We start from the raw sequence: 142,290 nt of genomic DNA on the forward strand, positions 1-142,290 counted from the left end.
CCTGACCTATTCAGAGGGACCCTACATTTCTCCACCCGATAGCGGAGGCCGAGAAATTTGCACCCCAGCTCTCCGCAGAATCGTCTGAGCCTCTGGTTCAATTTAGGATCTACTTTGTATATTTCCATTATTTGTAGTGACCATGAGTGGGGTACACTATCAAAAGCTTTTTGGTAATCGTTTAGTTTTAGCTTGATATGTCACCTCTGCACCTATTATCAGTTGCTCTTTACATCCTCGTGCTCCTTTACAGCAGCCTTTTTGTTCTTCATTTATAATTTTGTTCTGTGTAATGACTGAAGTTAATATTTTGTATATTGGTGGTAGGCATGTTATGGGGCGATATTTTGCTGGGTTTGCTGTGTCTGCTTATCTTTAGGTTTCAGGTAAGTTATTTCTTGTGCAAGTGTATCAGGAATTGTGTATGGGTCTGCAATGTAACTGTTAAATAATGTAGTTCAATGTGAATGTGTTCAGGTGAACTTCTATAGCCAGAAATTTGCTATTTTATCTTTTCCAGGGGCTTTCCAATTGTGCGTAGAATTAATTGCTCGGGTGACTTCATGTTGCAAAGGTCCCGAGTTTGAGTCTCAGTCCGGCACACAGTTTTAATCTGCCAGGAAGTTTCAATGTTGTGTATACTTGTGATCAGTATCCAGTTGTGTTGGTTCCTAAATTTGTTGCTTGGTAATAACAGAACATGAGATGTCAGCTAACATCATCTAACCATCTCATCCTCTGTCTTTGTTTTCCTTCTAGAGTGGTTACAGGAAGCATATCCTGCAAAACACCTCTATTCGGATTTAAACCATTTTCTGTGTGTCTAGCAGTGTTGTTACCATTGTGGATGGGCATAGGGTTCAAGTATCGTCCCCGACCGTGACAGCTCTTGTTCGAGGCTTCATTAGTTCTGTCCTGAACCAACTAATCACACTAAAAGGGGGGTTAGCCCTATTAGTGGTTTGTTCTTTTCGTCGCCTTTTACATATCAGAGGCTTATTCTTTTCCCAGGCCTCCATGGGGTTTATTATTATTATTATTATTATTATTATTTTATTATTTGTATAACATTTTTTATCAAACCCCTACTCTGTTTTAACTAAGTAATCCTTCAATGTATAAAATGTATTGCATAACAGGTACTTTTTAGCTGCCTTTTTAAATAAGTGTATTTTTGCAATTTCTTTAATCTCTTTTGGAAATTTATTATACAGCTTTATTCCTTGGTAGAAAATGCCGTTTTGAGTTTTATGTGTTTTTTTTTTTTTTTTTTTTTGGTAAATGTAAGATGAATCTCTCTCTCGTTGAATGGTCATGGACAGAGCTGTTGTGCAGCAATTACCAATGTTATTTTTGATGTGTACGACTGACAGGTAAATGTATTCACATGGAGCAGTTAAAATCCCCAGTGTTCTGAACAGATCTTTACAATGAGCTCGACTAGTATTTTTGGTTATTATTCTTATGGCTATTTACTGGAGTTTGAAAATTGTGTTCATATTTTGTGCATTTGTTCCCCAAAAAAGAATTCCATACCTAAGAATTGAGTACACATATGAATAATATGTAACTAAAAGACACTGCATGTTACACACTGATGATAGGATTCTAAGGGCATAACATGATGATTACATTCTGTTTTCAAGTACCTTTGTGTGTTCACACCACTTCAACTGGATATCAATATTCATTCCTAGAAATTTTGCATCTGTTACACAGACTTCACAGGTGCCATTTAAATTTAACATTGTCTTTTTTCTACTTCAAACTGAAATTCATGGCATTAGTTTTCTTTATGTTCAATGTCACTTTATTACTTATTGACCAAACAAAAACTTCTTTGAGAGTTTCATTTTGCTTTCTCAGCAAGGAGTTCTCTTGTTTTCTCAGTGACTATAATATTGCTGTCATCGGCAAAGAGGAATTTTTCACCATGAGTAACACTACTGGGGAAGTCATTGATGTATATCACGAACAGCATTGGTCCTAATATGCTACCTCACGGAATCCCTATATTAATGTAAATTTTGGTTCTGATAAGTGTTTCACTAAATGTTTAGATCTATTTGAAGTACGTGTTATCTCTACTCTTTGTACCCTATCTGCTAGGTATGATCGAAACCAGTCGTTAGCTATCCCTCTTATTCCTAATGTTTATAATTTATTTAATAGAATCTTTTGGTCGTGGTTCATGGTGTGGGTTCCTGTAGTCATGTCCTAGTTCGTGAACCACAGGCAACGTACGAGTGGCCAAGTAAGTGGTCCTGACAGTCGGGATACCAGTTACTTTGGAAGAAGGCTGGGCATCTCAGACATATTCTGAGTCGCGGTCACCTTTGTGCTCATACGGCAGAGACTACCAAACCCACCGGTTAGTCCCTCAACCATTAGGGGTAAAACACAATGGGACTCGGGACAAGTAAGGCTAGCAACCGGCTTCCCTGGTACTTTAAATACGATGCTGGCAACAATCAGAGCAAAATGCCTCGGACCTTTGGAGGTTACGGAGTCCCACCTCTAACTGACAAACCAGGGACTCCTAAGACATGACTTGGCAAACAATTGTTAATGAGATGGGGAGCTATTAATATCAATGGGGGCTACTCAGGGAAGAAGGTAGAGCTGGCAGAGGCTGCAAGTAAGATGGGGCTGGACGTTTTAGCTGTTAGTGACATTCGGGTAAGGGGTGAGAAGGAAGAGGAAGTGGGAGAATACAAGGTCTACCTGTCAGGAGTCAAAGCAGGAATAGCACAATGGGGTGTAGGGCTTTACATCAGGAAAGAAATGGAACACAGCGTAGTTGCAATAAGGTATGTAAACGAACGACACATGTGGATAGATTTGACAGTGTCTAGCAAGAAAATTAGGATTGTGTCAGTATATTCGCATTGTGAAGGGACAGATCAAGATAAGATGGATAGTTTTTATGAGGCACTCAGTGATGTAGTTGTTAGAGTCATGGACAAGGACAGTGTTCTGCTCATGGGGGATTTTAATGCCAGGATTGGAAACCGAACAGAAGGGTATGAAAAGGTTATGGGTAAATTTGGAGAGGATATGGAGGCCAACAGGAACGGGAAACAACTCCTGGATTTCCGTGCCAGTATGGGCTTAGTAATCACAAACTCCTTTTTTAAACATAAGAACATTCGCCGGTGTACTTGGGAAGGCAGGGGAACCAGATCTGTCATTGACTATATAATAACAGATCAGGAATTCAGGAAGGCTGTGAAGGACACACGTGTATTCAGGGGATTCTTTGATGACACTGATCATTAATTAATCTGCAGTAAAATTGGGATTGTGTGACCGAAAGTGCAGGAGGTCATGTCCATATGTAGGAGGATAAGAGTGGAGAAACTTCAGGATAAGGAAATGAGGCACAAGTACATGTCAGGGATCTCAGAATGGTACCAGTTAGTTGAATGTAGTCAATTACAGTCACTGGAAAAGGAATGGACAAGGTACAGGGACACAGTACCCTCCACCACACACCGTCAGGTGGCTTGCGGAGTATTGATATAGATGTAGAAGTGGCTAAAGAATGTCTTGGAACAGTGTTGTGTAAAGGTAGGATGAAGCAAACAGCTTGGTGGAATGACGCAGTCAAGGCACCCTGTAAAAGGAAAACGAAGGCGTATCAAAAATGGCTACATACTAGAACTCAGGTAGACAGAGAAAGTTATGTTGAAGAAAGAAACAAAGCCAAACAGTAATTGCAGCATTCTAGAAGAAATCTTGGGAAGACTTTGGCAACAGGCTGGAGACTATGGGCCAAGCTGCTGGAAAACCATTCTGGAGTGTAATTAGCAGTCTTCGAAAGGGAGGTAAGAAGGAAATGACAAGTATTTTGGACAGGTCAGGAAAACTGCTGGTGAATCCTGTGGATGCCTTGGGCAGACGGAGGGAATATTTTGAAGAGTTGCTCAATGTAGGTGAAAATACGACCAGTATTGTTTCAGATTTCGAGGCAGAATGGGATAGGAATGATGATGGAAATAGGATTACATTTGAGGAAGTGGAGAAAATGGTCAATAGATTGCAGCGCAATAAAGCAGCTGGAGTGGATGAAATTAAGTCAGAACTCTTCAAATACAGTGGAATTACAGGTCTTAAATGGCTACACAGGATAATTGAAATGGCGTTGGAGTCGGGACAGGTTCCATCAGACTGGACAAAAGCAGTAATCTCACCAATCTTTAAACATGGAAACAGAAAAGATTGTAACAACTACAGAGGTATCTCTTCAATCAGCATTGTGGGTAAAATCTTCTCAGGTATTGTTGAAAGGGAAGTGCGAGTATTAGTTGAGGACCAATTGGATGAAAATCAGTGTGGGTTTAGGCCTCTTAGAGGTTGTCAGGACCAGATATTTAGCTTACGGCAAATAATGGAGAAGTGTTATGAGTGGAACAGGGAATTGTATCTTTGCTTTATAGATCTAGAAAAGGCATATGACCGGGTTCCTAGGAGGAAGTTATTGTCTGTTCTACGAGATTATGGAATAGGTGGCAAACTTTTGCAAGCAATTAAAGGTCTTTACATGGAGAGTCAGGCAGCAGTTAGAGTTGACGGTAAATTAAGTTCATGGTTCAGAGTAGTTTCGGGGGTAAGACAAGGCTGCAACCTGTCTCCACTGTTGTTCATATTATTTATGGATCATATATTGAAAACAATAGACTGGCTGGGTGAGATTACGATATGTGAACACAAAATAAGCAGTCTTGCATATGCAGATGACTTAGTTGTGATGGCAGATTCGATTGAAAGTTTACAAAGTAATATTTCAGAGCTAGATCAGAAATGTAAGGACTATGGTATGAAGATTAGCATCTCCAAAACGAAAGTAATGTCAGTGGGAAAGAAATATAAACAGGTTGAGTGCCAAATAGGAGGAACAAAGTTAGAACAGGTGGACGGTTTCAAGTACTTAGGATGCATATTCTCACAGCATGGCAGCATAGTGAAAGAACTGGAAGGAGGTGTAGCAAAGCTAGTGCAGTGAGCACTCAGCTACGATCTACTCTCTTCTGCTAGAAGGAAGTCAGTACCAAGACTAAGTTATCTGTGCACCGTTCAATCTTTCGACCAATTTTGTTGTATGGGAGCGAAAGCTGGGTGGATTCGGGTTACTTTATCAACAAGGTTGAGGTTACGGATATGAAAGTAGCTAGGGTGATTGCAGGTACTAGTAGATGGGAACAATGGCAGGAGGGTGTCCACAATGAGGAAATCAAAGAAAAACTGGGAATGAACTCTGTACATGTAGCAGTCAGGGCGAACAGGCTTAGATGGTGGGGTCATGTTACACGCATGGGAGAAGCAAGGTTACCCAAGAGACTCATGGGTTCAGCAGTAGCGGGTAGGAGGAGTCGGGGCAGACCAAGGAGAAGGTACCTGGATGCGGTTAAGAATGATTTTCAAGTAATAGCTTTAACATCAAAAGAGGCACCAATTTTAGCACTGAATAGGGGAACATGGAGGAATTTTGTAAGGGGGCTATGCTCCAGACTGAACGCTGAAAGGCATAATCAGTCTTAAATGATGATGATGAATCTTTTGGTCGACTGGATCAAATGCCTTAGATAGATCCAAAAATATGACTGCGACACACTCATCTTTATCAAGATCATCAAGTACAACTTTAATGAATTCTACTATGGCTGACTTCGGAAACCAAATTGTGTTTCGCTTAAAAGATTGTAATTATTTAGGAAATTCATTAGTCTGTCTTTCATAACTGCTTCTATTATTTTTGAGAAGGCCGACAGCAGGGAAATGGGCCAGTAATTTTCTATGTCTTCTGCATTACCTTTCTTAAGCAAAGGTTCAACTCTTGCCTGTTTTAACTGCTCTGTAAATGTCTGTGACACGAAGGACTCATTTATTAAGGGGCCTTGTATAATCCCTATGCATTTTTTCAGTAAACACATTGGAACTTCATCTAAGCCTACTGACTTTTTATTTTTTGAATTGTTCTTTCTCCGTGGTTGGCAGTAACAACATTGTATTTAGTGCAACATTATTTACAGGTGTTATATTTGTTTGGGGGGAACTTCTGTTGTCACTTCTCTGCAATACATGAAAAATATTCATTTACATAGTTTGCAAAGTGCTATGGATCATTTATTACTTTATCCCCCTCCCTTAGCAGTATGTCAGTCTGCATTTGTTTGCCTCTCCCCGTTTCCTTTTTTTATAACACCCCAAACTGCTTTGCTTTTATTCTCTGCATTATACCGTATATTACTTTGTCATTAAATGACTTTTTTTGCACCAATCAGCACCTTTCCATAGATCTTTTTGTATCTATGATAGAAATTTAAGAATTCTGGATCATTGCAAATATTTTTCATGGAACTGAGGTGCTTAAGTGTTTGGGAGGACTTTATAATACTTGCTGTTATCCATCTGTTTTTGCGAGATGTTGATACAGACATGCATACTTTTGGAAATGCTTTTTCAAAGTTCAATTTAAACAATATGGAGAATTTAGAGAATTTCATGTTCACACTGGTTTCCCTATACACTTCATCCCAGCTATGTTTTTCTAGTACTGATAAAAATATTTTATTTTGCTTTCTGATAGATGTATTTTGTAGGCTTGTAGTTTAGGGAATTATTCGATGCCTGACTTTACTGTTGTTATTTGACAGAGATGGTCTGATAGTCTGAGATCTTTTACAGCTACATCATGTTTTTCCCTGTCCATATTTGTGGCCACATGGTCAATTACTGATGTAGTCTTTGTGCTAACCCTTGTTGCACTATTGACCAATAGGGACACGCCAAAACTTTGAAGGATGTTTATGAAGGTGCTGCTGGATTCATTTATGATGTTAGTGTTGATGTTAATGTCCCCACACAGAATTATGTTGATATTAGTACTTGAGACTTTATCTAGAACTTCTGTTAACTTATTGAAAAAAAGTGTCCAAACTACCACTGAGAGATCTATACACACACACACACACACACACACACACACACACACACACACACACACACACACACACACACACACACACACACACACACACACACTGATTAATTTCTTGGTGATATCAAGCCCTCTTAATTCAATAGCTGATATTTCAAAGTGTTTCTCTTCACTTAGTGTACTGAGGTCATATCTTGATTTGAACTGTTTTCCTTTTCTGATATAAATGCATGATCCTCCACCTCTTGTAGTTCTGCAGTAAGAGTTTGCCCTTTCATACAATGATAATACTACATGTTGGATTTGTGTGTGTCTACACCAGTGCTCAGTAATACAAACTACTGTGCAGTTCAGAGATTGGATTTAAACTTCTAACAGTTGCATTTTTTTTATTGATTGCATGTTTTGATGGAGTATTGTTAAGTTTGTGAAATACCCCTTGTTACTCTTTCCAATAGTTTGTTTTTCTTTGTGACACTGTGTTCGATCGCGTTGAAACATGCAATCGCTATCCCCAAATTGCTCTTCAACAGTGGGAAGCAGTAAGGTGCTTAAAACACCAGTGCAGGCCTGTGCTGTGATAGTGCCACGTGAAACAAGGGATGCAAGCCGCCTCCATGAAAAACAACCACACCATAACACCACCACCTCCGAGCATTACATATTTAAGATAATACCGTGCTTATTCTATGGGAACAAATCTTTAGCACTCTATTGTAAAAACCATCAAAACCTGGTGAGCTTCTGTTCTTGGCAGAATAAATAATTCTCTAAATTTCAGATGGAGAAGTTTGTGACAAATTCATTTGATGGAACTTTGAAGTTACTTTTTCAATATACTGCAGTAATTTCTATGTACAAGTGCTTGTCCCTATAGTATATTTAAGAAATGATTTTTAAATAAATCGGTATCTGTGAATCATTTATAGGCCTTCCATTCAGTTCCTGTTCTGTGGCTGTTTATCCTGTCTCATTTCATTATGTTGCATATAGCCTAAAGTCTGTTGTTAGAAATATTTATTTCTGATATTATGTGCATATTCCTTTATTTTTTAATCACCTTTCTTGTTAATTTTGATTAGGCTTTCTAGAGTGCAACTGTTGCAAGACCTCTACTCTTTCTTGCCAACAGATATTTCCCTTTCCTTTCACAAGAAATGTTGATCCCTGTAGTGATTCATATGATTATTATTATTATTATTATTTTACGTGGATGTTTAGTGTCGTTTCTCATGACCTTATGTAGAAAGATATTTTCAAATACTGCTATGAAACTGTCACTGAACAGAGTAAATTTCATGTTAACATTTGGTTCACTACAAATTTCACTCCCAGCTATCCCTTGTAAACTATTCTTAAAAACCATTTGCCCTGGAGTCAACTACTCCAATTTCCAGTGAAGAGTGTCCATACTATAAGGGACAATGTTATTTATCCTAACTTTATGTCATGATCAGGAAGAGGAATTGTTTCTATGTTAGTTATTTGCTTGCTTTGACGAAGTCTCTTTCAATTTGGCACTGTATTAACTAGGATACAATTTGCAAGTTAGTAAAATTTACACACTTTGTATCACTGGTGCAGCATCAACGATGATTTTTTTTTCCCCCCCCACATTGGGACCCCACAAACATTTTTGTAAACTAATTACCCCCCAATAATGTGTTATCAATAATTATTTTACGAGAGTTTTCAAGTTTTTGATTTCACCTATGTGCAAGTTGACGCCCATATGTTTTTAAATGATTCTATTTTGTGTATGAATGGAATACGAAAGTTCGTCTTATAAATATCTGACGTATCTGTAAATCACATAAACGCCCACCTGAAAATTGCTCAAAGCCCATTATTTCGAGTAATTGTTAAACTACTGGTAATCTTGCGAATATGAACATCGCGAGGAAAATATTTTGTTTATTATTATTTTGCGTGGAAAACGACGATCGTTTTGTGAATTTACGAGAAGCAAAGATATCGCATAATATAGAATCACCAAAAAATATTTAACCCCAAATTCTTGGCTGTCATCAGCTCTATACGTTGCCTGCACTACAAATAAAACAGTATTTCCATACCTACCGTCAGTCGTCTGCTACAATTCGAACACGTAATCCATCCATGCTACCGGCAAATCGTATTTCCAGAGTTATACTACAAACAAGTAAAACAACCAATAACATGAGAATAACGAATCGCGAGCGAACTTTAGCACCTCGACTTCCTCAAATAAGCCCCTTTATGCAAGAATGATTTTGTCTGTAACTTTTTCTGCATTATAAAAATAGGAGCTAGAAAACATTTTTATAATTTTAATGGTAATATGTCATACATTACATAGTACGCGAAAATTTTGTTACAACGTTTAAACAAAATAAAGTTGGATAATGGACACTTCACACTAGAGTCAACGGTGCGGAGCGGAATGAAACATTAGGCGACGTCACTATGAAGTGGAGACTTCACACATGTGCACTCAATACTGCATTAGAGAGAATTCTATATGAGGCACAGACGATTAATAATAAATTATCTTTGGTCTACTACTTGATGTACAGTCGTGACGTGAGACATTACAGTCACCACATTAACCCAGGGCATGACCTGCTATACTAAAAACTTCAGTTACCCATTAATGGATACAATGCGACGCTGTCTAGGATTAGCTTTGTAGTTCGCTGTAATATTGATTTCTTGATATAGTTCTTCCTTGCAAGATCAATTTCGCAGTTACTCTGCTGTTAACAGTTGTAATTTTCGTATCACTGCTCAGTATGGGGCCCCAAATGATAGTTCTCAAAAATCTTATTTCTGTGCAACAGATTTCTTTTTTGCTTTCGTTTTTCGGATTTAATTTCCCTAATGACGACACTTCATGGCAATACAAAATGAGCAAACAACAACATCAAAATTTTGTTTACTATAATTAAGGGCCATTCACACTGCATGAGTTAAAGTAACACGAAGTCTAACAACATTCCCACCATGCCATTTTAGCTCAAACCAAGCGATCAATGAAAAATCAGAACTAGAAGACGAATCGAAAAGCGCTGTTTCATTCTGGTGTGAGTTTACATTTTAAACTGAGTTACACGAGCTATGTATTGCCGCTTTGTTTTTGCAACTTTGACGATCGCAGTAAATTCAGCATGATTAGTTCCAGCGGTAATATTGGGGACGAACAAAAGATTGAAATAAATTAAGTGAGTTGATCTTCGAAATCGCAATATATTCGCACAAAAAACAGATAAATATTTAGGACAACGAAGAATATAAACGTCATTTAAGCTGTAGTCATAGGTTGCTGCCTAACTAGACTCTCTGAAATCGCATCATATTCTGAAATAAACAGCAAATATTTATGACAAGCGAGGAATAGAGGAAGCTGCCCCAAAATGGATTCGTCCCCAAAAGCAGACTCCTTGGTGTCTTGGGTCGGCATTTTCGTGAACTGTTGTGGGATCAAGTCTAAACAGCCTAGGTTCTTTTGAGATACGGTTGCAACCGTTTGAACCACACAAACGCGGTCGACGCAGCCATTCTCATGTTCCCATAGTTTATGACTGGGTGAAAGCTGTTCGAGTTGCGACAAACTGAACGGTTGCTACTGGCTTCTACTGACCAGAGGAATTTCTTCTGAATCCAAAGCGTTTAATAACCATGTTTCAGGCAGATCAGATTCAGAATAACTATTTCTTCAATCTTGTAGCCTTCTCTATTGTAATTTTATTTACTTGAGGGATACGCATGTATTAATCCTGAGGTACAAAAAGCACACGAATTTCACTATCCTTTCTTACCTTCACTTTCAAATAAATTAATTTTCTGTCTTCCTTACAAGGAGAGGATCACAAGAGCCGATAATTGTGGGTTACATACTAAATGCATTGTTATAATGACAGGCACACATTAACTTGGCTCACTCCAACGAAAAGGTGGCACAGATAGAAATATGCTATACTGACATATGCTATACTGATACACATATATTAGTGAAATTAAACGGCATACCAGATTCATAACCACTGGGCACATTACAGCCACTCCTTACTACTTAGCAGCGATAATTTTTTTTTTTTCAAATCTGATAATTTCTAGCATTTGTAATGATTGGGCATTTACTTGACGATGGTACTAATTATTTGCAATGTATTGTCAATCAGTAACAAATTTGTTTTACCAAAATCAATGAGAGAAGCCTATCAAATTTGTCATCATATGCATATAATCAAAGTTTGTAAAACAGAACTTGATGTTGATGAGGAAAGTCAGGAATAATTCAGAACCTCTTCAGTTTACATTTTGTAGCACGCCTTCTGCAAGAAGTGCCGATCACAAGTGCGAACAGAAACGTTTATGTTTACAAAATCGCGACACAGTCGCAAAAAAGCGGTCATATATTTGTAACAAGTAAGAATACAAATATCATTGTCGCTCTCAGAATCTGTTACAAACACGAAGACGAAAAAAAAGCTGATTGTAGGACACAAACCTAACCCTTCAACATCATAACACACACACACACACACACACACACACACACACACACAGCCATCTCGTCTAAGGCCACCATCTAAACCCACCATTATCTTTCATGCTAGGACCTCTTAGAGACTGTTACAGCTGATGTGTCGTTAACTGATATTTAATTTTAAGAAATCTTACCAAGGGTGACATGTTTGTGATAATTCTTCAATGTGACGAAAAAAACATTAGTAAGTAAACGAACATAAACTTGCATGCATGTGAAACACAATGCTTTTAGATTAGTCTTCCATTCTGCCTTTTCATTGGTCGCATGGTTAGAGTTGATACGGTGTGATGGGGATATTGTCAAACCTCAAGTTATTTCCACACTTGCATTCATACTAGATATCAGTGGAATGGTACATAATGTCAGCATTAAGTGGTGGGTGTTGGTGGGTGTCCAGACTAGAAAAAACGTCAACACGATGTCAATTCTCTTAACTCAATGCCAGATCGGGAAAGTGAAGTTTTGAGACACCATCTGTGATACAAAAAGTACGAGTATAGCATCGGAAATGAGGAACTGGTAACTGTAAGGTTAATGGCCAAAGCAAACTTCACAATGGATGCTCTCTGTCAATTTTGTTTAGCGAACTGATATGAAGAGAAACAGCATTTCAGAACACTGACATTGCTAACAAAAACATATACTCACAAATACATCAAAAAATATTTATAAGTAATCTTTTGTGACAGGTGATAAGCTGTAAAACATTATTATTATCTTATCAACTCTATTTTTCCCTATGTAGTAAATAACATAATAATTAACTGTATTTTTCTTGTTCAATAAAGCTGACTTTTTCAGTTAATAATATGTTATTTAATGAAAAGTGTGTCATCAATTTACGCTCTTATTTACTGTACACACAAAATAGGCATCAGCTCTATGCAGTTATTGTAAAACCCAAACCAGTTTCCCTTTTGGCTGTCTGGCTTCTCTTATAAGAGAACACTCAATGGAAAAAAAATATCCAAGTCGACGTGGAACATCTGCAGTTTGTCGTAAAACAAGAAAAATAACGAAATAAACACTAAAAAGACGCAAAAGCGAAAAATCCACAACTGTAACATTAGTAAAGGTGAAGAAAATAGGTTAACTTCCGATGACAGCAAGCGACACAAATTCCCCCCTCCCCAAACTTACAAATCGATGTAAAAACTTTCTTCCGGAGAAACCTTGTCATTATGTACCAGTCTGTTATGCACCACGCCATGTCGTCCATGCGAATGCTGTCACTTCATATGCATTTTGCAAATATTTTGGTATGACGTTCATTTCCGTCAATTGTTAATCGGCTTTTTCTCATCATATTCGTAGTGAACTTTCAGCTAATACCTCATCTGAAGAGTTCTGTGATGTCACTTCGTATTATTTGACGTTGAGCAGGCACTGCTATGTGTGGAAGAAAAAATAATTTCTGGCGATATTTCCGCGAAGTGCTAAGAAACGTTGAACCTATAAGAGGCAAGAATGCCTTCTATGTCACAAGCAGAATTAGGGAGATGCCATACTGGATTTCGTCTTTTCACTTGAAGCCCATATTTTGGGGTTTTACATTATAACTTACGTCCTACGAATATACACTAATGTGATAAAAGTCATGGGACAGGAATACACACATATACAGAGGGCGCAGTATAACACTGGCGGAGCTGTCATTTTTTACATGATTCTGACACCACAGCGGAAATTAACAGACTCTGAATGCGGAATGGTAACTGGAGCTAACACAATGGTACATTTCGGAAATAGTTAGTGAATTTAACATTCCGAGATCCACAGTGTCAAGAGTGTGCTGAGAATACCAAATTTTAGGCACTTAGACAATGCTGTGGCCGACGGCCTCCACTTAACTACCAAGTGCAGCGGCGTTTTCATAGAGTTGTCAGTGCTAACAGACTAGTTGAACTGCGTGAAGCAAGCGCAGAAATCAATGTGGGATATATGACGATGTACCCATTAGGACAGTAGGGCGTAATTTGGCATTAATGGGCTATGGCAGCAGTAGACCAACGCGAGCCAGCGGCTCCTCTCCTGGGCTTATGGCCATATCGGTTGGACCACAAATAACTGGAAAATCGTGGCCTGGTCAGATGAGTTCCGATTTCAGTTAGTATGAGCTGATGGTAGTGTTCGAGTGCGACGCAGACCCCACCAAGTGCCATGGAACCTGATTGTGGACAAGGGATTTTGCAAGCTGGTGGTGGCTCCATTATGGTGTGGACTGTGTTCACATGGAATTGACTGGGTTATCGACAGGAAATAGTTATGTTCGGCTTCTTGGGGGCCGTTTGAAGCCATGCATGGATTTCATGTTCCCAAACAAAGATGGGTTTGACGAACGTTCTGGAAATTCGAGCTATGATTTGGTCACTCAGATTGCCCAACATGAACCCCACTGACCATTTATGGGACATAATCTAGAGGTCAATTCGTGCACAAAATCCTGCACCAGCAACACTGTCACAGTTACAGATGACTACAGAGGCAGTATGGCTCATTATGTCTGGAACTTCCAGCGACTTGTTGAGTCCATGCCACTTTGATCTGCTTCACTACATGGGGCAAAAGAAGGACGGACACGATATTAGGAGGTATCCCATAACTATTCTCACCTCAGTGTGCGCTGCTTCGAAGCACCAGCACATTCAGGATCTCTCGAAATTGCGTCGTTATTGGTTCGATGCATTGTAACAAAATAATGCAAATGTCATATTGGCGGTTAAAGATTTTTTTCATTTAGTTATTTTTGTGTTATAACTTGCGTGTTATGAAGGAATGCATGTGAAGGTCATGACGCATTGAAAATTCATCAAAAATGAAGTGTGTTGGTATGATTTGTTGCGGCTGAATGTCAGTTAACAAGATGTCAGCAGTTAAAGCTCTGAAACTATCGTGATATATAATAAAACATAGTATGTTACACAAATACAACATAGTACAGTGGGTAGAGATGCCGGAATTGGAGCACTGTGTAGTAGGTTCCCGACCTGCTGTATGTTTTTTTTTTAATTCAACTTAAAATTTCCTAAAAGGTTGTGGGAGATTCTTGTTAATCTAATCGAAATATTTTTTGTAATATTTAATGTTATGTAGATATAACTGCGCTCTTTCTTAGGAGTGAGTTTGTCTTATTTTGTGAACTTTTATAAGCTGGTGTCCTTACTGACTGGACATGGAACTTTCCTTTCTGTCTTATAACATGTGCATGGATATTTAAGGTTTTATTTATATAGACTACCAATAGAAGAACATGACTGCTAGACATGACAAGCGAGTAAAGATGAATTTCAATAGAGAAAATGTAGGGATTTTATATGCAACTCTTTTCATAAACAGCTGTGTAAGCTAGGTGCAGCTGACATTTGCTGCTGGAGATCTCTGCAATCGCAAATCAGGTTAATCATGGGCAATTTGTCTCAAGCAACTGCCTCATCCTGTCGTAGGATGTGTTTTGTCTCTCTTATTTTGCTTCGTTTTTTGTGACTCATTTTAAATTTCTCTTAATGACTTGAATGTTTATTTCCATTGAGCATCTTCCCACAGAAGCCAGATATGTAAAAGCAAACGACGATTCAGGTTTTACAATAATTGAATAAAGCTGATCCCTACACTATGTATAAATAAGAAGATAATTTGAGAAGAAATTTTCATTGAATACTTTTTTAAGTGAAATATCAGTACGGCTGAAGGGAAAAAACACAGTTTTTCTGACGTTATTCACGACATAGAAAAGAAACCAGAATGTACAAGATAAACAGGCATTCCAATTTCCTTATAAATTTTGTTTGATGTGATTGTACATATATTTTTTTGCTAGCAACTAAAAGTTGATGATTTCAAATGTTGTTTCACTTCTCCACAGTTTAACATACTAAATTGTTGGGGAACATCCATTATGAAGTTTTCTGTGACCATTAATAAACTCTACTGTTACTACTTTCTTATTTGTCATACTATATTCTGACTTTTCGTTTCATAGGTGGTATCTCATAACCATTTGGTACCTGGCTAACTGTCCTCACACTGAATGAGTCACCTGACATGGATGTAGCACAGACTGAAGATTTGTTTCAACACTAACTGTCTTAAATCTTTTATCTGTCTGTCCTTCCTATTTTGAAAAAGGTGCTACTTTGAGACCTGCAACCATTTCTACACTCCTGGAAATTGAAATAAGAACACCGTGTATTCATTGTCCCAGGAAGGGGAAACTTTATTGACACATTCCTGGGGTCAGATACATCACATGATCACACTGACAGAACCACAGGCACATAGAAACAGGCAACAGAGCATGCACAATGTCAGCACTAGTACAGTGTATATCCACCTTTCGCAGCAATGCAGGCTGCTATTCTCCCATGGAGACGATCGTAGAGATGCTGGATGTAGTCCTGTGGAACGCCTTGCCATGCCATTTCCACCTGGCGCCTCAGTTGGACCAGCGTTCGTGCTGCACGTGCAAACCGCGTGAGACGACGCTTCATCCAGTCCCAAACATGCTCAATGGGGGACAGATCCGGAGATCTTGCTGGCCAGGGTAGTTGACTTACACCTTCTAGAGCATGTTGGGTGGCACGGGATACATGCGGACGTGCCTTGTCCTGTTGGAACAGCAAGTTCCCTTGCCAGTCTAGGAATGGTAGAACGATGGGTTCGATGACGGTTTGGATGTACCATGCACTAGTCAGTGTCCCCTCGACGATCACCAGAGGTGTACGGCCAGTGTAGGAGATCGTTCCCCACACCATGATGCCGGGTGTTGGCCCTGTGTGCCTCGGTCGTATGCAGTCCTGATTGTGGCGCTCACCTGCACGGCGCCAAATACGCATTCGACCATCATTGGCACCAAGGCAGAAGCGACTCTTATCGCTGAAGACGACACGTCTCCATTCGTCCCTCCATTCACGTCTGTCGCGACACCACTGGAGGCGGGCTGCACGATGTTGGGGCGTGAGCGGAAGACGGCCTAACGGTGTGCGGGACCGTAGCCCAGCTTCATGGAGACGGTTGCGAATGGTCCTCGCCGATACCCCAGGAGCAACAGTGTCCCTAATTTGCTGGGAAGTGGCGGTGCGGTCCCCTACGGCACTGCGTAGGATCCTACGGTCTTGGCGTGCATCCGTTCGTCGCTGCGGTCCGGTCCCAGGTCGACGGGCACGTGCACCTTCCGCCGACCACTGGCGACAACATCGATGTATTGTGGAGACCTCACGCCCCACGTGTTGAGCAATTCGGCGGTACGTCCACCCGGCCTCCCGCATGCCCACTATACGCCCTCGCTCAAAGTCCGTCAACTGCACATACGGTTCACGTCCACGCTGTCGCGGCATGCTACCAGTGTTAAAGACTGCGATGGAGCTCCGTATGCCACGGCAAACTGGCTGACACTGACGGCGGCGGTGCACAAATGCTGCGCAGCTAGCGCCATTCGACGGCCAACACCGCGGTTCCTGGTGTGTCTGCTGTGCCGTGCGTGTGATCATTGCTTGTACAGCCCTCTCGCAGTGTCCGGAGCAAGTATGGTGGGTCTGACACACTGGTGTCAATGTGTTCTTTTTTCCATTTCCAGGAGTGTATTTTGCTACCTGTGGCAATACCCACCCTAACCCTCCTTAAGCTTTCTGTCATTAGCCAAGTCACTCAACCCTTCCCTTTTATTTCAAGGTGAAGGTCATGCCTAGTGTAATCCCATTTACTGGCAGAATCAATGAGAACCTCACTAAAATTTGATTCTGGACCAGGAATACGTTGCAGATGGTAAGTCCAACTACATGAGACACAGTGCCCATATCATGTCGGATTTGCTAGTCAAAATGATTTCTGGCTGAAGCACTCTCCAGTGATAGCTATAGAGCTCTATCTGGCTGCCAAACACCACAGCTTGTTTACGGAAACGGTTACAGGTAAAATTCCTACATTACCTCTATTAAAACGCACATTTCCTTCCTTCTCCATACGCTAGTAATGTTGCGCTGTCTGTAAGCAGTGTCTGCGAACATGGTATAAGACAAGAAGGAAATTTTCATGTACAGTTCACCAAATAGGACAAACATAAGCAGCTGTTCCGACACTAATCTAACTCTTGTGATAGAAGAGCTAACATGAGGTCAGTCATGGTGTCTGAGAACAGATACAAATCCAACACTGACATTTGTTGAAGCTGATGCAGTCTTTACCAGGTCACACTCTGTATTGTAACCAGGTGGTAAGTGATGTGTTGACAGAGATCCTGGGAGTCCTACATAGTGTTACCTGGTAAGGACTGCATCAGCATCGACACATACCATTATTGAGTTTGTGTATATTCTGAGACCCATTTGAGCCCTTCTGTCACAAGGATTATTTTGCAGCTGGAATGGCTGTTTGTATTGGGTACAGGATCACATGTTATTGTGGTTCGCACTCATTCTGTCAATAGATGGAATTATACTAGGATGGCCTTCACCTCAACAAGAAAGAGAAGGGAAATCTGGCTAGGCTGATGGCAGAAAAGTTAAGGGCAGAGGTGGCGCTGTCATGAGTGGTGAAATACCAGTTGTTACGGGTGTCAGAGTAGCACACTTTTAAGAATAGGAAGGATAGAAAGAAATATATTGTTTTAAAGAGATTAGAACTGAAGCAAAGCTTCAGGTTGAGAAAGAAATGAAACAACGAAATTTTACTGTATTTCACCAATAAAAACAACTCTTGGTTACACATTTCCAGATATCAGCAGAAATTTTAATTTCACCCAATTTTCTCTCAGCCAATGTTAAATTTCGTTTTTACATCAAACTATTCGAGGACTACGAAGAGAAATTAATGAACTGCTTATCTGCATTGATGAATCAAAGTCATCAAACCTAGCTGGCATAATCTACCTCTCTGAACATCATGTGACCCCTCATAAAGATGTGTTAGGTGTTGAGGATGTAGGTTAGCATCTCATTTTTGTGCAGCAGAAATGGAGAAGGACAGAGTTGCCACATTAATCAGGATTTGACATAAATTTAAGAACGCATACATTCATAAAATTTGCCTAGAGCGATTTTTGGAAGCACATGCAACAGAAGCAGAATTTTGTAATGAATGTATCATAATGGTAAGTGTATTTCGAGCACCTGCAGATAATTTTAATCTGTTTGTAAATAACCTGGAAGCTCTATTGGCCTATTTAATTGCAGGAAAAAAATCAAATAAATATTGGTTGCTGGTGATTTTAATGTAGCTTCTCTTAAAGAAATCTCCTAGTAAGAATTTATTACAGTCAGTTACACTATCATTCAACTTAATTCCTACTGTAAACTTCCCAAGTAGTATAGCTAATAGCTCAAAAACAGCCATAATATCTTTATAGAAACGTCTTTGGGACAAAATTATATTAAAAAACCACTAGTCAATAGCCCATCAGACCACAACGTACAGTGGGTCTTGTTAAATATTAATACTAAACAGGATATAAAATCTACTAAATCTAGCTTCAAGAGGGTACTCAGTAAGCTGAAAATTAATTCTATTAGAAAAGCCCACAAAGACATGAACTAGAGGGATGTATGTAGTGCTCATGGCATGAATGAAAAATTCAACACTTTATTAAAAAGTCCTTACCTTATTTGAAAACTGTTTTCACCCAAGACTAATGTAAATTAGATGAAAGTCTACACCAAATCCATGGCCTACTCAGCAGTTACAGTATCTTGCAAGACAAAAGGGAATCTGTTTCTGTCAGCCAGAAACAGCTCTGACGACGATGTTACAGCTCATTACAATATATACTGCGAAATATTAAAAATAATAATATGGACATCAAAGCAAATGGGTTACAAGAAAAAGATAACCACATCAGAATTACTATTACACTCGAGCTCATATCCATTTGACACAGTTCAGTCATTCACAATCTCATCGCAAAACAAGTCCAATACACCACCTTGCCGTTGTTGGGGAGTCTTGCGTGTCTCAGCGATACAGATGGCCGTGCTGTAGGTGCAACCACAATAGAGGGGTATCTGTTGAGAGGCCAGACAAACGTGTGGTTCCTGAAGAGGGGCAGCAGCGTTTTCAGGAGTTGCAGGGGCTACAGTCTGCATGATTGACTGATCTGGCCTTGTAACACTAACCGAAACGGCCTTGCTGTGCTGGTCCTGCAAATGGCTGGAAGCAAGGGGAAACTAAACCCATAATTTTTCCCGAGGGCATGCAGATTTACTGTATGGTTAAATGACGATGGCGTCATCTTGGGTAAAATATTCCGGAGGTAAAATAGACCCCCATTCGGATCCCCGGGTGGGGACTACTCAGGAGGATATTATTATCAGGAGAAGCCGCCTGGTACAGTTTTGCACAGAGCATAACTTAATCATAGCTAACAGTTGATTCAAGAATCATAAAACAATGTTGTACACATGGAAGAAGCAAGGAGATATTGGAAGGTCTCAGATACATTATATAATGATAAGACAGAGATTCAGGAGCCAGGTTTCAAATTGTAAGACATTTTCAGGGTCAGATGTGGACTCTGACCACAATCTACTGGTTATGAACTGTAAATTAAAACTGAAGAAACTGCAAAAAGGTGGGAATTTGAGGGGATGGGACCTGGATAAACTGAAAGAACAAGAGACTGTAGAGAGCTTCACGGAGAGCATTACAGAACGACTGCCAAGAATGAGGAAAAGAAATACAGTAACGAAGAATTGGTAGCTTTGAGAGATGAAATAGTGAAGGTAGCAGAGGATCAAGTAGGTAAAAAGACGAGGGCTAATAGAAATTCTTGGGTAACAGAAGAGATATTGAATTTAATTGATAAAAGGAGAAAATATGAAAATGTAGTAAATGAAGCAGGCAAAAAGGAATACAAACGTCTCAAAAATGAGATGGACAGAAAGTGCAAAATGGCTAAGCAGGGATGGCTAGAGGACAAATGTAAGGATGTAGAGGCGTATATAACTAGGGGTAAGATAAATACTGCCTACAAGAAATTGGAGACCTTTGGAGAAAAGAGAACCACTTGCATGAATATCAAGAGCTCAGATGGGAAACCAGTTCTAAGCAAAGAAGGGAAAGCAGAAAGGTGGAAGGAGTATATAGAGGGTCTATACAAGGTCGATGTTCTTGAGGACAATATTATAGAAATGGAAGAGAATGTAGATGAAAATGAAATAGGAGATATGATACTCTGTGAAGAGATTGACAGAGCACTGACAGACCTAAGTCGAAACAAAGCCCGGGAGTAGACAACATTCCATTAGAACTACTAAACTACTAACAGCCTTGGGAGAGCCAGGTGTAACAAAACTCTACCATCTAGTGAGCAAGATATATATATATATATATATATATATATATATATATATATATATATATATATATGAGACAGGCGAAATACCCTCAGACTTCAAGAATAATATAATAATTTCAATCCCAAAGAAAGCAGGTGTTGACAGATGTGAAAATTACCAAACTATCAGTTTAATAAGCCACAGCTGCAAAATACTAATATGAATTCTTTACAGACGAATGGAAAAACTGGTAGAAGCCGACCTCAGGGAAGATCAGTTTGGATTCCATAGATATGTTGGAACACTTGAGGCAATACTGACCCTATGACGTAACTTAGAAAATAGATTAAGGAAAGGCAAACCCACGTTTCTAGCATTTGTAAACTTAGAGATGTTGAGTGGAATACTCTCTTACAAATTCTGAAAGTGGCAAGGGTAAAATACAGGGAGCAAAAAGCTGTTTACAATGTGTACAGAAACCAGTGGCAGTTATAAGAGTCGAGGGGCATGAAAGGAAAGCGGTGGTTGGGAAGGGAGAGAGGCAGGGTTGTAGCCCATCCCTGATGTTATTCAATCTGTATATTTAGCAAGCAGTGAAGGAAACAAAAGAAAAATTCGGAGTACTTATTAAAATCCATGGTGAAGAAATAAAAACTTTGAGGTTTGCCTATGACATTGTAATTCTGCCAGAGACAGCAAAGGACCTGGAAGAGCAGCTGAATGGAGTGGACAGTGTCCTGAAAGGAGGATATAAAATGAACATCAACAAAAGCAAAATGAGGATAATGGAATGTAGTCGAATTAAACGAGGTGAAGCCACGGCAATTAAGTCAGTAAATGAGATGCTTAAAGTAGTAAATGAGTTTTGCTATTTGGGGAGCAAAATAATTGATGATGGTCAAAGTAAAGAGGATATAAATGTAGACTGGCAATGGCAAGGAAAAGCGTTTCTGAAGAAGAAAAATTTGTTAACATTGAGTATTTAAATGTCAGGAAGTCGTTTCTGAAAGTATTTGTATGGAGTGTAGCCATACATGGAACTGAAACGCGGACGATAAATAGTTTAGACAAGAAGAGGATAGAAAATTTCGGTATTTGGTGCTACAGAAGAATGTTGAACATTAGATGGGTAGGTCACTTAACTAATGAGGAGGTATTGAACAGAACTGGGGAGAAGAGAAATTTGCAGCACAACTTGACTAGAAGAAGGGATTGGTTGGTAGGGCATATTCTGGGGCATCAAGAGATTCACCAATTCAGTACTGGAGGGCAGCGTGGAGGGCAAAAATGGTAGAGCGAGACCAAGAGATGAATATACTAAACAGATTCAGAAGGATGTAGGTTGCAGTAGGTACTGGGGGAAGAAGAAGCTTGCACAGGATAGAGTAGCATGGAGAGCTGCATCAAACTAGTCTCTGGACTGAAGCCACAACAACAACAAGGCAGTTGAAGAAGTAAGGATACATAACATGTTCATTACAAGTAAGAAAATATTGAAATGGTATCCACTACTATTTTTAGGAGAGATATTTCACAGAATGGAGGCTGTACTGAGAAATGCTCCCACTGTAACAACCAGTGTAAAAATGAACATAGAAGCCAATTTCATTTGGTGCCTTTAAATATACAGTACTAAAGAAATAAATTACATTTGACACATATAATTTTAATTATATTGTGTTTGTACTGGTTTCTGGTGAGGAGGAAAGTTAGTTATTAGTATTTTATTAATGGTCTCATTCATAAGCAGCCATATATCAGTCACTCAAGGAAGTTATAATTAAGCTTTATTTGTTTAATCAGAATCGGACGATGACTCTCCTTGGTCGCAGTCTCGATGATTCAAAGCAATCTGCAGTCTTGTGTAAATAAAATGTCTTGGTTTTCTTGCATTGCATAGTCAGTCGGGAAACCTCAGATCAAGCGGAAAGTTTGCTTTGATAGAGTTTAAATATCTGATGAAATAATAGAGCTCTTGGATCTAATAATTGCAGGTTCGTTTCCAATTCACCGGAAGTTCCCTTCTGATTACCAATGGAACGACACCTCCGTGCAAATTGCCAATTAGAGAATACATATATATAATGAAATTCCTTAAACACCTTTGATGTAAATGCTCAGTATATATTTTCTTGAGTCGCATAAAATATATTTTCAATCTCTTTCTTCCCGTAATCTCGATAGTAAAATTACAACTATTCAGTGCAGCTATTCGGCATGGAGAAGATCATAGAAGTCCTCTCATCACATCAGAGAGAATATTACAAAGAGTAATTATGTGCTAATGGAATGGTAATAGTACTCTACTATATTGCGCATCGATTGTGCAAGTATATAGATGGTCAAGTATGAAACGTAATTCACTCATAGAATTGTGCAGGGATAATTAGTAGAATATAAAGAGATAATACAATTGTCCCTCGCAGCGAGTAAAGTTAATGATAATACACTTTGCGAGTTAACTGTACATTTTGTTGGCTCGTTTATTCAAAAGAGAAATATTTTAAAGCTTATTTTTTTAGAAATTTACCATAGAGTCTGTGGATGACATGTTAAGACTGTATGTTACCAGAATAACTGGTCTGTGACTTTTACATGTACCGGGGTATATCCGCATCCTGCATTCATAACCAGAGAAGGTATAAATCAGTATGATCGCGGAGAAGCTCTACGCATTTGGGAGCTGGCCTTCACAGGGAAACCCTGGAAAACAGAAGAATAGGCCCCAGCTCAGGTATTAAACACGATAGGAAAGCCTAAACAAAGTGATTTTGAGATGTATAAAAACTTGATAGATGAGGTTGAGAGAAAAGTGTCTAATAGCCAAAAATATCTTCACAATAGTGTTTCAAAAAAAATTAATTTCTTCTTTCGACGGTGTAGGCGGAGATCTCGTAGTAGAGCCGATGAAACAGGAACACTGGGTACAGACAGCAGGTAGGCGAAGTACAGCATTTGGTGGAGGTGGTACGGAGGACAGGCAATGAGTGGCGGTACAGGAGAGAAGCTGGTAATGTGCCGCAGAAACAGCAAGATAGTCTCAGGAACAGATGGTCAGGGAAATTAACATGGAACAGGTTTAAAGTGGAATGAGAAAAGGTTCTGTCTGAATGAATGCCTGGAAGAGACTGGATTAAGGCAGTAAAGTCCATATTTCTCCGTTGAATTCAAAGTAGGAATCGACTCATTTATTCTTCCATCTGTACTAGACTGGAATATCCATCAGTCCTGAAAGGCGCGAATTTTATTGTCGTCCTCAGTTCTGAAGTTGTTCAGAATCACAACTTCAGATCGTCCAAAGTATTGCAAAAAAAACTGTGTTAATTTAATTTTGTTGTAGCATGTAGCGAATGTATTCCTCTCAAAAATTTTCTTAATCTAAGCTCCGATTTGACATAGCTAAGGTGGAAGTAAGGCACTGAATCTGTCCGAATTTTGTTTTCAAGTACGAAATTACGGATAAAGTTCAAGTTCATACACGAGGAAAGTTTCAAAATATAGGCATGTTACATCGAATACACATAAATTTTCTCTCACGTGACCAGCGAGTCTCTTTAACCCTTCGTAACGGTGATATTATCGACTGTAGTTTCACTTCACACTTCACTTGTTTTTACCGCGAACAGCGCGTGTCCTGCCTTCAACGTACTTCCATACATAATGACTACGTTTAAAGTTTCACACGCCATGTTCACATGATTGTTATGTCTTGAGAGAGTATAGGTGCACTTTAACTACATATTAACACTCCCTATGGCTGTCACTTATAGTCAATACATACACACACTAGCAAATGCTACAGTCTGATACCTGTTCTAAAGATTATACTAAACTATCACAGGAGTAATCTCACTGTCTCTTAACCTATCAACCACATAAACACATAGATATACATATATTCACTCAAATAATAATAAAAATCCATTCTTGATTCTTCTTCAGGTCCGGTGTCGATGTTCTAAGATCCTTCAAAAAATTTCTTGATATCATTATGGTCGGCAGAATATCTTTTGCATCAATCATATGCCCCAAGAACTTAATCTGTGGTAATGCAAAGAGAGACTACTGCAGGTTTACTTTAATTCCTGTCTTCTTGAAGACATCAAAAATCCTTACCACAATATGTAAATGTTCTTCCCATGTCTTCGTGGCTATTAATACATCGTCAACGAATACAGTTAGGCGACTTCGCAATTCTGGCCCAAGAGCATAATTCAACACTGAAATGAATAGTATGGCACTGATATTGAATCCAAACGGGACAATTTTAAATTGGTAACTTCTACCTGCATAGATGAATGCCGTATATTTCCTAGATCCTTCATTGATTGGGACTTGCAAATAAGAACTTCTCAGATCGACACTAGTCAAGTACGAAACATCTTGAAAATTTTGAATTAACTCATCAATATTTTCCAGATGAGTTCTCACAGGTACTATTATTTTATTGATTTTTCTCATGTCAAGAACTAATCTTACGTTGCCTCCAGGTTGTGGAACGACTAACAATGGGGAACAATATGGACTCATTGATGGCTCAATCAGGTCCAATTTTAGCATTCTATTTATCTCCTTTGAACAGATTGTTTTAATCGCCAGGGGATAGGATAGTTCGTGTGTCAGTAAGTTTGATGTGGCTTTACTTGCAGGTGGCAAATATACCGTCTGATAATTCCCGATTTCTCATAAAACTTCTCTTCATAAGCCGCTAACAGATGATGAAGCTGCTGCCTTTGTTCTATAGTAAGCTGATTTGATTCACTGGCTTTAAGTATTGTTGTTTGATTAAAGTCTTCATTCTGCATCGAATTATTTGAAAAATCCTTCCAACGACCGTTTTCAGTATCAACTAATTGAATGGTAGCACCGGGACAATACTTCTTATGCACCGTCTCCTATCTATTTAAGTCCAGTGCTATGTCTCCTCCATTTATTCTAAATTTAACTTTCCATTCTGAAAAATCAACCTTACAATCATACTCCTGCATACTCCCAATAGCAAGAATACAATCCATTAACAACTTCTCTACTGCAAGGAATTTGCGTCTTACTGCTACATTTCCCATCTTCATCTCCAGTTGGGTTTGTACTTTGACATTGGGAGCTACAGCTCCAATGATTTTACAGTTTTGTACCGGTAAAACTGGTACCTTCCTCTTCTTAGCAATTATCCTAAAAATATCGCCTGAGATGACATAGGCGGAAGCGGCGATGTCTAGAATTACATTCTTCGGATTCTCCTCTATTTCGACAAATATTTCCGATACAGGAACATTCGATCTTTCATTCTGACACATTGTTAAATCTTTCGTCAACTCTTCAGTTAATTTCTCACCGTCATTGTATCGTAACATTTGCACTTTTACTGACTCGCCCCTAACAGATCCCCTGACCGCTCCTTCGGGGCATGATGCGGTCATGATTAGCTTGACTGATTTGTATTATGATTGCTATTTGTATCGTCAATTATTTCAGTAATGATCGGTTGTGATGGTGAGTCGCGATTCCATTATGTCTGCTGAGGTGAATTTGGTCGGAATTGCCTCGATTGGTTCGTGTAGTTATTGTTATTATCCGGCCGCTGTTGATAGAACTGTCGTACATTCCCATACATAGGACTAAATCGATTAAAATTTCTGTTGTTCGTGAAACTGCCCCTCGCGGCACTGTTACTGAAATTTCCATAATAATAATAATTGTTGTTTCCAATTAATCCATTTATAAGTCTTTGCAGATAAGATGGTTGGTCGTGATTATTATTACTGTTACTATTATTACCATTTCCGTAGGGATAGCTGCTGCATAATCACAATTAACAGGTCCACAACATTTTGATCTGGTGTCATACGAACATTGTCTGAACCAGCGGCGGTTTCTACACTCCTGGAAATGGAAAAAAGAAGACATTGACACCGGTGTGTCAGACACACCATACTTGCTCCGGACACTGCGAGAGGGCTGTACAAGCAATGATCACACGCAAGGCACAGCGGACACACCAGGAACCGCGGTGTTGGACGTCGAATGGCGCTAGCTGCACAGCATTTGTGCACCGCCGCCGTCAGTGTCAGCCAGTTTTCCGTGGCAAACGGACCTCCATCGCAGTCTTTAACACTGGTAGCATGCCGCGACAGCGTGGACGTGAACCGTATGTGCAGTGACGGACTTTGAGCGAGGGCGTATAGTGGGCATGCGGGAGGCCGGGTGGACGTACCGCCGAATTGCTCAACACGTGGGGCGTGAGGTCTCCACAGTACATCGATGTTGTCGCCAGTGGTCGGCGGAAGGTGCACGTGCCCGTCGACAGGGACCGGACAACAGCGACGCACGGATGCACGCCAAGACCGTAGGATCCTACACAGTGCCGTAGGGGACCGCACCGTCACTTCCCAGCAAATAAGGGACACTGTTGCTCCTGGGGTATCGGCGAGGACCACTCGCAACCGTCTCCATGACGCTGGGCTACGGTCCCGCACACCGTTAGGCCGTCTTCCGCTCACGCCCCAACATCGTGCAGCCCGCCTCCAGTGGTGTCGCGACAGGCGTGAATGGAGGGACGAATGGAGACGTGTCGTCTTCAGCGATGAGAGTCGCTTCTGCCTTGCTGCCAATGATGGTCGTATGCGTGTTTGGCGCCGTGCAGGTGAGTGCCACAATCAGGACTGCATACGACCGAGGCACACAGGGCCAACACCCAGCATCATGGTGTGGGGAACGATCTCCTACACTGGCCGTACACCTCTGGTGATCGTCGAGGGGACACTGACTAGTGCATGGTACATCCAAACCGTCATCGAACCCATCGTTCTACCATTCCTAGACCGGCAAGGGAACTTGCTGTTCCAACAGGACAATGCACGTCCGCATGTATCCCGTGCCACCCAACATGCTCTAGAAGGTGTAAGTCAACTACCCTGGCCAGCAAGATCTCCGGATCTGTCCCCCATTGAGCATGTTTGGGACTGGATGAAGCGTCGTCTCACGCGGTCTGCACGTCCAGCACGAACGCTGGTCCAACTGAGGCGCCAGGTGGAAATGGCATGGCAAGGAGTTCCACAGGACTACATCCAGCATCTCTACGATCGTCTCCATGGGAGAATAGCAGCCTGCATTGCTGCGAAAGGTGGATATACACTGTACTAGTGCCGACATTGTGCATGCTCTGTTGCCTGTGTCTATGTGCCTGTGGTTCTGTCAGTGTGATCATGTGATGTATCTGACCCCAGGAATGTGTCAATAAAGTTTCCCCTTCCTGGGACAATGAATTCACGGTGTTCTTATTTCAATTTCCAGGAGTGTATATTGCTACAACTATCCACAACAGTCACAGAATTGCTCTCTGTGGCCTCTGCTTCAGCGCAAACAGCTGAAGGCTGTTGCACGTCTTGTTGCTGATGGATGGACATTTTATATGCAGCTCTAGTTAATACCATGATATAATTATCTATCATACTTTATAAATCACTGAATATTGTTTCAAAATTAATGTCTTAACCAAGTTTAACGTTCAGATTAATTTACTGAGGTAGTCAAGTTAAATGCTCACACATGAAATAATAATCATACAACATTAAAGTTCTACAAGCTAACTACTATCTGAAAAACTTCTTTCCAAGATACTTCAAATTCTATTTTAACTACAAAATTAAAAATTGGTTTGTTTTTGCCCTTATCGTGTGTAGTAGGTGAAACCTTTCCTGTCAACAACCTTTACGGTCAGCACAGGATATCTCTCCAGCTTTGTTCCAGCTCGTTCTCGTAGTTCATCATGAAACGGAAAATACATGTATTATAGAACAATCCAAGAGAGTCCTGTCACACTGGCGCCAATATAATTTTAATTATATTGTGTTTATACTGGTTGCTGCTGAGGAGGAAAGTTAGTTATTAGTATTTTATTAATGGTCTCATTCATAAGCAGCCATATCACAGTCACTCAAGAAAGTTATAACTAAGCTTTACTTGTTTAATCAGAATCAGACGATGACTCTCCTTGGCCTCAGTCTCGATGATTCAAAGCAATCTACAGTCTTGTGTAAATAAAATGTCTTGGTTTTCTTGCGTTGTGTAGTCAGTCGGGAAACCTCAGATCAAGCGGAAAGTTTGCTTTGATAGAGTTTAATTATCCAATGAAATAATGGAGCTCTTCGATCTAATAATTGCAGGTTCGTTTCCAATTCATCGGAAGTTCCCTTCTGATTACCAACGAAACGACACCACTGTGCAAATTACCAATTAGAGAATACATATATAATGAAATTCCTTAAACACCTTTGATGTAAATGCTCAGTATATATTTTGTTGAGTAGCATATTATATATTTTCAATCTCTTTCTTCCCGTAATCTCGATAACAAAATTACAATTATTCAATGTGGCTGTTTGGCATGGAGAAGATCATAAAGTCCTCTCATCACACCCGAGAGAATATTACAAAAAGTAATTATGGGCTCATGGAATGGTAATAGTACTCTACTACTTTGCACATCGATTCTGCAAGTATATAGATGGCGAGTAAGAAACGTAATTCACTGATAGAATTGTGCAGGGATAATTAGTGGAATATAAAGAGATATTACACACAAGCATTATTCATAGGTGAATATAATCTACATTGTTTAATAATAACAGAACAACAGAATGAAATGTGTTGCTTTAAGTCAGATAGTTATTCCTTAGTAAGAAGTGACCATAGGGAGTACCAGAGAGAGGGTGGGGTAGCTCTTTATATTAGTTAACAGATTAAAATAAGAAAAAACGTTTATGCCTTGAACAGTATTGCAGAGTAGGGCCACTTGAAGTAGGTGGCATGGTGTTTCATTACAAACGCTTCTTGAAGCACAAAGTAGTCGGTATTTGTCGCCCACCAAATAGAAAGTCGGACAAGATCTTCAACAGCCGGAATAGGATCATCTGAGTGGTTCTTTTATCGAAATTGTGTGACACAAGTCGACTTACAGGATATGTGCACAGGTTTAGTGTTAACATTAAGGAACACATTATTTTTTAGTCCTACACAGGCAACTACACTTAACAACAGGTTTTTCGCAAAGCTGGACCTGCTGACCTCACAGTACTAGATGATTTAAATATTGATACAAATTCTGGAAGTAGTAGTAATTTAAAGTTACCAAGTATTTTCGAATTTGTATATGTTGCAAATACAGTAACTTCAGATGCCGTAATAAAGGATTCATCATTCAGTAGGATAGACTGTGTAATGATTAGCAAATATGATAAAGACAGTATTAAGTCCAGTATATTACAACTCCACTACTTTGACTGTTATCACCAACATGATGATTTTTTGAAAGGGTATCCTACAGAAACTGCAAAAATAATTCAGCAGAGACAAAGCCTAATTACTACAAATAATCACACTCAAAAACACGTTAGTTAGAAAGAAGTGGGGCAGTATCTACCAGTTAATGGGATCAAATAATAAACTGGACAATTGAATTCAAGGCATTCTGACACTTCATGTCCAATCAAAATAAAAGCAGTTCCCAATAAATGCGAAAAAAGAGCCAGGTTAAAATTGCCAGGTAGATTAGTACAGCTCAGATAGAATACCCATGCTATGTATGAACTGTACAAGCCTTATAGGCAATATACTGTATTTTCAAAGAAAAATATACCAGTGCCAAGAAGTTTCAAATCAAAATTTCCAAATAACTCGTACCATGGAGGTATAGGAAATATTTGAAGAATTTCACACATAGACAATCAAGAGTTTAAATTCCTTAGTCTACACTTCGATGGTGAAACCATTTTAACTCTGTATTGAGAAAAATTAGGAGTACATTGTAAGTGCTTAATCAACTGTCGAAAATAACAGAATGTTTTAAAACGCTGAAAACACTATACTATGGGATAGTTTTCCTATTTACAAATTATGACACAGAACTGTTCAGTTATGCTGCTGATCTGCAGTAAGTGACAGAATTTATGCAACACCTTGCTTCATTATTATGCTGAACTGTACAACTACACTGTCTGTTAAGACACAGCGTAACATGCAGTGAGATGAAGTGCTACAAACGCATTGTCATCAGGCGTGAAGCTGCAAAAACTGTCTGAATGTTCCATAAAATTTCAGGGGTGCAACCGCATAAATTCAGCTTCTTCTTCTAATATTTCAGATGAATACCATCCAGCCACCTTGAGAGTGAACAGAGGGATTAAAGCTCCAGCACTTGCTCTGTCCTTTTAAACTCAAGGACCGAACCACTGCGTATGCGGCCAAAGATATACAACGCGCCAGATATGTTAATAGGCGGCAAAGAGGAGTAACATATGTATGGAAATTAAATCTATGGCTACGCAGTCGATCCACACGGTGATATCGAAGAGTCCCAGAGAGGTGTACCATCGCGACGTCTTTGTGATTTAATTAGAGAAATTGCCAGATTCCATGTTTCGTCCAAGATGAAGCCTCTGTCTCTATTAATTAAATTCGTCAACAACCGAATTTCAGTTGCTTCTTTCACAACTGAATCCCAGAAAGATGAAGTCGAGGCTAAAATTTCGACATTATCGTACACCATAGAGTGCCCAGTGTCAATACAGTGCTCCACTACGGCAGATTTATTAGGTTGTAGGAGACGGCTGTATCTGTAGTGCTCCGTGCAGCTTTCCTGGACTGTACGTGTCGTCTGTCCGATGTACGAACGGCCGCACTCACAGGGGATCTTAAAGACCCCAGGCTTCTGAAGCACCAAATCATGTTTAATGAAACACAGGAGTGCTGCAGCCTTTGGTGGATGGCGTTCATACATCGGACAGACGATATGCACAGTCCAGGAGATATGCACAGAGCTCCGCAGGTACACCCATCTCTTACAATTAAATCACAAAGATGTCGCGACGATGTAGCTCTCTGTGACACATCGATATCACCATTTGGATTGACTGCGCAGCCATAGGTTTAATTTTCATGTATATTCTTTGACCATAGTTACTAGTAGACTGGCCTTGCTGTGCAGAAGCTATAGGGCTGGTGTGGCTCAAACATAACCCACTTGATAGTTGGCAAAACGTGGCGGGATTTCAAATCAGCGGTCTGCCAGCCTATGTTTGTATCGTATTCTACCCACATTTCTCAAATGACTGCCAAACGCTTCCAACAAAGATTACATTTTTATTTGTGAAAAATTATGTCAGAACTACATTTGACCTGGTTTTGTTCACAGTACCATTTATAGAATCTAACAAATACATCGAACGCCCCTCTGATGGGCAGCGGGACGAAATTACTATGAACTATCAATTAAAGTAAAATGTCGTTAAAATCCTTTTAAACAGTAAGAGTGGGCTTGTAACAAAACTTTAAACATTGGATTCACCGCGTTTTGAGCTCTAGTCACTTATAAAAGAAAATGGGATATGGGAATTATGTCAACTATAGGTGCCAAAATTGTCAACTTTGGGAGCAGGTCCATTTTAGACTATCAATTTTAGGTGCACTTCAAAGGTGCACAAAGGTGCACATACTTTATACTATCAATTTAAAAAAAAATTATATTTTAGATGAAAGTTGAGACTTTGAAGTTCCAGAAAATAGTTTCGGAGCCTACATTTATTTAATAGTATTAGAAGGTAGAAAAAAATTCTCTTCATGTGTCGACTACAGGTGCTCTTACCTTATTATAATCTCACTTGTATATACAAAAAGGCACGTATGTGTAGATGGCTTTTTCCGCTTCAGGGCCTGTATCCAAAGCCACCTTCGGCTTTCATCCTTAGGGGACCTATGAGTAGGGACGAGAAACAGTTATACTTGCCTCTGTAACCAAATTATCGCAGAAATTTTCCAAAATGTAATATGAGTCTGACTTTACAGGCATCACTTTCAACACTTTAAATTACGTGATACTCTATTTCAAGTGTAAAAAACATATAAAAGTCATTTCGGCAGATTTCAATAAACGCATCTCCACTACCATAGAAACACTTACACGTGAAATGTAATACCATTTCCCCCAACAAAATGCTGACTACAACCATAAGCGCAACACGAAACAACCATGTTTTGCCAACATTCAAGTTACTTTAGCCCAGAGATGTTGGAGCTACGAAAATAACGTCAGGGCCAGTCTATTATACTTATGGTCGAAGTGTATATTTTACGACTCTTTGCCGCCTATCAACATCCCTGGCACCTTGTGTATCTTTGGCCGCATACGCAGTGGTTTAGTTCTTGTCTTCTCGAGTTTAAAAGGACAGAGCAAGTGCAGGAGCGTTAGTCAGTTCGGCTCACTCTGAGATGGTTGGACGGTATTCAGCCGCAGTATTAGCAGAAGAAGCTGAATTTATGCTGCAGCGAGCCTGAAATTCTATGGAACAGTCATTACACCGCGAAAACATGAAGGTGTCTCAATGTTGTCAGACTGTCTTAGACAATGAGAAAGACTATATTGCTGCTGATTTATATACCATTTATTTTTAACTGCTGTGTTCAGTAAACTAAGGAAAACACGCCATTTAGTATGCACTCTGCTAATACAAATAATTACAACTTAACACGATAACATTACGAAAAACATAATTTTAAATAAAACTAAGAGTCCCAAATTGTCACGAATAAGCAGGATAATACACATTTCAAACGGTCTGTGTCTACCTTCTGACCCCAGTGGTACTGAAGTAGCATTACAGACTACCACAAAAGTACGCAAACATAGCACTATGGATAGATACATAGCAAAATCCAGTCAGCAGATCATTCAGTGCCACACTTAAGTCTTTACAATTGACAGAAACAGAAGAAGCAGGCACTAACAAATGTCAATTCAGCAAGTTTTTCACTTTTAGCTCTGCGGGGTATTACTGAATGTCGATATGCCTGCTAGCTGATTTCACAGATGAGGGGAAAATCTTGTCTTCAGCGAGATTACAATCGAAGACACACGCTCTTTTGCTTCACGTTCAAGCACTCTACTGCTAAGCTAGCATACAAGTGTATGAAACATCACTCACTTGTTGTCCCAATGATGGCTAAGACAGAAAATTTGCAATTTAAATGACAAAGTAAGCTGCTGTTTCTGCTTGAACAATCTTCCCAGACTCAAAAACATAAATTTGCTGCCTCTATGTCACGCCTAAAATGGAATAATTCAGAATATTTTATCTAAATGACAAGAGAATATCGAGTGACTATATCAAGATAATTCTGTACCAAACCAGGAGGTAAATCGACACCCCTCATAGAAACCAAATGTATTTTACAATGTTGGCAGTTCTACATCAGACTAGCGACAGTCAGAATACATCTGCTCAGCCAATGTGAATCTTAAGCCTGGCTAACAGTGAGGAAGCTCGTCCTTCAAAGGTGCAGTGTTGCTGCTATTGGGAGCAGAAATACCTTGTATAAGCCAATGAGTTTTATTCGCATTTCTGTAAGTATTATAAATAAAGACCAGGGAAAAGTATTTCGACGGTTCTCCTCTTCTGTAGCTGTCATAGACACTTTTGTTTTTCTGCTTTAAGCAAACTGAAGATTAAGTGATTCACTTTTTTAACGTCACCAGATGCTATTAACATTATGAGTAAATAACACTGATTTAAATATTATATACTTAAAAATAGTTTTCCTTGTGACTGTATGCATTGACACCAACTCTGCTACATAATAACACAAATGAAAAGACTACACAGCACAGTTGAGAAAGTTCCCATTTTGTAATCAAAGTTCATATGCTGCGAATAAATATAGTTTCAGAACACAAAAGCAAACCATGCTAGAGAATTCCGTGAAATGGTGGAAAAATGGGACTGAAGAACTACGAAGATAAATAACCAAGGTGCGTTATGCTTGTAGTTTATTTCTCAGTTGTTTCACACTAACCCTCGCATGCCTGTTGTTTCATGACTTTGTACTAAAATGATTGACATTGAATTCACACTCACGACTGTCTAATTTTTTGGTTTATCTCTGTTATTCAAGTCATTCATTGGTGGGATTGTGAGACTACCCCACTTGATATGAAACGTCTTACTTTCTTATTTGTAAAAAAAGAAGATTTTGGGAAATATGTCTGTCATTCATCTTCTTTGTTGAGTTTTGCCATAGATCCAATGTTTGTTATTGTTGCTGGTTACTATTGTTGAGTTGAATTTGACGTTCACTGTTGAGCTGACATTACACGAGTCAGTATTTCATCTGTAAGTCATGATGTCCAAAGGACTTTCTAGCGAAGAGATCACAGAAAATCTATACAATTCTGATGTCTGTGAAGATGAAAATGAATGGGACATTGATAATGTACTGAATGAATATATGGAACCTCTTGACAAAGACCATATCATAGCATCAGATGAAGCTGATGATGAAAAATCAGAAGACACTACACATTCACATAAACAAGTATAAGAAGAAGAAAAGGATGAAGAAGAAGTAGAAGAAGAAGAAGAAGAAGACGAGCACATTGGAGATTCGTTTATTTCTAGAAGGGGACTACAATTTTCTAGTGAAACACCAAAAGGTGGGCGACGATTTTGAATGTAACACCTGGTCCAGTGAACGATGGAACAACAATCAAAACAATAACAGAGTCACTTTTATTATTATCTCACCGGAAATTGTGAGCATCATTGTAGAAGAAACGAACAAAGAAGACAAACGAGTAATTTCTTTGTGGAATGCGGCTCATTCCTCGAACAAAACGACATGGAGAGATATAAATGCAACTGAAGTGTACGCTGTATTAGCAATACTAATAGGAGCTGGTCGAACTCATGGACATCGCACAAGTGCTTCCAATCTGTTAGGAGGTAATGTTGCCTTTCGGCAACCATTCTTTTCTGCTGTCATGTCAAGAAACCGATTTTTGTCTATACTGAAGTTCTTGTGATTTCACATCAGAGACAGAAGAGCACAGAGAATTGAAGAAAACAAGGACAAGCTACAAGCCATCAGGGTTGAGTTCGACAAATTTCAATCTAACTTGTGCAAGAACTTCTATCCTTATGAATATGAGAGTATTGATGAACGAGTAGCAATGTACCGAGGAAACTGCACTTTTAGTGTTTATATAAAGAGCAAGCCATGACAGTAAAATTTGGGTTTGTCCTGATGTGAAGATATCTTACTTGTTACAGATCCAAATTTACACATTAATGGTGGACAATACTCGGGAAGTGAATCTAGGGCAGAGAGTTGTTTTGGATCTGATGGAACCATTTGTGAATAACGGTCATGGTGTAACAACTGATAATTTTTTCACCAGTTTTCCGTTGGCTGCTGAACTACTAAAGTGAAACACGACATTGGTTGGTACCTTGCGTTCCAATAAGAAAGAGATTCCAAAAGTATTCTTGCCAAAAAGAAAGAGAGAAGTTCACTCTTCAATGTTTGGTTTCACAAATGAATTCACTCTAGTTCCCTATGTTCCAAAGAAGGGAAAGGTAGTAATACTACTCTCTACTCAGCTTAATGAGGGACAAGTGAGTGGTGACGAAAGTGAACATAAGCCCAAAATCATACTGCACTACAACAAAATCAAAGGTGCTGTAGATAATGGGGACAAAATGGCAAGAGAATACAGTTGTGTTAGAGGAACAAGGCGGTGGCCACTAAGAATCTTCGTGGAAATGATAGATATTGCAGCACTGAATGCATATATTCTGCACACTCAAAGATTTCCTGAATGGCAGAAGAATAACTAAAGCCAACGTAAACTCTTCATGACTGAACTGGCATTTGGAATCAGCAAAGGCAACATGGAAGAAAGAGCCCAAAATATTAACGGTCTTCATAAAGTTGTACAAAATGCACTGAAAGCTTGTGGTATTGCAATTCCTACAGCAGTGATCCAGACCCAGTGTTCCAAGATACCAACGCCACAACGATGTCAAGATTGCAAGAGAAACCAAGATTGGAAAAAAAGATTCTGTTGTGTAACGTGAAAGAAATCTGTTTGTAATATACACAGAGAAGAAACTGTTACTGTGAAGTGCATGTAGTGCAAAAATGTACTTGACTGGAAAGTTGAAAAAAGCCTTGTGTTATTTTACTACAGTGACTACTGAGGTCCATAGATTATTAATTTTCTGTTCGTTGAGTACTGGATTTAGTGAAAGATATAAATTTTTTTGTACTTTGTATCTGTGATTTCATTAAACACTTCTAATAACCTGAAAAGCTGTTTTTCAATACTGAATAAACCCATTCAATGGATATAACGAAATCTGAGAACAAATATTATAATAAAACACAAAACTCTTTTGGGGTAGTCCAAATACCCTGCTTGGTAAAATGGAGATGTGAAAAAGCTTAGTAACGGGAGGGCTAACAACCCCCAAGATTATCACTACATTCATATGTGAATTATCGAGGTGTAATTGTTAAAATCGACTGTTTGTGGCCGGATCTGACTCAGTGGACAACACTAATAGTAATGTCACCTTGGAGACAACTGGAAAGAGTTATTAACGTTTTCAAGATAGTCACTGGCGTATCAACTTACCTCCTGAGACAACTGCCCATCAGTTCTTGCTTAACTAAAAAGTTGAGGGTCACATAAAAAGGGTAAAACAAGATGGGAATGGTGACTAGGCACCTCAGTCTTTACATCACTGTGAAATAGCTTGTAAATGTGAAGCATTGGTAAGGCAACGAATTTAGGAGGAATAACGTTGAAGACACAAATTAAACATTTGAAATGGAACCTAACTCATTTTTTCCATAAGAATTTCGGTTATAAAATCGTCTCTACACAGCTAACAAATCCCAAATGCATGTAACAGAAGGTCTCTCTGTCTGGCTCAAGCTGCCAGAGACTGTGGTCATGTGTACATGAGATGCATTTGCTTGTGTGTGTATGTGTGTGTGTGTGTGTGTGTGTGTGTGTGTGTGTGTGTGTGTGTGTGTTATGTCTAATTTTGACAAAGGCCTTCTTGACAGAAAACTAATTGTGTAACATTCTTTTTGTTTTGCCTTTCTGCGATTCAGCATTTCCACTATACGGTGAGTAGCAACTACCCGTCTCATTATATTGTTACATTCCTTCCTGGATTTCCCATTGTTTGAAGATCTCTTCAAGTCGTTTTAAACACTATGATAACTTCAAGTCACAGTGTGGAGTGTCTGCCACCCGATACTGTCGTCATCCCAATCCTGGTACTATGCAATCGCGAACCAGCATGCTACAGTTTCATCGAAAAGCTTAGCAATGATATAGTTTCAGGTAGAGAGTCAAAAAGAGAGAATGAAAAAGTCCAAAAATCACATGAAATTACATATATCAGTTTCCACAGAATCAGTATGGTTTAATGTTACTTTAAAAAGCTTAATCACATCATAGTAATCCTGGGTTATGTAGGGAGCGGTGATTCATTTCTTAATTTCGATAGTACAGTATGTATGTTTCTCAAGAGAGACACCTGGGGCCTGTAGGGTTGGTCGAGCTATGTTAGCATGCTGAAATATTGCAAGAGCTCGATGTTCCATGTGCAGCTGTTGAGCTACATCAGAAGTTTCCTGAAACATGTCTTACAAGGATGAACCACAAGAGGTTGCTCTCTGACACTGTCAAACCTCACTTGGTGAAAGGAGGACGAAAATAAAAATGGTATCTTATTTTGTCTTAGGTGGTGACATTCAATAGTTTCTGAGAAAATGACAGTCAAACCTTTGGTGCTACTATGCCAGTTTGCATGCATGGTGTTATACCAAGCGAATTGATAGCTTAGTGGCTAACACCACAGGTTCGAATTTTTGTGCTCTATGTTCATGTCCAATCTTATGTTACTTTTTCGTTTTGTTGTCGTGGAAGCATATAACATCAACGACATGAATATTTTTTTGACATCAAGAAATACAATGATATTATTTACAAGATAAGTAAGCATTTAAAATATTATTACAACCAGATTTTATCATCACAAATGCTGTACAACCTTAAGTAACTATCAGTAACAGAACATGAAAAATGTATAAGTCCTATTACATAAGGGTTTGCTTTGATTAGTAATTTTGTACTACAGGAGAACCAGTGTATCACCAGGGTGCTCTCTATCATAAAGGCGTTCAAAGCAAAAAACTCAGAGAAACCATCAGCAATTTGTGAAAGTGCATATGCAATTGTCACATTCCTTCTGTCATTATCATTATGAAAAGCAACTTCGTTAAAGTTCTAAATACCTCGCTGTTTGACGGTAATTTCTTGGCAAACCAAGTAGCTAAAATCATTTTTTTGAACTACAGCAACAGGTTTAGCAACAGAGATTTCATTCCATAAATTAATTGGGGGAGAGGGGAGGCGATAAGGTGTGGTCAAGAGCTGAATGAAAGAATGCAACCTTGTGTGCATGTGAATGTGCAGAATCAGCTGGAATTTTCTTGATCTCAAAATTTCAACAGCAGATTATAACATCAGCATTAATATTTTCTGCAAACCTACCAATTCAGATTTACGAGCTGATTCTGCCCATCCACATTCACACAAGGATGTACCCTTTAATTTTACTACAGAACACACTTTATCAATGGCCCTTTCCATGATTAATTTATAGAAAGAAATTGCTGTTATAAAATCTATTGCCATTGACAATAGAGATTATCAAAATTTAGTAGATTACATCATCAACAGGAAAACTTCTAAAAATGATCCATATTACAGAGAAATACACCTGACGCCAACAAAGCAGAAAATAGTAAACGAATTTCTATTTCTGTCCCAGGAAATGTCTGCAATAAGTTAAAACAATTATTACAAATATAATGCAACCTAATCAATTAACAACAACCTAAGGAAAAATCTCGTACATACAGTTAATAAGTCTTTGATCCCTTTTCTAACTCAGGTGTTCAGAAGATCATTTGTAATAATTTCCCCTGATATTGCATAGGTCAAACTGGCAAATGTGATAAAAATAAGGTGTAAAGAACATTTAATAGGAAAGAAGGGTGGTAATGTGCATCACTTTGCAAAAAAATGGTTCGAATGACTACGAGCACTATGGGACTCAACTTCGGAGGTCATTAGTCCCCTAGAACTTAGAACTAGTTAAACCTAACTAACCTAAGGACATCACACACATCCATTCCCGAGGCAGGATTCGAACCTGCGACCGGGGCGGTCGCGCGGTTCCAGACTGAAGTGCCTAGAACTGCAGGGCCACTTCGGCCGGCATCACTTTGCATCTGCTGAGTATTTGCTCTTTATTAATCATTCCCCTAAAGACCTGGAAGAAACCGTAATTTTCTGTAAGATGGTTGAGGGGGGAAAGTAGACTTATTGGAAAAACTGGAATGTTTAAACACATGCTCAGTAGCGATGGTAACATGTTAAATGATCAACTGCAACTTCCATGTTGACAGTTCCTTGAAGGTGATTACCTGGTACTTGTCATTCATTTTCATCAAATTTCTGTTTCTATTGTAAAATATTTATCTCTTTCTATTTATTCTCCTTGTTGGTGTTACAGTTACTTTTTAAGTTTCAGATTCTCCTCCCTACCTCCCTACATCCGATCTTCTTCCATTTTTCTGCATAAAAATTTTCTCAGCCCCTTTTCGATATAACATGGCGATTGATAGTTCACATTTTATCTGTTGCTATGTGCATATGTTTCCATGCAGATGCACCACCCACCTATGTTTCCCATTTTGTGTACTGCGATAACTTTGTCAGTCACTGTATGACACCAATCACATATGTGTCATTTCGTTGCCTTTTAATTTTGTGTACATTTTAAGATGAATACTTTTACACTTAGCCAAGCTCCAACAGTAATCTATTTTGATAGATTTTATTTGGTTTTACCGATGGTCACGCACACCATGTTACTTGACATTAGTTTCTTTGCTCTGAAATTTGTCATTGCCAATGAATGACATTATGTGCAAGTAATATTTGTTTATTATATTTTTATCCAGTAGTCTTGTACATCCTTTACACCTTGATAATTCTTTTTTAGTGCAACACAAAAAATTCCTAAATAGGTCCATGTAATTCTGAAGAACATAATTTTGTAATGGTTGTTAATAAACTTATATACACACAACTGGGTGGCTGATTTCCTCAAATTATTCAGTTATCATGATAAGTTGTAAGTATTTAAATTAGTACAGTGCACACTAAATAGTGTGTTTTTGTCAGTTTATTAACCACAGAAGTAAAAATAAGAAATAAATCAGCACCAATATTGTCTCTGACGTTATCTAAAAGAACCTGACCATGTTTGGATGATTTTTCAATTTCACACCTGTGGACAATATATTGTTATGACTTCGCCCCCTTGCATGTTAACTGTATTAAAAGACAGTAACGCTGTACAGCTCAGAATTATGATGATGTGAGGGGTCTTGCAAATTATGTCACCAACTGCACACTTCAAGAGAATACTGGTGCTATAGAGAAGAACTGTTAGGTTGAGACATGGTATGGTGTGCAGGGAGATCTATCATGATGTCATTATCCAAAATAAATACCTTATTATATGCTCCTTCCATATACATAGATGTATCACTTTTGTTTGTATATTGTCAACGTGACACACTCAAATGGTATGATGTTATTAACTAAAACACAAGTAACACACATAGTACCAGAACGAGATTTGCACTCTGCAGCGGAGTGTGCGCTGATATGAAACTTCGGGCAGATTAAAACTGTGTGCCCGACCGAGACTCGAACTCGGGACCTTTGCCTTTCCCAGGCAAGTGCTCTACCAACTAAGCTACCGAAGCATGACACACGCCCGGTACTCACAGCTTTACTTCTGCCAGTATCCGTCTCCTACCTTCCAAACTTTACAGAAGCTCTTCTGCGAGACATGCAGAACTAGCACTCCTGAAAGAAAGGATACTGTGGAGACATGGCTTAGCCACTGCCTGGGGGATGTTTCCAGAATGAGATTTTCACTCTGCAGCGGAGTGTGCGCTGATATGAAACTTCCTGGCAGATTAAAACTGTGTGCCCGACCGAGACTCGAACTTGGGACCTTTGCCTTTCGCGAGCAAGTGCTCTACCAACTGAGCTACCGAAGCACGACCCACGCCCGGTACTCACAGCTTTACTTCTGCCAGTATCCGTCTCCTACCTTCCAAACTTTAGAGAAGCTCTTCTGCGAGACATGCAGAACTAGCACTCCTGAAAGAAAAGATACTGTGGAGACATGGCTTAGCCCCAGCCTGGGGGATGTTTCCACAATGAGATTTTCACTCTGCAGCGGAGTGTGCGCTGATATGAAACTTCCTGGCAGATTAAAACTGTGTGCCCGACCGAGACTCGAACTCGGGACCTTTGCCTTTCGCGGGCAAGTGCTCTACCAACTGAGCTACCGAAGCACGACCCACCCCCGGTACTCACAGCTTTACTTCTGCCAGTATCCGTCTCCTAACTTCCAAACTTTACAGAAGCTCTTCTGCGAGACATGCAGAACTAGCACTCCTGAAAGAAAGAATACTGTGGAGACATGGCTTAGCCACAGCCTGGGGGATGTTTCCACAATGAGATTTTCACTCTGCAGCGGAGTGTGCGGTGATATGAAACTTCCTGGCAGATTAAAACTGTGAGCCCGACCGAGACTCAAACTCCGGACCTTTGCCTTTCGCGGGCAAGTGCTCTACCAACTGAGCTACCGAAGCACGACCCACGCCCAGTACTCACAGCTTTACTTCTGCCAGTATCCGTCTCCTACCTTCCAAACTTTACAGAAGCTCTTCTGCGAGACATGCAGAACTAGCTCTCCTGAAAGAAAGGATACTGTGGAGACATGGCTTAGCCACAGCCTGGGGGATGTTTCCAGAATGAGATTTTCATTCTGCAGCGAAGTGTGCGCTGATATGAAACTTCCTGGCAGATTAAAACTGTGTGCCCGACCGAGACTCGAACTCAGGACCTTTGCCTTTCGCGGGCAAGTGCTCTACCAACTGAGCTACCGAAGCACGACCCACGCCCGGTACTCACAGCTTTACTTCTGCCAGTATCCGTCTCCTACCTTCCAAACTTTACAGAAGCTCTTCTGCGAGACATGCAGAACTAGCACTCCTGAAAGAAAGGATACTGTGGAGACATGGCTTAGCCACAGCCTGGGGGATGTTTCCACAATGAGATTTTCACTCTGCAGCGGAGTGTGCACTGATATGAAACTTCCTGGCAGATTAAACCTGTGTGCCCGACCGAGACTCGAACTCGGGACCTTTGCCTTTCGCGGGCAAATGCTCTACCAACTGAGCTACCGAAGCACGACCCACCCCCGGTACTAACAGCTTTACTTCTGCCAGAATCCGTCTCCTACCTTCCAAACTTTACAGAAGCTCTTCTGCGAGACATGCAGAACTAGCACTCCTGAAAGAAAGGATACTGTGGAGACATGGCTTAGCCACAGCCTGGGGGATGTTTCCAGAATGAGATTTTCACTCTGCAGCGGAGTGTGCGCTGATCTGAAACTTCCTGGCAGATTAAAACTGTGTGACCGACCGAGACTCGAACTCGGGACCTTTGCCTTTCGCGGGCAAGTGCTCTACCAACTGAGCTACCGAAGCACGACCCACGCCCGGTACTCACAGCTTTACTTCTGCCAGTATCCGTCTCCTACCTTCGAAACTTTACAGAAGCACTTCTGCGAGACATGCAGAACTAGCACTCCTGAAAAAAAGGATACTGTGGAGACATGGCTTAGCCACAGCCCGGGGGATGTTTCCAGAATGAGATTTTCACTCTGCAGCGGAGTGTGCGCTGATATGAAACTTCCTGGCAGATTAAAACTGTGTGACCGACCGAGACTCGAACTCGGGACCTTTGCCTTTCGCGGGCAAGTGCTCTACCAACTGAGCTACCGAAGCACGACCCACGCCTGGTACACACACCTTTACCTCTGCCAGGATCCGTCTCCTACCTTCCAAACTTTACAGAAGCACTTCTGCGAGACATGCAGAACTAGCACTCCTGAAAGAAAGGATACTGTGGAGACATGGCTTAGCCACAGCCTGGGGGATGTTTCCAGAATGAGATTTTCACTCTGCAGTGGAGTGTGCGCTGATATGAAACTTCCTGGCAGATTAAAACTGTGTGCCCGACCGAGACTCGAACTCGGGACCTTAGCCCCTCGCGGGCGATTGCTCTACCATGTGAGCTACCGAAGCACGACCCACGCCCGGTACTCACAGCTTTACTTCTGCCAGTATCCGTCTCCTACCTTCCAAACTTTAGAGAAGCTCTTCTGCGAGACATGCAGAACTAGCACTCCTGAAAGAAAGGATACTGTGGAGACATGGCTTAGCCAGAGCCTGGGGGATGTTTCCAGAATGAGATTTTCACTCTGCAGCGGAGTGTGCGCTGATATGAAACTTCCTGGCAGATTAACACTGTGTGCCCGACCGAGACTCGAACTCGGGACCTTTGCCTTTCGCGGGCAAGTGCTCTACCAACTGAGCTACCGAAGCATGACCCACGCCCGGTACTCACAGCTTTACTTCTGCCAGTATCCGTCTCCTACCTTCCAAACTTTACAGAAGCTCTTCTGCGAGACATGTAGAATTAGCACTCCTGAAAGAAAGGATACTGTGGAGACATGTCTTAGCCACAGCCTGGGGGATGTTTCCAGAATGAGATTTTCACTCTGCAGCGGAGTGTGCGCTGATATGAAACTTCCTGGCAGATTAAAACTGTGTGCCCGACCGAGACTCGAACTTGGGACCTTTGCCTTTAGCGGGCGATTGCTCTACCAAGTGAGATACCGAAGCACGACCCACGCCCGGTACTCACAGCTGTACTTCTGCCAGTATCCGTATCCTACCTTCCAAACTTTACAGAAGCTCTTCTGCGAGACATGCAGAACTAGCACTCCTGAAAGAAAGGATACTGTGGAGACATGGCTTAGCCACAGCCTGGGGGATGTTTCCACAATGAGATTTTCACTCTGCAGCGGAGTGTGCGCTGATATGAAACTTCCTGGCAGATTAAAACTGTGAGCCCGACCGAGACTCGAACTCGGGACCTTTGCCTTTCGCGGGCAAGTGCTCTACCAACTGAGCTACCCAAGCACGACCCACGCCCGGTACTCACAGCTTTACTTCTGCCAGTATCCGTCTCCTACCTTCCAAACTTTAGAGAAGCTCTTCTGCGAGACATGCAGAACTAGCACTCCTGAAAGAAAGGATACTGTGGAGACATGGCTTAGCCACAGCCTGGGGGATGTTTCCAGAATGAGATTTTCACTCTGAAGCGGAGTGTGCGCTGATATGAAACTTCCTGGCAGATTAAAACTGTGGCCGGACCGAGACTCGAACTCGGGACCTTTGCCATTCGCGGGCAAGTGCTCTACCAACTGAGCTACCGAAGCACAACCCACGCCAGGTACTCACAGCTTTACTTCTGCCAGTATCCGTCTCCTACCTTCCAAACTTTACAGAAGCTCTTCTGCGAGACATGCAGAACTAGCACTCCTGAAAAAAAGGATACTGTGGAGACATGGCTTAGCCACAGCCTGGGGGATGTTTCCAGAATGAGATTTTCACTCTGCAGTGGAGTGTGCGCTGATATGAAACTTCATGGCAGATTAAAACTGTGTGCCCGACCGAGACTCGAACTCAGGACCTTTGCCTTTCGCGGGCAAGTGCTCTACCAACTGAGCTACCGAAGCACGACCCACGCCCGGTACTCACTGCTTTACTTCTGCCAGTATCCGTCTCCTACCTTCCAAACATTACAGAAGCTCTTCTGCGAGACATGCAGAACTAGCACTCCTGAAAGAAAGGATACTGTGGAGACATGGCTTAGCCACAGCCTGGGGGATGTTTCCACAATGAGATTTTCACTCTGCAGCGGAGTGTGCGCTGATATGAAACTTCCTGGCAGATTAAAACTGTGTGCCCGACCGAGACTCGAACTCGGGACCTTTGCCTTTCGCGGGCAAGTGCTCTACTAACTGAGCTACCGAAGCACGACCCACGCCTGGTACTCACAGCTTTACTTCTGCCAGGATCCGTCTCCTACCTTCCAAACTTTACAGAAGCACTTCTGCGAGACATGCAGAACTAGCACTCCTGAAAGAAAGGATACTGTGGAGACATGGCTTAGCCACAGCCTGGGGGATGTTTCCAGAATAAGATTTTCACTCTGCAGTGGAGTGTGAGCTAATATGAAACTTCCTGGCAGATTAAAACTGTGTGCCCGACCGAGACTCGAACTCGGGACCTTTGCCTTTCGCGGGCAAGTGCTCTACCAACTGAGCTACCCAAGCACGACCCACGCCCGCTACTCACAGCTTTACTTCTGCCAGTATCCGTCTCCTACCTTCCAAACTTTACAGAAGCTCTTCTGCGAGACATGCAGAACTAGCACTCCTGAAAGAAAGGATACTGTGGAGACATGGCTTAGCCACAGCCTGGGGGATGTTTCCAGAATGAGATTTTCACTCTGCAGCGAAGTGTGCGCTGATATGAAACTTCCTGGCAGATTAAAACTGTGTGCCCAACCGAGACTCGAACTCGGGACCTTTGCCTTTCGCGGGCAAGTGCTCTACCAACTGAGCTACCGAAGCACAACCCACGCCCGGTACTAACAGCTTTACTTCTGCCAGAATCCGTCTCCTACCTTCCAAACTTTACAGAAGCTCTTCTGCGAGACATGCAGAACTAGCACTCCTGAAAGAAAGGATACTGTGGAGACATGGCTTAGCCACAGCCTGGGGGATGTTTCCAGAATGAGATTTTCACTCTGCAGCGGAGTGTGCGCTGATATGAAACTTCCTGGCAGATTAAAACTGTGAGCCCGACCGAGACTCGAACTCGGGACCTTTGCCTTTCGCGGGCAAGTGTTCTACCAACTGAGCTACCGAAGCACGACCCACGCCTGGTACACACAGATTTACTTCTGCCAGTATCCGTCTCCTACCTTCCAAACTTTAGAGAAGCTCTTCTGCGAGACATGCAGAACTAGCACTCCTGAAAGAAAGGATACTGTGGAGACATGGCTTAGCCACAGCCTGGGGGATGTTTCCAGAATGAGATTTTCACTCTGCAGCGGAGTGTGCGCTGATATGAAACTTCCTGGCAGATTAAAACTGTGGCCCGACCGAGACTCGAACTCGGGACCTTTAGAGAAGCTCTTCTGCGAGACATGCAGAACTAGCACTCCTGAAAGAAAGGATACTGTGGAGACATGGCTTAGCCACAGCCTGGGGGATGTTTCCAGAATGAGATTTTCACTCTGCAGCGGAGTGTGCGCTGATATGAAACTTCCTGGCAGATTAAAACTGTGGCCCGACCGAGACTCGAACTCGGGACCTTTGCCATTCGCGGGCAAGTGCTCTACCAACTGAGCTACCCAAGCACAACCCACGCCAGGTACTCACAGCTTTACTTCTGCCAGTATCCGTCTCCTACCTTCCAAACATTACAGAAGCTCTTCTGCGAGACATGCAGAACTAGCACTCCTGAAAGAAAGGATACTGTGGAGACATGGCTTAGCCACAGCCTGGGGGATGTTTCCACAATGAGATTTTCACTCTGCAGCGGAGTGTGCGCTGATATGAAACTTCCTGGCAGATTAAAACTGTGTGCCCGACCGAGACTCGAACTCGGGACCTTTGCCTTTCGCGGGCAAGTGCTCTACCAACTGAGCTACAGAAGCACGATCCACGCCCGGTACTCACAGCTTTACTTCTGCCAGTATCCGTCTCCTACCTTCGAAACTTTACAGAAGCTCTTCTGCGAGACATGCAGAACTAGCACTCCTGAAAGAAAGGATACTGTGGAGACATGGCTTAGCCACAGCCTGGGGGATGTTTCCACAATGAGATTTTCACTCTGCAGCGGAGTGTGCGCTGATATGAAACTTCCTGGCAGATTAAAACTGTGTGCCCGACCGAGACTCGAACTCGGGACCTTTGCCTTTCGCGGGCAAGTGCTCTACCAACTGAGCTACCGAAGCACGATCCACACCCGGTACTCACAGCTTTACTTCTGCCAGTATCCGTCTCCTACCTTCGAAACTTTACAGAAGCACTTCTGCGAGACATGCAGAACTAGCACTCCTGAAAGAAAGGATACTGTGGAGACATGGCTTAGCCACAGCCTGGGGGATGTTTCCAGAATAAGATTTTCACTCTGCAGTGGAGTGTGAGCTGATATGAAACTTCCTGGCAGATTAAAACTGTGTGCCCGACCGAGACTCGAACTCGGGACCTTTGCCTTTTGCGGGCAAGTGCTCTACCAACTGAGCTACCCAAGCACGACCCACGCCCGCTACTCACAGCTTTACTTCTGCCAGTATCCGTCTCCTACCTTCCAAACTTTAGAGAAGCTCTTCTGCGAGACATGCAGAACTAGCACTCCTGAAAGAAAGGATACTGTGGAGACATGGCTTAGCCACAGCCTGGGGGATGTTTCCAGAATGAGATTTTCACTCTGCAGCGGAGTGTGCGCTGATATGAAACTTCCTGGCAGATTAAAACTGTGTGCCCGACCGAGACTCGAACTCGGGACCTTTGCCTTTCGCGGGCAAGTGCTCTACCAACTGAGCTACCGAAGCACGACCCACCCCCGGTACTCACAGCTTTACTTCTGCCAGAATCCGTCTCCTACCTTCCAAACTTTACAGAAGCTCCTCTGCGAGACATGCAGAACTAGCACTCCTGAAAGAAAGGATACTGTGGAGACATGGCTTAGCCACAGCTTGGGGGATGTTTCCACAATGAGATTTTCACTCTGCAGCGGAGTGTGCACTAATATGAAACTTCCTGGCAGATTAAACCTGTGTGCCTGACTGAGACTCGAACTCGGGACCTTTGCCTTTCGCGAGCAAATGCTCTACCAACTGAGCTAGCGAAGCACGACCCACGCCCGGTACTCACAGCTTTACTTCTGCCAGAATCCGTCTTCTACCTTCCAAACTTTACAGAAGCTCTTCTGCGAGACATGCAGAACTAGCACTCCTGAAAGAAAGGATACTGTGGAGACATGGCTTAGCCACAGCCTGGGGGATGTTTCCAGAATGAGATTTTCACTCTGCAGCGGAGTGTGCGCTGATATGAAACTTCCTGGCAGATTAAAACTGTGAGCCCGACCGAGACTCGAACTCGGGACCTTTGCCTTTCGCGGGCAAGAGCTCTACCATGTGAGCTACCGAAGCACGACCCACGCCCGGTACTCACAGCTTTACTTCTGCCAGTATCCGTCTCCTACCTTCCAAACTTTACAGAAGCTCTTCTGCGAGACATGCAGAACTAGCACTCCTGAAAGAAAGGATACTGTGGAGACATGGCTTAGCCACAGCCTGGGGGATGTTTCCACAATGAGAATTTCACTCTGCAGCGGAGTGTGCGCTGATATGAAACTTCCTGGCAGATTAAAACTGCGTGCCCGACCGAGACTCGAACTCAGGACCTTTGCCTTTCGCGGGCAAGTGCTCTACCAGCTGAGCTACCGAAGCACGATCCACGGCCGGTACTCACAGCTTTACTTCTGCCAGTATCCGTCTCCTACCTTCCAAACATTACAGAAGCTCTTCTGCGAGACATGCAGAACTAGCACTCCTGAAAGAAAGGATACTGTGGAGACATGGCTTAGCCACAGCCTGGGGGATGTTTCCACAATGAGATTTTCACTTTGCAGCGGAGTGTGCACTGATATGAAACTTCCTGGCAGATTAAACCTGTGTGCCCGACCAAGACTCGAACTGGGGACCTTTGCCTTTCGCGGGCAAATGCTCTACCAACTGAGCTACCGAAGCACAACCCACGCCCGGTACTAACAGCTTTACTTCTGCCAGAATCCGTCTCCTACCTTCCAAATTTTACAGAAGCTCTTCTGCGAGACATGCAGAACTAGCACTCCTGAAAGAAAGGATACTGTGGAGACATGGCTTAGCCACAGCCTGGGGGATGTTTCCACAATGAGATTTTCACTCTGCAGTGGAGTGTGCGCTGATATGAAACTTCCTGGCAGATTAAAACTGTGAGCCCGACCGAGACTCGAACTCGGGACCTTCGCCTTTCGCGGGCAAGTGCTCTACCAACTGAGCTACCGAAGCACGACCCACGCCTGGTACTCACAGATTTACTTCTACCAGTATCCGTCTCCTACCTTCCAAACTTTAGAGAAGCTCTTCTGCGAGACATGCAGAACTAGCACTCCTGAAAGAAAGGATACTGTGGAGACATGGCTTAGCCACAGCCTGGGGGATGTTTCCAGAATGAGATTTTCACTCTGCAGCGGAGTTTGCGCTGATATGAAACTTCCTGGCAGATTAAAACTGTGGCCCGACCGAGACTCGAACTCGGGACCTTTGCCATTCGCGGGCAAGTGCTCTACCAACTGAGCTACCGAAGCACAACCCACGCCAGGTACTCACAGCTTTACTTCTGCCAGTATCCGTCTCCTACCTTCCAAACTTTACAGAAGCTCTTCTGCGAGACATGCAGAACTAGCACTCCTGAAAGAAAGGATACTGTGGAGACATGGCTTAGCCACAGCCTGGGGGATGTTTCCAGAATGAGATTTTCACTCTGCAGTGGAGTGTGCGCTGATATGAAACTTCCTGGCAGATTAAAACTGTGTTCCCGACCGAGACTCGAACTCAGGACCTTTGCCTTTCGCGGGCAAGTGCTCTACAAACTGAGCTACCGAAGCACGACCCACGCCCGGTACTCACAGCTTTACTTCTGCCAGTATCCGTCTCCTACCTTCCAAACATTACAGAAGCTCTTCTGCGAGACATGCAGAACTAGCACTCCTGAAAGAAAGGATACTGTGAGACATGGCTTAGCCACAGCCTGGGGGATGTTTCCACAATGAGATTTTCACTCTGCAGCGGAGTGTGCGCTGATATGAAACTTCCTGGCAGATTAAAACTGTGTGCCCGACCGAGACTCGAACTCGGGACCTTTGCCTTTCGCGGGCAAGTGCTCTACCAACTGAGCTACCGAAGCACGATCCACGCCCGGTACTCACAGCTTTACTTCTGCCAGTATCCGTCTCCTACCTTCCAAACTTTACAGAAGCTCTTCTGCGAGACATGCAGAACTAGCACTCCTGAAAGAAAGGATACTGTGGAGACATGGCTTAGCCACAGCCTGGGGGATGTTTCCACAATGAGATTTTCACTCTGCAGCGGAGTGTGCACTGATATGAAACTTCCTGGCAGATTAAAACTGTGTGCCCGACCGAGACTCGAATTCGGGACCTTTGCCTTTTGCGGGCAAGTGCTCTACCAACTGAGCTACCCAAGCACGACCCACGCCCGCTACTCACAGCTTTACTTCTGCCAGTATCCGTCTCCTACCTTCCAAACTTTACAGAAGTTCTTCTGCGAGACATGCAGAACTAGCACTCCTGAAAGAAAGGATACTGTGGAGACATGGCTTAGCCACAGCCTGGGGGATGTTTCCAGAATGAGATTTTCACTCTGCAGCGGAGTGTGCGCTGATATGAAACTTCCTGGCAGATTAAAACTGTGTGCCCGACCGAGACTCGAACTCGGGACCTTTGCCTTTCGCGGGCAAGTGCTCTACCAACTGAGCTACCGAAGCACGACCCACCCCGGTACTCACAGCTTTACTTCTGCCAGAATCCGTCTCCTACCTTCCAAACTTTACAGAAGCTCTTCTGCGAGACATGCAGAACTAGCACTCCTGAAAGAAAGGATACTGTGGAGACATGGCTTAGCCACAGCTTGGGGGATGTTTCCACAATGAGATTTTCACTCTGCAGCGGAGTGTGCACTAATATGAAACTTCCTGGCAGATTAAAACTGTGAGCCCGACCGAGACTCGGACTCGGGACCTTTGCCTTTCGCGGGCAAGTGCTCTACCAACTGAGCTACCGAAGCACGACCCACGCCTGGTACTCACAGATTTACTTCTGCCAGAATCCGTCTCCTACCTTCCAAACTTTAGAGAAGCTCTTCTGCGAGACATGCAGAACTAGCACTCGTGAAAGAAAGGATACTGTGGAGACATGGCTTAGCCACAGCCTGGGGGATGTTTCCAGAATGAGATTTTCACTCTGCAGCGGAGTGTGCGCTGATATGAAACTTCCTGGCAGATTAAAACTGTGGCCCGACCGAGACTCGAACTCGGGACCTTTGCCATTCGCGGGCAAGTGCTCTACCAACTGAGCTACCGAAGCACAACCCACGCCAGGTACTCACAGCTTTACTTCTGCCAGAATCCGTCTCCTACCTTCCAAACTTTACAGAAGCTCTTCTGCGAGACATGCAGAACTAGCACTCCTGAAAGAAAGGATACTGTGGAGACATGGCTTAGCCACAGCCTGGGGGATGTTTCCACAATGAGATTTTCACTCTGCAGCGGAGTGTGCGCTGATATGAAACTTCCTGGCAGATTAAAACTGTGTGCCCGACCGAGACTCGAACTCGGGACCTTTGCCTTTCGCGGGCAAGTGCTCTACCAACTGAGCTACCCAAGCACGACCCACGCCCGCTACTCACAGCTTTACTTCTGCCAGTATCCGTCTCCTACCTTCCAAACTTTACAGAAGCTCTTCTGCGAGACATGCAGAACTAGCACTCCTGAAAGAAAGGATACTGTGGAGACATGGCTTAGCCACAGCCTGGGGGATGTTTCCACAATGAGATTTTCACTCTGCAGCGGAGTGTGCGCTGATATGAAACTTCCTGGCAGATTAAAACTGTGTGCCCGACCGAGACTCGAACTCGGGACCTTTGCCTTTCGCGGGCAAGTGCTCTACCAACTGAGCTACCGAAGCACGATCCACGCCCGGTACTCACAGCTTTACTTCTGCCAGTATCCGTCTCCTACCTTCGAAACTTTACAGAAGCTCTTCTGCGAGACATGCAGAACTAGAACTCCTGAAAGAAAGGGTACTGTGGAGACATGGCTTAGCCACAGCCTGGGGGATGTTTCCACAATGAGATTTTCACTCTGCAGCGGAGTGTGCCCTGATATGAAACTTCCTGGCAGATTAAAACTGTGTGCCCGACCGAGACTCGAACTCGGGACCTTTGCCTTTCGCGGGCAAGTGCTCTACCAACTGAGCTACCGAAGCACGATCCACGCCCGGTACTCACAGCTTTACTTCTGCCAGTATCCGTCTCCTACCTTCGAAACTTTACAGAAGCTCTTCTGCGAGACATGCAGAACTAGCACTCCTGAAAGAAAGGATACTGTGGAGACATGGCTTAGCCACAGCCTGGGGGATGTTTCCAGAATGAGATTTTCACTCTGCAGCGGAGTGTGCACTGATATGAAACTTCCTGGCAGATTAAAACTGTGTGCCCGACCGAGACTCGAACTCGGGACCTTTGCCTTTTGCGGGCAAGTGCTCTACCAACTGAGCTACCCAAGCACGACCCACGCCCGCTACTCACAGCTTTACTTCTGCCAGTATCCGTCTCCTACCTTCCAAACTTTACAGAAGTTCTTCTGCGAGACATGCAGAACTAGCACTCCTGAAAGAAAGGATACTGTGGAGACATGGCTTAGCCACAGCCTGGGGGATGTTTCCAGAATGAGATTTTCACTCTGCAGCAGAGTGTGCGCTGATATGAAACTTCCTGGCAGATTAAAACTGTGTGCCCGACCGAGACTCGAACTCGGGACCTTTGCCTTTCGCGGGCAAGTGCTCTACCAACTGAGCTACCGAAGCACGACCCACCCCCGGTACTCACAGCTTTACTTCTGCCAGAATCCGTCTCCTACCTTCCAAACTTTACAGAAGCTCTTCTGCGAGACATGCAGAACTAGCACTCCTGAAAGAAAGGATACTGTGGAGACATGGCTTAGCCACAGCTTGGGGGATGTTTCCACAATGAGATTTCTGCCAGAATCCGTCTCCTACCTTCCAAACTTTACAGAAGCTCTTCTGCGAGACATGCAGAACTAGCACTCCTGAAAGAAAGGATACTGTGGAGACATGGCTTAGCCACAGCTTGGGGGATGTTTCCACAATGAGATTTTCACTCTGCAGCGGAGTGTGCACTAATATGAAACTTCCTGGCAGATTAAACCTGTGTGCCTGACTGAGACTCGAACTCGGGACCTTTGCCTTTCGCGAGCAAATGCTCTACCAACTGAGCTACCGAAGCACTACCCACGCCCGGTACTCACAGCTTTACTTCTGCCAGAATCCGTCTCCTACCTTCCAAACTTTACAGAAGCTCTTCTGCGAGACATGCAGAACTAGCACTCCTGAAAGAAAGGATACTGTGGAGACATGGCTTAGCCACAGCTTGGGGGATGTTTCCACAATGAGATTTTCACTCTGCAGCGGAGTGTGCGCCGATATGAAACTTCCTGGCAGATTAAAACTGTGGCCCGACCGAGACTCGAACTCGGGACCTTTGCCTTTCGCGGGCAAGTGCTCTACCAACTGAGCTACCGAAGCACGACCCGCGCCCGGTACTCACAGCTTTACTTCTGCCAGTATCCGTCTCCTACCTTCCAAACTTTACAGAAGCTCTTCTGCGAGACATGCAGAACTAGCACTCCTGAAAGAAAGGATACTGTGGAGACATGGCTTAGCCACAGCCTGGGGGATGTTTCCACAATGAGATTTTCACTCTGCAGCGGAGTGTGCGCTGATATGAAACTTCCTGGCAGATTAAAACTGTGTTCCCGACCGAGACTCGAACTCAGGACCTTTGCCATTCGCGGGCAAGTGCTCTACAAACTGAGCTACCGAAGCACGACCCACGCCCGGTACTCACAGCTTTACTTCTGCCAGTATCCGTCTCCTACCTTCCAAACATTACAGAAGCTCTTCTGCGAGACATGCAGAACTAGCACTCCTGAAAGAAAGGATACTGTGGAGACATGGCTTAGCCACAGCCTGGGGGATGTTTCCACAATGAGATTTTCACTCTGCAGCGGAGTGTGCGCTGATATGAAACTTCCTGGCAGATTAAAACTGTGTGCCCGACCGAGACTCGAACTCGGGACCTTTGCCTTTCGCGGGCAAGTGCTCTACCAACTGAGCTACCGAAGCACGATCCACGCCCGGTACTCACAGCTTTACTTCTGCCAGTATCCGTCTCCTACCTTCGAAACTTTACAGAAGCTCTTCTGCGAGACATGCAGAACTAGCACTCCTGAAAGAAAGGGTACTGTGGAGACATGGCTTAGCCACAGCCTGGGGGATGTTTCCACAATGAGATTTTCACTCTGCAGCGGAGTGTGCCCTGATATGAAACTTCCTGGCAGATTAAAACTGTGTGCCCGACCGAGACTCGAACTCGGGACCTTTGCCTTTCGCGGGCAAGTGCTCTACCAACTGAGCTACCGAAGCACGATCCACGCCCGGTACTCACAGCTTTACTTCTGCCAGTATCCGTCTCCTACCTTCCAAACTTTACAGAAGTTCTTCTGCGAGACATGCAGAACTAGCACTCCTGAAAGAAAGGATACTGTGGAGACATGGCTTAGCCACAGCCTGGGGGATGTTTCCAGAATGAGATTTTCACTCTGCAGCGGAGTGTGCGCTGATATGAAACTTCCTGGCAGATTAAAACTGTGTGCCCGACCGAGACTCGAACTCGGGACCTTTGCCTTTCGCGGGCAAGTGCTCTACCAACTGAGCTACCGAAGCACGACCCACCCCCGGTACTCACAGCTTTACTTCTGCCAGAATCCGTCTCCTACCTTCCAAACTTTACAGAAGCTCTTCTGCGAGACATGCAGAACTAGCACTCCTGAAAGAAAGGATACTGTGGAGACATGGCTTAGCCACAGCTTGGGGGATGTTTCCACAATGAGATTTTCACTCTGCAGCGGAGTGTGCACTAATATGAAACTTCCTGGCAGATTAAACCTGTGTGCCTGACTGAGACTCGAACTCGGGACCTTTGCCTTTCGCGAGCAAATGCTCTACCAACTGAGCTACCGAAGCACGACCCACGCCCGGTACTCACAGCTTTACTTCTGCCAGAATCCGTCTCCTACCTTCCAAACTTTACAGAAGCTCTTCTGCGAGACATGCAGAACTAGCACTCCTGAAAGAAAGGATACTGTGGAGACATGGCTTAGCCACAGCTTGGGGGATGTTTCCACAATGAGATTTTCACTCTGCAGCGGAGTGTGCGCCGATATGAAACTTCCTGGCAGATTAAAACTGTGGCCCGACCGAGACTCGAACTCGGGACCTTTGCCTTTCGCGGGCAAGTGCTCTACCAACTGAGCTACCGAAGCACGACCCACGCCCGGTACTCACAGCTTTACTTCTGCCAGTATCCGTCTCCTACCTTCCAAACTTTACAGAAGCTCTTCTGCGAGACATGCAGAACTAGCACTCCTGAAAGAAAGGATACTGTGGAGACATGGCTTAGCCACAGCCTGGGGGATGTTTCCAGAATGAGATTTTCACTCTGCAGCGGAGTGTGCGCTGATATGAAACTTCCTGGCAGATTAAAACTGTGGCCCGACCGAGACTCGAACTCGGGACCTTTGCCATTCGCGGGCAAGTGCTCTACCAACTGAGCTACCGAAGCACAACCCACGCCAGGTACTCACAGCTTTACTTCTGCCAGAATCAGTCTCCTACCTTCCAAACTTTACAGAAGCTCTTCTGCGAGACATGCAGAACTAGCACTCCTGAAAGAAAGGATACTGTGGAGACATGGCTTAGCCACAGCCTGGGGGATGTTTCCAGAATGAGAATTTCACTCTGCAGCGGAGTGTGCGCTGATATGAAACTTCCTGGCAGATTAAAACTGTGTGCCCGACCGAGACTCGAACTCAGGACCTTTGCCTTTCGCGGGCAAGTGCTCTACCAACTGAGCTACCGAAGCACGACCCGCGCCCGGTACTCACAGCTTTACTTCTGCCAGTATCCGTCTCCTACCTTCCAAACATTACAGAAGCTCTTCTGCGAGACATGCAGAACTAGCACTCCTGAAAGAAAGGATACTGTGGAGACATGGCTTAGCCACAGCCTGGGGGATGTTTCCACAATGAGATTTTCACTTTGCAGCGGAGTGTGCACTGATATGAAACTTCCTGGCAGATTAAACCTGTGTGCCCGACCAAGACTCGAACTGGGGACCTTTGCCTTTCGCGGGCAAATGCTCTACCAACTGAGCTACCGAAGCACAACCCACGCCCGGTACTAACAGCTTTACTTCTGCCAGAATCCGTCTCCTACCTTCCAAACTTTACAGAAGCTCTTCTGCGAGACATGCAGAACTAGCACTCCTGAAAGAAAGGATACTGTGGAGACATGGCTTAGCCACAGCCTGGGGGATGTTTCCACAATGAGATTTTCACTCTGCAGCGGAGTGTGCGCTGATATGAAACTTCCTGGCAGATTAAAACTGTGTGCCCGACCGAGACTCGAACTCGGGACCTTTGCCTTTCGCGGGCAAGTGCTCTACCAACTGAGCTACCGAAGCACGATCCACGCCCGGTACTCACAGCTTTACTTCTGCCAGTATCCGTCTCCTACCTTCCAAACTTTACAGAAGCACTTCTGCGAGACATGCAGAACTAGCACTCCTGAAAGAAAGGATACTGTGGAGACATGGCTTAGCCACAGCCTGGGGGATGTTTCCAGAATAAGATTTTCACTCTGCAGTGGAGTGTGAGCTGATATGAAACTTCCTGGCAGATTAAAACTGTGTGCCCGACCGAGACTCGAACTCGGGACTTTTGCCTTTCGCGGGCAAGTGCTCTACCAACTGAGCTACCCAAGCACGACCCACGCCCGCTACTCACAGCTTTACTTCTGCCAGTATCCGTCTCCTACCTTCCAAACTTTACAGAAGCTCTTCTGCGAGACATGCAGAACTAGCACTCCTGAAAGAAAGGATACTGTGGAGACATGGCTTAGCCACAGCCTGGGGGATGTTTCCACAATGAGATTTTCACTCTGCAGTGGAGTGTGCGCTGATATGAAACTTCCTGGCAGATTAAAACTGTGTTCCCGACCGAGACTCGAACTCAGGACCTTTGCCTTTCGCGGGCAAGTGCTCTACAAACTGAGCTACCGAAGCACGACCCACGCCCGGTACTCACAGCTTTACTTCTGCCAGTATCCGTCTCCTACCTTCCAAACATTACAGAAGCTCTTCTGCGAGACATGCAGAACTAGCACTCCTGAAAGAAAGGATACTGTGGAGACATGGCTTAGCCACAGCCTGGGGGATGTTTCCACAATGAGATTTTCACTCTGCAGCGGAGTGTGCGCTGATATGAAACTTCCTGGCAGATTAAAACTGTGTGCCCGACCGAGACTCGAACTCGGGACCTTTGCCTTTCGCGGGCAAGTGCTCTACCAACTGAGCTACCCAAGCACGATCCACGCCCGGTACTCACAGCTTTACTTCTGCCAGTATCCGTCTCCTACCTTCGAAACTTTACAGAAGCTCTTCTGCGAGACATGCAGAACTAGCACTCCTGAAAGAAAGGGTACTGTGGAGACATGGCTTAGCCACAGCCTGGGGGATGTTTCCAGAATGAGATTTTCACTCTGCAGCGGAGTGTGCACTGATATGAAACTTCCTGGCAGATTAAAACTGTGTGCCCGACCGAGACTCGAACTCGGGACCTTTGCCTTTTGCGGGCAAGTGCTCTACCAACTGAGCTACCCAAGCACGACCCACGCCCGCTACTCACAGCTTTACTTCTGCCAGTATCCGTCTCCTACCTTCCAAACTTTACAGAAGTTCTTCTGCGAGACATGCAGAACTAGCACTCCTGAAAGAAAGGATACTGTGGAGACATGGCTTAGCCACAGCCTGGGGGATGTTTCCAGAATGAGATTTTCACTCTGCAGCGGAGTGTGCGCTGATATGAAACTTCCTGGCAGATTAAAACTGTGTGCCCGACCGAGACTCGAACTCGGGACCTTTGCCTTTCGCGGGCAAGTGCTCTACCAACTGAGCTACCGAAGCACGATCCACGCCCGGTACTCACAGCTTTACTTCTGCCAGAATCCGTCTCCTACCTTCCAAACTTTACAGAAGCTCTTCTGCGAGACATGCAGAACTAGCACTCCTGAAAGAAAGGATACTGTGGAGACATGGCTTAGCCACAGCTTGGGGGATGTTTCCACAATGAGATTTTCACTCTGCAGCGGAGTGTGCACTAATATGAAACTTCCTGGCAGATTAAACCTGTGTGCCTGACTGAGACTCGAACTCGGGACCTTTGCCTTTCGCGAGCAAATGCTCTACCAACTGAGCTAGCGAAGCACGACCCACGCCCGGTACTCACAGCTTTACTTCTGCCAGAATCCGTCTCCTACCTTCCAAACTTTACAGAAGCTCTTCTGCGAGACATGCAGAACTAGCACTCCTGAAAGAAAGGATACTGTGGAGACATGGCTTAGCCACAGCTTGGGGGATGTTTCCACAATGAGATTTTCACTCTGCAGCGGAGTGTGCGCTGATATGAAACTTCCTGGCAGATTAAAACTGTGGCCCGACCGAGACTCGAACTCAGGACCTTTGCCTTTCGCGGGCAAGTGCTCTACCAACTGAGCTACCGAAGCACGACCCACGCCCGGTACTCACAGCTTTACTTCTGCCAGTATCCGTCTCCTACCTTCCAAACTTTAGAGAAGCTCTTCTGCGAGACATGCAGAACTAGCACTCCTGAAAGAAAGGATACTGTGGAGACATGGCTTAGCCACAGCCTGGGGGATGTTTCCAGAATGAGATTTTCACTCTGCAGCGGAGTGTGCGCTGATATGAAACTTCCTGGCAGATTAAAACTGTGTGCCCGACCGAGACTCGAACTCAGGACCTTTGCCTTTCGCGGGCAAGTGCTCTACCAACTGAGCTACCGAAGCACGACCCGCGCCCGGTACTCACAGCTTTACTTCTGCCAGTATCCGTCTCCTACCTTCCAAACATTACAGAAGCTCTTCTGCGAGACATGCAGAACTAGCACTCCTGAAAGAAAGGATACTGTGGAGACATGGCTTAGCCACAGCCTGGGGGATGTTTCCACAATGAGATTTTCACTTTGCAGCGGAGTGTGCACTGATATGAAACTTCCTGGCAGATTAAACCTGTGTGCCCGACCAAGACTCGAACTCGGGACCTTTGCCTTTCGCGGGCAAATGCTCTACCAACTGAGCTACCGAAGCACAACCCACGCCCGGTACTAACAGCTTTACTTCTGCCAGAATCCGTCTCCTACCTTCCAAACTTTACAGAAGCTCTTCTGCGAGACATGCAGAACTAGCACTCCTGAAAGAAAGGATACTGTGGAGACATGGCTTAGCCACAGCCTGGGGGATGTTTCCACAATGAGATTTTCACTCTGCAGCGGAGTGTGCGCTGATATGAAACTTCCTGGCAGATTAAAACTATGTGCCCGACCGAGACTCGAACTCGGGACCTTTGCCTTTCGCGGGCAAGTGCTCTACCAACTGAGCTACCGAAGCACGATCCACGCCCGGTACTCACAGCTTTACTTCTGCCAGTATCCGTCTCCTACCTTCCAAACTTTACAGAAGCACTTCTGCGAGACATGCAGAACTAGCACTCCTGAAAGAAAGGATACTGTGGAGACATGGCTTAGCCACAGCCTGGGGGATGTTTCCAGAATAAGATTTTCACTCTGCAGTGGAGTGTGAGCTGATATGAAACTTCCTGGCAGATTAAAACTGTGTGCCCGACCGAGACTCGAACTCGGGACCTTTGCCTTTCGCGGGCAAGTGCTCTACCAACTGAGCTACCCAAGCACGACCCACGCCCGCTACTCACAGCTTTACTTCTGCCAGTATCCGTCTCCTACCTTCCAAACTTTACAGAAGCTCTTCTGCGAGACATGCAGAACTAGCACTCCTGAAAGAAAGGATACTGTGGAGACATGGCTTAGCCACAGCCTGGGGGATGTTTCCAGAATGAGATTTTCACTCTGCAGCGGAGTGTGCGCTGATATGAAACTTCCTGGCAGATTAAAACTGTGTGCCCGACCGAGACTCGAACTTGGGACCTTCGCCTTTCGCGGGCAAGTGCTCTACCAACTGAGCTACCGAAGCACGACCCACCCCCGGTACTCACAGCTTTACTTCTGCCAGAATCCGTCTCCTACCTTCCAAACTTTACAGAAGCTCTTCTGCGAGACATGCAGAACTAGCACTCCTGAAAGAAAGGATACTGTGGAGACATGGCTTAGCCACAGCCTGGGGGATGTTTCCACAATGAGATTTTCACTCTGCAGTGGAGTGTGCACTAATATGAAACTTCCTGGCAGATTAAACCTGTGTGCCTGACTGAGACTCGAACTCGGGACCTTTGCCTTTCGCGGGCAAATGCTCTACCAACTGAGCTAGCGAAGCACGACCCACGCCCGGTACTCACAGCTTTACTTCTGCCAGTATCCATCTCCTACCTTCCAAACTTTACAGAAGCACTTCTGCGAGACATGCAGAACTAGCACTCCTGAAAGAAAGGATACTGTGGAGACATGGCTTAGCCACAGCCTGGGGGATGTTTCCAGAATGAGATTTTCACTCCGCAGCGGAGTGTGCGCTGATATGAAACTTCCTGGCAGATTAAAACTGTGTGCCCGACCGAGACTCGAACTCAGGAACTTTGCCTTTCGCGGGCAAGTGCTCTACCAACTGAGCTACCGAAGCACGACCCACGCCCGGTACTCACAGCTTTACTTCTGCCATAATCAGTCTCCTACCTTCCAAACTTTACAGAAGCTCTTCTGCGAGACATGCAGAACTAGCACTCCTGAAAGAAAGGATACTGTGGAGACATGGCTTAGCCACAGCCTGGGGGATGTTTCCACAATGAGATTTTCACTTTGCAGCGGAGTGTGCACTGATATGAAACTTATTGGCAGATTAAACCTGTATGCCCGACCGAGACTCGAACTCGGGACCTTTGCCTTTCGCGGGAAAATGCTCTACCAACTGAGCTACCGAAGCACAACCCACGCCCGGTACTAACAGCTTTACTTCTGCCAGAATCCGTCTCCTACCTTCCAAACTTTACAGAAGCTCTTCTGCGAGACATGCAGAACTAGCACTCCTGAAAGAAAGGATACTGTGGAGACATGGCTTAGCCACAGCCTGGGGGATGTTTCCACAATGAGATTTTCACTCTGCAGCGGAGTGTGCGCTGATATGAAACTTCCTGGCAGATTAAAACTGTGTGCCCGACCGAGACTCGAACTCGGGACCTTTGCCTTACGCGGCCAAGTGCTCTACCAACTGAGTTACCGAAGCACGATCCACGCCCGGTACTCACAGCTTTACTTCTGCCAGTATCCGTCTCCTACCTTCGAAACTTTACAGAAGCACTTCTGCGAGACATGCAGAACTAGCACTCCTGAAAGAAAGGATACTGTGGAGACATGGCTTAGCCACAGCCTGGGGGATGTTTCCAGAATGAGATTTTCACTCTGCAGCGGAGTGTGCGCTGATATGAAACTTCCTGGCAGATTAAAACTGTGTTACCGACCGAGACTCGAACTCGGGACCTTTGCCTTTCGCGGGCAAGTGCTCTACCAACTGAGCTACCGAAGCACGACCCACGCCTGGTACTCACAGCTTTACTTCTGCCAGGATCCGTCTCCTACCTTCCAAACTTTACAGAAGCACTTCTGCGAGACATGCAGAACTAGCACTCCTGAAAGAAAGGATACTGTGGGGACATGGCTTAGCCACAGCCTGGGGGATGTTTCCAGAATAAGATTTTCACTCTGCAGTGGAGTGTGCGCTGATATGAAACTTCCTGGCAGATTAAAACTGTGTGCCCGACCGAGACTCGAACTCGGGACCTTTGCCTTTCGCGGGCAAGTGCTCTACCAACTGAGCTACCGAAGCACAACCCACGCCCGGTACTCACAGCTTTACTTCTGCCAGGATCCGTCTCCTACCTTCCAAACTTTACAGAAGCACTTCTGCGAGACATGCAGAACTAGCATTCATGAAAAAAAGGATACTGTGGAGACATGGCTTAGCCACAGCCTGGGGGATGTTTCCAGAATGAGATTTTCACTCTGCAGTGGAGTGTGCGCTGATATGAAACTTCCTGGCAGATTAAAACTGTGTGCCCGACCGAGACTCGAACTCGGGACCTTAGCCTTTCGCGGGCGATTGCTCTACCATGTGAGCTACTGAAGCACGACCCACGCCCGGTACTCACAGCTTTACTTCTGCCAGTATCCGTCTCCTACCTTCCAAACTTTACAGAAGCTCTTCTGCGAGACATGCAGAACTAGCACTCCTGAAAGAAAGGATACTGTGGAGACATGGCTTAGCCACAGCCTGGGGGATGTTTCCAGAATGAGATTTTCACTCTGCAGCGGAGTGTGCGCTGATTTGAAACTTCCTGGCAGATTAAAACTGTGGCCCGACCGAGACTCGAACTCGGGACCTTTGGCATTCGCGGGCAAGTGCTCTACCAACTGAGCTACCGAAGCACAACCCACGCCATGTACTCACAGCTTTACTTCTGCCAGTATCCGTCTCCTACCTTCCAAACTTTACAGAAGCTCTTCTGCGAGACATGCAGAACTAGCACTCCTGAAAGAAAGGATACTGTGGAGACATGGCTTAGCCACAGCCTGGGGGATGTTTCCACAATGAGATTTTCACTCTGCAGTGGAGTGTGCGCTGATATGAAACTTCCTGGCAGATTAAAACTCTGTGGCCGACCGAGACTCGAACTCAGGACCTTTGCCTTTCGCGGGCAAGTGCTCTACCAACTGAGCTACCGAAGCACGACCCACGCCCGGTACTCACAGCTTTACTTCTGCCAGTATCCGTCTCCTACCTTCCAAACATTACAGAAGCTCTTCTGCGAGACATGCAGAACTAGCACTCCTGAAAGAAAGGATACTGTGGAGACATGGCTTAGCCACAGCCTGGGGGATGTTTCCACAATGAGATTTTCACTTTGCAGCGGAGTGTGCACTGATATGAAACTTCGTGGCAGATTAAACCTGTGTGCCCGACCGTGACTCGAACTCGGGACCTTTGCCTTTCGCGGGCAAATGCTCTACCAACTGAGCTACCGAAGCACAACCCACGCCCGGTACTAACAGCTTTACTTCTGCCAGAATCCGTCACCTACCTTCCAAACTTTACAGAAGCTCTTCTGCGAGACATGCAGAACTAGCACTCCTGAAAGAAAGGATACTGTGGAGACATGGCTTAGCCACAGCCTGGGGGATGTTTCCACAATGAGATTTTCACTCTGCAGCGGAGTGTGCGCTGATATGAAACTTCCTGGCAGATTAAAACTGTGTGCCCGACCGAGACTCGAACTCGGGACCTTTGCCTTACGCGGCCAAGTGCTCTACCAACTTTTTTTTTTTTTTTTGGGCCTCCCTTCTCCCCACACAGCCCATCCAGTCGCTCTCCTTTTATGCCTTCTTCGGCGAGATTCTATGCTATATCGACAGATTTTTTTTCAAATTTACTGTGACAGTTAGGGAAATGAAATGATGTTTGGCTTCTTCGCCATGTGAGGCTTCTCCTCCGTAGAACTGAAAATTGAAAAATTAAGGCTTCTTGGGAATTAATAAATTGTCACTCTTGCTTCATACTGAAAAAATTAAACAAAAATAGAAAGATTGTAACTGAGGAACACGTGCAAGAAGCTTCCACTGCATTGTGTGCAACGAAACCACCTTCCGATATTACCGAGATCCTGGAAAATCATCATAGATGAAAGTAGTTGCTGGAGATATGGGGTTCATCCAGCAGTAAGTGTGAAGCCGCAGTGCCGTTTCGGGGTTCTGTCCGAGGCCTTCACGGCTACCGTAGCGGCCCTGGGGCACACGAAGTCCCCACCGTACTTCACCCTCAACAGCGATCCCCTACTTTGGCCTGTGACTACATTTTTCGTAGACGAGGGCTATTAAGATGTTTATCCAATCCCTTGTCTCTGAAACAGAATGTGTAACATGTTACCAAAAGTTTTTTTGTGGTCCCTGTGCGTACATATCTGATAATATTTTGCTCGTTCGTATAATTCGTATTCTAAAACACGGTCATTGCCGTGTTCAGATATAACGTAATGTACATAATTGCCAAACAACCACAACACAGCATTGGTTTTCTGGACAGGGAAGAAAACACCATCGGGGAAGAGTAATTTTTCAACATTGATCTCAGTACTAACAGTTCTGGTTATAAAGGCTACCCGCCGTTGGAGTCCCCTCCATATTTCGGCGTATCCGCCACAGAGAAAGCGGTGGATCAATGTGTCAACTGCGTCACATCGGGTGCACACAATCGTGTCACTAAGACCAATGGAGTGCAACTTTTCGTTAGTGGAAACTACGTTATTAACAACTCGGTACCAGGTTGCCTGAATGTCGGAAGACAGTTCACGATTACTAATATTTTTCCAAATTCTTTTCCAGTCTTTGTCGGGATATCTGCACTCCATTTTGTTGACATGTTCTTTCGTTGTTAAGAGTTCCATTAATTTCCTGCAATTCCTTGATTGTGGATTCGTGACAATACTGTCCATGTAGCTAATCTCTAAAAAGAACTGGCGAATATATTTCAATTTATAATTAATTCCGCATATATTTATGGGTGGACGTAAATTTTCTGGCTGTAGGAGTCGATACAGCCTGGCTGTAATACTATGTGGATGTTTTTCTATAATTTGTAGGGTCCTCTTTATATATAACGCCGTAGTCTTCCGCCATATATCTGTTAAACCTAGGCCACCTTCAGCGGAAGGTAACGTAACTGTATCGACTGCTACTCTAAAAATATTCCCTGTCCATATAAATCGGCAAATGATACTCATTATACGTTTGGCAATGGGTTTCGAAACTGGCAATATTTGACCTATATATATAGCTTTTGATAAAATGGAACAATTAATTATTCTGATTCGTTGTTTAATGTTCAGATGTCTGGTCTGATTGAGTATTGTGGCTCCTCTGATTGTATCCAGTACTTTCTTCCAATTGTAGGTCATGGTCTGAAGCGGACATCGGTAAAAGGTGACACCCAGAGCGGTGTGACGATCGACGGAGCGTGCCCATTCCAAACGGACATCTTGAAGACCTTTAAGATTTAAAAACGAACTCTTCACCTCGTTAACCCTAGCGCCTGTAGCTTCACAAAAGATCTGAATATTCGTTGTTAATTTCTCTAAATCTTCGTTACTACGAATAACCACTCCAACGTCATCAGCATATGCATTGGTGACGTTGTTAACGCCAGATATCGTGATGCCCTCAAGATCGACATCGAGTCTCCTTAGTAAAGGCTCCAGTGCAACAACATACAGGAGCATTGACAAAGGACTTCCCTGCGGGACGCCGTTGCGAATTTCAATGGGTGGAGTGAAATGCCCATTTACAGACACTTGTGTTTGGATGCCTTCAACAATGTTAATTAAAACTTGCACAAAATGTTGACTAAAACCCACATAGGTCAACGTTCTGAACAAAAATAAGTGGTTGACCCTGTCAAAAGCCTTTGAGAAGTCGATAAAGGCAAGGCCTCCTGGTGAGGATGACGTTGCAAAAATTGCAGAGACATCCCTATATTCACAAACAGTTTTAAAAATATTCCGCCCCGAGAGACAGGTTTGGTGGTCACCTATGATCTTCTCCATTAGAGGTCTCAGTCTTTCCTTCAGTACACGTGCAATTATTTTATAATCCGAGTTCATCAAACATATTGGTCTCAATTGATTGAGATCTTTAACTGTCGCGTTCCTTCCCTTTGGTATTAGCACAGTTACGCTTTCTTTGAACTCGCGTGGAACAGTAACACCTTGCAACACTTCATTTATCACTTCTGTGAATTGATTACCGATGAGAGGCAAAAATTTACAATAAAACTCTACAGGCAAGCCATCAGGCCCTGGGGACTTACGGGTAGGCGAATATTTAAGTATATCAAACACCTCCTCACATGTGATCGCAGTGGTAAGGGACACATTGTCCTCGTCATTGATAACGTTGTCGATACCTGTAGTTCGTAGCAAATCGTTCGCACAGTCTAGATTATACCGGGTATCAGTATATAACGTACGATAAAATCCATAAACTGCATTTAAAATGTCAGAGTGTTCCGTCAGCACCCGGTTATCGCCCACTCTAAGACAAGCAATAAAGGCTCGTCTTCTATTTCTTTCATGTTCGAGTAAGTGGTACAGCGATGCGTTTTCGTCCTCCACCGTTGTCGGGACACGAGATTTAATTTTTAAACCCTCCAGCTGTTGTCGCTTGAGACTTATGAGGTGAGCCTTGATCTTCTTTATTTCAATGAAAACCTCATCAGTCATCTGCTGAGCTGATAGTTCCCTTAAGCATGTATAGTAAAATTCAACGGTATTGCGAGACCACATCGCTCGCTCCCTCCCGTAAGCTATTAGGGATGATCTCAATTTCTTTTTAGCACATGATGTCCACCACGCAAGGCGAGAGCTGTATTTATGGCGCATACGTAGAGCAGCCTGCCATACCTCCGCTACTGTTCTTGATAGGGCACCCTCGAACAACATATGGGTATTCAGCTTCCATAAGGGGCGACCCCAATACGTTCCTTGCTTCTGAAACCGAATGCTGCATTTCACTGCGAGATGGTCCGAAAAGGTAGTGGGAATTACTTCGATACTACTGATTTTATTTTCCAGGTTTGCTGTGACGTATATTCTGTCTATTCTGCTTTGCGAGCGACTACTGATGTACGTAAATTTGACTAACGTGGGGTATTTGCTTTCCCACACGTCTGTCCACTTCATGTTTGTCACCAAAGCCGCCAGTTCCCTGGAGAAGTTAAAATTTGGTCGCTGATCCTTTTTGTGAAGTACACAATTAAAGTCACCACCGATTAAAGCTTCCGCCGGATTCCCCTTAAGTAAATAGACCATATCGTTCTTAAAAAAATTAGCCCTATCATCTCTAGCGTTGTTGCCAGAGGGGACATATACATTTAAAACAGTAGTAGTAAAAATTTTACAACTGATGCCCCTCCCATTTTCTAACAGACAGATATCCTTCACATCAATACCATCTTTGACAAGGATCGCAGTCCCACATGTGGCTTCCGGTGCAATATTTAAAATCTCTTGAAAACCTGGGACATAAAAGTTGTGGACATTAAATTCCTGTAGGAGGGCTATATCAGTATCCGACTGGTAAAGGAAATCTTTTAAAGAAGCGACTTTCGTTTCACTGCGAATCCGATTTATATTGATCGTGGTCACATTATATGTCAGTTCCGTTGGCATAGGTGCAGGTAAAAGAAATTGGCTAATGAAGTATACCCCATGCAGAGTCACGTCTGTACCATTCCATTCTGTCTGTCAGAAAGAAAAATAGACATTAAAAAAAAAAAATTAAATGCCACTAGCATGTGTCAGGTCCATCTCCATTCCGTGGTCGGTGCGATCTTCTTGGGCATCGGCCCAATCAAGTCCTTTTCCTGAGACAGTTCGGTCTAAATCCATAGTAGTGCCGGTCTGCAAACCTGCGACGCCAAGCGGTGCGCGAGGTTGTTGTTGAAGATCATCTGCATCGGCACGACTCATCTCCGCTTCAGTACACTCGTTAACTCGTGCTACTGGGCATTGTTCTCGTAGTCGTTCATTATCCCTTAAATGTTTTAACTTTTCCCGCAATGCAGGAGCTAAACTCTCTGCTGCTTTGTGTGCCAATCTCCTCTTCTTGCCTTTCTTCGAAGATCTCTTCGGCGATCTAGCAGGAGATGAAGTTTGCGACCTGTCAGGAGAAGTACCGGATGATACGTCTGACGTCGCCTGTTCCTTTTTTCGGACAAAAGTCCGCGTATCGCATTCCACAACGGCAGAAGGAGGCGCATCTTTTTCCATGGCTCCCACTGGTAGCAACCCAGTCTCCAATTCTACACTATCGCTCGTTGTGGTTTCCTTGACGCAAGTGTCTTCTGTGGGCGCCAACGTGAAACCAATGTCCAGATTGCTATCTTCGTTCATAGTTCCCGCAGAGTGGATGCCTGGAGCGTCCACTCCTCGGAAGCTAGTGGCAATATCCTCACGTTGGTGGGAATCCTGACGACGCAAGGAAACCTCCGTTGCGGGTATTTGGGGATCTTCGGCCGAGTCCGCGGAAGAACGAGCAACCACAGTGGGAGAGTTGGAAAAAGTTGGCGTCGGCATAGATTCGAGGGGCGCGGAGCTGATCGGCAGACCATCCGCAAATCTAGAGCTTGAAGCCGGAGTATCATCGACAACCGCCCGCAAGGCAGCAGGCTCCCCGCGCACAGGCGGCACCGACTCGCCTCGGCTGCGGAAGTCAGCAGCGGCAGCGTATGACAACTTCATACCAACAACAGGGCCGGAGCTCGGCATCTCGTCACGCGGTAACTGCGGGACACGCCTCCGTGAACATTCTGCACGAATGTGTTCCGTGGAATTGCATAAAGCGCAAGTCCGCGGTTGCCCATCATAGATAATCAAAGCACGATACCCACAAATATTAAGATAAGAGGGGACATGCTTCTGTAATTCAATCTTAATTTGCCTTACGCCGTTCAAGACAGGAAACATATGAGCTTCAGACCACCTTTCTGCCACATTGGAAATAATTCTGCCATAAGGCCGAAGGGCAACATTAAGTTCTTCGGGCGGAATTTCAAAAGGGAGCTCAAACACTCTGATCGTACGAATCCCGTACCCAGCATGACTAACAGCAACGTCACTCACATTCCCATCAGAATGATTAAACTTCACGCTACCTCCGCAACGATCCACAATGGAACTACATAATTCTGGACTTTTCATCTTCAGATACACAGCATTTGTCACAAACGAGAGATAAACTCCGACAACATCATCACCGTTAATCAATACTTTTTCGATAAACCATGCTTTAATTTCAAACGCTTTAGGTCGAACGAAATTTCGATCGAAAGTAAACTTGATTGTGTCTTTCCTCAAATAATTCGACCTATTCATTCTAGAACTTCATGAATACAAGTGCAACACGAATAGCGGCTTAGCAGCACCACTAACCTCAAACGCAGCGACTCAGCCTATGTTTACTACAGCCAGACGTCCAGCTCCGCCACACGTCCGTCCCGCTCGGCGGCTGACTCGCAACTGCGCAACTGAGCTACCGAAGCACGATCCACGCCCGGTACTCACAGCTTTACTTCTGCCAGTATCCGTCTCCTACCTTCGAAACTTTACAGAAGCACTTCTGCGAGACATGCAGAACTAGCACTCCTGAAAGAAAGGATACTGTGGAGACATGGCTTAGCCACAGCCTGGGGGATGTTTCCAGAATGAGATTTTCACTCTGCAGCGGAGTGTGCGCTGATATGAAACTTCCTGGCAGATTAAAACTGTGTTACCGACCGAGACTCGAACTCGGGACCTTTGCCTTTCGCGGGCAAGTGCTCTACCAACTGAGCTACCGAAGCACGACCCACGCCTGGTACTCACAGCTTTACTTCTGCCAGGATCCGTCTCCTACCTTCCAAACTTTACAGAAGCACTTCTGCGAGACATGCAGAACTAGCACTCCTGAAAGAAAGGATACTGTGGGGACATGGCTTAGCCACAGCCTGGGGGATGTTTCCAGAATAAGATTTTCACTCTGCAGTGGAGTGTGCGCTGATATGAAACTTCCTGGCAGATTAAAACTGTGTTACCGACCGAGACTCCAACTCGGGACCTTAGCCTTTCGCGGGCGATTGCTCTACCATGTGAGCTACCGAAGCACGATCCACGCCCGCTACTCACAGCTTTACTTCTGCCAGTATCCGTCTCCTACCTTCCAAACTTTACAGAAGCTCTTCTGCGAGACATGCAGAACTAGCACTCCTGAAAGAAAGGATACTGTGGAGACATGGCTTAGCCACAGCCTGGGGGATGTTTCCACAATGAGATTTTCACTTTGCAGCGGAGTGTGCACTGATATGAAACTTCCTGGCAGATTAAACCTGTGTGCCCGACCGAGACTCGAACTCGGGACCTATGCCTTTCGCGGGCAAATGCTCTACCAACTGAGCTACCGAAGCACAACCCACGCCCGGTACTAACAGCTTTACTTCTGCCAGAATCCGTCTCCTACCTTCCAAACTTTACAGAAGCTCTTCTGCGAGACATGCAGAACTAGCACTCCTGAAAGAAAGGATACTGTGGAGACATGGCTTAGCCACAGCCTGGGGGATGTTTCCAGAATGAGATTTTCACTCTGCAGCGGAGTGTGCGCTGATATGAAACTTCCTGGCAGATTAAAACTGTGTGCCCGACCGAGACTCGAACTCGGGACCTTTGCCTTTCGCGGGCAAGTGCTCTACCAACTGAGCTACCGAAGCACGATCCACGCCCGGTACTCACAGCTTTACTTCTGCCAGTATCCGTCTCCTACCTTCCAAACTTTACAGAAGCACTTCTGCGAGACATGCAGAACTAGCACTCCTGAAAGAAAGGATACTGTGGAGACATGGCTTAGCCACAGCCTGGGGGATGTTTCCAGAATAAGATTTTCACTCTGCAGTGGAGTGTGAGCTGATATGAAACTTCCTGGCAGATTAAAACTGTGTGCCCGACCGAGACTCGAACTCGGGACCTTTGCCTTTCGCGGGCAAGTGCTCTACCAACTGAGCTACCCAAGCACGACCCACGCCCGCTACTCACAGCTTTACTTCTGCCAGTATCCGTCTCCTACCTTCCAAACTTTACAGAAGCTCTTCTGCGAGACATACAGAACTAGCACTCCTGAAAGAAAGGATACTGTGGAGACATGGCTTAGCCACAGCCTGGGGGATGTTTCCAGAATGAGATTTTCACTCTGCAGCGGAGTGTACGCTGATATGAAACTTCCTGGCAGATTAAAACTGTGTGCCCGACCGAGACTCGAACTTGGGACCTTCGCCTTTTGCGGGCAAGTGCTCTACCAACTGAGCTACCGAAGCACGACCCACCCCCGGTACTCACAGCTTTACTTCTGCCAGAATCCGTCTCCTACCTTCCAAACTTTACAGAAGCTCTTCTGCGAGACATGCAGAACTAGCACTCCTGAAAGAAAGGATACTGTGGAGACATGGCTTAGCCACAGCTTGGGGGATGTTTCCACAATGAGATTTTCACTCTGCACCGGAGTGTGCACTAATATGAAACTTCCTGGCAGGTTAAACCTGTGTGCCTGACTGAGACTCGAACTCGGGACCTTAGCCTTTCGCGGGCGATTGCTCTACCATGTGAGCTACCGAAGCACGATCCACGCCCGCTACTCACAGCTTTACTTCTGCCAGTATCCGTCTCCTACCTTCCAAACTTTACAGAAGCACTTCTGCGAGACATGCAGAACTAGCACTCCTGAAAGAAAGGATACTGTGGAGACATGGCTTAGCCACAGCCTGGGGGATGTTTCCAGAATAAGATTTTCACTCTGCAGTGGAGTGTGAGCTGATATGAAACTTCCTGGCAGATTAAAACTGTGTGCCCGACCGAGACTCGAACTCGGGACCTTTGCCTTTCGCGGGCAAGTGCTCTACCAACTGAGCTACCCAAGCACGACCCACGCCCGCTACTCACAGCTTTACTTCTGCCAGTATCCGTCTCCTACCTTCCAAACTTTACAGAAGCTCTTCTGCGAGACATACAGAACTAGCACTCCTGAAAGAAAGGATACTGTGGAGACATGGCTTAGCCACAGCCTGGGGGATGTTTCCAGAATGAGATTTTCACTCTGCAGCAGAGTGTACGCTGATATGAAACTTCCTGGCAGATTAAAACTGTGTGCCCGACCGAGACTCGAACTTGGGACCTTCGCCTTTCGCGGGCAAGTGCTCTACCAACTGAGCTACCGAAGCACGACCCACCCCCGGTACTCACAGCTTTACTTCTGCCAGAATCCGTCTCCTACCTTCCAAACTTTACAGAAGCTCTTCTGCGAGACATGCAGAACTAGCACTCCTGAAAGAAAGGATACTGTGGAGACATGGCTTAGCCACAGCCTGGGGGATGTTTCCACAATGAGATTTTCACTTTGCAGCGGAGTGTGCACTGATATGAAACTTCCTGGCAGATTAAACCTGTGTGCCCGACCGAGACTCGAACTCGGGACCTTTGCCTTTCGCGGGCAAATGCTCTACCAACTGAGCTACCGAAGCACAACCCACGCCCGGTACTAACAGCTTTACTTCTGCCAGAATCCGTCTCCTACCTTCCAAACTTTACAGAAGCTCTTCTGCGAGACATGCAGAACTAGCACTCCTGAAAGAAAGGATACTGTGGAGACATGGCTTAGCCACAGCCTGGGGGATGTTTCCACAATGAGATTTTCACTCTGCAGCGGAGTGTGCACTGATATGAAACTTCCTGGCAGATTAAACCTGTGTGCCCGACCAAGACTCGAACTGGGGACCTTTGCCTTTCGCGGGCAAATGCTCTACCAACTGAGCTACCGAAGCACAACCCACGCCCGGTACTAACAGCTTTACTTCTGCCAGAATCCGTCTCCTACCTTCCAAACTTTACAGAAGCTCTTCTGCGAGACATGCAGAACTAGCACTCCTGAAAGAAAGGATACTGTGGAGACATGGCTTAGCCACAGCCTGGGGGATGTTTCCACAATGAGATTTTCACTCTGCAGCGGAGTGTGCGCTGATATGAAACTTCCTGGCAGATTAAAACTGTGTGCCCGACCGAGACTCGAACTCGGGACCTTTGCCTTTCGCGGGCAAGTGCTCTACCAACTGAGCTACCGAAGCACGATCCACGCCCGGTACTCACAGCTTTACTTCTGCCAGTATCCGTCTCCTACCTTCCAAACTTTACAGAAGCACTTCTGCGAGACATGCAGAACTAGCACTCCTGAAAGAAAGGATACTGTGGAGACATGGCTTAGCCACAGCCTGGGGGATGTTTCCAGAATAAGATTTTCACTCTGCAGTGGAGTGTGAGCTGATATGAAACTTCCTGGCAGATTAAAACTGTGTGCCCGACCGAGACTCGAACTCGGGACCTTTGCCTTTCGCGGGCAAGTGCTCTACCAACTGAGCTACCCAAGCACGACCCACGCCCGCTACTCACAGCTTTACTTCTGCCAGTATCCGTCTCCTACCTTCCAAACTTTACAGAAGCTCTTCTGCGAGACATGCAGAACTAGCACTCCTGAAAGAAAGGATACTGTGGAGACATGGCTTAGCCACAGCCTGGGGGATGTTTCCAGAATGAGATTTTCACTCTGCAGCGGAGTGTACGCTGATATGAAACTTCCTGGCAGATTAAAACTGTGTGCCCGACCGAGACTCGAACTTGGGACCTTGGCCTTTCGCGGGCAAGTGCTCTACCAACTGAGCTACCGAAGCACGACCCACCCCCGGTACTCACAGCTTTACTTCTGCCAGAAACCGTCTCCTACCTTCCAAACTTTACAGAAGCTCTTCTGCGAGACATGCAGAACTAGCACTCCTGAAAGAAAGGATACTGTGGAGACATGGCTTAGCCACAGCTTGGGGGATGTTTCCACAATGAGATTTTCACTCTGCAGCGGAGTGTGCACTAATATGAAACTTCCTGGCAGATTAAACCTGTGTGCCTGACTGAGACTCGAACTCGGGACCTTTGCCTTTCGCGGGCAAATGCTCTACCAACTGAGCTAGCGAAGCACGACCCACGCCCGGTACTCACAGCTTTACTTCTGCCAGTATCCATCTCCTACCTTCCAAACTTTACAGAAGCACTTCTGCGAGACATGCAGAACTAGCACTCCTGAAAGAAAGGATACTGTGGAGACATGGCTTAGCCACAGCCTGGGGGATGTTTCCACAATGAGATTTTCACTTTGCAGCGGAGTGTGCACTGATATGAAACTTCCTGGCAGATTAAAACTGTGTGCCCGACCGAGACTCGAACTCGTGACCTTTGCCTTTCGCGGGCAAGTGCTCTACCAACTGAGCTACCGAAGCACGACCCACGCCCGGTACTCACAGCTTTACTTCTGCCAGGATCCGTCTCCTATCTTCCAAACTTTACAGAAGCTCTTCTGCGAGAAATGCAGAACTAGCACTCCTGAAAGAAAGGATACTGTGGAGACATGGCTTAGCCACAGCCCGGGGGATTTTTCCAGAATGAGATTTTCACTCTGCCGCGGAGTTTGCGCTAATATGAAACTTCCAGGCAGATTAAAACTGTGTGCCCGACCGAGACTCGAACTCGGGACCTTTGCCTTTCGCGGGCAAGTGCTCTACCAACTGAGCTACCGAAGCACAACCCACGCCCGGTACTCACAGCTTTACTTCTGGCAGTATCCGTCTCCTACCTTCCAAACTTTACAGAAGCTCTTCTGCGAGACATGCAGAACTAGCACTCCTGAAAGAAAGGATACTGTGGAGACATGGCTTAGCCACAGCCTGGGGGATGTTTCCAGAATGAGATTTTCACTCCGCAGCGGAGTGTGCGCTGATATGAAACTTCCTGGCAGATTAAAACTGTGTGACCGACCGAGACTCGAACTCGGGACCTTTGCCTTTCGCGGGCAAGTGCTCTACCAACTGAGCTACCGAAGCACGACCCACGCCTGGTACTCACAGCTTTACTTCTGCCAGGATCCGTCTCCTACCTTCCAAACTTTACAGAAGCACTTCTGCGAGACATGCAGAACTAGCATTCCTGAAAAAAAGGATACTGTGGAGACATGGCTTAGCCACAGCCTGGGGGACGTTTCCAGAATGAGATTTTCACTCTGCAGTGGAGTGTGCGCTGATATGAAACTTCCTGGCAGATTAAAACTGTGTGCCCGACCAAGACTCGAACTGGGGACCTTCGCCTTTCGCGGGCAAATGCTCTACCAACTGAGCTACCGAAGCACAACCCACGCCCGGTACTAACAGCTTTACTTCTGCCAGAATCCGTCTCCTACCTTCCAAACTTTACAGAAGCTCTTCTGCGAGACATGCAGAACTAGCACTCCTGAAAGAAAGGATACTGTGGAGACATGGCTTAGCCACAGCCTGGGGGATGTTTCCAGAATGAGATTTTCACTTTGCAGCGGAGTGTGCGCTGATATGAAACTTCCTGGCAGATTAAAACTGTGAGCCCGACCGAGACTCGAACTCGGGACCTTTGCCTTTCGCGGGCAAGTGCTCTACCAACTGAGCTACCGAAGCACGACCCACGCCTGGTACTCACAGATTTACTTCTGCCAGTATCCGTCTCCTACCTTCCAAACTTTAGAGAAGCTCTTCTGCGAGACATGCAGAACTAGCACTCCTGAAAGAAAGGATACTGTGGAGACATGGCTTAGCCACAGCCTGTGGGATGTTTCCAGAATGAGATTTTCACTCTGCAGCGGAGTGTGCGCTGATATGAAACTTCCTGGCAGATTAAAACTGTGGCCCGACCGAGACTCGAACTCGGGACCTTTGCCATTCGCGGGCAAGTGCTCTACCAACTGAGCTACCGAAGCACAACCCACGCCAGGTACTCACAGCTTTACTTCTGCCAGTATCCGTCTCCTACCTTCCAAACTTTACAGAAGCTCTTCTGCGAGACATGCAGAACTAGCACTCCTGAAAGAAAGGATACTGTGGAGACATGGCTTAGCCACAGCCTGGGGGATGTTTCCAGAATGAGATTTTCACTCTGCAGTGGAGTGTGCGCTGATATGAAACTTCCTGGCAGATTAAAACTGTGTTCCCGACCGAGACTCGAACTCAGGACCTTTGCCTTTCGCGGGCAAGTGCTCTACAAACTGAGCTACCGAAGCACGACCCACGCCCGGTACTCACAGCTTTACTTCTGCCAGTATCCGTCTCCTACCTTCCAAACATTACAGAAGCTCTTCTGCGAGACATGCAGAACTAGCACTCCTGAAAGAAAGGATACTGTGGAGACATGGCTTAGCCACACCCTGGGGGATGTTTCCACAATGAGATTTTCACTCTGCAGCGGAGTGTGCGCTGATATGAAACTTCCTGGCAGATTAAAACTGTGTGCCCGACCGAGACTCGAACTCAGGACCTTTGCCTTTCGCGGGCAAGTGCTCTACCAACTGAGCTACCGAAGCACGATCCACGGCCGGTACTCACAGCTTTACTTCTGCCAGTATCCGTCTCCTACCTTCGAAACTTTACAGAAGCTCTTCTGCGAGACATGCAGAACTAGCACTCCTGAAAGAAAGGGTACTGTGGAGACATGGCTTAGCCACAGCCTGGGGGATGTTTCCACAATGAGATTTTCACTCTGCAGCGGAGTGTGCGCTGATATGAAACTTCCTGGCAGATTAAAACTGTGTGCCCGACCGAGACTCGAACTCGGGACCTTTGCCTTTCGCGGGCAAGTGCTCTACCAACTGAGCTACCGAAGCACGATCCACGCCCGGTACTCACAGGTTTACTTCTGCCAGTATCCGTCTCCTACCTTCCAAACTTTACAGAAGCACTTCTGCGAGACATGCAGAACTAGCACTCCTGAAAGAAAGGATACTGTGGAGACATGGCTTAGCCACAGCCTGGGGAATGTTTCCAGAATGAGATTTTCACTCTGCAGCGGAGTGTGCACTGATATGAAACTTCCTGGCAGATTAAAACTGTGTGCCCAACCGAGACTCGAACTCGGGACCTTTGCCTTTCGCGGGCAAGTGCTCTACCAACTGAGCTACCCAAGCACGACCCACGCCCGCTACTCACAGCTTTACTTCTGCCAGTATCCGTCTCCTACCTTCCAAACTTTACAGAAGTTCTTCTGCGAGACATGCAGAACTAGCACTCCTGAAAGAAAGGATACTGTGGAGACATGGCTTAGCCACAGCCTGGGGGATGTTTCCAGAATGAGATTTTCACTCTGCAGCGGAGTGTGCACTGATATGAAACTTCCTGGCAGATTAAAACTGTGTGCCCGACCGAGACTCGAACTCGGGACCTTTGCCTTTCGCGGGCAAGTGCTCTACCAACTGAGCTACCGAAGCACGAAACACCTCCGGTACTCACAGCTTTACTTCTGCCAGAATCCGTCTCCTACCTTCGCACCTTTACAGAAGCTCTTCTGCGAGACATGCAGAACTAGCACTCCTGAAAGAAAGGATACTGTGGAGACATGGCTTAGCCACAGCTTGGGGGATGTTTCCACAATGAGATTTTCACTCTGCAGCGGAGTGTGCACTAATATGAAACTTCCTGGCAGATTAAACCTGTGTGCCTGACTGAGACTCGAACTCGGGACCTTTGCCTTTCGCGAGCAAATGCTCTACCAACTGAGCTAGCGAAGCACGACCTACGCCCGGTACTCACAGCTTTACTTCTGCATGAATCCGTCTCCTACCTTCCAAACTTTACAGAAGCTCTTCTGCGAGACATGCAGAACTAGCACTCCTGAAAGAAAGGATACTGTGGAGACATGGCTTAGCCACAGCCTGGGGGATGTTTCCACAATGAGATTTTCACTCTGCAGCGGAGTGTGCGCTGATATGAAACTTCCTGGCAGATTAAAACTGTGGCCCGACCGAGACTCGAACTCGGGACCTTTGCCTTTCGCGGGCAAGTGCTCTACCAACTGAGCTACCGAAGCACGACCCACGCCCGGTACTCACAGCTTTACTTCTGCCAGTATCCGTCTCCTACCTTCCAAACTTTACAGAAGCTCTTCTGCGAGACATGCAGAACTAGCACTCCTGAAAGAAAGGATACTGTGGAGACATGGCTTAGCCACAGCCTGGGGGATGTTTCCAGAATGAGATTTTCACTCTGCAGCGGAGTGTGCGCTGATATGAAACTTCCTGGCAGATTAAAACTGTGGCCCGACCGAGACTCGAACTCGGGACCTTTGCCATTCGCGGGCAAGTGCTCTACCAACTGAGCTACCGAAGCACAACCCACGCCAGGTACTCACAGCTTTACTTCTGCCAGAATCAGTCTCCTACCTTCCAAACTTTACAGAAGCTCTTCTGCGAGACATGCAGAACTAGCACTCCTGAAAGAAAGGATACTGTGGAGACATGGCTTAGCCACAGCCTGGGGGATGTTTCCAGAATGAGAATTTCACTCTGCAGCGGAGTGTGCGCTGATATGAAACTTCCTGGCAGATTAAAACTGTGTGCCCGACCGAGACTCGAACTCAGGACCTTTGCCTTTCGCGGGCAAGTGCTCTACCAACTGAGCTACCGAAGCACGACCCGCGCCCGGTTCTCACAGCTTTACTTCTGCCAGTATCCGTCTCCTACCTTCCAAACATTACAGAAGCTCTTCTGCGAGACATGCAGAACTAGCACTCCTGAAAGAAAGGATACTGTGGAGACATGGCTTAGCCACAGCCTGGGGGATGTTTCCAGAATAAGATTTTCACTCTGCAGTGGAGTGTGAGCTGATATGAAACTTCCTGGCAGATTAAAACTGTGTGCCCGACCGAGACTCGAACTCGGGACCTTTGCCTTTCGCGGGCAAGTGCTCTACCAACTGAGCTACCCAAGCACGACCCACGCCCGCTACTCACAGCTTTACTTCTGCCAGTATCCGTCTCCTACCTTCCAAACTTTACAGAAGCTCTTCTGCGAGACATGCAGAACTAGCACTCCTGAAAGAAAGGATACTGTGGAGACATGGCTTAGCCACAGCTTGGGGGATGTTTCCACAATGAGATTTTCACTCTGCAGCGGAGTGTGCACTAATATGAAACTTCCTGGCAGATTAAAACTGTGTGCCTGACTGAGACTCGAACTCGGGACCTTTGCCTTTCGCGGGCAAATGCTCTACCAACTGAGCTAGCGAAGCACGACCCACGCCCGGTACTCACAGCTTTACTTCTGCCAGTATCCATCTCCTACCTTCCAAACTTTACAGAAGCACTTCTGCGAGACATGCAGAACTAGCACTCCTGAAAGAAAGGATACTGTGGAGACATGGCTTAGCCACAGCCTGGGGGATGTTTCCAGAATGAGATTTTCACTCCGCAGCGGAGTGTGCGCTGATATGAAACTTCCTGGCAGATTAAAATTGTGTGCCCGACCGAGACTCGAACTCAGGAACTTTGCCTTTCGCGGGCAAGTGCTCTACCAACTGAGCTACCGAAGCACGACCCACGCCCGGTACTCACAGCTTTACTTCTGCCAGTATCCGTCTCCTACCTTCCAAACTTTGCAGAAGCTCTTCTGCGAGACATGCAGAACTAGCGCTCCTGAAAGAAAGGATACTGTGGAGACATGGCTTAGCCACAGCCTGGGGGATGTTTCCACAATGAGATTTTCACTTTGCAGCGGAGTGTGCACTGATATGAAACTTCCTGGCAGATTAAAACTGTGTGCCCGACCGAGACTCGAACTCGTGACCTTTGCCTTTCGCGGGCAAGTGCTCTACCAACTGAGCTAGCGAAGCACGACCCACGCCCGGTACTCACAGCTTTACTTCTGCCAGGATCCGTCTCCTATCTTCCAAACTTTACAGAAGCTCTTCTGCGAGAAATGCAGAACTAGCACTCCTGAAAGAAAGGATACTGTGGAGACATGGCTTAGCCACAGCCCGGGGGATTTTTCCAGAATGAGATTTTCACTCTGCCGCGGAGTTTGCGCTAATATGAAACTTCCTGGCAGATTAAAACTGTGTGCCCGACCGAGACTCGAACTCGGGACCTTTGCCTTTCGCGGGCAAGTGCTCTGCCAACTGAGCTACCGAAGCACAACCTGAGCCCGGTACTCACAGCTTTACATCTGCCAGAATCAGTCTCCTGCCTTCCAAACTTTACAGAAGGTCTTCTGCGAGACATGCAGAACTAGCACTCCTGAAGGAAAGGATACTGTGGAGACATGGCTTAGCCACAGCCTGGGGGATGTTTCCACAATGAGACTTTCACTCTGCAGCGGAGTGTGCGCTGATATGAAACTTCCTGGCAGATTAAAACTGTGTGCCCGACCGAGACTCGAACTCGGGACCTTTGCCTTTCGCGGGCAAGTGCTCTACCAACTGAGCTACCGAAGCACAACCCACGCCCGGTACTCACAGCTTTACTTCTGGCAGTATCCGTCTCCTACCTTCCAAACTTTACAGAAGCTCTTCTGCGAGACATGCAGAACTAGCACTCCTGAAAGAAAGGATACTGTGGAGACATGGCTTAGCCACAGCCTGGGGGATGTTTCCAGAATGAGATTTTCACTCTGCAGCGGAGTGTGCGCTGATATGTAACTTCCTGGCAGATTAAAACTGTGTGACCGACCGAGACTCGAACTCGGGACCTTTGCCTTTCGCGGGCAAGTGCTCTACCAACTGAGCTACCGAAGCACGACCCACGCCTGGTACTCACAGCTTTACTTCTGCCAGGATCCGTCTCCTACCTTCCAAACTTTACAGAAGCACTTCTGCGAGACATGCAGAACTAGCATTCCTGAAAAAAAGGATACTGTGGAGACATGGCTTAGCCACAGCCTGGGGGATGTTTCCAGAATGAGATTTTCACTCTGCAGTGGAGTGTGCGCTGATATGAAACTTCCTGGCAGATTAAAACTGTGAGCCCGACCGAGACTCGAACTCGGGACCTTAGCCTTTCGCGGACGATTGCTCTACCATGTGAGCTACTGAAGCACGACCCACGCCCGGTACTCACAGCTTTACTTCTGCCAGTATCCGTCTCCTACCTTCCAAACTGTACAGAAGCTCTTCTGCGAGACATGCAGAACTAGCACTCCTGAAAGAAAGGATACTGTGGAGACATGGCTTAGCCACAGCCTGGGGGATGTTTCCACAATGAGATTTTCACTCTGCAGCGGAGTGTGCACTGATATGAAACTTCCTGGCAGATGAAACCTGTGTGCCCGACCGAGACTCGAACTCGGGACCTTTGCCTTTCGAGGGGAAGTGCTCTACCAACTGAGCTACCGAAGCACAACCCACGTCCGCTACTCACAGCTTTACTTCTGCCAGTATCCGTCTCCTACCTTCCAAACTTTACAGAAGCTCTTCTGCGAGACATGCAGAACTAGCACTCCTGAAAAAAAGGATACTGTGGAGACATGGCTTAGCCACAGCCTGGGGATGTTTCCAGAATGAGATTTTCACTCTGCAGCGGAGTGTGCGCTGATATGAAACTTCCTGGCAGATTAAAACTGTGTGCCCGACCGAGACTCGAAATCGCGAACTTTGCCTTACGCGGGCAAGTGCTCTACCAACTGAGCTACCGAAGCACGACCCACGCCCGGTACTCACAGCTTTACTTCTGCCAGTATCCGTCTCCTACCTTCCAAACTTTAGAGAAGCTCTTCTGCGAGACATGCAGAACTAGCACTCCTGAAAGAAAGGATACTGTGGAGACATGGCTTAGCCACAGCCTGGGGGATGTTTCCAGAATGAGATTTTCACTCTGCAGCGGAGTGTGCGCTGATATGAAACTTCCTGGCAGATTAAAACTGTGGCCCGATCGAGACTCGAACTCGGGACCTTTGCCATTCGCGGGCAAGTGCTCTACCAACTGAGCTACCGAAGCACAACCCACGCCATGTACTCACAGCTTTACTTCTGCCAGTATCCGTCTCCTACCTTCCAAACTTTACAGAAGCTCTTCTGCGAGACATGCAGAACTAGCACTCCTGAAAGAAAGGATACTGTGGAGACATGGCTTAGCCACAGCCTGGGGGATGTTTCGACAATGAGATTTTCACTCTGCAGTGGAGTGTGCGCTGATATGAAACTTCCTGGCAGATTAAAACTCTGTGGCCGACCGAGACTCGAACTCAGGACCTTTGCCTTTCGCGGGCAAGTGCTCTACCAACTGAGCTACCGAAGCACGACCCACGCCCGGTACTCACAGCTTTACTTCTGCCAGTATCCGTCTCCTACCTTCCAAACATTACAGAAGCTCTTCTGCGAGACATGCAGAACTAGCACTCGTGAAAGAAAGGATACTGTGGAGACATGGCTTAGCCACAGCCTGGGGGATGTTTCCACAATGAGATTTTCACTTTGCAGCGGAGTGTGCACTGATATGAAACTTCCTGGCAGATTAAACCTGTGTGCCCGACCGAGACTCGAACTCGGGACCTTTGCCTTTCGCGGGCAAATGCTCTACCAACTGAGCTACCGAAGCACAACCCACGCCCGGTACTAACAGATTTACTTCTGTCAGAATCCGTCTCCTACCTTCCAAACTTTACAGAAGCTCTTCTGCGAGACATGCAGAACTAGCACTCCTGAAAGAAAGGATACTGTGGAGACATGGCTTAGCCACAGCCTGGGGGATGTTTCCACAATGAGATTTTCACTCTGCAGCGGAGTGTGCGCTGATATGAAACTTCCTGGCAGACTAAAACTGTGTGCCCGACCGAGACTCGAACTCGGGACCTTTGCCTTACGCGGCCAAGTGCTCTACCAACTGAGCTACCGAAGCACGATCCACGCCCGGTACTCACAGCTTTACTTCTGCCAGTATCCGTCTCCTACCTTCGAAACTTTACAGAAGCACTTCTGCGAGACATGCAGAACTAGCACTCCTGAAAGAAAGGATACTGTGGAGACATGGCTTAGCCACAGCCTGGGGGATGTTTCCAGAATGAGATTTTCACTCTGCAGCGGAGTGTGCGCTGATATGAAACTTCCTGGCAGATTAAAACTGTATTACCGACCGAGACTCGAACTCGGGACCTTTGCCTTTCGCGGGCAAGTGCTCTACCAACTGAGCTACCGAAGCACGTCCCACGCCTGGTACTCACAGCTTTACTTCTGCCAGGATCCGTCTCCTACCTTCCAAACTTTACAGAAGCACTTCTGCGAGACATGCAGAACTAGCACTCCTGAAAGAAAGGATACTGTGGGGACATGGCTTAGCCACAGCCTGGGGGATGTTTCCAGAATAAGATTTTCACTCTGCAGTGGAGTGTGCGCTGATATGAAACTTCCTGGCAGTTTAAAACTGTGTGCTCGACCGAGACTCCAACTCGGGACCTTAGCCTTTCGCGGGCGATTGCTCTACCATGTGAGCTACCGAAGCACGATCCACGCCCGCTACTCACAGCTTTACTTCTGCCAGTATCCGTCTCCTACCTTCCAAACTTTACAGAAGCTCTTCTGCGAGACATGCAGAACTAGCACTCCTGAAAGAAAGGATACAGTGGAGACATGGCTTAGCCACAGCCTGGGGGATGTTTCCAGAATGAGATTTTCACTCTGCAGCGGAGTGTGCGCTGATATGAAACTTCCTGGCAGATTAAAACTGTGTGCCCGACCGAGACTCGAACTCGGGACCTTTGCCTTTCGCGGGCAAGTGCTCTACCAACTGAGCTACCGAAGCACGACCCACCCCCAGTACTCACAGCTTTACTTCTGCCAGAATCCGTCTCCTACCTTCCAAACTTTACAGAAGCTCTTCTGCGAGACATGCAGAACTAGCACTCCTGAAAGAAAGGATACTGTGGAGACATGGCTTAGCCACAGCTTGGGGGATGTTTCCACAATGAGATTTTCACTCTGCACCGGAGTGTGCACTAATATGAAACTTCCTGGCAGATTAAACCTGTGTGCCCGACTGAGACTCGAACTCGGGACCTTTGCCTTTCGCGGGCAAATGCTCTACCAACTGAGCTAGCAAAGCACGACCCACGCCCGGTACTCACAGCTTTACTTCTGCCAGTATCCGTCTCCTACCTTCCAAACTTTACAGAAGCACTTCTGCGAGACATGCAGAACTAGCACTCCTGAAAGAAAGGATACTGTGGAGACATGGCTTAGCCAGAGCCTGGGGGATGTTTCCAGAATGAGATTTTCACTCTGCCGCGGAGTTTGCGCTGATATGAAACTTCCTGGCAGATTAAAACTGTGTGCCCGACCGAGACTCGAACTCGGGACCTTTGCCTTTCGCGGGCAAGTGCTCTACCAACTGAGCTACCGAAGCACGACCCACCCCCCGTACTCACAGCTTTACTTCTGCCAGTATCCGTCTCCTACCTTCCAAACTTTACAGAAGCTCTTCTGCGAGACATGCAGAACTAGCACTCCTGAAAGAAAGGATACTGTGGAGACATGGCTTAGCCACAGCCTGGGGGATGTTTCCACAATGAGATTTTCACTCTGCAGCGGAGTGTGCGCTGATATGAAACTTCCTGGCAGATTAAAACTGTGTGCCCGACCGAGACTCCAACTCGGGACCTTTGCCTTACGCGGCCAAGTGCTCTACCAACTGAGCTACCGAAGCACGATCCACGCCCGGTACTCACAGCTTTACTTCTGCCAGTATCCGTCTCCTACCTTCGAAACTTTACAGAAGCACTTCTGCGAGACATGCAGAACTAGCACTCCTGAAAGAAAGGATACTGTGGAGACATGGCTTAGCCACAGCCTGGGGGATGTTTCCACAATGAGATTTTCACTCTGCAGCGGAGTGTGCGCTGATATGAAACTTCCTGGCAGATTAAAACTGTATTACCGACCGAGACTCGAACTCGGGACCTTTGCCTTTCGCGGGCAAGTGCTCTACCAACTGAGCTACCGAAGCACGTCCCACGCCTGGTACTCACAGCTTTACTTCTGCCAGGATCCGTCTCCTACCTTCCAAACTTTACAGAAGCACTTCTGCGAGACATGCAGAACTAGCACTCCTGAAAGAAAGGATACTGTGGGGACATGGCTTAGCCACAGCCTGGGGGATGTTTCCAGAATAAGATTTTCACTCTGCAGTGGAGTGTGCGCTGATATGAAACTTCCTGGCAGTTTAAAACTGTGTGCTCGACCGAGACTCCAACTCGGGACCTTAGCCTTTCGCGGGCGATTGCTCTACCATGTGAGCTACCGAAGCACGATCCACGCCCGCTACTCACAGCTTTACTTCTGCCAGTATCCGTCTCCTACCTTCCAAACTTTACAGAAGCTCTTCTGCGAGACATGCAGAACTAGCACTCCTGAAAGAAAGGATACAGTGGAGACATGGCTTAGCCACAGCCTGGGGGATGTTTCCAGAATGAGATTTTCACTCTGCAGCGGAGTGTGCGCTGATATGAAACTTCCTGGCAGATTAAAACTGTGTGCCCGACCGAGACTCGAACTCGGGACCTTTGCCTTTCGCGGGCAAGTGCTCTACCAACTGAGCTACCGAAGCACGACCCACCCCCAGTACTCACAGCTTTACTTCTGCCAGAATCCGTCTCCTACCTTCCAAACTTTACAGAAGCTCTTCTGCGAGACATGCAGAACTAGCACTCCTGAAAGAAAGGATACTGTGGAGACATGGCTTAGCCACAGCTTGGGGGATGTTTCCACAATGAGATTTTCACTCTGCATCGGAGTGTGCACTAATATGAAACTTCCTGGCAGATTAAACCTGTGTGCCCGACTGAGACTCGAACTCGGGACCTTTGCCTTTCGCGGGCAAATGCTCTACCAACTGAGCTAGCAAATCACGACCCACGCCCGGTACTCACAGCTTTACTTCTGCCAGTATCCGTCTCCTACCTTCCAAACTTTACAGAAGCACTTCTGCGAGACATGCAGAACTAGCACTCCTGAAAGAAAGGATACTGTGGAGACATGGCTTAGCCAGAGCCTGGGGGATGTTTCCAGAATGAGATTTTCACTCTGCCGCGGAGTTTGCGCTGATATGAAACTTCCTGGCAGATTAAAACTGTGTGCCCGACCGAGACTCGAACTCGGGACCTTTGCCTTTCGCGGGCAAGTGCTCTACCAACTGAGCTACCGAAGCACGACCCACCCCCCGTACTCACAGCTTTACTTCTGCCAGTATCCGTCTCCTACCTTCCAAACTTTACAGAAGCTCTTCTGCGAGACATGCAGAACTAGCACTCCTGAAAGAAAGGATACTGTGGAGACATGGCTTAGCCACAGCCTGGGGGATGTTTCCACAATGAGATTTTCACTCTGCAGCGGAGTGTGCGCTGATATGAAACTTCCTGGCAGATTAAAACTGTGTGCCCGACCGAGACTCCAACTCGGGACCTTTGCCTTACGCGGCCAAGTGCTCTACCAACTGAGCTACCGAAGCACGATCCACGCCCGGTACTCACAGCTTTACTTCTGCCAGTATCCGTCTCCTACCTTCGAAACTTTACAGAAGCACTTCTGCGAGACATGCAGAACTAGCACTCCTGAAAGAAAGGATACTGTGGAGACATGGCTTAGCCACAGCCTGGGGGATGTTTCCAGAATGAGATTTTCACTCCGCAGCGGAGTGTGCGCTGATATGAAACTTCCTGGCAGATTAAAACTGTGTTACCGACCGAGACTCGAACTCGGGACCTTTGCCTTTCGCGGGCAAGTGCTCTACCAACTGAGCTACCGAAGCACGACCCACGCCTGGTACTCACAGCTTTACTTCTGCCAGGATCCGTCTCCTACCTTCCAAACTTTACAGAAGCACTTCTGCGAGACATGCAGAACTAGCACTCCTGAAAGAAAGGATACTGTGGGGACATGGCTTAGCCACAGCCTGGGGGATGTTTCCAGAATAAGATTTTCACTCTGCAGTGGAGTGTGCGCTGATATGAAACTTCCTGGCAGATTAAAACTGTGTGCTCGACCGAGACTCCAACTCGGGACCTTAGCCTTTCGCGGGCGATTGCTCTACCATGTGAGCTACCGAAGCACGATCCACGCCCGGTACTAACAGCTTTACTTCTGCCAGAATCCGTCTCCTACCTTCCAAACTTTACAGAAGCTCTTCTGCGAGACATGCAGAACTAGCACTCCTGAAAGAAAGGATACAGTGGAGACATGGCTTAGCCACAGCCTGGGGGATGTTTCCAGAATGAGATTTTCACTCTGCAGCGGAGTGTGCGCTGATATGAAACTTCCTGGCAGATTAAAACTGTGTGCCCGACCGAGACTCGAACTCGGGACCTTTGCCTTTCGCGGGCAAGTGCTCTACCAACTGAGCTACCGAAGCACGACCCACCCCCAGTACTCACAGCTTTACTTCTGCCAGAATCCGTCTCCTACCTTCCAAACTTTACAGAAGCTCTTCTGCGAGACATGCAGAACTAGCACTCCTGAAAGAAAGGATACTGTGGAGACATGGCTTAGCCACAGCTTGGGGGATGTTTCCACAATGAGATTTTCACTCTGCATCGGAGTGTGCACTAATATGAAACTTCCTGGCAGATTAAACCTGTGTGCCCGACTGAGACTCGAACTCGGTACCTTTGCCTTTCGCGGGCAAATGCTCTACCAACTGAGCTAGCAAAGCACGACCCACGCCCGGTACTCACAGCTTTACTTCTGCCAGTATCCGTCTCCTACCTTCCAAACTTTACAGAAGCACTTCTGCGAGACATGCAGAACTAGCACTCCTGAAAGAAAGGATACTGTGGAGACATGGCTTAGCCACAGCCTGGAGGATGTTTCCAGAATTAGTTTTCACTCTGCAGCGGAGTGTGCGCTGATATGAAACTTGCTGGCAGATTAAAACTGTGTGCCCGACCGAGACTCGAACTCTGGACCTTAGCCTTTCGCGGGCGATTGCTCTAACAAGTGAGCTACCGAAGCACGACCCACGCCCGGTACTCACAGCTTTACTTCTGTTAGGATCCGTCTCCTACCTTCCAAACTTTACAGAAGCTCTTCTGCGAGAAATGCAGAACTAGCACTCCTGAAAGAAAGGATACTGTGGAGACATGGCTTAGCCACAGCCCGGGGGATTTTTCCAGAATGAGATTTTCACTCTGCCGCGGAGTTTGCGCTGATATGAAACTTCCTGGCAGATTAAAACTGTGTGCCCGACCGAGACTCGAACTCGGGACCTTTGCCTTTCGCGGGCAAGTGCTCTACCAACTGAGCTACCGAAGCACGACCCACCCCCCGTACTCACAGCTTTACTTCTGCCAGTATCTGTCTCCTACCTTCCAAACTTTACAGAAGCTCTTCTGCGAGACATGCAGAACTAGCACTTCTGAAAGAAAGGATACTGTGAAGACATGGCTTAGCCACAGCCTGGGGGATGTTTCCAGAATGAGATTTTCACTCTGCAGCGGAGTGTGCGCTGATATGAAACTTCCTGGCAGATTAAAACTGTGTGCCCGACCGAGACTCGAACTCGGGACCTTTGCCTTTCGCGGGCAAGTGCTCTGCCAACTGAGCTACCGAAGCACAACCTGAGCCTGATACTCACAGCTTTACTTCTGCCAGAATCAGTCTCCTGCCTTCCAAACTTTACAGAAGCTCTTCTGCGAGACATGCAGAACTAGCACTCCTGAAGGAAAGGATACTGTGGAGACATGGCTTAGCCACAGCCTGGGGGATGTTTCCAGAATGAGAATTTCACTCTGCAGCGGAGTGTGCGCTGATATGAAACTTCCTGGCAGATTAAAACTGTGTGCTCGACCGAGACTCCAACTCGGGACCTTTGCCTTTCGCGGGCAAGTGCTCTACCAACTGAGCTACCGAAGCACAACCCACGCCCGGTACTCACAGCTTTACTTCTGGCAGTATCCGTCTCCTACTTTCCAAACTTTACAGAAGCTCTTCTGCGAGACATGCAGAACTAGCACTCCTGAAAGAAAGGATACTGTGGAGACATGGCTTAGCCACAGCCTGGGGGATGTTTCCAGAATGAGATTTTCACTCTGCAGCGGAGTGTGCGCTGATATGAAACTTCCTGGCAGATTAAAACTGTGTGCCCGACCGAGACTCGAACTCGGGACTTTTGCCTTTCGCGGGCAAGTGCTCTACCAACTGAGCTACCGAAGCACGACACACGCCCGGTACTCACAGCTTTACTTCTGCCAGTATCCGTCTCCTACCTTCCAAACTTTAGAGATGCTCTTCTGCGAGACATGCAGAACTAGCACTCCTGAAAGAAAGGATACTGTGGAGACATGGCTTAGCCACAGCCTGGGGGATGTTTCCAGAATGAGATTTTCACTCTGCAGCGGAGTGTGCGCTGATATGAAACTTGCTGGCAGATTAAAACTGTGTGCCCGACCGAGACTCGAACTCGGGACCTTAGCCTTTCGCGGGCGATTGCTCTACCAAGTGAGCTACCGAAGCACGACCCACGCGCGGTACTCACAGCTTTACTTCTGCCAGTATCCGTCTCCTACCTTCCAAACTTTACAGAAGCTCTTCTGCGAGACATGCAGAACTAGCACTCCTGAAAGAAAGGATACTGTGGAGACATGGCTTAGCCACAGCCAGGGGGATGATTCCACAATGAGATTTTCACTCTGCAGCGGAGTGTGCACTGATATGAAACTTCCTGGCAGATTAAACCTGTGTGCCCACCGAGACTCGAACTCGGGACCTTTGCCTTTTGCGGGCAAGTGCTCTACCAACTGAGCTACCGAAGCACGACCCACGCCCGGTACTCACAGCTTTACTTCTGCCAGGATCCGTCTTCTACCTTCCAAACTTTACAGAAGCTCTTCTGCGAGAAATGCAGAACTAGCACTCCTGAATGAAAGGATACTGTGGAGACATGGCTTAGCCACAGCCCGGGGGATTTTAGATTAAAACTGTGTGCCCGACCGAGACTCGAGCTCGGGACGTTTGCCTTTTGCGGGCAAGTGCTCTGCCAACTGAGCCACCGAAGCACAACCTGAGCCCGGTACTCACTGCTTTACTTCTGCCAGAATCAGTGTCCTGCCTTCCAAACTTTACAGAAGCTCTTCTGCGAGACATGCAGAACTAGCACTCCTGAAGGAAAGGATACTGTGGAGACATGGCTTAGCCACAGCCTGGGGGATGTTTCCAGAATGAGATTTTCACTCTGCAGCGGAGTGTGCGCTGATATGAAACTTCCTGGCAGATTAAAACTGTGTGCCAGACCGAGACTCGAACTCGGGACCTTTGCCTTTCGCGGGCAAGTGCTCTACCAACTTTTTTTTTCTTTTTTTTTTACCATTTTTTTTAAGGGAAAAATAAACATGTGCTCCGATTTGTAATGAAATAGAATGAACATAGTATTTATGAGTTCTAGGCAGCCGTTGCGCAATATAAGAAAAGAAAGGAAATGTCTTCTTGAGGTGCACAAAAGACTATCACATCATTGTCGAAAGGAAAGTTGCTCCGGTGCTCTGCGAGAGAAGGAAAATGTTGAGAGAAAAATGTGAAGGAAAAAAAAAATGCCTTCTGCATTGGTGAGCATCTGAATAGTATCTTAAAATTCCGGCAAGAAATAAAGTCCCAGGAAGCAAATAGGATTTAGACATACAGGCAACTGGCAACCTCTACTATCCAAATATTGTATTTGAAGCATTTAACCGTTAATTATGATTTTCAGCATATTTCCAAATATCCTCCTGTAGTCACAATGTTGGCTTATTTTAAAGTGTTCAATTTCTATGTAAGAATAATAGTCTAGAAAAGTAGCATGCCTATTCTGCATAATAAACGATGCTGTGTGGCCCATGATCCACGTTGTAGCGTTGTTTTTTGCTCGTGGATACCTCAGTTTTTGTGGCTGAGTGATCTCTAAAAGTTCTACACCACTGGGCGTCGTACGGTCTATCACTGACAATCGTTGACGAAGAAAGGTTGTAATTTCTTCTGCATGTCCGCAAGTGAACCTATGAAGGAGCGTATCGACTCTTCCGCATGCGTCACAGTTGGGCGTTGGTTGAAGGCCTATTTTATGTAGCTTTTCATTCGTTGCTACTTTATCGTTGACTGTGAGATACCAGTCTGCTATGACGCGTGATGGTAACATGTCGTTGTGCACATTCCGCCATATTATACTCCAATGTATATGTGGATATTTTTCTTCGAGACGATTCCTGTGGTTTGTTGTCATGAGAAGGTCATAAAGCTTCCTGTTCGTCAGGCTTCCGGTATCGACGATGTTGTGTCGAATGTAGCTCATTTCCATGTAGTATAGTCGCACATGTCGGTAAGAAAGTGGAATGCCGGCGATATTAACGGGTGGGTCCAAGCTATGAGGTTTCCACCGCTGAATGAGGTTTCTGATGAGACTGGTCCTCCGGGTACGAAACTCCTTCCTGATGCGATTTAGGAGCAGGGTGACACATTTTTTTGTGTACTTTAATGAGGTTGAGGCCACCTTTGGACGAAGGTAAGGTTAAGGTATCGAACTGAACTTTGAAAATATGCCCCCTAAAAATAAACCAACATAACGCTTGTTGTATACTCTTGGCTAGGTGGTCGGAGATTGGAAGAATTTGCGCCAAATAATTCATCTTGCTCGTAATTGCGATCTCGATGGTCTTAACTTTCTGTAGTATGTTCAAGTCACGGTCGGAGTGAAGCATCAAAGCAGCACGTAATTTATGAAGCATGTGTGACCAGTTCTTCGTCAGGAATTTGTCTGGTTTGGCTTCAAAAGTAACACCGAGGGTTGTGTGAGAATCCTTTACCTTGCACCAGGTAACATGGGATATGTCTCCGATACCGCCACCGATTTGCAAAACTGTGGTTTTAGTTCTATTGAGTATTGCTCCTGAAAGAAACGTGAATGTTTGTAGAAGAGTTGCTACTGACAGAAGTTGTTGCGATGATGACACAGTTACGCATATATCGTCAGCATACGCAATGCATGGGATAGTGACAGACTCGACGCTAAGCCCGATCCCGCTATGCACTAAGTTGTTCAGGAGCGGCTCTACTGCAATGGCGTACAAAATCATTGAGAGAGGACATCCTTGGCGGATGGACTGCTCGATGGAAACTTCTTTTGTAAAATGGCCATTAATGAGAATCCGTGAAGAGGCGTTTGTAGTAAGTTAGCGAATTAATTCTATGAGATGAGGTCCAAATCCTAGTTTCTTCATGCTTTGAAAGAGGAAATCATGACGTACACGGTCATAAGCCTTCTCAAAATCTAGAAAGATCAGAGCGCCCTGTCCTTTAGTTTCAGCATATGAACAGATGATGTCCCTCAAATCGCAGGCAGCTGAGATTGCACTTCGACCTTGCACTGCACTGTACTGGTAACTGCCTAAAACCTTGTACATAACGGTTTGCATCCTTAGCTTAATCGATCTGGTGATGATTTTGAAGTCGGCATTCAGGAGTGTGATGGGTCGCATGTTTTCAACCTTCCTGCTGTTCCCTTTTTTCGGTAAGGGCAGGATGATACCTTCCGTAAATGCCTTGGGTATGACTTCCAGGTGCCAGAGTTCATTCGCTATCTCGAGGAGTGTCGGACCGAGGACGTTCCAGTATCGCTGGTAAAACTCAGCGCTGAGACCATCAGGTCCTGGTGATTTCCCTTTCTTTGCACTGTGAACCGCCAGTCGGATTTCGTCCTGTGTGAAAACAGATTCCAACTTTGCATTATCCTGTTGTGACAAGCGACAGCTCAAGGTCCTAAGAAAATCCTCGCACGAGTGTTCATCAACGAGTTGCTTCTTGTAAAGTTGACTATAGTAGTCGTAGACGTGCGAGATGATGTCACGTTGCTTCGTGATGGCATTCTCAGCGTCATCAACGACGGCTTCAATCAACATGGCTTTACACCGTTTCGTCGTTCTCAGGATGTGATACAGAGAGGCCCGTTCTTCGGCGGCAACGTCCTTAGGGTGGGCTCGCACGATGATGCCATGCATGCGTTGGCGTTGTATCGAAGTGATTTTCGCTTTATATCGTTTGATCTTTACGTCGATGTCTCGAGAAGGATTGTTAGTGCGACTGTACAGTTCTCTCAAACAGCGATAATAAAATTCAATAGTCTGTTTCTGCCAAAAGCTTTTTTGTCGGGCGTAGCTCATGACGGTCAGGCGTAATTTAGGCTTAGCACACTGAATCCACCACTGTAGAATGCTAGCGTAACGACGTCGGTGCCGCTGGAGCTGTTGCCACGTTAAGTTCACCTCCTCTTCAAGTTGGGCATCCTGCAGAAGGCTGACATTCAATTTCCAGTAGCCCTTCCCGCGGTAAATTGGCTGGCGGTGTAGGTTGAGGTAACACTGATATGCGCAATGGTCGGAGATATTGACAGGAGCTATGTCACAGTTCACAGTGTGTCGCTGGAGGGCATCGGACACATAGATCCTATCCAGCCGACTGGCAGAATGACTGGTTACGAAGGTGTACGCTACCCGTTCACCGTGCAGTTGTTCCCATGTATCGTGAAGACGCATGCCATGAATTAAATGTTCAAGTTCGATACATCTGTTCGTGTTAGGAGTTTGGTCTCTGTCATTGAGCACACAATTGAAGTCACCACCAAGGATGAGATGTTCACGATAACCGCTAAGAAGAATGGGAACCTCGGTTTTATAAAATTTTGAACGATCTCTCTTATGAGTGCTACCTGAGGGGGCGTACACGTTAACAATCTGCACACCATTCACTAGAAGAGAAATGCCACGACCACTGGGCAGCCGCTGCACATCCCTAAAGGGTACACCGTCGCGCAGAAGGATGGCAGTGCCTACAGCATCCTGAAGATTGATGTTATCAATAAGAACGTAACCGGGCACTTCTAAGGCTGTGACTACCTCCTGTAGGAGGGCAATGTCAACGCTGGTACCATACAAGAAATCATTTAGCGAACGGAGTTTCACCGCACTTTGAATTCTATTGACGTTAAGTGTGGTAATGTTGTAGGTTTGGCTGTCACCCATGATGGTTCAGAGGACAATGAGCTGTGAGTTTCGCATCGTCCTTCTCTCCGGCTTTGAACCAAACTCGTTGGTAACGTTTGGAGTACGAAACGAAATGTCAAAATCAATAACGGACCAGGGAGGGGAAGGTCGCAGCGCGATGGTCATGCGCGAGAGCAGCTACTGCTGCATCTCCTCGTTCTGCTGCCACCACGGCTCATTGCTGTCGGGGTGCTGCGCGGTGCGCTGACCGCCACCGCCGGCTGAGTCTGTCAACGTGGTCGCATCCGCCTGGCCACCACGCGGGGCTGCGACTGACGTCAGCGAGTTCCTGCGAGAGCGCTGCTGCAGCTGCTCGCTGCTCTGCTCGCTCTTCCTCTTGGCCGTTACGGTGCTCTGATCCCTTTCAGCGCTCAGTAGTGCCTTCAGGTGTTTGGTTTGTTCACGAATGCGTTCTTGCCTCGCGGTGTCCTCGCAGCGCACGGGGCAAGAAGATTGAGGTTCAGTCTCGCTGCCACTTTCTGACATGTGCACGGGTCCTAAATCATTCGACTTTTCCTCTTTGCTACTATTCCCTTTGCTTCTCCTTCGGCGGCCTTTCTTCGTGTCTGCTACAATCTCTACCGATAGGGGTGGTTCAGGCAAACTGATCTGCACCCGCTCCTGTATCTCACACGGCTTAGTTTCAGAGGTGGCTGGCGCATCGTTGTTATCCAGCGGTAACTGCCCCGGTGAAGGTGACGGTGCCGAATCGACGTCCGTCCTACCGCGAATGTCTTTGGCACTGCATTCCACCTGAACTGGCACCTCCACCTCGCTGACATGTTCCGGCTGCAGGGGTGGTGGTACAGTCCCCGCGACCACCTCACTCAATAGTGGTACTAGCTTTTCACTACCGTCTGCAGGACGTTCCCGTGGAAGTTGAAATGGACGTCTACGTGTACAGTTCATCCGCAGATGTTCAGTTGAATGGCAGATCGAACAGGTAGGGGGTTGACCAATGTAAGTTACCTGTGCACGACAGCCGCCAATGGCAACATACGAAGGTATATGCTTTTTCAAATCTACACGTACACTGCGCACCCCGCTGTTAACTTGGTAGCGATAGGCACTCGACCATTTTTCATTTGTAACTGACAAAACAGCGCCGTACAGTGACAGAGAACGTGCAATCAGATCATTAGGGCACTCAGGTGGCACATTAAATACCCTGACGGTTCTTACTCCGTATCCCGAAGGCACGATTTGGACATTACTAATACTGCCATCATTATGACGGAATGGTCTCACACCAACATGCTCCTCAGCGAATTTCTCGTAAGTGTCACTCGAAATAAATTTGATAAATAACGAGTACTGCACAAAGTCCAACTGGAATGTGTCGACTATATCTTCAGGCAATTTCAAATCCTCAAAGATCCACTCATGAATTTCAAACGCCGTCGGTCGCAAGGCAGCGCGATCGAAAACACACTGAACGCTGTTCGCTCTGTTAATTGTCGACATCTTACTTACAACAGTTACACAGAAACAAACGTTAACAGCGCTCGCAAACGCTGCTCAGCTCTCCACCTCAGCACTGCTCGCGACGTAAACACTGGCCCGCGCTACCGCCCGTCACCGCGCGATGTGCACTGTACCAACTGAGCTACCGAAGCACAACCCACGCCCGGTACTCACAGCTTTACTTCTGGCAGTATCCGTCTCCTACCTTCCAAACTTTACAGAAGCTCTTCTGCGAGACATGCAGAACTAGCACTCCTGAAAGAAAGGATACTGTGGAGACATGGCTTAGCCACAGCCTGGAGGATGTTTCCAGAATGAGATTTTCACTCTGCAGCGGAGTGTGCGCTAATATGAAACTTCCTGGCAGATTAAAACTGTGTGCCCTTCCGAGACTCGAACTCGGGACCTTAGCCTTTCACGGGCGATTCCTCTACCAAGTGAGATACCGAAGCACGACCCACGCCCGGTACTCACAGCTCTACTTCTGCCAGTATCCGTCTCCTACCTTCCAAACTTTACAGAAGCTCTTCTGTGAGACATGCAGAACTAGCACTCCTGAAAGAAAGGATACTGTGGAGACATGGCTTAGCCCCAGCCTGGAGGATGTTTCCAGAATGAGATTTTCACTCTGCAGGGGAGTGTGCGCTGATATGAAACTTCCTGGCAGATTAAAACTGTGTGCCCGACCGAGACTCGAACTCGGGACCTTTGCCTTTCGCGGGCAAGTGCTCTACCAACTGAGCTACCGAAGCACGACCCACGCCCGGTACTCACAGCTTTACTTCTGCCAGTATCCGTCTCCTACCTTCCAAACTTTAGAGATGCTCTTCTGCGAGACATGCAGAACTAGCACTCCTGAAAGAAAGGATACTGTGGAGACATGGCTTAGCCACAGCCTGGGGGATGTTTCCAGAATGAGATTTTCACTCTGCAGCGGAGTGTGCGCTGATATGAAACTTCCTGGCAGATTAAACCTGTGTGCCCCACCGAGACTCGAACTCGGAACGTTTGCCTTTCGCAGGCAAGTGCTCTACCAACTGAGCTACCGAAGCACAACGTGCGCACGGTACTCACAGCTTTACTTCTGCCAGTATCCGTCTCCTACCTTCCAAACATTACAGAAGCTCTTCTGCGAGACATGCAGAACTAGCACTCCTGAAAGAAAGGATACTGTGGAGACATGGCTTAGTCACAGCCTGGGGGATGTTTCCAGAATTAGATATTCACTCTGCAGCGGAGTGTGCGCTGATATGAAACTTCCTGGCAGATTAAAACTGTGTGCCCGACCGAGACTCGAACTCGGAACCTTTGCCTTTCTCGGGCAAGTGCTCTACCAACTGAGCAACCGAAGCACGACCCACGCCCGGTACTCACAGCTTTACTTCTGCCAGTATCCGTCTCCTACCTTCCAAACTTTAGAGATGCTCTTCTGCGAGACATGCAGAACTAGCACTCCTGAAAGAAAGGATACTGTGGAGACATGGCTTACCCACAGCCTGGGGGATGTTTCCAGAATGAGATTTTCACTCTGCAGCGGAGTGTGCGCTGATATGAAACTTCCTGGCAGATTAAAACTGTGTGCCCGACCGAGACTCGAACTCGGGAACTTTGACATTCGCGGGCAAGTGCTCTACCAACTGAGCTACCGAAGCACAACCCACGCCTGGTACTCACAGCTTTATTTCTGCCAGTATCCGTCTCCTACCTTCCAAACTTTACGGAAGCTCTTCTGCGAGACATGCAGAACTAGCACTCCTATAAGAAAGGATACTGTGAAGACATGGCTTAGCCACAGCCTGGGGGATGTTTCCAGAATGAGATTTTCACTCTGCAGCGGAGTGTGCGCTGATATGAAACTTCCTGGCAGATTAAAACTGTGTGCCCGACCGAGACTCGAACTCGGAACGTTTGCCTTTCGCGGGCAAGTGCTCTACCAACTGAGCTACCGAAGCACAACGTGCACCCGGTACTCACAGCTTTACTTCTGCCAGTATCCGTCTCCTACCTTCCAAACTTTACAGAAGCTCTTCTGCGAGACATGCAGAACTAGCACTCCTGAAAGAAAGGATACTGTGGAGACATGGCTTAGTCACAGCCTGGGGGATGTTTCCAGAATTAGATTTTCACTCTGCAACGGAGTGTGCGCTGATATGAAACTTCCTGGCAGATTAAAACTGTGTGCCCGACCGGGACACGAACTCGGGGCCTTTCCTTTCGCGGGCAAGTGCTCTACCAACTGAGCTACCAAAGCACGACCCACGCCCGGTACTCACAGCTTTACTTCTGCCAGTATCCGTCTCCTACCCTCCAAACTTTACAGAAGCTCTTCTGCGAGACATGCAGAACTAGCACTCCTGAAAGAAAGGATACTGTGGAGACATGGCTTAGCCACAGCCTGGAGGATGTTTCCAGAATGAGATTTTCACTCTGCAGCGGAGTGTGCACTGATATGAAACTTGCTGGCAGATTAAAACTGTGTGCCCGACCGAGACTCGAACTCGGGACCTTAGCCTTTCGCGGGCGATTGCTCTACCAAGTGAGATACCGAAGCACGACCCACGCCCGGTACTCGCAGCTTTACTTCTGCCAGTATCCGTCTCCTACCTTCGCACCTTTACAGAAGCACTTCTGTGAGACATGCAGAACTAGAACTCTTGAAAGAAAGGATACTGTGGAGACATGGCTTAGCCACAGCCTGGGGGATGTTTCCAGAATCAGATTTTCACTCTGCAGGGGAGTGTGCGCTGATATGAAACTTCCTGGCAGATTAAAACTGTGTGCCCGACCGAGACTCGAACTCGGGACCTTTGCCTTTCGCGGGCAAGTGCTCTACCAACTGAGCTACCGAAGCACGACCGACGCCCGGTACTCACAGCTTTACTTCTGCCAGTATCCGTCTCCTACCTTCCAAACTTTACAGAAGCTCTTCTGCGAGACATACAGAACTAGCACTCCTGAAAGAAAGGATACTGTGGAGACATGGCTTAGCCACAGCCTGGGGGATGTTTCCAGAATGAGATTTTCACTCTGCAGCGGAGTGTGCGCTGATATGAAACTTCCTGGCAGATTAAAACTGTGTGCCCGACCGAGACTCGAACTCGGGATCTTTGCCATTCGCGGGCAAGTGCTCTACCAAATGAGCTACCGAAGCACAACCCACGCCCAGTACTCACAGCTTTATTTCTGCCAGTATCCGTCTCCTACCTTCCAAACTTTACGGAAGCTCTTCTGCGAGACATGCAGAACTAGCACTCCTGAAAGAAAGGATACTGTGGAGACATGGCTGAGCCACAGCCTGGGGGATGTTTCCAGAATGAGATATTCACTCTGCAGCGGAGTGTGCGCTGATATGAAACTTCCTGGCAGATTAAAACTGTGTACCCGACCGAGACTCGAACTCGGAACGTTTGCCTTTCGCGGGCTTGTGCTCTACCAACTGAGCTACCGAAGCACAACGTGCGCCTGGTACTCACAGCTTTACTTCTGCCAGTATCCGTCTCCTACCTTCCAAACTTTACAGAAGCTCTTCTGCGAGACATGCAAAAACTAGCACTCCTGAAAGAAAGGATACTGTGGAGACATGGCTTAGTCACAGACTGGGGGATGTTTCCAGAATGAGATTTTCAGTCTGCAGCGGAGTGTGCGCTGATATGAAACTTCCTGGCAGATTACAACTGTGTGCCCGACCGAGACTCGAACTCGGGGCCTTTTCTTTCGCGGGCAAGTGCTCTACCAACTGAGCTACCGAAGCACAACCCACGCCCGGTACTCACAGCTTTACTTCTGCCAGTATCCGTCTCCTACCTTCCAAACTTTAGAGAAGCTCTTCTGCGAGACATGCAGAACTAGCACTCCTGAAAGAAAGGATACTGTGGAGACATGGCTTAGTCACAGCCTGGGGGATGTTTCCAGAATGAGATTTTCAGTCTGCAGCGGAGTGTGCGCTGATATGAAACTTCCTGGCAGATTACAACTGTGTGCCCGACCGAGACTCGAACTCGGGGCCTTTTATTTCGCGGGCAAGTGCTCTACCAACTGAGCTACCAAAGCACAACCCACGCCCGGTACTCACAGCTTTACTTCTGCCAGTATCCGTCTCCTACCTTCCAAACTTTACAGAAGCTCTTCTGCGAGACATACAGAACTAGCACTCCTGAAAGAAAGGATACTGTGGAGACATGGCTTAGCCACAGCCTGGGGGATGTTTCCAGAATAAGATTTTCACTCTGCAGCGGAGTGTGCGCTGATATGAAACTTCCTGGCAGATTAAAACTGTGTGCCCGACCGAGACTCGAACTCGGGACCTTTGCCTTTCGCGGGCAAGTGCTCTACCAACTGAGCTACCGAAGCACGACCCACGCCCGGTACTCACAGCTTTACTTCTGCCAGTATCCGTCTCCTACCTTCCAAACTTTAGAGAAGCTCTTCTGCGAGACATGCAGAACTAGCACTCCTCAAAGAAAGGATACTGTGGAGACATGGCTTAGCCACAGCCTGGGGGATGATTCCACAATGAGATTTTCACTCTGCAGTGGAGTGTGCGCTGATATGAAACTTCCTGGCAGATTAAAACTGTGTGACCGACCGAGACTCGAACTCGGGACCTTTGCCTTTCGCGGGCAAGTGCTCTACCAACTGAGCTACCGAAGCACGACCCACGCCCGGTACTCACAGCTTTACTTCTGCCAGTATCCGTCTCCTACCTTCCAAACATTACAGAAGCTCTTCTGCGAGACATGCAGAACTAGCACTCCTGAAAGAAAGGATACTGTGGAGACATGGCTTAGCCACAGCCTGGGGGATGTTTCCACAATGAGATTTTCACTCTGCAGCGGAGTGTGCACTGATATGAAACTTCCTGGCAGATTAAACCTGTGTGCCCGACCTAGACTCGAACTCGGGACCTTTGCCTTTCGCGGGCAAATGCTCTACCAACTGAGCTACCGAAGCACAACCCACGCCCAGTACTAACAGCTTTACTTCTGCCAGAATCCGTCTCCTACCTTCCAAATTTTACAGAAGCTCTTCTGCGAGACATGCAGAACTAGCACTCCTGAAAGAAAGGATACTGTGGAGACATGGCTTAGCCACAGCCTGGGGGATGTTTCCACAATGAGATTTTCACTCTGCAGCGGAGTGTGCGCTAATATGAAACTTCCTGGCAGATTAAAACTGTGTGCCCGACCGAGACTCGAACTCGGGACCTTTGCCTTTCGCGGGCAAGTGCTCTACCAACTGAGCTACCGAAGCACGATCCACGCCCGGTACTCACAGCTTTACTTCTGCCAGTATCCGTCTCCTACCTTCGAAACTTTACAGAAGCACTTCTGCGAGACATGCAGAACTAGCACTCCTGAAAGAAACGATACTGTGGAGACATGGTTTAGCCACAGCCTGGGGGATGTTTCCAGAATGAGATTTTCACTCTGCAGCGGAGTGTGCGCTGATATGAAACTTCCTGGCAGATTAAAACTGTGTGCCCGACCGAGACTCGAACTCGGGACCTTTGCCTTTCGCGGGCAAGTGCTCTACCAACTGAGCTACCGAAGCACGACCCACGCCTGGTACTCACAGCTTTACTTCTGCCAGGATCCGTCTCCTACCTTCCAAACTTTACAGAAGCACTTCTGCGAGACATGCAGAACTAGCACTCCTGAAAGAAAGGATACTGTGGAGACATGGCTTAGCCACAGCCTGGGGGATGTTTCCAGAATAAGATTTTCACTCTGCAGTGGAGTGTGAGCTGATATGAAACTTCCTGGCAGATTAAAACTGTGTGCCCGACCGAGACTCGAACTCCGGACCTTAGCATTTCGCGGGCGATTGCTCTACCATGTGAGCTACCGAAGCACGACCCACGCCCGGTACTCACAGCTTTACTTCTGCCAGTATCCGTCTCCTACCTTCCAAACTTTACAGAAGCTCTTCTGCGAGACATGCAGAACTAGCACTCCTGAAAGAAAGGATACTGTGGAGACATGGCTTAGCCACAGCCTGGGGGATATTTCCAGAATGAGATTTTCACTCCGCAGTGGAGTGTGCGCTGATATGAAACTTCCTGGCAGATTAAAACTGTGTGCCTGACCGAGACTCGAACTCGGGACCTTTGCCTTTCGCGGGCAAGTGTTCTACCAACTGAGCTACCGAAGCACGAACCACGCCCGGTACTCACAGCTGTACTTCTGCCAGTATCCGTCTCCTACCTTCGCACCTTTACAGAAGCACTTCTGCGAGACATGCAGAAGTAGCACTCCTGAAAGAAAGGATACTGTGGAGACATGGCTTAGCCACAGCCTGGGGATGTTTCCAGAATGAGATTTTCACTCTGCAGCGGAGTGTGCGCTGATATGAAACTTCCTGGCAGATTAAAACAGTGTGTCCGACCGAGACTCGAACTCGGGAACTTTGCCTTTCGCGGGCAAGTGCTCTACCAACTGAGCTACCGAAGCACGACCCACGCCCGGTACTCACAGCTTTACTTCTGCCATAATCAGTCTCCTACCTTCCAAACTTTAGAGAAGCTCTTCTGCGAGACATGCAGAACTAGCACTCCTGAAAGAAAGGATACTGTGGAGACATGGCTTAGCCACAGCCTGGAGGATGTTTCCAGAATTAGTTTTCACTCTGCAGCGGAGTGTGCGCTGATATGAAACTTGCTGGCAGATTAAAACTGTGTGCCCGACCGAGACTCGAACTCGGGACCTTAGCCTTTCGCGGGCGATTGCTCTACCAAGTGAGCTACCGAAGCACGACCCACGCCCGGTACTCACAGCTTTACTTCTGCCAGTATCCGTCTCCTACCTTCCAAACTTTACAGAAGCTCTTCTGCGAGACATGCAGAACTAGCACTCCTGAAAGAAAGGATACTGTGGAGACATGGCTTAGTCACAGCCTGGGGGATGTTTCCACAATGAGATTTTCACTCTGCAGCGGAGTGTGCGCTGATATGAAACTTCCTGGCAGATTAACACTGTGTGCCCGACCGAGACTCGAACTCGGGACCTTTGCCTTTCGCGGGCAAGTGCTCTACCAACTGAGCTACCGAAGCACGACCCACGTCCGGTACTCACAGCTTTACTTCTGCCAGGATTCGTCTCCTACCTTCCAAACTTTCCAGAAGCTCTTCTGCGAGAAATGCAGAACTAGCACTCCTGAAAGAAAGGATACTGTGGAGACATGGCTTAGCCACAGCCTGGGGGATTTTTCCAGAATGAGATTTTCACTCTGCCGCGGAGTTTGCGCTAATATGAAACTTCCAGGCAGATTAAAACTGTGTGCCCGACCGAGACTCGAACTCGGGACCTTTGCCTTTCGCGGGCAAGTGCTCTACCAACTGAGCTACCGAAGCACGACCCACCTCCCGTACTCACAGCTGTACTTCTGCCAGTATCCGTCTCCTACCTTCCAAACTTTACAGAAGCTCTTCTGCGAGACATGCAGAACTAGCACTTCTGAAAGAAAGGATACTGTGGAGACATGGCTTAGCGATAGCCTGGAGGATGTTTCCAGAATGAGATTTTCACTCTGCAGCGGAGTGTGCGCTGATATGAAACTTCCTGGCAGATTAAAACTGTGTGCCCGACCGAGACTCGAACTCGGGACCTTAGCCTTTCGCGGGCGATTGCTCTACCAAGTGAGATACCGAAGCACGACCCACGCCCGGTACTCACAGCTTTACTTCTGCCAGTATCCGTCTCCTACCTTCCAAACTTTACAGAAGTTCTTCTGTGAGACATGAAGAACTAGCACTCCTGAAAGAAAGGATACTGTGGAGACATGGCTTAGCCACAGCCTGGGGGATGTTTCCAGAATGAGATTTTCAATCTGCAGGGGAGTGTGCGCTGATATGAAACTTCCTGGCAGATTAAAACTGTGTGCCCGACCGAGACTCGAACTCGGGACCTTTGCCTTTCGCGGGCAAGTGCTCTACCAACTGAGCTACCGAAGCACGACCGACGCCCGGTACTCACAGCTTTACTTCTGCCAGTATCCGTCTCCTACCTTCCAAACTTTACAAAAGCTATTCTGCGAGACATACAGAACTAGCATTCCTGAAAGAAAGGATTCTGTGGAGACATGGCTTTGCCACAGCCTGGGGGATGTTTCCAGAATGAGATTTTCACTCTGCAGCGGAGTGTGCGCTCATATGAAACTTCCTGGCAGATTAAAACTGTGTGCCCGACCGAGACTCGAACTCGGGATCTTTGCCATTCGCGTGCAAGTGCTCTACCAAATGAGCTACCGAAGCACGACCCACGCCCGGTACTCACAGCTTTACTTCTGCCAGTATCCGTCTCCTACCTTCCAAACTTTACAGAAGCTCTTCTGCGAGACATGCAGAACTAGCACTCCTGAAAGAAAGGATACTGTGGAGACATGGCTTAGCCACAGCCTGGAGGATGTTTCCAGAATGAGATTTTCACTCTGCAGCGGAGTGTGCGCTGATATGAAACTTCCTGGCAGATTAAAACTGTGTGCCCGACCGAGACTCGAACTCGGAACGTTTGCCTTTCGCGGGCAAGGGCTCTACCAACTGAGCTACCGAAGCACAACGTGCGCCAGGTACTTACAGCTTTACTTCTGCCAGTATCCGTCTCCTACCTTCCAAACTTTACAGAAGCTCTTCTGCGAGACATGCAGAACTAGCACTCCTGAAAGAAAGGATACTGTGGAGACATGGCTTAGCCACAGCCTGGGGGATGTTTCCAGAATGAGATTTTCACTCTGCAGCGGAGTGTGCGCTGATATGAAACTTCCTGGCAGATTAAAACTGTGTGCCTGACCGAGACTCGAACTCAGGACCATTGCCTTTCGCGGGCAAGTGCTCTACCAACTGAGCTACCGAAGCACGACCCACGCCCGGTACTCACAGCTTTACTTCTGCCAGTATCCGTCTCCTACCTTCCAAACTTTACAAAAGCTCTTCTGCGAGACATGCAGAACTAGCACTCCTGAAAGAAAGGATACTGTAGAGACATGGCTTAGCCACAGCCTGGGGGATGTTTCCAGAATGAGATTTTCACTCTGCAGCGGAGTGTGCGCTGATATGAAACTTCCTGGCAGATTAAAACTGTGTGCCCGACCGAGACTCGAACTCGGGACCTTTGCCATTCGCCGGCAAGTGCTCTACCAACTGAGCTACCGAAGCACAACCCACGCCCAGTATTCACAGATTTATTTCTGCCAGTATCCGTCTCCTACCTTCCAAACTTTACGGAAGCTCTTCTGCGAGACATGCAGAACTAGCACTCCTGAAAGAAAGGATACTGTGAAGACATGGCTTAGCCACAGCCTGGGGGATGTTTCCAGAATGAGATTTTCACTCTGCAGCGGAGTGTGCGCTGATATGAAACTTCCTGGCAGATTAAAACTGTGTGCCCGACCGAGACTCGAACTCGGGACCTTTGCCTTTCGCGGGCAAGTGCTCTACCAACTGAGCTACCGAAGCACAACGTGCGCCCGGAACTCACAGCTTTACTTCTGCCAGTATCCGTCTCCTACCTTGCAAACTTTCCAGAAGCTCTTCTTTGAGACATGCAGAACTAGCACTCCTCAAAGAAAGGATACTGTGGAGACATGGCTTAGCCACAGCCTGGGGGATGTTTCCAGAATGAGATTTTCAGTCTGCAGCGGAGTGTGCGCTGATATGAAACTTCCTGGCAGATTAAATCTGTGTGCCCGACCGAGACTCGAACTCGGGACCTTTGCCTTTCGCGGGCAAGTGCTCTACCAACTGAGCTACCGAAGCACGACCCACGCTCGGTACTCACAGCTTTACTTCTGCCAGTATCCGTCTCCTACCTTCCAAACTTTACAGAAGCTCTTCTGCGAGACATGCAGAACTAGCACTCCTGAAAGAAAGGATACTGTGGAGACATGGCTTAGCCACAGCCTGGGGGATGTTTCCACAATGAGTTTTCACTCTGCAGCGGAGTGTGCGCTGATATGAAACTTCCTGGCAGATTAAAACTGTGTGCCCGACCGAGACTCGAACTCGGGACCTTTGCCTTTCGCGGGCAAGTGCTCTACCAACTGAGGTACCGAAGCAAGACCCACACCCGGTACTCACAGCTTTACTTCTGCCAGTATCCGTCTCCTACCTTGCAAACTTTCCAGAAGCTCTTCTGTGAGACATGCAGAACTAGCACTCCTGAAAGAAAGGATACTGTGAAGACATGGCTTAGCCACAACCTGGGGGATGTTTCCAGAATGAGATTTTCACTCTGCAGCGGAGTGTGCGCTGATATGAAACTTCCTGGCAGATTAAAAATGAGTGCCCAACCGAGACTCGAACTCGGGACCTTTGCCATTCGCGGGCAAGTGCTCTACCAACTGAGCTACCGAAGCACAACCCACGCCCGGTACTCACAGCTTTATTTCTGCCAGTATCCGTCTCCTACCTTCCAAACTTTCCAGAAGCTCTTCTGTGAGACATGCAGAATTAGCACTCCTGAAAGAAAGGATACTGTGGAGACATGGCTTAGCCACAACCTGGGGGATGTTTCCAGAATGAGATTTTCACTCTGCAGCGGAGTGTGCGCTGATATGAAACTTCCTGGCAGATTAAAACTGTGTGCCCGACCGAGACTCGAACTCGGGACCTTTGCCTTTCGCGGGCAAGTGCTCTACCAACTGAGCTACCGAAGCAAGACCCACGCCCGATACTCACAGCTTTACTTCTGCCAGTATCCGTCTCCTACCTTCCAAACTTTACAGAAGCTCTTCTGCGAGACATGCAGAACTAGCACTCCTGAAAGAAAGGATACTGTGGAGACATGGCTTAGCCACAGCCTGGGGGATGTTTCCAGGATGAGTTTTCACTCTGCAGCGGAGTGTGCACTGATATGAAACTTCCTGGAAGATTAAAACTGTGTGCCCGACCGAGACTCGAACTCGGGACCTTTGCCTTTTGCGGGCAAGTGCTCTACCAACTGAGCTACCGAAGCACAACCTGCGCACGGTACTCACAGCTTTATTTCTGCCAGGATCCGTCTCCTACCTTCCAAACTTTACGGAAGCTCTTCTGCGAGACATGCAGAACTAGCACTCCTGAAAGAAAGGATACTGTGAAGACATGGCTTAGCCACAGCCTGGGGGATGTTTCCAGAATGAGATTTTCACTCTGCAGCGGAGTGTGCGCTGATATGAAACTTCCTGGCAGATTAAACCTGTGTGCCCGACCGAGACTCGAACTCGGAAGGTTTGCCTTTCGCGGGCAAGTGCTCTACAAACTGAGCTACCGAAGCACGACCCACGCCCGGTACTCACAGCTTTACTTCTGCCAGTATCCGTCTCCTACCTTGCAAACTTTACAGAAGCTCTTCTGCGAGACATGCAGAACTAGCACTCCTGAAAGAAAGGATACTGTGGAGACATGGCTTAGCCACAGCCTGGGGGATGTTTCCACAATGAGATTTTCACTCTCCAGCGGAGTGTGCGCTGATATGAAACTTCCTGGCAGATTAAAACTGTGTGCCCGACCGAGACTCGAACTTGGGACCTTTGACTTTCGCGGGCAAGTGCTCTACCAACTGAGCTACCGAAGAACAACCCACGCCCGGTACTCACAGCTTTACTTCTGCCAGTATCCGTCTCCTACCTTCCAAATTTTACAGAAGCTCTTCTGCGAGACATGCAGAACTAGCACTCCTGAAAGAAAGGATACTGTGGAGACATGGCTTAGCCACAGCCTGGGGGATGTTTTCACAATGAGATTTTCACTCTGCAGCGGAGTGTGCGCTGATATGAAACTTCCTGGCAGATTAAAACTGTGTGCCCGACCGAGACTCGAACTCGGGATCTTTGCCTTTCGCAGGCAAGTGCTCTACCAACTTTTTTTTTTTGTTTTTTTTTTTTTTTGGGCCTCCCTTCTCCCCACACAGCCCATCCATTCGCTCTCCTTTTATGCCTTCTTCGGCGAGCTTCTATGCTATATCGACTGATTTTTTTTTTCAAATTTACTGTGACAGTTAGGGAAATGAAATGATGTTTGGCTTCTTCGCCATGTGAGGCTTCTCCTCCGTAGAACTGAAAATTGAAAAATTAAGGCTTCTTGGGAATTAATAAATTGTCACTCTTGCTTCATACTGAAAAAAATTAAAGAAAAATAGAAAGATTGTAACTGAGGAACACGTGCAAGAAGCTTCCACTGCATTGTGTGCAACGAAACCACCTTCCGATATTACCGAGATCCTGGAAAATCATCATAGATTAAAGTAGTTGCTGGAGATATGGGGTTCATCCAGCAGTAAGTGTGAAGCCGCAGTGCCGTTTCGGGGTTCTGTCCGAGGCCTTCACGGCTACCGTAGCGGCCCTGGGGCACACGAAGTCCCCACCGTACTTCACCCTCAACAGCGATCCCCTACTTTGGCCTGTGACTACATTTTTCGTAGACGAGGGCTATTAAGATGTTTATCCAATCCCTTGTCTCTGAAACAGAATGTGTAACATGTTACCAAAAGTTTTTTTGTGGTCCCTGCGCGTACATATCTGATAATATTTTGCTCGTTCGTATAATTCGTATTCTAAAACACGGTCATTGCCGTGTTCAGATATAACGTAATGTACATAATTGCCAAACAACCACAACACAGCATTGGTTTTCTGGAAAGGGAAGAAAACACCATCGGGGAAGAGTAATTTTTCAACATTGATCTCAGTACTAACAGTTCTGGTTATAAAGGCTACCCGCCGTTGGAGTCCCCTCCATATTTCGGCGTATCCGCCACAGAGAAAGCGGTGGATCAATGTGTCAACTGCGTCACATCGGGTGCACACAATCGTGTCACTAAGACCAATAGAGTGCAACTTTTCGTTAGTGAAAACTACGTTATTAACAACTCGGTACCAGGTTGCCTGAATGTCGGAAGACAGTTCACGATTACTAATATTTTTCCAAATTCTTTTCCAGTCTTTGTCGGGATATCTGCACTCCATTTTGTTGACATGTTCTTTCGTTGTTAAGAGTTCCATTAATTTCCTGCAATTCCTTGATTGTGGATTCGTGACAATACTGTCCATGTAGCTAATCTCTAAAAAGAACTGGCGAATATATTTCAATTTATAATTAATTCCGCCTATATTTATGGGTGGACGTAAATTTTCTGGCTGTAGGAGTCGATACAGCCTGGCTGTAATACTATGTGGATGTTTTTCTATAATTTGTAGGGTCCTCTTTATATATAACGCCGTAGTCTTCCGCCATATATCTGTTAAACCTAGGCCACCTTCAGCGGAAGGTAACGTAACTGTACCGACTGCTACTCTAAAAATATTCCCTGTCCATATAAATCGGCAAATGATACTCATTATACGTTTGGCAATGGGTTTCGAAACTGGCAATATTTGACCTATATATATAGCTTTTGATAAAATGGACCAATTAATTATTCTGATTCGTTGTTTAATGTTCAGATGTCTGGTCTGATTGAGTATTGTGGCTCCTCTGATTGTATCCAGTACTTTCTTCCAATTGTAGGTCATGGTCTGAAGCGGACATCGGTAAAAGGTGACACCCAGAGCGGTGTGACGATCGACGGAGCGTGCCCATTCCAAACGGACATCTTGAAGACCTTTAAGATTTAAAAACGAACTCTTCACCTCGTTAACCCTAGCGCCTGTAGCTTCACAAAAGATCTGAATATTCGTAGTTAATTTCTCTAAATCTTCGTTACTACGAATAACCACTCCAACGTCATCAGCATATGCATTGGTGACGTTGTTAACACCAGATATCGTGATGCCCTCAAGATCGACATCGAGTCTCCTTAGTAACGGCTCCAGTGCAACAACATACAGGAGCATTGACAAAGGACTTCCCTGCGGGACGCCGTTGCGAATTTCAATGGGTGGAGTGAAATGCCCATTTACAGACACTTGTGTTTGGATGCCTTCAACAATGTTAATTAAAACTTGCACAAAATGTTGACTAAAACCCACATAGGTCAACGTTCTGAACAAAAATAAGTGGTTGACCCTGTCAAAAGCCTTTGAGAAGTCGATAAAGGCAAGGCCTCCTGGTGAGGATGACGTTGCAAAAATTGCAGAGACATCCCTATATTCACAAACAGTTTTAAAAATATTCCGCCCCGAGAGACAGGTTTGGTGGTCACCTATGATCTTCTCCATTAGAGGTCTCAGTCTTTCCTTCAGTACACGTGCAATTATTTTATAATCCGAGTTCATCAAACATATTGGTCTCAATTGATTGAGATCTTTAACTGTCGCGTTCCTTCCCTTTGGTATTAGCACAGTTACGCTTTCTTTGAACTCGCGTGGAACAGTAACACCTTGCAACACTTCATTTATCACTTCTGTGAATTGATTACCGATGAGAGGCCAAAATTTACAATAAAACTCTACAGGCAAGCCATCAGGCCCTGGGGACTTACGGGTAGGCGAATATTTAAGTATATCAAACACCTCCTCACATGTGATCGCAGTGGTAAGGGACACATTGTCCTCGTCATTGATAACGTTGTCGATACCTGTAGTTCGTAGCAAATCGTTCGCACAGTCTAGATTATACCGGGTATCAGTATATAACGTACGATAAAATCCATAAACTGCATTTAAAATGTCAGAGTGTTCCGTCAGCACCCGGTTATCGCCCACTCTAAGACAAGCAATAAACGCTCGTCTTCTATTTCTTTCATGTTCGAGTAAGTGGTACAGCGATGCGTTTTCGTCCTCCACCGTTGTCGGGACACGAGATTTAATTTTTAAACCCTCCAGCTGTTGTCGCTTGAGACTTATGAGGTGAGCCTTGATCTTCTTTATTTCAATGAAAACCTCATCAGTCATCTGCTGAGCTGATAGTTCCCTTAAGCATGTATAGTAAAATTCAACGGTATTGCGAGACCACATCGCTCGCTCCCTCCCGTAAGCTATTAGGGATGATCTCAGTTTCTTTTTAGCAGATGAGGTCCACCACGCAAGGCGAGAGCTGTATTTATGGCGCATACGTAGAGCAGCCTGCCATACCTCCGCTACTGTTCTTGATAGGGCACCCTCGAACAACATATGGGTATTCAGCTTCCATAAGGGGCGACCCCAATACGTTCCTTGCTTCTGAAACCGAATGCTGCATTTCACTGCGAGATGGTCCGAAAAGGTAGTGGGAATTACTTCGATACTATTGATTTTATTTTCCAGGTTTGCTGTGACGTATATTCTGTCTATTCTGCTTTGCGAGCGACTACTGATGTACGTAAATTTGACTAACGTGGGGTATTTGCTTTCCCACACGTCTGTCCACTTCATGTTTGTCACCAAAGCCGCCAGTTCCCTGGAGAAGTTAAAATTTGGTCGCTGATCCTTTTTGTGAAGTACACAATTAAAGTCACCACCGATTAAAGCTTCCGCCGGATTCCCCTTAAGTAAATAGACCATATCGTTCTTAAAAAAATTAGCCCTATCATCTCTAGCGTTGTTGCCAGAGGGGACATATACATTTAAAACAGTAGTAGTAAAAATTTTACAACTGATGCCCCTCCCATTTTCTAACAGACAGATATCCTTCACATCAATACCATCTTTGACAAGGATCGCAGTCCCACACGTGGCTTCCGGTGCAATATTTAAAATCTCTTGAAAACCTGGGACATAAAAGTTGTGGACATTAAATTCCTGTAGGAGGGCTATATCAGTATCCGACTGGTAAAGGAAATCTTTTAAAGAAGCGACTTTCGTTTCACTGCGAATCCGATTTATATTGATCGTGGTCACATTATATGTCAGTTCCGTTGGCATAGGTGCAGGTAAAAGAAATTGGCTAATGAAGTATACCCCATGCAGAGTCACGTCTGTACCATTCCATTCTGTCTGTCAGAAAGAAAAATAGACATTAAAAAAAAAAAAATTAAATGCCACTAGCATGTGTCAGGTCCATCTCCATTCCGTGGTCGGTGCGATCTTCTTGGGCATCGGCCCAATCAAGTCCTTTTCCTGAGACAGTTCGGTCTAAATCCATAGTAGTGCCGGTCTGCAAACCTGCGACGCCAAGCGGTGCGCGAGGTTGTTGTTGAAGATCATCTGCATCGGCACGACTCATCTCCGCTTCAGTACACTCGTTAACTCGTGCTACTGGGCATTGTTCTCGTAGTCGTTCATTATCCCTTAAATGTTTTAACTTTTCCCGCAATGCAGGAGCTAAACTCTCTGCTGCTTTGTGTGCCAATCTCCTCTTCTTGCCTTTCTTCGAAGATCTCTTCGGCGATCTAGCAGGAGATGAAGTTTGCGACCTGTCAGGAGAAGTACCGGATGATACGTCTGACGTCGCCTGTTCCTTTTTTCGGACAAAAGTCCGCGTATCGCATTCCACAACGGCAGAAGGAGGCGCATCTTTTTCCATGGCTCCCACTGGTAGCAACCCAGTCTCCAATTCTACACTATCGCTCGTTGTGGTTTCCTTGACGCAAGTGTCTTCTGTGGGCGCCAACGTGAAACCAATGTCCAGATTGCTATCTTCGTTCATAGTTCCCGCAGAGTGGATGCCTGGAGCGTCCACTCCTCGGAAGCTAGTGTCAATATCCTCACGTTGGTGGGAATCCTGACGACGCAAGGAAACCTCCGTTGCGGGTATTTGGGGATCTTCGGCCGAGTCCGCGGAAGAACGAGCAACCACAGTGGGAGAGTTGGAAAAAGTTGGCGTCGGCATAGATTCGAGGGGCGCGGAGCTGATCGGCAGACCATCCGCAAATCTAGAGCTTGAAGCCGGAGTATCATCGACAACCGCCCGCGAGGCAGCAGGCTCCCCGCGCACAGGCGGCACCGACTCGCCTCGGCTGCGGAAGTCAGCAGCGGCAGCGTATGACAACTTCATACCAACAACAGGGCCGGAGCTCGGCATCTCGTCACGCGGTAACTGCGGGACACGCCTCCGTGAACATTCTGCACGAATGTGTTCCGTGGAATTGCATAAAGCGCAAGTCCGCGGTTGCCCATCATAGATAATCAAAGCACGATACCCACAAATATTAAGATAAGAGGGGACATGCTTCTGTAATTCAATCTTAATTTGCCTTACGCCGTTCAAGACAGGAAACATATGAGCTTCAGACCACCTTTCTGCCACATTGGAAATAATTCTGCCATAAGGCCGAAGGGCAACATTAAGTTCTTCGGGCGGAATTTCAAAAGGGAGCTCAAACACTCTGATCGTACGAATCCCGTACCCAGCATGACTAACAGCAACGTCACTCACATTCCCATCAGAATGATTAAACTTCACGCTACCTCCGCAACGATCCACAATGGAACTACATAATTCTGGACTTTTCATCTTCAGATACACAGCATTTGTCACAAACGACAGATAAACTCCGACAACATCATCATCGTTAATCAATACTTTTTCGATAAACCATCCTTTAATTTCAAATGCTTTAGGTCGAACGAAATTTCGATCGAAAGTAAACTTGATTGTGTCTTTCCTCAAATAATTCGACCTATTCATTCTAGAACTTCATGAATACAAGTGCAACACGAATAGCGGCTTAGCAGCACCACTAACCTCAAACGCAGCGACTCAGCCTGTGTTTACTACAGCCAGACGTCCAGCTCCGCCACACGTCCGTCCCGCTCGGCGGCTGACTCGCAACTTAAACTGAGCTACTGAAGCACAAACCACACCGGTACTCACAGCTTTACTTCTGCCAGTATCCGTCTCCTACCTTCCAAACTTTACAGAAGCTCTTCTGCGAGACATGCAGAACTAGCACTCCTGAAAGAAAGGATACTGTGGAGACATGGCTTAGCCACAGCCTGGGGGATGTTTCCACAATGAGATTTTCACTCTGCAGCGGAGTGTGCGCTGATATGAAACTTCCTGGCAGATTAAAACTGTGTGCCCGACCGAGACTCGAACTCGGGACCTTTGCCTTTTGTAGGCAAGTGCTCTACCAACTGAGCTACCGAAGCACAACCCACGCCCGGTACTCACAGCTTTACTTCTGCCACGATCCGTCTCCTACCTTCCAAACTTTACAGAAGCTCTTTTGCGAGAAATGCAGAACTAGCACTCCTGAAAGAAAGGATACTGTGAAGACATGGCTTAGCCACAGCCTGGGGGATGTTTCCAGAATGAGATTTTCACTCTGCAGCGGAGTGTGCGCTGATATGAAACTTCCTGGCAGATTAAAACTGTGTGCCCGACCGAGACTCGAACTCGGGACCTTTGCCATTCGCGGGCAAGTGCTCTACCAACTGAGCTACCGAAGCACAACCCACGCCCAGTACTCACAGCTTTATTTCTGCCAGTATCCGTCTCCTACGTTCCAAACTTTACAGAAGCTCTTCTACAAGACATGCAGAACTAGCACTCCTGAAAGAAAGGATACTGTGGAGACATGGCTTAGCCACAGCCTGGGGGATGTTTCCCGAATGAGATTTTCACTGTGCAGCGGAGTGTGCGCTGATATGAAACTTCCTGGCAGATTAAAACTGTGTGCCCGACCGAGACTCGAAGTCGGGACCTTTGCCTTTCGCGGGCAAATGCTCTACCAACTGAGCTACCGAAGCACGACCCACGCCTGGTACTCACAGCTTTACTTCTGCCAGTATCCGTCTCCTACCTTCCAAACTTTACAGAAGCTCTTCTGCGAGAAATGCAGAACTAGCACTCCTGAAAGAAAGGATACTGTGGAGACATGGCTTAGCCACAGCCTGGGGGATGTTTCCACAATGAGATTTTCACTCTGCAGCGGAGTGTGCGCTGATATGAAACTTTCTGGCAGATTAAAACTGTGTGCCCGACCGAGACTCGAAGTCGGGACCTTTGCCTTTCGCGGGCAAGTGCTCTACCAACTGAGCTACCGAAGCACGACCCACGCCCGGTACTCACAGCTTTACTTCTGCCAGTATCCATCTCCTACCTTCGAAACTTTACAGAAGCACTTCTGCGAGACATGCAGAACTAGCACTCCTGAAAGAAAGGATACTGTGGAGACATGGCTTAGCCACAGCCTGGGGGATGTTTCCAGAATGAGATTTTCACTCTGCAGCGGAGTGTGCGCTGATATGAAACTTCCTGGCAGATTAAAACTGTGTGCCCGACCGAGACTCTCGCAGAAGACCTTCTGTAAAGTTTGGAAGGTAGGAGATGGATACTGGCAGAAGTAAAGCTGTGAGTACCGGGCGTTGGTCGTGCTTCGGTAGCTCAGTTGGTAGAGCACTTGCCCGCGAAAGGCAAAGGTCCCGATTTCGAGTCTCAGTCGGGCACACAGTTTCAATCTGCCAGGAAGTTTCATATCAGCGCACACTCCGCTGCACAGTGAAAATCTCATTCTGGAAACATCCCTCAGGCTGTGGCTAAGCCATGTCTCCACAGTATCCTTTCTTTCAGGAGTGCTAGTTCTGCATGTCTCCCAGAAGAGCTTCTGTAAAGTTTGGAAGGTAGGAGACGGATACTGGCAGAAGTAAAGCTGTGAGTACTGGGCGTGGGTCTTGCTTCGGTAGCTCAGTTGGTAGAGGAGTTGCCCGTGAAAGGCAAAGTTCCCGAGTTCGAGTCTTGGTCGTGCACACAGTTTTAATCTGCCAGGAAGTTTCATATCAGCGCACACTCCGCTGCAGAGTGAAAATCTCATTCTGGAAACATCCCCCAGGCTGTGGCTAAACCATGTCTCCACAGTATCCTTTCTTTCAGGAGTGCTAGTTCTGCATGTCTCACAGAAGAGCTTCTGTAAAGTTTGGAAGGTAGGAGATGGATACTGGCAGAAGTAAAGCTGTGAGTACCGGGCGTGGGTCGTGCTTCTGTAGCTCAGTTGGTAGAGCACTTGCCCGCGAAAGGCAAAGGTCCCGACTTCGAGTCTCGGTCGGGCACACAGTTTTAATGTTCCAGGAAATTTCAATACACATAGTTTGTTAAAGACAAAGAATAACATTAAAATAATGGGAGACAGTCCATATATCAGCGTCCAATGTGGTACAAAAAATGTGAGAACCTATTAGACTACATACTGGTGATGGATATAAAACCAGTTTATAACCCTTTGTTGAAAATAAATGTCTGCATTCACTAAAAGAATTATAAGCTTCTTAAATTCACACACCAGACTATGAAACCAAATTGTACTTGACAGTAAAAACCACAAGCAATTCTAGGATGTAAATGTTTATTTAATCAGTCAAAGATGGCATAAAATTAGTCATAGAGTATGAAATAACATCTATTGAACAACAAAAACTGCAAGTTAGAAGCAGATAGAAACATTTTGAAACAGACATAGAAACTATTAGCTTGCTATGCAATCTGTATTTTGTCAAAACACATTTATTACAATTATATTCCATATTAACCCCTGCAGATAAATAGTATATTTAGGAAATCCTCATACATATTAACCTTGTACACAATCTTACATTTGTACAAGTCATCGTTTAATGACTACATACAAAAAGAAAGTAAAAAAGAAAGTATCAGGTTTGGTTAGTTACATATCGCTACACTTATTTTCATGTGTCACATTGATTTACCCTGGATGTCACTGGGTATGTTGGAAAACTGTCGACATGTATAAGTTCTTCTGTAACTTTTGATTACCAAAAAATGTATTAAGAGTATTCCGCAAAAAATGTACCACATTATAAGTGTACAAGGCTTTTATGTGTATAAGAACAAGGTCAAGAAACAAGTTTATTATAAATGTACCAACAGACATGTTAACTGCATACAGTGCAACAACAAATGTAACTTGAAAGCCCAATATGAATTCTGAGTGTGAATCAGAGATAAAAGAAAAATTACAAGCATTCTTCACAAAGGAAGTATTGAATTATTAGTAAGAATAAAATATTTGGAAAACTATACAAGTGAGCTCAAGATGAACATTAAAGAGACCAAGAACATTCGAAAATCAATCTTTGGTAACTATTTTTGAATGCAACAACATATTTGTCCAAAATGAAATTGTTGGCATCAAAAGAAAAGGAAAACAAGATATTTATTTTAGTGGTGTTCCAGGGAAGAGGGTGTGGATCACTTCTGCTGGCTGGAGAAGGTAGACACCTTTACCAGGTAGAAACGATTATCAAATCAAGTACACCCTTAAAGGAAACAACAAAAAACTTGGTAAACCTCACAAAAATTTTCTAAACAGGCGATTCATTAATAGTAATAGGAGGTAGAAATGAGACTGATAGCCCCATTCAAAATGTTAAAAAATATACACACAAAATATTAGAGATTGTACTGAAATGTAGTTGCAACATCAATATATAAGATGCAGTCAAATGAAAATGAGACAGATAGAATAAAGTAGGTAACCCATTTATTGTCGTATTTCAAAAATAATCATCTTAACTGACAATAATTTTATACTGCTGTGAGATGGGATGGTCTGTACCTCCATGGACAAATGTTAACAGTTGCGTACTGACCATGATTATACCCAGGTGTGCACCTCTTCATCTAAAGCAAATAGACAGCCATGTTAATGTCTTTCCTCAAGGCCCCAAAAATATGGAAAACGCTCGGATAGAGATTGGGTCTGTATGGAGGATGTGTAAGAGCTTCCCAGCAAAACTTTTGCAGCACAGTCGACGCAACTTTTGCAACATGTGGGTGGGCATTATCTTGCAACAGAATGATGCCACCCATCGACATTCCTGGGTGTTTGAACTCGAAGATGGGCTTCAATTTTTGTGAAATACAGCGCCATGTTTCAGTAAGTCAAAGAGCAGCTGACCCCGGCAGTCAAAGAAAAAGATCGTCATGACTTTCCCGGAGCTGACGTATCTGTCTTTTTGACTAAGCTGCAAAAGTCACTGGGAACGCCTTACACATTAGCCATCCAGTCCTGATCTCTCCCCATGCCATTTAAATATTCTGGAGACCTGAAGAAAGATTTTCATGTTTCACAATTTGCTTCAGACAAAGAGGAGCATGCCTGGGTACAGTTATGGTTCTGTAATGTAATGAAACTGCTGAACACAGCAATTTTTTCTGCAAAGTATGGAACACAATAGAAAATAAGTTGAAGCTATGAATCTTGTAAATCAGTATTTTAATCACACTTATTGTTTTCCATGATTATTTAAAAAGATGAAATTCATAAAAAATGCTTTACTTTGTGAAATATTAATTCACTGTATCTCTTTGGTTACGAAATATCGATTATATCGACAGTATATGCACAGAACATCTCTGAAATAGCAAAAAAGTTGTGGAACTCTGTCAGTAGTGATTGGGCAGTTGTGAAGGATCATATAAGAAGGTGCTGAAGTCTGTTGGTGTTCGAGTAGTGGGATGAAACTCTGCATTAGCTGCTAGAGTCTAAATTCGTTTCGTAAATGATTTGATTAAATTGTGAACAAGTATTCTGACTGTCATGCAGTGAAAGATTTGGTGTCAATTAAAAAGCTTTAATGAAAAAGTATTCTGCGTCATTATGATGCACAGATTTCCGAGTAACGATAAAATTTCTGCACAGCAAGCAGAATCTACCATCTAGAAAAACGGCCAAAGAAGAATTTCAATATCAGTAAGCACTATGTTAAGTAGAAACAGTGAATTTTAACTTTTCTAACTGCACTTGCTCTCACATACCTTTATTCATTTTCTATAGTTAGTACGTTGCAAACTTTGCTAACTTCTTTGTAACTTCGATTACTGAAGTCAGTGGAGCAAGGAGTAGGTCAGAGTAGGCGACAGCAAACATTTTTCCATGAAGGAGTTGACCATCTCGTCTCAGAATGGGGTAAATGTATTAACACTTATGGCAAAATACTTTTGAAATAATGATTTTCCATTCATTTAGGTTTCATTTGATTGTCCCTTATAATAGTCCATCCTATCCCAAAACGATATGACACTCGACAACTAAATTCATAAATTGAAGCAACAAATCATTATATGATATAGATGGTCAATGAATTAAGAAATCTAAACAAAATTAAAATCGCTATTAATTTTGAAATGAAAAATTAAATCTAAATCCACTTAAACTGGCTTTACTTACTAGTAAGAACAAAATAACAGTACAAGCTGCAGCTGATCAGTGAATTAAAAAAAAAGGGAGAAGACATAGGAAATAAAGTACTGAAAACAGTGCAAACTACAATTGGCCAGTGGTTCAGAGTAACAGAAAAGAAGAAAGAAGATATCGGAATTAACAACGTCAATGGAAAGAACCTCTCAGGCATCAGCACTGATCACTCTGAAAGTGGAGGAAACTTCGACAGGGCCGGGAACAACTTCACTAAAATCAGCACCATCTTCAACAACAGAAAATGCAACCACTTCAGCATCAACAGCAGCAGCAGAAGGGAGTTCAGCACAACTAGCTAGAAGGAACATAAGGCAGCCAAGTCATCTGAAGCATTTCTTTTATTGCCAAAAGCAGAAACTAAAACTTCAGAAAAAGGAAGGACACATAGCCAAAGCCTTGCAGACAAACAAAAATTACGCGAAGCGAAATGTAGTGTGAGGAGGGCTATGCAAGAGGCTTTCAATGAATTCGAAAGTAAAGTTCTATGTTCTGACTTGGCAGAAAATCCCAAGAAATTTTGGTCTTATGTCAAAGAGGTAGGTGGATCAAAACAAAATGTCCAGACACTCTGTGACCAAAATGGTACTGAAACAGAGGATGACAGACTAAAGGCCGATATACTAAATGTCTTCTTCCAAAGCTGTTTCACAGAGGAAGACTGCACTGTACTTCCTTCTCTAGATTGTCGCACAGATGACAAAATGGTAGACATCGAAATAGACGACAGAGGGATAGAGAAACAATTAAAATCGCTCAAAACAGGAAAGGCCGCTGGACCTGATGGGATACCAGTTCGATTTTACACAGAGTACGCGAAGGAACTTGCCCCCCTTCTTGCAGCGGTGTACCGTAGGTCTCTAGAAGAGCGAAGCGTTCCAAAGGATTGGAAAAGGGCACAGGTCATCCCCGTTTTCAAGAAGGGACGTCGAACAGATGTGCAGAACTATACACCTATATCTCTAACGTCGATCAGTTGTAGAATTTTGGAACAAGTATTATGTTCGAGTATAATGACTTTTCTGGACACTAGAAATCTACTCTGTAGGAATCAGCATGGGTTTCGAAAAAGACGGTCGTGTGAAACCCAGCTCGCGCTATTCGTCCATGAGACTCAGAGGGCCATAGACACGGGTTCCCAGGTAGATGCTGTGTTTCTTGACTTCCGCAAGGCGTTCGATACAATTCCCCACAGTCGTTTAATGAACAAAGTAAGAGCATATGGATTATCAGACCAATTGTATGATTGGATTGAGGAGTTTCTAGATAACAGAACGCAGCATGTCATCCTCAATTATCTGGGAGCATTAGGAGTGATTTAAAATGGAATGGTCTTATAAAGTTGATCGTCGGCAAAGCAAATGTCAGACTGAGATTCATTGGAAAAAACCCAATGAAATGCAACCCGAAAACAAAAGAAGTAGGTTACAGTACGCTTGTTCGCCCACTGCTTGAATACTGCTCAGCAGTGTGGGATCCGTACCAGATAGGGTTGAGAAAAGAGATAGAGAAGATCGAACGGAGAGCAGCGCGCTTCGTTACAGGATCATTTATTAGTCGCGAAAGCGTTACGGAGATGATAGATAATTTCCAGTGGAAGACTCTGCAGGAGAGACGCTCAGTAGCTCGGTACAGGCTTTTGTTAAAGTTTCGAGAACATACCTTCACCGAAGAGTCAAGCAGTATATTGCTCCCTCCTACGTATATCTCGCGAAGAGACCATGAGGATAAAATCGGAGAGATTAGAGCCCACACAGAAGCATACCGACAATCCTTCTTTCCACGAACAATACGAAACTGGAATAGAAGGGAGAACCGATAGAGGTACTCAGGGTACCCTCCGCCACACACTGTCAGGTGGCTTGCGGAGTATGGATGTAGATGTAGATGTAGACATTAAGGTGCCCAAGTGATAGACCAAGGAATGCTGGATACTGATGAATGTGTTCCCTTACATATTGTCTGTTTCAGTTATCTGCTGGCTACTGACATCAAATATCGGGGATTTCATTGGACAGTTCGATGAGGGGTTGTTACGGAGGGAGGGAACTCTAGTAGGTAATTGGTAGGGAAGTGGTGTAAAGGCTGGCTGTTGCCTGTGCCGCTCTAGTAAGTTACTGGTAGGCAATCTCTCGTTGGTGGTCGGAAGGCAATAGGAAACCGGGAGCTTGTAGACAGTGAGTAGTGTTTTTCTGCAGTGAAGTGTTAAGCCCACATGGCAGTTCTTTCATGGCCATAGTTTATGCTGTTAAGCCATGGTCAAGTGGTGTTGCTGGCTTGCAAACACATGTGGTCTGCTGGGCTATAATCACAGGCAGCCAGGCCTTAGGTGACTTGTAGCCATCCTCGGTGTTCATGTTTTAGGTCTTTGATTATTTTAGTAGCCTCTCTTCCTGTCCGCTGTTGCATCCCAGACAGCCGAGCAAGCACGAAAGGTTCTTGAAAATTGATAGAATTGACATATTTCTGATGGTATTCTGTTAAGGCTAGTGGGTTAGGGCTACAGTAACCAGGCTGCTCGCAGCGGCCCGGTTCTGCAGCGTCTTCCGGTGTGACATCCTGGTCGATCACGTGAGGAACAGCACACACCCCTCCTCTTGCTGCCGCATACTTGTTCCCATGTACAAAATTGTTCTGCGCGAACCAGAAGTACGCAAGGACTTCCTCAATTTCCCTGCATTTCGATGTATATTCTGTCAATTTATACCTATCCCCTCGTCATTTTTTGCAATTCTCTCGATTTTATGTCAGATCTATCCATGCGATCACGACATAACCTCCCGTTCTGTGTTCTAAAATTGCTTGTAAATGTAGCACAGAGGCCAACACCTAGCCCAAATCCAGTGATTGGGAGGTGTAATAGAGCACTGTACTCGACTGTATCCAGTCACCTCTACATTTGGAGAGCGTTTGCGCTCTTTTCTGTTGCTCACCAAATGTGGATGGGACTGTGTGTAGCTTTCGTGATAGCGTGGAAATTTGAGAAGTCTGAATATGGATGTGTATTTGCGCTGGATCGTTATTCCCTCCCATGTAAATTGTTCGGTTGACTGCTTCTGCACATTTCGCATCTTCATTTAGTTGAGAGAACATCGATTGTGGTATGTGCATCTAGTAGGTGGAAGATACTTTTGCTGGTTCTATCGACATGACAAACACGTTAGTTGACTTTGTAAATTACAGTGCTGATTTGGAATCTGTTACATCACCGACATCAGTATTAGTGACTGGAAATATCAGTTTACTGTATTTTTCTTTTATCGAGGTTTTTCTTGTAAAGGTCTTCACAGACGGGATGAGTTTCTAGTTACTCTATTGTTTACAGCACGCTCCACCTAGCTAAAGTTTTGGGTTTCTAGAGAAATAATTTCCAGTCTACATCTTTGGAATTATGTTGCACGAGTGATCGGTAGGATACTTCTGTGTGCTTGATATCGAGAAGTATCACGAAAATGGTGTGATATTCTAGCAAACCATGCGAAAATACATGTGTTCTTGTAATCCCAGAGTCTGGAAATAGGTGTAGAAAAGCTAGCAAGCAAGGAAGCAGGTTCGGACCAGAAACAGTAACGCGTTTGAGCCGAGGGGAAGCGAGCCTGAATTTGTAGAACAGTTCTGAGAGCGAATTCGGTCCGCTGAGGGTGCTCTGGTCACGCGTTGGGGGTGAATGACTTGTGATCGTTGGCTGTGAGAAAATATCTAGTGCTGTGAGGAATATATATGGTGTTGTCCGTCGTAGCAGTATCTGTATGAATGATGTAAAATGGGTGGTTTTGTTTGATACAGGATACGAATTGTATGTGTACTACATCGACACGGTATGCAGAAATATATTGCTGGGTTGGAGATCGGTTTCACGCTCTAATATTCAAGCTGCTGCCTTCAGTGGTGGGGGGGGAGCAGTGTAACTGAGTAAGAGTCTTTCGGTATTTGAGAATATGTAGAGGCACTTTGTTGGTTATAATTGTCGGTACAATATGACCATCTGTGTGAAACAGTTTTTTTTTGCCTCTGAAAGTCTCGTCTGTAGAAAGAAAGACAAGGCGGACAGTGCTCCCACACTGGCTGCATCAATAATTTGGAGGGGAAATTCGATAAGAGCCAATTGTATTGCTCGATTCATTCACATGGCATCCTTTGTGTTGGGATTTAGGAGTCTCTACATAGCGGTGAGAACGTCTACATATGTTGAAATCAAGAAGGGTAATATGTGATGGACATGGTGCCATGTTAGGACCATGAGGAAGAATGCATTGTGCGTTATTTCGCGCTACTTTCGTAAACAGGTTCTGTTAGTGCAAGAATTTCTGTCCATACAAGCTGAGACATCAAGACTATTTATGGGACACTATACAATTTCTGAGAGGTAGACTTGGCTGTTATTTTTACATAGCCATGTGATGTCAGAATAACATAGAGAACCTTTTAGATGGTGAGTCGCCATGCTTGACATTTCACAGGGATGTGGCAGTCACGCTGGGGCACGTGCGCAGGGCTGGACACAGCTTGTATGTTCCGTTAGGATCGCTAGGGAGAGAGCAGCCTGTGCTGTTCTGGAACAGATTTCTATAGTGCTGTCTGTGACATCAGTATCCTTAGGCAACGGTAAACACACGTGCTGCCCGAAGGCGTTTCGCATATGGGCTTGTGAGCGCACCTTGGAGTTCTGTGGCAAGGTGGACAGGGGTGTGTGCTGTTCCTCACGTGATCGGCCAGGACGTGCCGGAGGAGGAGGAGACGATGCAGAATCAGGCCACTGCGAGCAGCCTGGTTACTGTAGCCCTAACCTACTAGCCTGAGGGAGGGCGGCCCATAGACGCCACAGCGATGCTGTAGCGCCTGCAGTTGGAGTGGGGTCGGGGCCGGGGGTAGTAGGGGTAGCAATCTTTTGTGTAAAGTGTATGCCATTGACTTCAGCAACCAATAGGATGCTGCGAATTAGAAGAAACTACCCTATACATGTGAAAAATATCGATTCAATTAATTTGCATAAATTTTTGTATCAATATGGAGTTAGTGGTACAATAGTTAAGGGGAGGGGGTGTGTGAGTGTGTGACATGGAGCAGAACGGCAGGTTAAGTGCAGAACACTAGGTTAATTTGCATAGTTTTTATGTAAGATGCAGTGCAATAGTTTAAGGGTGTGGGTGAGAAAGAAGAATGCGCCAGAATTGGCGTTCAAAATGATGTGAAATTCGAAAAGTGTACCAGAAAATGATGGGAGGATGTAACTAATTATTTAATTTGGTATCAAAGGCGGTAGAATAGTTTAAGGAAATGGGGGTGACATGAAAACCACTTAACAGAACAATTGGTTAAGTACCAACAAAGTGCCCAACATTAGGTTAAGACATCTGGAGTAGAAAGCCGAATATTCGGTTATGCATCATGTTTGCTCCATGTAATTACTTCTTACAAGATCTACATGTTTGCAAACATCAGAGAATGATGAGCAAGAGAAATCCAACCCCCAAAAACTGATTTTTTAAATAAATAAACAATATGCCTTTGAATTTCCTTATATGAGGCCCTTCCTCTCCTCCACCAGACCGCCATGTTGGATTACGTCACGGATGAGAGAGCCTTTTGGTGTCAGTACTGTGTACTAGGGCACTTGGAGTCCAGACCACTTGGTGACCACAGTGGATGGTGGTACTGTATCTAATTGTTTAAATAAAGACTTGTGCATGCAAAATAATAAAGACTTATGTCCAGCACAGGCTGAGTCGTTTTATGCCAATCCCTACGAAGAGATGGCGGTCGGGTGACTTAGGTTAGTGGAGGTAGCCCATCTGTTCTTTCTTTCCCGTCATTTTCTTAGGTTAGTTGAGATAGCCCAGTAGACCTATACTCCCACAAAAATTCAAACTTGGCGCCAGTTCCTAGGATGACGTGGTGGTCGGATGACTTAGGTTAGTGGAGATAACCCAAGTGACCTTTCTTTCCCGCCATTTTCGTAGGTTAGTAGAGGTTACATTCTCCTGATGGAATGTGAACTTCCCACCAGTGGGGGCTTGGCCGGGGGTGTGGCACTTTACCGCCATCTTGGATAGGTTAGGGCCGCCATCTTGTATGATGTCAACAACTGATGTCATGAACGCCATCTTGGATTATGTCATCAGCTGACATCACTTTTTGACATCATCGCCGCCATCTTGGACAATGGAACTTTGGAATAGAACCCGCCATGGGGTTGGGTGATGTCATCGCCACCATCTTGGATAATGGTACTTTGGGGTAGAACCACCTTGCCCCAATACTAATGGCCACTACAATACTCTGATTTTCCTACTCTTGCAATGGTCTCAACGTAACTTTACTGCATTTGATAAGGGTATTTTCTGTCTGTGTTTTAACTGAATATCATAGGACCACTTCCAATTTTTCTGAGATGTCATTTCTTGAATACACATTGTTCAGAATAATCCTAAGTCGTCTTCATCAATTATAGACATTACAACAGAAACCTCGTTATTAAATTATTCATTTAATTTTTATTTTGCATTTCCATGTATTTTAGTAACTCTACGTTCTAGCCAATGCATAGACTATTGGATAACAGGATCACAGCTATGGGTTATTATTTGCAGTGCATTAGCTGCAGGGCATGAAAGTAGATGTGCATGGCTTGACTCTTCGACCGCATCAAGATATTCTTTTTAAATAAAGCTGGCACAGCCAACGTACCTTAAGTATGAGTAATCACAGGTGAAAACGCAACTAGTATGCTCATATGGTCTGCTGTATAGAAGAGCAGCTACTTAGCAATAACGAGTAGGTACAGTCGCATCCCTCAATTTTAATTCCCTTTACCACTATATCACAGGACAAGCAAACAACATAGGGAATGTTTCCACTTCATATTATATGTCTTCTATAACTGCAGTCAGTTTTCTGCTTAAGTTGTAGACAAATTTTCGTTCCTTGCATTCCATCCCACATATCTTCAGAATTTTCAGTAGTGTATGCTAGTAAATATTTCCAAAAGCTTTATCTAAAACAGTTAATTAAGGTTTGCCTTTCTTCAAACTATCCTCCAAGTCATAACGTCACCATTGTCTGGGTCTGTTTAGGTTCAGCTCGAATAGTAACTGATATTATCAAACATCGGCCACTACCAGTTTTTCCATTCTTCTGTAAGTAATTCTTGTCTGTATTTTGCAACCATGAATTATTGAACTGATGATTTGATCATATCGACATTTGTCATTACCATCTTTCATTGAATTATTAGTTTCTTCTTGCAGTCTGAGGGTAATTCGCCAGACTCATATACCTTGCACACAAGGTGGAATAGTTTTGTATTTCAGGGGCATAGTTTCGACTTATACCTTTCAGTGCTCTGTTAAATTCTCCCAGAAAATCTTATCTTCTACCTCATCTTCAGCTACATCCTCTTCCCTTTCTACACTGGCGGTTGTCACTTGGGGGGATGGTAGATGTACTGATAATGGTTTCAACATTGTCCGCCACGAGATAGCGTTGTGGCATAGCTGCCAGAACGCCATCGGCCTCTATTCTTTAACAGGGAATGCTCAGAGCCAGAAGGGTAAGTGTGGTGCAAACGTGTGAAACAAGCAGCTACCAAGCCACAGAGATGCACCCATGCTTCCTACAGCCAAGTGAGTGGGTTTGAAAGGGCCTATGGCCATGCGAGTGGCGAGATGGTCCTTTTGGAGCATTGCAACACAAGTTGGATGTGCTGTGTCAGTTATACAACAATGAGGTATCAGTGGTCACATGAACCTTCTCACACCTGTAACAAGCTTCTGGACGTCCATGCAGTACAGACGCCCACCAGGATCGTCGTATTGTAAGGGCAGCAGTGGAAGATCATACAGCTGTCACAAGTCGCATAAGAGCCCAGATGTGTCAACGTAAACTGTTGCAAACCTGTTATTAGCACCTCTAGCCTGTCTTCCACTCATGCCACAGCATTGATGTGTATGGCTCAACTGGTGCTGCCGGAGGATCACTTGGAAGATGGAATGTCACCCTGTGGTCTTCAACAATGAAAGTAGATTCTATCTGCATGCAAGTTATGATGGTTTGCACATATGACATAGCCCTGGTGAGCGCTGTGTCGTAGAGTGTACTCGTCCACGACACGCTGGCCCCGACGTAGGCTTTATTGTCTGGGGTGCGGTAAGCTACAACTCTCGTTCACCTTTGATGTTTCTGGAGGGGACGCTAACCAGAGGTTGACATGGGGAGAGTGTTAGATCTGTTCTTTTGCCATTCTTGCAAAAGGAAGGTGATTTGTAATTCAAACAGGGCAACACTCCCCCACACACTGCCCGTGAAATTTAATGTGCTCTGCAAGATGTGCAGCAACTTTCCTGGTGAGCACAGTCTCTAGACTATGTGTGATATGATGGGATGAGTAGTGACTCGTGCAACTTTTCAGCCAAGAGCTCTTACAGAACTACACGATCAGGTCAGGCAGGTGTAGAATAACGTATCTCAGGACAGTATTCACCATCTATATGGTCAACTCGATACCAGTCAGCGCCTGTATTGATGCCCTTGGAGGCTACAACACATACTAATACGGATGTTTCAGCATGAGTCGATACCTGTTGATTCAGAAACGCTTGTGCTATTGATCTGTAAATGGAATCATTTCATATAGTCCAAATGCACTGTTGCAACAATAAATCTTGAGTGAATTGGAAACCTCTAAGTGGGTGTGCTAATTTTTTCTGGCAATGTATAATATAGTCTTGAAGTTAATATACCTTGTATAGCACCTCTTTACGTTTTTTTCAACTTTCTCTTGTTTCCTTAGCACTGACTTGCCACCTGAGCTCTTGACATTTATTCAGGTCCTTCTCTTTTCTCCAAAAACTCTTTAATATTCCTGTAGGCAGCATTATATGCCTGCTACTACAGCCGTGCATGATTCCTGCCACACTTCCTTCCCATACAAAATTGTCATTTCCTTGATCTACATCTACATACATACTCCGCAAGCCACCGAAGTGTGCATGGTGGAGGGTACCTTGTACCACTACTAGTTATTACCTTTCCCGCTACACTCGTAAATGGAGCGAGGGAAAGATGACTATCTGTATGCTTCTGTATGAACCGTACTTTCTCTTATTTTATATTCGTGGTCCTTATGCGAAGTGTATGCCAGTGCCAGTAAAATCATTTGTAATCAGGTTTTACTGCCGGTTCTGTTAATTTTCTCAATAGCGTTCTTCAAAAAGACCGTCACCTTCTTCTAGGGATTCCCATCTGAGTTCCTGGAGCATCTCCATAAGACTTACGCCTTGTTCGAACCTACCAGTAAGAAATCTAGTAACTCGCCTCTGAATTGTCTTCCTTCAGTCCGCCGTGTTACGAATCCCAAACAATCGAGTAGTACTCAAGAACAGATTACAGCAGCCTCCTATATGCGGTCTCCTCTATAGTGGAACCACACTTTCCTATAATTTTCCCAATAACCTGAAGTCGACCATTCGCCTTCCCTACCGCTGTTTTCACATGTTCATTCCATTTCATATCCCCTTCCAACTACATGCCTAGATATTTAAATGACGTGATTGTATCAAGCGCCACACCACTAACACTGTATCTGAACATTACGGGCTTGTTTTTCTTACTCATCCACATTAACTTAAATTTTTCTCCATTTAAAGCTAGCTGTCATTCATCACACCAGTTATAAATTGTGTTTAATTCATCTTGTATCGTCCTACATTCACTCAGCTTCTAACTTCCCGTACACCACAGTATCATTAGCAAAAAACCACAGATTTTTGCCCACCTGGTATACGATATAATTTGTGTATATAGAAAATAAACCGGTCCTATCACACTTTGGACGATAACTTTGTCTCTGATGAACACTCGACCTCGAGGACGACATAATGGGTTCTATTACTTACGAAGCCTTCGAGCCACTGACATGTCTGGAAACATATTTTACATGCTCGTACCTTCGTTAAATCCGTGGAACATTGCGTCAAATCATTTGTCGAAATCTAGAATTAGCAATTTACCTTTTCCTTTGATCCATAGTTCGTAGTATATCATGTGAGAAAAGGGCAAACTGAGTTTCGCACAGTCGCAGAGCAAACTTCGTGTCACGCCACTTTGCATTGTTGCCAAATTTATTCAAAATGTCGGCGATGACTTCATCCAAGATGGCGGCATGTTGACTTGGCAACAACGCATGACGTCATCCAAGAAGGAGGCTTTTGGCGGGAAAATAGGCCAATTGTGCTTTGTCCACTAACCTAACCCTAGAAAAGACGACGGGAATTTTGAATTTTGGCGGGAAAATAGGTCAATTGGGCTATGTTCACTAACTAACTCTCCAGAAAAAAATTTGCGCCAAATTCAAATTCCAACAAGACAATGAGTTCAAAGCCGCACTTATCTTTATTATTATTTATTATTATTCATTATCGTTCATCATTTATTATTATTGGTCTACCTCCACTAGAAAATTGCGCCAAATTTAAATTCTAACACGATAACGTCTCGAAATCTGTACTTCTGTTTTTTATTATTTATTATCATTTATTATTATTCATTCAAGATGTCCGATTTTCGCGGCGAGAAAGCCATTTGCTTTACATCCATAACAAAAATGTATCACAAGTCCAAATCCCAACACCATAATCGATCACACGTACGAAATAGTCCACATCCTACGAACTTTCGCGGTCACTTATCTTTTTTCACTGCTAACCTATCAAAATCGTATCAAGTAATAAAGTGCACTTACAGTAAGCTAAGTCACATTCTTTGATTTTGTAGGGGAAAATGGACTGAAGTCTTTAAATAAAACAGTACAGTCATCACTTGTTCTCCAACACAATCAGTACACATCTTGGAGATCACAGCAACACCCAGTGCAGTCGCCATGACGTCTGTGCTCCAACTGACATAGTAGAGAATAAAGATGATAGGGCGTTGAGGAGCTGTTGTACTTGTATCTAGTGTGGGACGTACAACATTGCGAGCATTTCCGGCGAATGGTCAAAACCAGGTCCTGTTGCAATAACTGAGGTCGTTCTGTTTATAGACAGGCTGCAGAAGGTAATGGATATGTCTTTCTCCGACTTAAATTGCAGAGATCAGATGGGCAAAGATCTGGAAATGGGATCAGCTGAACTATGTGTAGGGTGTGAGTAAAGCCAAGTTGGAATTTTACTGTAGCATGCAGGTTCGGGAAAGGTGATCGTTTCGCACTGGATGCAGCCATCTTGAATAATGGTAATTGCGTAATCAACTGACGTGATGACAGAGTGCTCTGGTGGTTGTGATAGGAGCTAAACACAGTTGAACTTACATGCATTTTTATTAGGTAAGCGAATGGTATGATCTTCCGCCAAAATTCAAACTCGTCACCAAACTTGGACATCTTGAATGACGCCCTCTGCTGGTGGCGATGTGTACTAACCCAGCTGCACTCCGGACCTCCTAGTGAACACACGCGCGTGATATAAATAATAATAAATAACTGGAGCAGCTCTGCAAATGCAGAGACCTGTAGGAGTGCAGCGATCTGTAAGAGTTAACTTTGCTGTCCTCTAGAAGACAGAATAGCGAAGTAATAGTGTGTGTTGGGCAGCTTTGGTGATCAAGTCAGAATTTGAGAAGAGGATCGATTTGCGATGGAGTGTTATTCGATGGGATGTAGATTGTTTGGTTGACTACTTCTGCACATTTGCTACCTTTATTTATTTGAGTGAACATCGATTATGGTGTGCTGGTTACATGCTTGTCTGTTCTCTAGACATGGGACAGATCTTAGTTGACGTGTAAATTATAGCCAAGATCTCGAATATGTTACATGACTGAGAACGGTATTCGAGAGTGAAAATATCATTTTTCGTATGTTTGTTTCTAGTTAGTCAGTGGTTTACAGCATTCTGAGCATAGATAAAGTTCGGCGTTTATAGAGAATTAATTTGGAGTCTATATCTTGGGAATTATGATGAATTAGTGATCGGTAGGGTGTAGCCCAGTGCATGATATTGAGAAGTACAGCTAAAATGATGTAATATTATGGAGAAAGTACATGTGTTCTTGCAGTCTATGAGTCTGAGGATGTTTGTAGAAAGGCAAACAGACAAGGAAGGAGAGACACTAAGGGATTTGTGTTGACGGGGGACGATACCGAATTTGTGAAAAGAGTTCTGAGGGTGAGTTAGGTCCACTGAAGTAAGAGGGAAGATTAGCTCTGAGTGTTGGGTCTGTAGAGAGAAAAAACACGTTTACCACCCGCCCCCCTAGGAAGTGGTGGTGGTGGTACGCTTCGTTTTCAGAAATTTTCTTACGTTAGTAGTGAAGACGCAAGTGAGCTTTGTTAACTGGCAGAATTCACACTTGGCGCCTGATCCTAGGAGGAAGTGGTGGTCGGGTGGATGAGGTTACTACAAGTGCCTTTTCTTTAAGCGCAATTTTCTTAGGTTGGTAGTGAAAGCGCAAGTGACGTTTCTTTACTGACAGAATTCAAACTCGGCGAGGGTTCCTAGGAAGAGGTGGCGGTCTGGTCCCCGAAAACTAGTTGAAAGTAGGTACTTGAACACCTTTGCATACGTATATGAAACTGGAAATTGAATTATTATATATGATTAAAACTGAAATGGAATTAAGTAATAGGTAATTGATACGTTAGATGCGCAATGTGGGTGTTAGCATATTTACAGAAGACTATGTCCGTTGCGTGTATGGAGGGGGCGATGGTCCGCAGGCTGGCCGGCGGGACCAGGGGGTGGCGACGATTTGAACTATTTCAGTTGGAGTGCGGACGTCATGGCGACTGCACTGTGTTGGAGAACAAGTGATGACCGCACTGTTTTATTTAAAGACTTCAGTCCATTTTCCCCTGCAAAATCAAAGGATGTGACTTAGGTTACTATAAGTGCACTTTATTATTTGACGCGATTTTGATAGGTTAGCAGTGAAAAAAGATAAGTGACTGGAAGTTTGTAGGATGTGGACTATTTTGTACATGTGATCGATTATGGTGTTGGGATTTGGACTTGTGATAGATTTTTGTTATGGATGTAAAGCAAAATCGGACATCTTGAATAAATAATAAAAAATAGAAGTGCAGATTTCGAGACATTTTCGTGTTGGAATTTGAATTTGTCGCGAATTTTCTAGTGGAGGTAGGCCAATAATAATAATAATAATAATAATAATAATAATAATAATAATAATAATAATAATAAATAGTAATAAATCATAATAAATGATAATCAATAATAATAAAGAAAATTATGGTTTTGCAGGTATTATTGTGTTGGAATTTGAATTTAGAGCGAATTTTCTATGCAGGTAGGCCAATAATAATAATAGTAATAATAATAAATAATAATGAATGATAATAAATGATAATGAATAATAATAATAAATGATATTGAATAATAATGAATAATAATAAAGACAGAGGATATAAAATGTAGACTGGCAATGGCAAGGAATGTGTTTCTGAAGAAGAGAAATTTGTTAACATCGAGTATAGATTTAAGTGTCATGAACTCGTTTCTAAAAGTATTTGTATGGAGTGTAGCCATGTATGGAAGTGAAACATGGACAATAATAGAAGTTTATGGCACAACTTGACTAGAAGAAGGGATCGGTTGGTAGGACATGTTCTGAGGCATCAAGGGATCACCAATTTAGTATTGGAGGGCAGCGCGGAAGGTAAAAATCGTAGAGGGAGACCAAGAGATGAATACACTAAGCAGATTCAGAAGGATGTAGGTTGCTGTTGTTACTGGGAGATGAAGCAGCTTGCACAGGATAGAGTAGCATGGATAGCTGCATCAAACCAGTCTCAGAACTGAAGACCACAACAACAATCAAGACAAGTACGGTTTTGCAGGCATTATCTTGTTGGAATTTGAATTTCGCGCCAATTTTTTCTGGAGGGCTTGGTTGGTGGACGTAGCCCAATTGATCCATTTTCCCACCAAAATTCAAAACTCCCGCCATTTTTTCTGGGGGTTAGGTCAGTGGACATAGCACGATTGGCCTATTTCCCCACCAAAAGACGCCATCTGGCATGACGTCATGTGCTGTTGCCAAGTCTACACGCCGCCATCTTGGATGAAGTCATCGCAGACATCTTGAATAAATTTGGCAACAGTGCAGAGTGGCATGACACGAAGGTTGCTCTACTACTTCGCACAACCGATGCTTTCTAAAACTGTGATGATTCGTTGGCATAACCTTTTGGGTCTCTACAAAATTTATTATACTCAAGGATATGTTGAAGAATTCAGCAGCAAACCGGTGTTAAGGATATTGATCCATAATTTTTCGGGGCCGTTCTTTCACCCTTCTTATGTAAAGGTATCACCTGCCCTTTCTTCCTATTCCTTGGGAATTCGTGTTGTGCGAGAGATTCGCGGTAAACGCAAGCTTAGTAACGGGTCAATGCTCTTTCGGTTGTTTCTGTACGCCAGAGATACTTTTTATTATGAGCCGCGGTCAAACTACGATATGTTTGTGTAATTCTCCTGCATGAACGATTACTTAAATGCGAATTTTAGAACTTCGACTTTCGTCGTGCTATCTTCTACTGCCACACCAGACTGACCAATGAGTGACTGGATGGAAGCCTTAGACTTGCTTAATGACTTTACGTAGGACTAGAGTTTTCCAGTTTCTCGGCCAGATCTTTTGCTAAGATATGATGATGGTAGCTGCTATATGTTTCGCGCATATATCTTTTCACAGACGTACGAATTTCCACTAACCTTTGCCTGTCACCATTTGCGCTTTCTCTTTTGAATCGAGTGTGGCACAGCCTTTGCTTCCTCAGCATTTTCCGAATTTTGCTGTTAAATCACGGTTGGTATTTTCCATCCTTAGTCCACTTTATAGATACATACTTGTCCAGAGTGCAATTTACAATCTGCGTAAACTTTACCCATAATGCCTCTACATCCATTATATTGGAATTAATGATGTACATTCATTGTCTAAATGAGATTCTAACAACTGCTTATCTGTTCTTTCTAGAAAAAACATTCTCTTAGCCTTCTTCACTGATTTATTAACTTTCGTAACCATAGTTGCTATAATGACATCATGATCGCTAATCACTGTCTCTATGCTGACGTCATCGATAAGGTCCGACCTTTTGTAGTTACGAGGTGTAAGATATATCCATTGTGGCGGGTGGGGCTGTTCAAGACAGTTTTCGGAAAAGTGTTCAAAAGAACTTTGTAAGACTGTTTGTCTATACCCCTTCACAAGGCTGCCTGTCTGTACCCTCTGCATTGAATACATGCATGTCCCAGTATATCTCTGGTACGTTAAAGTCGCCTCCAACTAGAATTTCATGATCAGGGTATTTATGCGCACTGACAGTAGACATTCTTTGTATGACTCTAGAACTGCAACAATGGAATCGTTTGGCCGGTAAAAACATCCAACAATTAACTTGGATTCACCTAGGCCTATTATACAACCAATTTCACTGCCACACTCAATTTCGACCTCAATAGACAAAATATTTTTGTGATCTACAATGAACACTCCCCCTCCTATGGAGTTTAATCTGTTTTTCCGGTGCGTTTTCCTGTCTCGCTAAATATCTCAGACCTTTCTACTTCGCGTTTCCGCCAGCTGTCAGTCCCAAGAATAATTTGAGGGAGAGACCGCCCCTGGAGGGCAGTAAATTCTGGAAATTTTTTACGAATATTTCGACAACTTACTGATAAAATTTTGACAGTCAAAGTGTGTTTACTTTTAATGCAGTGTGATTTCGCTGCCTGTGTATCGACTGGCTAGTGTTCATCAGAGTACCTCAAACTACTGCCTAGCCTAACATAAAACAACACTCCAAAGGTACTCTGTTTCCCAGGTAGCTGCGTCCTTTCTGTAACGCACCCTGACCTACCAAGCAGTCTTATAATTCTCCACCCCATAACGCAGGTCCGAAATTCTGCACCCAAGACAGTCACAAAGTCGATGAAGTCTTTGGTTGAGATGCTCCAATCAGCTCCAAACCAAAAGAACCTGGTCATCTCTGGGAGTAATGCTGCAAATTGTGAACTGTGCTTCCACCTCACGTGCCAGGCCGCCAGCCTTCACCACCTCCGCCAGCCACCTGCATGAACTGAGGATGGCCTCCAAAACCAAGCGACAGGTGTCGTTGGTGTCAACGTGAGGCACAGCTTCCAGATGACTACAACCTGCATGGTTGACAGTCACTGGTAAGCCTGCCTCCACATCTAGGTTGAGTCCCCCTGGCAGATATAACGAGTGAATAGAGTGTTTACGGGGACTGTAGGTCATATTTCCCATATCGTCACAAAATCCTGAAATACCTCCGATTCCCTCGAAATTTCATATTTTCCCCAGTTTTTCTGAAAAAGTTACAGACAATCTCTAAAATACTTTACTACTGAAATAAACAAGGGAAATAACGATTTTTTGAGCGTTTTTCACTGGATTTCTCACCATTTTTCCTAGTTTTTGTTCATTTGAGTTTTTCCTTTACAGTCCCCAAAGACGTTTTAAGAAAATAAAGTCAGCAAATTCATTTATTAGAAAATTGATTTTTATATATAATTTTTTTAATATTTTCCTTTTTACGAAAATAAAAAGGGCTAACACCACGACTTTATATGATATTAATGAGAGTTAACTCACCTGAGAAAAAAGAAGATTTTGTAAAGATTTAATGAAATGATATTTTATAATTTTTTTCATACTATGTGTACCATATAGGATTCCATAAATGGTAATCAATATATTTTTCTCTTCAAATAAAGTAAGTACCATCAAAATTTTAATGGAATTCAGCACCAGCTTCATTCACACTACAAATTCTACATCGTATTTCACTACTTGAAATACTTATCGAGTTCACAGTGTGATTCCAGATCATTGAATTCATTACTATTATTTTTAAATTTCTTCAATCCATTATAACTCAGTTTAACCCATCCATCTCCAAAAACTTGAAAATGCCAATCACTTATTAATTTCTGATATCTATGTGGCAAAATAATCTTTATCTCATTATTCAGCTCCATAAAAGCTTTTTCTCCATATCTCCACTCCTGGAAATGGAAAAAAGAACACATTGATACCGGTGTGTCAGACCCACCATACTTGCTCCGGCCACTGCGAGAGGGCTGTACAAGCAATGATCACACGCACGGCACAGCGGACACACCAGGCACCGCGGTGTTGGCCGTCGAATGGCGCTAGCTGCGCAACATTTGTGCACCGCCGCCGTCAGTGTCAGCCAGTTTACCGTGGCATACGGAGCTCCATCGCAGTCTTTAACACTGCTAGCATGCCGCGACAGCGTGGACGTGAACCGTATGTGCAGTTGACGGACTTTGAGCGAGGGCGTATAGTGGGCATGCGGGAGGCCGGGTGGACGTACCGAAGAATTGCTCAACACGTGGGGCGTGAGGTCTCCACAGTACATCGATGTTGTCGCCAGTGGTCGGCGGAAGGTGCACGTGCCCGTCGACCTGGGACCGGACCGCAGCGCCTCACGGATGCACGCCAAGACCGTAGGATCCTACGCAGTGCTGTAGGGGACCGCACCGCCACTTCCCAGCAAATTAGGGACACTGTTGCTCCTGGGGTATCGGCGAGGACCATTCGCAACCGTCTCCATGAAGCTGGGCTACGGTCCCGCACACCGTTAGGCCGTCTTCCGCTCACGCCTCAACATCGTGCAGCCCGCCTCCAGTGGTGTCGCGACAGGCGTGAATGGAGGGACGAATGGAGACGTGTCGTCTTCAGCGATGAGAGTCGCTTCTGCCTTGGTGCCAATGATGGTCGTATGCGCGTTTGGCGCCGTGCAGGTGAGCGCCACAATCAGGACTGCATACGACCGAGGCACACAGGGCCAACACCCGGCATCATGGTGTGGGGAGCGATCTCCCACACTGGCCGTACACCTCTGGTGATCGTCGAGGACACACTGAATAGTGCACGGTACATTCAAACCGTAATCGAACCCATCGTTCTACCATTCCTAGACCGGCAAGGGAACTTGCTGTTCCAACAGGACAATGCACATCCGCATGTATCCCGTGCCACCCAACGTGCTCTAGAAGGTGTAAGTCAACTACCCTGGCCAGCAAGATCTCCGGATCTGTCCCCCATTGAGCATGTTTGGGACTGGATGAAGCGTCGTCTCACGCGGTCTGCACGTCCAGCACGAACGCTGGTCCAACTGAGGCGCCAGGTGGAAATGGCATGGCAAGCCATTCCACAGGACTACATCCAGCATCTCTACGATCGTCTCCATGGGAGAATAGCAGCCTGCTCTGCTGCGAAAGGTGGATATACACTGTACTAGTGCCGACATTGTGCATGCTCTGTTGCCTGTGTCTATGTGCCTGTGGTTCTGTCAGTGTGATCATGTGATGTATCTGACCCCAGGAATGTGTCTATAAAGTTTCCCCTTCCTGGGACAATGAATTCACGGTGTTCTTATTTCAATTTCCAGGAGTGTAGTACTCAAATACTTGAATACAAAATATTTACTTGCAGTTCACTACATCTTTTTAAAACAAATTACAATTCCTTACATTATTGAGCTTTTAGAGTAGGGGCTGCATTTACACACGAAAATTTTTTTACTCGTTATGGACTTGGAGTAGATGAGCTGAATTTTTTTCCTATTATGATTTATATGTTATAAATGGACAACTCAACAAACAACAATGAAAAAACTGTAAGGGTTTATTCTAATGAAGATATAGCAGCAAAGATATGTGATAATTGTGAATTATACTCCTTATTTTTGAAAGATAAATAAGATTATGAATATGAACACTATATTGATTATGAAAAATATGAAAAACAATTATCTGATAATGTGACTGCTAAATCAGTCTTGGACTTTGTAATGTCATATGGCAATGTATCTGTTTTATTTTCCAAAACACTCAATGCTTTCATGTTTACCTCAATTGAATAAATTTCATATTTAAAACTTTGTATTAAATTTAGAATTCTATATTATTCTGTATTGTTGAATAAACGATCTTTGTAATATTCTAAGCTTATTTTAATTTTAACAACATGTTTCTTGATACCTTTCGATTTTTTCTCTTCCTTGTCACCAACTTTGTAGGCACACATTTTTGCTCTCAAGTCTCAAAATTTTTCCATTATTTTTCTATGACATTCCCCTTTCATTTTTTCTAAGACTGCCTTGTTTACTTGTGGAATGTCATATATATTATCTACTGGATAACCGCTTGTATCAAAGAGATCAATCAGTGATTTCATATTTTCACAGAAATTTTCAGCTGTTATATCATACACTATGTGATCAAAAGTATCCGGACACCTGGTTGAGAATGACTTTTAAGCTTGTGGCGCCCTCCATCGGCAATGCTGGAATTTAATATGGTGTTGGCCCAACCTCAGCCTTCATGGCAGCTTCCACTCTAACAGGCATATGTTCAATCAGGTGCTGGAAGGTTTCTTGGGGAATGACAGCCAATTCTTCACAGAGTGCTGAACTGAGGAGAGGTATTGATGTCGGTCAGTGAGGCCTGGCACGAAGTATGTATTCCAAAACATCCTAAAAGTGTTCTATAGGATTCAGGTCAGTACTCTGTGCAGGACAATCCATTACAGGAATTTTATTGTTGTGTTACCACTTCGCCACAGGCCATGCATTATGACCAGATGCTCGACCGTGTTGAAACCTGCAATCACCATCCCCAAATTGCTCTTCAACAGTGGGAAGCAAGAAGGTGCTTAAAAAATCTGTGTAGGCCTGTGCTGTGATAGTGCCATGCAAAACAACAGGGGATGAAAGCCCACTCCATGGAAAACACGACCACACCGTAACACCACCGCTTTCGAATTTTACTGTTGGCACTACACACTCTGGAAGATGACTTTCACTGGGCATTCGCCATACCCATACCCTGCCATCGGAAGCTACATTATGTACCGTGATTCGTCACTCCACACCATTTTTTGCTCTGTTTAATCGTCGAAATGTTTATGCTCCTTACACCAAGTGGGGCGTCATTTGGCATTTACTGGCGTGATGTCTGGCTTATGAGCAACCACTCGATCATGGAAGTTTTCTCAAATCCTGCCTCTTATAGTACTTACAGTACATCCTGATGGAGTTTGGAATTAATGTGTGATAGTCTGGATAGATGTCTGCATATTACACCTTACAAACCCACCTAAACAAGCTTATACCATAGATTGAGAGAAAATTTACCCATTGTTTGCTGTCACAATTAGTTCAATATTTTGGATGATTACACATAAGAAGAATTCACTTAAGACATAATTAATCTTCAGGACCCAGTAGTTCAAGGCCTGAAAATATTGCACAGTAATCAAACTAAACAATTACTAATGTTGTTGACATGATAAGGGACTGACAATCTCCTTTGAAAGATCAACAGTTTTATTGATGAACATTGTGGATGGAAAGGTTGATCATCAGATTTTATTTTGCAAAGTTTTCAGGAGGTTGAAAATTTAATCACCTACAATGATATTAATTTTTATAATCACTAAATAAATTACAAGACGTTTTCATATATAACCTAGATAGTATAAAATAAAATTATATTAAAAAAGTATTGTTGTAAAAGGAACCAAACGTAAGCACATCGATGTGCAGCCCTAAGGCTGCTTAGCTGCCCCTAATGCAGTAACTGCTGAAGCACCTACAACGACTATATTTGAATTAATTAACCATAACAACTATCCATTAAATTTAGGCACTTGTTCCAAGGATATTTGTGTTCCATTGTATCAGAGAAACAATATGTTTACCATTAATGAAATTTTGTGTTTTATTCATTACAGTATTGCAGGTTCTAGGGCAACAAAACCAAACAAATGGACGTTTGATAGATTCTTTAAATAATTAAAACCTAGAATATAAAAAAATATAATCATCCTCTAGCATTATAACAAATATTCGATGTAAATGCTATTTTTTATAAATGGAACCAATTCCAAATATATCTAATGCTGATTCCAATTCAGAAGCAAATGTGATGAATAAATTTGAATTCATTAACCATAATGACTATCATTTAAATTTTGTTTCTTGTTTCAAAAAATTTGGGCTCCATTTCTTGAAGAAAACATGTGTTGATCACAAATGATATTTTATATTTTTTTACTTAGGGAACAGAGCATCCAGAGAGATGAACATTACTAGCTCAAGTTCAATAAAACCGTAAAAAATTACAATCTAGTAGAGTGAAATAAAACATGATAATCCATGTTGTTGTTGTTGTGGCCTTCAGTCCTGAGACTGGTTTGATGCGGCTCTCCATGCTACTCTATCCTGTGCAAGCGTCTTCATATCCCAGTACTTACTGCAACCTACATCCTTCTGAATCTGTTTAGTGTATTCATCTCTTGGTCTCCCATTATGAATTTTACCCACCACACTGCCCTCCAATGCTAAATTTGTGATCACTTGATGCCTCAGAACATGTCCTACCAACTGGTCCCTTCTTCTTGTCAAGTTGTGCTACAAACTTCTCTTCTCCCCAATTCTATACAATACCTCCTCATTAGTTATGTGCTCTACCCATAAAATCTTCAGCATTCTTCTGTAGCACCACATTTCGAAAGCTTCTGTTCTCTTCTTGTCCAAACTATTTATCGTCCATGTTTCACTTCCATACATGGCTACACTTCATACGAATACTTTCAAAAACGGTTTCCTGACACTTAAATCTATACTCGATGTTAACAAATTTCTCTTCGTCAGAAACCCTTTCCTTGCAATTGCCAGTCTACATTTTATATCCTCTCTACTTCGACCATCATCAGTTCTTTTGCACCCCACATAACAAAACTCGTTTACTACTTTAAGTGTCTCATTTCCTAATCTAATTCCCTCAGCATCACCTGACTTAATTCGACTACATTCCATAATCCTCGTTTTGCTTTTGTTGATGTTCATTTTATATCCTGCTTTCAAGACACTGTCCATTCCGTTCAACTGCTCTTCCAAGTCCTTTGGTGTCTCTGGCAGAATTATAATGTCATCGGCGAACCTCAAAGTTTTCATTTCTTCTCCATGGATTTTAATACATCTCTGTCTCACTCCTTTCGCAACCACTGCTTCCCCTTCATGCCCCTCGACTCTTATAACTGCCATCTGGTTTCTGTACAAATTGTAAACAGCATTTCGCTTTCTGTATTTTACCCCTGCCACCTTTAGAATTTGAAAGTGAGTATTCCAGCCAACATTGTCAAAAGCTTTCACTAGGTCTACAAATGCTAGAAGTGTAGGTTAGCCTTTCCTTAATCTTTCTTCCGAGATAAAACATAGGGTCAGTATTTCCTCACGTGTTCCAACATTTCTATGGATTTGAAACTGATCTTCCCCAAGGTCGGCTTCTACCAGTTTTTCCATTCGTCTGTAAAGAATTTGCATTAGTATTTTGGAGCTGTGACTTATTAAACTGATAGTTTGGTAATTTTACATCTTTCAACACTTGCTTTCTTTGGGATTGGAATTGTTATATTCTTCTATAATCCACATGCTTTGCAATATGAATATATGCAAAATGAAATGAAAGATTTCTTTCCCATGAATGATATTTTAGCTTTTCTGTATGATATTTAACAGTAATTAAATTGTTTCTGTTAAGGTTTTCAAGGATTTTAAAAAGTTCAAAAATTACATATAAAATTATATGCTTATAAAAGATGCCAAACCCAAGTAGATCTGGATCCATCCCTAGTGATATTTTATCTGCCACTAATGTAGCTTAAAGATCAGAAGCACCTATGATGAATGTATTTGAATTTATTAACCAACATAATTATGCATTAAATTTAGGTACTTGCTTTGAAGACATTTGGCTTCCATGGTTTGAGGAAAAGAATGTGTTGATTAATGAGAATATTTTAACTTTTATGTGGAATTCCAGAGGGAGAATATCATCACACTGGAAATTTTGTGCAAAATAAGAGAGTTTATGGTGTTTTCCTTAAACACAAGAAGACACCATACACAAAAATACAACACAATAACCGACTTTTTTGGATAAGAATACATTCGGGCTGATATGAAAACCTTAAAACCAAATAATCTTGTCCAGGGACATGCATTTTCCTAACTGTTTACATCTTCAAAGAATCTGCATTTGACACAAAAAAATGAAATTTACATTCAACACAGAACAATGCAAACAATTAACATAATATTATCTCACAATAGGCAAAATATTAAATGATTTCATGAAATATACATCTGAACATAAAATCATACAATCTCCAAAAAATATTGAAGAACAAGCTATAGAATTTGATAACAAACTGAAAATAGAGGAAGAACAGAAACAACAATTCAGCAACAATTACATGATAAAGATAAAGAAAGCTTACAACTAAAAACTTTGATAGCTGATTTCATAGAGATGAAGAAAGAACATATTTTTTCATTGCCACATCCCAACAATAGGCTAAGAAAAATAATTTCAGAGCTGAGGTGTATTTCCTAAAAATCATCTTTCAGGAAGATTATCAACTTAAAACAGCAGGAGACCTAAAGAGGATAAATTATTTTATGACATAATCTACAAGTGCTCAGATTATAAATTAATAGAACATATGCTTAGAACTTATTTTCGTGTACACAGAACAGAGTAAAGAAATGTGCAATGTTCAGTTCAGTAGTAAGTCCTACTCTGTTGAAAATTGTGCATAGAATCGAACGACACTGTCGGTGAAATAAATGAGATCAGAAAAAAATATTTGTGATGAAAGTTTGACTGAGCCTAGGACAGAATTTGACCATATTTTAATCAAAGAAGAAATAAACTCA

The 142,290-nt window shown here is 44.8% G+C and overlaps 1 protein-coding gene and 46 non-coding genes across 50 annotated transcripts in view; all 47 read right to left on the reverse strand.

Moving 5' to 3' along the window:
• LOC126299515 (cysteine-rich with EGF-like domain protein 2) overlaps positions 1 to 9,115 on the reverse strand; it is a 139,758-nt gene extending 130,643 nt beyond the window's left edge. Inside the window, exon 1 of one of the 4 annotated variants that reach the window (XM_049991480.1) lies at positions 9,020 to 9,115. The gene's annotated coding sequence lies outside the window, so the exon portion shown is untranslated. Of the gene's footprint in view, positions 1 to 9,015 lie in introns of all 4 variants that reach the window. The other 3 variants (XM_049991481.1, XM_049991478.1, XM_049991479.1) reach the window with 3 other exon arrangements.
• Positions 9,116 to 41,951: 32,836 nt separating this feature from the next.
• On the reverse strand, positions 41,952 to 42,026 carry Trnas-cga (transfer RNA serine (anticodon CGA)). Its single transcript has one exon. It is a non-coding gene; the product is annotated as a tRNA-Ser (tRNA).
• An 825-nt stretch (positions 42,027 to 42,851) lies between these two features.
• On the reverse strand, positions 42,852 to 42,926 carry Trnas-cga (transfer RNA serine (anticodon CGA)). The gene has a single exon. It is a non-coding gene; the product is annotated as a tRNA-Ser (tRNA).
• A 1,125-nt stretch (positions 42,927 to 44,051) lies between these two features.
• Positions 44,052 to 44,126, reverse strand: Trnas-cga (transfer RNA serine (anticodon CGA)). Its single transcript has one exon. It is a non-coding gene; the product is annotated as a tRNA-Ser (tRNA).
• Positions 44,127 to 47,541: 3,415 nt separating this feature from the next.
• Trnas-cga (transfer RNA serine (anticodon CGA)) lies at positions 47,542 to 47,616 on the reverse strand. Its single transcript has one exon. It is a non-coding gene; the product is annotated as a tRNA-Ser (tRNA).
• Positions 47,617 to 48,141: 525 nt separating this feature from the next.
• On the reverse strand, positions 48,142 to 48,216 carry Trnas-cga (transfer RNA serine (anticodon CGA)). The gene has a single exon. It is a non-coding gene; the product is annotated as a tRNA-Ser (tRNA).
• A 2,323-nt stretch (positions 48,217 to 50,539) lies between these two features.
• On the reverse strand, positions 50,540 to 50,614 carry Trnas-cga (transfer RNA serine (anticodon CGA)). The gene has a single exon. It is a non-coding gene; the product is annotated as a tRNA-Ser (tRNA).
• A 525-nt stretch (positions 50,615 to 51,139) lies between these two features.
• Positions 51,140 to 51,214, reverse strand: Trnas-cga (transfer RNA serine (anticodon CGA)). The gene has a single exon. It is a non-coding gene; the product is annotated as a tRNA-Ser (tRNA).
• A 1,123-nt stretch (positions 51,215 to 52,337) lies between these two features.
• On the reverse strand, positions 52,338 to 52,412 carry Trnas-cga (transfer RNA serine (anticodon CGA)). The gene has a single exon. It is a non-coding gene; the product is annotated as a tRNA-Ser (tRNA).
• Positions 52,413 to 52,637: 225 nt separating this feature from the next.
• Trnas-cga (transfer RNA serine (anticodon CGA)) lies at positions 52,638 to 52,712 on the reverse strand. The gene has a single exon. It is a non-coding gene; the product is annotated as a tRNA-Ser (tRNA).
• Positions 52,713 to 53,237: 525 nt separating this feature from the next.
• On the reverse strand, positions 53,238 to 53,312 carry Trnas-cga (transfer RNA serine (anticodon CGA)). The gene has a single exon. It is a non-coding gene; the product is annotated as a tRNA-Ser (tRNA).
• A 663-nt stretch (positions 53,313 to 53,975) lies between these two features.
• Positions 53,976 to 54,049, reverse strand: Trnas-cga (transfer RNA serine (anticodon CGA)). Its single transcript has one exon. It is a non-coding gene; the product is annotated as a tRNA-Ser (tRNA).
• Positions 54,050 to 54,575: 526 nt separating this feature from the next.
• Positions 54,576 to 54,650, reverse strand: Trnas-cga (transfer RNA serine (anticodon CGA)). The gene has a single exon. It is a non-coding gene; the product is annotated as a tRNA-Ser (tRNA).
• A 225-nt stretch (positions 54,651 to 54,875) lies between these two features.
• Positions 54,876 to 54,950, reverse strand: Trnas-cga (transfer RNA serine (anticodon CGA)). Its single transcript has one exon. It is a non-coding gene; the product is annotated as a tRNA-Ser (tRNA).
• Positions 54,951 to 55,175: 225 nt separating this feature from the next.
• Positions 55,176 to 55,250, reverse strand: Trnas-cga (transfer RNA serine (anticodon CGA)). The gene has a single exon. It is a non-coding gene; the product is annotated as a tRNA-Ser (tRNA).
• A 524-nt stretch (positions 55,251 to 55,774) lies between these two features.
• Positions 55,775 to 55,848, reverse strand: Trnas-cga (transfer RNA serine (anticodon CGA)). Its single transcript has one exon. It is a non-coding gene; the product is annotated as a tRNA-Ser (tRNA).
• A 1,125-nt stretch (positions 55,849 to 56,973) lies between these two features.
• Positions 56,974 to 57,048, reverse strand: Trnas-cga (transfer RNA serine (anticodon CGA)). Its single transcript has one exon. It is a non-coding gene; the product is annotated as a tRNA-Ser (tRNA).
• Positions 57,049 to 58,473: 1,425 nt separating this feature from the next.
• Trnas-cga (transfer RNA serine (anticodon CGA)) lies at positions 58,474 to 58,548 on the reverse strand. Its single transcript has one exon. It is a non-coding gene; the product is annotated as a tRNA-Ser (tRNA).
• Positions 58,549 to 59,972: 1,424 nt separating this feature from the next.
• On the reverse strand, positions 59,973 to 60,047 carry Trnas-cga (transfer RNA serine (anticodon CGA)). Its single transcript has one exon. It is a non-coding gene; the product is annotated as a tRNA-Ser (tRNA).
• A 2,325-nt stretch (positions 60,048 to 62,372) lies between these two features.
• Trnas-cga (transfer RNA serine (anticodon CGA)) lies at positions 62,373 to 62,447 on the reverse strand. Its single transcript has one exon. It is a non-coding gene; the product is annotated as a tRNA-Ser (tRNA).
• An 8,385-nt stretch (positions 62,448 to 70,832) lies between these two features.
• Positions 70,833 to 70,907, reverse strand: Trnas-cga (transfer RNA serine (anticodon CGA)). Its single transcript has one exon. It is a non-coding gene; the product is annotated as a tRNA-Ser (tRNA).
• A 1,725-nt stretch (positions 70,908 to 72,632) lies between these two features.
• Trnas-cga (transfer RNA serine (anticodon CGA)) lies at positions 72,633 to 72,707 on the reverse strand. The gene has a single exon. It is a non-coding gene; the product is annotated as a tRNA-Ser (tRNA).
• A 525-nt stretch (positions 72,708 to 73,232) lies between these two features.
• Positions 73,233 to 73,307, reverse strand: Trnas-cga (transfer RNA serine (anticodon CGA)). Its single transcript has one exon. It is a non-coding gene; the product is annotated as a tRNA-Ser (tRNA).
• Positions 73,308 to 74,732: 1,425 nt separating this feature from the next.
• Trnas-cga (transfer RNA serine (anticodon CGA)) lies at positions 74,733 to 74,807 on the reverse strand. Its single transcript has one exon. It is a non-coding gene; the product is annotated as a tRNA-Ser (tRNA).
• A 2,024-nt stretch (positions 74,808 to 76,831) lies between these two features.
• Positions 76,832 to 76,906, reverse strand: Trnas-cga (transfer RNA serine (anticodon CGA)). Its single transcript has one exon. It is a non-coding gene; the product is annotated as a tRNA-Ser (tRNA).
• A 525-nt stretch (positions 76,907 to 77,431) lies between these two features.
• Trnas-cga (transfer RNA serine (anticodon CGA)) lies at positions 77,432 to 77,506 on the reverse strand. The gene has a single exon. It is a non-coding gene; the product is annotated as a tRNA-Ser (tRNA).
• A 524-nt stretch (positions 77,507 to 78,030) lies between these two features.
• On the reverse strand, positions 78,031 to 78,104 carry Trnas-cga (transfer RNA serine (anticodon CGA)). The gene has a single exon. It is a non-coding gene; the product is annotated as a tRNA-Ser (tRNA).
• Positions 78,105 to 80,429: 2,325 nt separating this feature from the next.
• Positions 80,430 to 80,504, reverse strand: Trnas-cga (transfer RNA serine (anticodon CGA)). Its single transcript has one exon. It is a non-coding gene; the product is annotated as a tRNA-Ser (tRNA).
• A 2,023-nt stretch (positions 80,505 to 82,527) lies between these two features.
• Positions 82,528 to 82,602, reverse strand: Trnas-cga (transfer RNA serine (anticodon CGA)). The gene has a single exon. It is a non-coding gene; the product is annotated as a tRNA-Ser (tRNA).
• Positions 82,603 to 83,727: 1,125 nt separating this feature from the next.
• Positions 83,728 to 83,802, reverse strand: Trnas-cga (transfer RNA serine (anticodon CGA)). Its single transcript has one exon. It is a non-coding gene; the product is annotated as a tRNA-Ser (tRNA).
• Positions 83,803 to 84,327: 525 nt separating this feature from the next.
• On the reverse strand, positions 84,328 to 84,402 carry Trnas-cga (transfer RNA serine (anticodon CGA)). The gene has a single exon. It is a non-coding gene; the product is annotated as a tRNA-Ser (tRNA).
• A 1,125-nt stretch (positions 84,403 to 85,527) lies between these two features.
• Trnas-cga (transfer RNA serine (anticodon CGA)) lies at positions 85,528 to 85,602 on the reverse strand. The gene has a single exon. It is a non-coding gene; the product is annotated as a tRNA-Ser (tRNA).
• Positions 85,603 to 86,127: 525 nt separating this feature from the next.
• On the reverse strand, positions 86,128 to 86,202 carry Trnas-cga (transfer RNA serine (anticodon CGA)). Its single transcript has one exon. It is a non-coding gene; the product is annotated as a tRNA-Ser (tRNA).
• Positions 86,203 to 87,327: 1,125 nt separating this feature from the next.
• Positions 87,328 to 87,402, reverse strand: Trnas-cga (transfer RNA serine (anticodon CGA)). The gene has a single exon. It is a non-coding gene; the product is annotated as a tRNA-Ser (tRNA).
• An 824-nt stretch (positions 87,403 to 88,226) lies between these two features.
• On the reverse strand, positions 88,227 to 88,301 carry Trnas-cga (transfer RNA serine (anticodon CGA)). The gene has a single exon. It is a non-coding gene; the product is annotated as a tRNA-Ser (tRNA).
• Positions 88,302 to 96,195: 7,894 nt separating this feature from the next.
• On the reverse strand, positions 96,196 to 96,270 carry Trnas-cga (transfer RNA serine (anticodon CGA)). Its single transcript has one exon. It is a non-coding gene; the product is annotated as a tRNA-Ser (tRNA).
• Positions 96,271 to 98,294: 2,024 nt separating this feature from the next.
• Positions 98,295 to 98,369, reverse strand: Trnas-cga (transfer RNA serine (anticodon CGA)). The gene has a single exon. It is a non-coding gene; the product is annotated as a tRNA-Ser (tRNA).
• A 1,424-nt stretch (positions 98,370 to 99,793) lies between these two features.
• Positions 99,794 to 99,868, reverse strand: Trnas-cga (transfer RNA serine (anticodon CGA)). Its single transcript has one exon. It is a non-coding gene; the product is annotated as a tRNA-Ser (tRNA).
• Positions 99,869 to 100,693: 825 nt separating this feature from the next.
• Positions 100,694 to 100,768, reverse strand: Trnas-cga (transfer RNA serine (anticodon CGA)). The gene has a single exon. It is a non-coding gene; the product is annotated as a tRNA-Ser (tRNA).
• Positions 100,769 to 100,993: 225 nt separating this feature from the next.
• On the reverse strand, positions 100,994 to 101,068 carry Trnas-cga (transfer RNA serine (anticodon CGA)). The gene has a single exon. It is a non-coding gene; the product is annotated as a tRNA-Ser (tRNA).
• Positions 101,069 to 102,491: 1,423 nt separating this feature from the next.
• Trnas-cga (transfer RNA serine (anticodon CGA)) lies at positions 102,492 to 102,566 on the reverse strand. Its single transcript has one exon. It is a non-coding gene; the product is annotated as a tRNA-Ser (tRNA).
• A 225-nt stretch (positions 102,567 to 102,791) lies between these two features.
• Positions 102,792 to 102,866, reverse strand: Trnas-cga (transfer RNA serine (anticodon CGA)). Its single transcript has one exon. It is a non-coding gene; the product is annotated as a tRNA-Ser (tRNA).
• Positions 102,867 to 103,391: 525 nt separating this feature from the next.
• Trnas-cga (transfer RNA serine (anticodon CGA)) lies at positions 103,392 to 103,466 on the reverse strand. Its single transcript has one exon. It is a non-coding gene; the product is annotated as a tRNA-Ser (tRNA).
• A 1,425-nt stretch (positions 103,467 to 104,891) lies between these two features.
• On the reverse strand, positions 104,892 to 104,966 carry Trnas-cga (transfer RNA serine (anticodon CGA)). The gene has a single exon. It is a non-coding gene; the product is annotated as a tRNA-Ser (tRNA).
• Positions 104,967 to 105,191: 225 nt separating this feature from the next.
• Trnas-cga (transfer RNA serine (anticodon CGA)) lies at positions 105,192 to 105,266 on the reverse strand. Its single transcript has one exon. It is a non-coding gene; the product is annotated as a tRNA-Ser (tRNA).
• Positions 105,267 to 106,090: 824 nt separating this feature from the next.
• On the reverse strand, positions 106,091 to 106,165 carry Trnas-cga (transfer RNA serine (anticodon CGA)). The gene has a single exon. It is a non-coding gene; the product is annotated as a tRNA-Ser (tRNA).
• A 224-nt stretch (positions 106,166 to 106,389) lies between these two features.
• Trnal-caa (transfer RNA leucine (anticodon CAA)) lies at positions 106,390 to 106,464 on the reverse strand. Its single transcript has one exon. It is a non-coding gene; the product is annotated as a tRNA-Leu (tRNA).
• Positions 106,465 to 142,290: the final 35,826 nt, after the last annotated feature.

The sequence above is a fragment of the Schistocerca gregaria genome, chromosome X (assembly GCF_023897955.1).
Source record: "Schistocerca gregaria isolate iqSchGreg1 chromosome X, iqSchGreg1.2, whole genome shotgun sequence".
Taxonomy (NCBI): Eukaryota; Metazoa; Arthropoda; class Insecta; order Orthoptera; family Acrididae; genus Schistocerca; species Schistocerca gregaria.